At 39.7% G+C, this 144,179-nt stretch overlaps 3 protein-coding genes and 1 non-coding gene across 5 annotated transcripts; 3 read left to right on the top strand and 1 right to left on the bottom strand.

Moving 5' to 3' along the window:
- Positions 1-64,364: 64,364 nt before the first annotated feature.
- On the bottom strand, positions 64,365-70,087 carry TFPI2 (tissue factor pathway inhibitor 2). Its single transcript, XM_005909689.3, has 5 exons — positions 69,795-70,087; positions 69,359-69,541; positions 67,969-68,148; positions 66,635-66,805; positions 64,365-66,273 (listed from the first exon to the last, which is right to left on the bottom strand). The coding sequence occupies exons 1-5, from the start codon at positions 69,880-69,882 to the stop codon at positions 66,191-66,193; spliced, it is 705 nt and encodes a 234-aa protein (XP_005909751.1). The 5' UTR covers positions 69,883-70,087; the 3' UTR covers positions 64,365-66,190.
- Positions 70,088-80,675: 10,588 nt separating this feature from the next.
- Positions 80,676-96,786, top strand: GNGT1 (G protein subunit gamma transducin 1). 2 transcript variants are annotated; one of them, XM_070368823.1, is made up of 4 exons: positions 80,676-80,717; positions 87,897-87,981; positions 90,698-90,803; positions 96,542-96,786. In XM_070368823.1, the coding sequence occupies exons 2-4, from the start codon at positions 87,974-87,976 to the stop codon at positions 96,668-96,670; spliced, it is 243 nt and encodes an 80-aa protein (XP_070224924.1). In that variant the 5' UTR covers positions 80,676-80,717; positions 87,897-87,973; the 3' UTR covers positions 96,671-96,786. The 2 variants fall into 2 exon arrangements, with proteins under 2 accessions (XP_070224924.1, XP_070224925.1); XM_070368824.1 differs by having other exon boundaries at positions 80,679-80,717; positions 90,701-90,803.
- A 7,044-nt stretch (positions 96,787-103,830) lies between these two features.
- Positions 103,831-109,116, top strand: GNG11 (G protein subunit gamma 11). Its single transcript, XM_005909693.3, has 2 exons — positions 103,831-104,445; positions 108,690-109,116. The coding sequence occupies exons 1-2, from the start codon at positions 104,350-104,352 to the stop codon at positions 108,813-108,815; spliced, it is 222 nt and encodes a 73-aa protein (XP_005909755.1). The 5' UTR covers positions 103,831-104,349; the 3' UTR covers positions 108,816-109,116.
- A 27,084-nt stretch (positions 109,117-136,200) lies between these two features.
- On the top strand, positions 136,201-136,273 carry TRNAC-ACA (transfer RNA cysteine (anticodon ACA)). Its single transcript has one exon. It is a non-coding gene; the product is annotated as a tRNA-Cys (tRNA).
- Positions 136,274-144,179: the final 7,906 nt, after the last annotated feature.

The raw sequence follows: 144,179 nt of genomic DNA, 5'->3' as shown, positions 1-144,179 counted from the left end.
CCCTGTCCATCACCAACTTCCAGAGTTCACTCAAACTCACATCCATCATCGGTGATGTGATCCAGCCATCTCATCCTCTGTCACCCCCTTTTCCTTCTGCCCCCAATCCCTCCCAGCATCAGAGTCTTTTCCAATGAGTCAATTCTTCGCATGAGGTGGCCCAAGTACTGGAGTTTCAGCTTTAGCATCATTCCTTCCAAAGAACACCCAGGACTGATCTCCTTTAGAATGGACTTGTTGGATCTCCTTGCAGTCCAAGGGACTCTCAAGAGTCTTCTCCAACACCACAGTTCAAAAGCATCAATTCTTTGGCACTCAGCTTTCTTTATAGTCCAACTCTCACATCCATACATGACAACTGGAAAAACCAAAGCCTTGACTAGACAGACCTTTGTTGGCAAAGTAGCATCTCTGCTTTTGAATATGCTATCTAGGTTGGTCATAACTTTCCTTCCAAGGAGTAAGCGTCTTTTAATTTCATGGCTGCAGTCACCATCTGCAGTGATTTTGGAGTCCAAAAAAATAAAGTCTGACACTGTTTCCACTGTTTCCCCATCAATTTCCCATGAAGTGATGGGACCCGATGCCATGATCTTAGTTTTCTGAATGTTGAACTTAAAGCAACTTTTTCACTCTTCTCTTTCACTTTCATCAAGAGGCTTTTTAGTTACTCTTCACTTTCCGCCATAAGGGTGGTGTCATCTGCATATCTGAAGTTATTGATATTTCTCCCAGCAATCTTGATTCCAGCTTGTGCTTCTTCTGGCCCAGCATTTCTCATGATGTACTCTGCATAGAAGTTAAATAAGCAGAGTGACAATATACAGCCTTGACGTACTCCTTTTCCAATTTGGAACCAGTCTGCTGTTTCATGTCCAGTTCTAACTGTTGCTTCCTGATCTGCATATAGGTTTCTCAAGAGGCAGGTCAGGTGGTCTGGTATTCCCATCTCTTTCAGAATTTCCCACAGTTTATTGTGATCCACACAGTCAAAGGCTTTGGCATAGTCAATAAAGCAGAAATAGATGTTTTTCTGGAACTCTCTTGCTTTTTCCATGATCCAGTGGATGTTGGCAATTTGATCTTTGGTTCCTCTGCATTTTCAAAAACCATTACTCAGCCATAAAAGGAACACATTTGACTCAGTCCTAATGAGGTGGACGAACCTAGGTGCCTCTTATACAGAGTGAAGTAAGTCAGAAAGAGAAAGGTAAATATCGTTTTCTAACACATATATATGGAATCTAGAAAAATGGTACTGAAGAGTTTATTTACAGAGCAGCAATGGAGAAACAGACATACAAAATAGACTTATGCACATGGGGAGAGGGGAGGAGAGGGTGAGATATATGCAAAGGGTAACATGGAAACTTACATTACCATATGTAAAATAGATAGCCAATGGGAATTTACTGTGTGGCTCAGGAAACTCAAACAGGGGCTCTGCATCTCCCTAGAGGGGTGGGATGGGGCAGGAGATGGGAGGGAGGTTCAAAAGGGAGGGGATATATGTATACCTAAGGCTGATTCATGTTGAGGTTTGACAAAAATAGCAAAATTCTATAAAGCAATTATCCTTAAATTAAAAAGTAAATAAGTTAAAAAAAAAAACAAATGACCATGTATCCATGTCTTTCCCCCAATATTTTGCTTTTAAATGCCTGTCAATAAAGACATTAATAGATGAAGGAACTTCACATATGCAGATGACACCACCCTTATGGCAGAAAGCAAAGAGGAACTAAAAAGCCTCTTGATGAAAGTGAAAGAGGCTGTTTTGAAACTCAACATTCAGAAAACTAGGATCATGGCATCTGGTCCCATCACTCCATGGCAAACAGTTAAGGAGATGATGGAAACAGTGACAGACTTTGTTTTCTTGGGCTCCAAAATCACTGCAGATGGTGGATGCTGCCATGAAATGAAAAGATGCTTGCTCCTTGGAAGAAAAGCTATGACCAGCATAGTCAACATATTAAAAAGCAGAGACATTACTTTGCCAACAAAGGTTGGTCTAGTCAAAGCTATGATTTTTCCAGTAGTCACGTATGGATGTGAGAGTTGGACCATAAAGAAAGCTGAGTGCTGAAGAATTGACGCTTTTGGACTGTGGTGTTAGAGAAGACTCTTGAGAGTCCCTTGGGCTGCAAGGAGATCCAACCAGTCCATCCTAAAGGAGAGCAGTCCTGAATATTCATTGGAAGGACTGATGCTGAAGCTGAAACTCCAAAACTTTGGCCACCTGATGGGAAGAGCTAACTCACTGGAAAAGACCCTGATGCTGGAAAAGATTGAAGGCAGGAGGAGAAGGGGAAGGCAGAGGATGAGATGGTTGGATGGCATCACCGACTCAATGGACATGGGTTTGAACAAGTTCCGGGAGCTGGTGATGGACAGGGAAGCCTGGTGTGCTGCAGTCCGTGGCATTGTAAAGAGTCAGACATGACTGAGCAACTGAACTGAACTGAGTTTCTCTTGCCATCACTTTAACAATAAAAGGGACACTTGCAAATCTGAAATTCTTTCTACCCCACTGAAAGGATGGGTGGGTGTTTTTATCAGTTGTTATTGGTTTGTCATTGGAAAATAGACAAAATATGAAAACCTGGAACATTTTGTTTGTCACTGTCATGTTACTTCTTTCTTATGATTGGAAGATAAATTCCTTTGAGTTTCTATGCCTTCCTTTTCCATTGCTCTCTCCTTAGTGATGCTCCTAATCTATAGCATGATACAACTAATGAAAGAACAATAGATGGAATGCTTAGGAAGACTCTGAACTTAGAGATTAAATGCATGGGCTGTGGAACTTGGGTTTGAATATTGTGTTTGCCTTATAAGAATTGTAAGATCCTGGGAAAAATATTTTGGTAAGCCTGAATTTCATTATCTATAAAAATGATAATGATCCACAATTCAAAGGGTTGAATGATCTAGGAATTGAAATGCTCTTAGCTCACCGAGAAAAAAATAACACCTATCACCATTTTAACAATAAACAGATTCTCAAACTCTGAATTAATTAGTAGGCTTTAGATTAATTGCTGCTGCTAACTAATTAGAAATAACTCAATTCTATCTTGGATTGAGATGACAGCAATTTGCATCTGTTTTACACAAACACTCAAACATCCGCAGAGGAATATACCTAAAGTTTAAAGGTTCAGAGCTCTGCACAAACTGAAAAATGACAGCAGAGGATGTGATTCATCAGTCTGCAGCAGAAAAACAAGGGTATCTTGGCCACCCATTGGGCAATTAATGTTTCCATATATGAATGTCAGTCTGAGGGCAAATAGTACGTGCTGTTCTCGTGGCTGGAGAGCAAGGGTAACAGCGGGACATTAAACTAGCAATAGGAGGTAGTTCTCATTTAAGTTCAGATGACACATTACAGTTTATTGATTGGCAAAAGCAGATTCCTTCTACTCAAAATAAAATGAAAAATTGAGCTAAGATGGCTATAGATAAACTTCTTGAGAGGCACACAATTCATATAATCAACTCCAGTACATAAGAAAAAGACCAAATTCTTTTCTGTGTTTCATATCTTATGCTATCTGAAAAGTAACATTTCTTCTCTAGAAAGTAGTATTTCTTTTTTTCTGTTATCATCAGTAGCTCATAAATGCTTTATTTAATACACATTTACCCTTCACGAAAGTGAACGTATTAGTCACTCCGTCATGTCTGACTCTTTGTGATTTGAATATCTAGATATCTGAAGCACAGTCCGTATTGGAGAAATAACAAGTACTGTAGATAATTTTTAGAAATCACAGGATTTCAGTGATTCTGTTTGAAATTTCGTTTTGACATTGGCCACATCTATGTTCATTTGGACGTTTTTTTTTTTTTTTTTTTTTTGGATAGTCAACATCTGAATGTCCTCACTGAGTTTGCAAACTGCCCAAATGAAAATTCCAGATAACTGTCTCAGGATCTCAGCAGCCGGTAGCCTCAGTTTAGCCACATAAGATTGAGAGTGAGGTAAAAATGTACAGTTATCATCCAAGTTTGTGAAAGACAGTTGATGCAATCCAGGCATTTCCTTAACAAGACAGCATATAAAATGTAAATATATATTATTTGGTATATATATGTTATGTATCTCTATATAGTTTGAGTCAGAGTAAAAATATGGTGAAATGACAGAATGATTTGCATTATAGACAAAAGAAGAGAAGTTTCTACACTGTGACTGCTTTTGCTAAGCAGTGCTTAGGGGGGATATTTATAGCTATGATATAGGTTTAAAAATTGGCTGTGTTAAAAAAAGAAAGTTCTTAGTGACCTAAATTTCCATTATAAGAGTCTTAAAAAGGAAAAGCAAACTAAGTCTAAAGCAAACAAAAGGGTAGAAACAATAAAGATCAGAGTAAAATTAAATGACATAAAGAATTGAAAAAAACAATAGAGAAAAAAATCAATGGAACTAAAAGTTAGTTCTTTAACTGGGGTTCTAAAACTCTAGCTAGGCTGATTAATCTAAAAGAAAATTTTTTTAAAGGAGAGAAGATTGCTCAAACTACTCAAGGCAGGAAACCAAAAAAGAGATTTTGCAGCATTGTCTTAGGATTCAGTACAAAAGACAGAGACTGCTTAAGGAATATTAAGAAGACAGTTATTTGATAAAGGAAAGTATGCATTTACAGTGACATTGGAAAGTGGAGGAATGAGCTGGAAGCTGGAATCAGGAATCACTACCCAAACGTTATTTGCACTGTCCTGTCAGAGGAAGTTTTACCTCCAAAACTGCCACTGTGAACTACACACTCTGTAGCTGGAATTCATAGACTAGCAGATGTTGTCAGGAGCTGTAGAGCCAGTGAAATGGCACTGATGTGTGATGTTTACCTGTAGCTCAGCTGGTAAAGAATCTGCCTGCAATGTGGGAGACCTTGGTTCGATCCCTGGGTCGGGAAGATCTCCTGGAGAAGGAAAAGGCTACCCACTCCAGTATTCTGGCCTGGAGAATTCCATGGATTGTATAGTCCATGGGGTTGCAAAGAGTCGGACACAACTGAGTGACTTTCACTTAGCAAAGATGCCTCTCGTCACTTCTCAGACTGGTGTATGGTAGTATGAGATCCCACTGCTTCTTCCACCAAAACAGCCTCTTTATCAAGAAGATGAAGAATGGCTAATACTGTATATGACCTCCCACCTCAAAATTTTGCTTCTATCCAGATTTCATGCAAATACATCCAAGTGCAATATCAATTTACTACAGAAGTCTAGTTCTAAAATAGTCTGAAAAAGTAGTTATTAGTTTTCTAATGGTTGTAGAAAAGAAGGCATACCAGAGAGGGGAAAATAGAGTGTTAGTAAAGCACCTCATCTACCATAAACACATATGATAATTAATGGCTTATTCTTTACTGCATAAGGAGATCTTAAAAATGAATAAGCAAAAGTTTAATATAAATAGAAAGTTCTCAGGAAAACAGGTATAGTTTGTAAATGTATAAAACAATGCTAAGTATCACTCATAATGAATAAATAAAGTTAAAAATAAAGCAGTTTTTGTCTATCATATCGTAAAATTTTACCAAAATTGAATTGGGGAGAGTTTATGGAAAAGAATCTTTGGAACACAATTTAAATCTATTAAAATATCTGTTAAAATTCAAAATGTACTTATAAATGGTTATTAATTCTAGTAATTTATAGTAGATGTATATTAGTCACTTTGCAAAGAAGCACATGCAAGGTTATTTATTAAAATACTACATATAATATAAAATACTGAAAACAAACCTTACATCCCTAAAATGAGGATTGTTTATAAAGTACAGAATTCATATGAATGAACAAATGACCAGTAAGTACTAAGATGGAATGTCTGGAAAGTAAAAATATATTGTTAAAGAAGAAAGGTACAGAGGGTATGTGAAGCTAGTAATCATTTCCATACACAAAAATGGACAGATAATTATATATATATATATGTATATTATATATATGCTTATATATGTATAAGGTATTTCCTTCTGAAGAGATGGGAATACCAGACCACCTGATCTGCCTCTTGAGAAATTTGTATGCAGGTCAGGAAGCAACAGAACTGGACATGGAACAAAAGACTGGTTCCAAATAGGAAAAGGAGTACGTCAAGGCTGTATATTGTCACCCTGCTCATTTAACTTACATGCAGAGTACATCATGAGAAACGCTGGACTGGAAGAAGCACAAGCTGGAATCAAGATTGCCAGGAGAAATGTCAATAACCTCAGATATGCAGATGACACCACCCTTATGGCAGAAAGTGAAGAGGAATTCAAAAGCCTCTTGATGAAAGTGAAAGTGAAGAGTGAAAAAGTTGGCTTAAAGCTTAACATTCTGAAAACGAAGATCATGGCATCCGGTCCCATCACTTCATGATGAAATAGATGGGGAAACAGTGTCAGACTTTATTTTTTTGGGCTCCAAAATCACTGCAGATGGTGACTGCAGCCATGAAATTAAAAGACGCTTACTCCTTGGAAGGAAAGTTACGACCAACCTAGATAGCGTATTCAAAAGCAGAGACATTACTTTGCCAACAAAGGTTCGTCTGGTCAAGGCTATGACTTTTCCTGTGGTCATGTACGGATGTGAGAGTTGGACTGTGAAGAAGGCTGAACACCGAAGAATTGATGCTTGAACAGTGACTGAACTGAACTGAATTAAATTCTTCTACAAACTGCTTATCAGTACTAGTCTTGAAGTTTTTTTTAAACAATCTTAGTTTTAGCTTTAGGAGGCATAAGTATAAGGTGTAAGTAACTGCCAACTCTTATATCAACAAGACTTTATGAAAAATGAGATGAGAAATTTACAATGTGCTCTAACTTTTCTTTTTGAACTAGTTTTATGAACATTTGTGCCTTACATTTTAGATTTTTCTGTGTCTTTGAAAGATAATACAATATGGAAAAAATTAAATGTCATAAAATATACTTAATAGGCTCTTTCCCATCCCTGATATTCAGGTCTAGAGTTCCTTCACTTAGGGGCAATCACTGTTATTATCTACTTGATTCAGTTCAGTTCAGTTCAGTCGCTCAGTCGTGTCTGACTCTTTTCGAACCCATGAATCACAGCATGCCAGGCCTCCCTGTCCATCACCAATTCCCAGAGTTCACCCAGACTCATGTCCATCGAGTCAGTGATGCCATCCAGCCATCCCACCCTCTGTCGTTCCCTTCTCCTCCTGCCTCCAATCCCTCCCAGCATCAGAGTCTTTTCCTATGAGTCAACTCTTCGCATGATGTGGCCAAAGTACTGGAGTTTCAGCTTTAGCATCAGTCCTTCCAAAGAAATCCTAGGGCTGATCTCCTTCAGAATGGACTGGTTGGAACTCCTTGCAGTCCAAGGGACTCTCAAGAGTCTTCTCCAACACCACAGTTCAAAAGCATCAATTCTTCGGTGTTCAGCCTTCTTCACAGTCCAACTCTCACATCCATACATGACCACAGGAAAAACCATAGCCTTGACCAGACAAACCTTTGTTGGCAAAGTAATGTCTCTGCTTTTGAATATGCTATCTAGGTTGGTCATAACTTTCCTTCCAAGGAGTAAGCGTCTTTTAATTTCATGGCTGCAGTCACCATCTGCAGTGATTTTGGAGCCCAAAAAAATAAAGTCTGACACTGTTTCCCCATCTATTTCCCATGAAGTGATGGGACCGGATGCCATGATCTTTGTTTTCAGAATGTTAAGCTTTAAGCCAACTTTTTCACTCTTCACTTTCACTTTCATCAAGAGGCTTTTGAATTCCTCTTCACTTTCTGCCATAAGGGTGGTGTCATCTGCATATCTGAGGTTATTGACATTTCTCCTGGCAATCTTGATTCCAGCTTGTGCTTCTTCCAGTCCAGCGTTTCAAATGATGTACTCTACATACAAGTTAAATAAGCAGAGTGACAATATACAGCCTTGACGTACTCCTTTTCCTATTTGGAACCAGTCTGTTGTTCCATGTCCAGTTCTGTTGCTTCCTGACGTGCATATAAATTTCTCAGGAGGCAGATCAGGTGGCCTGGTATTCCCATCTCTTTCAGAATTTTCCACAGTTTATTGTGATCCACACAGTCAAAGGCTTTGGCATAGTCAATAAAGCAGAAATAGATGTTTTTCTGGAACTCTCTTGCTTTTTCCATGATCCAGCGGATGTTGGCAATTTGATCTCTGGTTCCTCTGCCTTTTCTAAAACCAGCTTGAACATCAGGAAGTTCATGGTTCACATATTGCTGAAGCCTGGCTTGGAGAATTTTGAGCATTACTTTACTAGCGTGTGAGATGAGTGCAATCATGCGATAGTTTGAGCATTTTTTGGCATTGCCTTTTTTTGGGATTGGAATGAAAACTGACCTTTTCCAGTCCTGTGGCCACTGGTGAGTTTTCTAAATTGCTGTCATATTGAGTGCAGCACTTTCACAGCATCATCTTTCAGGATTTGAAGTAGCTCAACTGGAATTCCAGCACCTCCACTAGCTTTGTTCGTAGTGATGCTTTCTAAGACCCACTTGACTTCATATTCAAGGATGTCTGGCTCTAGGTCAGTGGTCACACCATTGTGATTATCTGGGTCATGAAGATCTTTTTTGTATGGTTCTTCTGTGTATTCTTGCCACCTCTTCTTAATATCTTCTGCTTCTGTAAGGTCCCTACCATTTCTGTCCTTTATCGAGCCCATCTTTGCATGAAATGAAATGTCCCCTTGGTATCTCTGATTTTCTTGAAGAGATCTCTATTTTTTCCCCTTCTGTTGTTTTCCTCTATTTTTTTGCATTGATCGCTGAAGAAGGCTTTCTTATCTCTTCTTGCTATTCTTTGGAACTCTGCATTCAGATGGTTATATCTTTCCTTTTCTCCTTTGCTTTTCACTTCTCTTCTTTTCACAGCTATTTGTAAGGCCTCCCCAGACAGCCATTTTGCTTTTTTGCATTTCTTTTCCATGGAGATGGTCTTGATCCCTGTCTCCTGTACAATGTCACAAACCTCCGTCCATAGTTCATCAGGCACTCTATCTTTCAGATCTAGGCCCTTAAATCTATTTCTCACTTCCACTGTATAATCATAAGGGATTTGATTTAGGTCATACCTGAATGGTCTTGTGGTTTTCCCTACTTTCTTCAATTTCAGTCTGAATTTGGCAAGAAGGAGTTCATGATCTGAGCCACAGTCAGCTCCTGGTCTTGTTTTTGCTGACTGTATAGAGCTTCTATCTCTTAAATAAAGAATAAAGATAAAAGATTTTATTCTTGGGGCCAGTTGGGATCATTAACACTCTTTTTAAACTGTAAAGATAATTTATTAATTTTTTTAACTAAAAATTCTAGAGAGAAAGTTAGAGTCATCTGAGTATGATCAGACTTCTGCTTTCTTTTCCCTGCTGTTTTATTGTCTTTATTCTTGGTCTCACACTCCTTAAAACAACTGAAAGGCTGCATCTCCAGGTAATATCATCTAGAGGACAAAAGAATTTATGTTTCTTCACCTTCAGGCACAAATCCTGGACTTTAGCATGAGTAGGCTAACATAAGTTACATATCCCCTTTTGAGCCAATTACGGTAGCAAAAAGATGACGTTCTACTGATTGACTTAAGCCAATCAATGCCTACCAATAGATTTTCAAAATGATATCAACCTAACCAAAAATGGGTATCTGTTTTATTATTCCAATCCATAATGGGATTTTTTTGGCCAGGAAAGAAATCAAAATATTCACTAATATGCTGTTTTATTTTTAGAATTGCTTCCAATGTAACACTTTTTTAAAAAATGTAAGAGTTTAATACACAAGGTGTGTTTATTTTCCATTCTTGGGAATTTATGTAGTCACCTTCTTCCTTTTTTCAGTTCAGTTCAGTTCAGTCATTCAGTCGCATCCAACTCTTTGGGACCCCATGGACAGCAGCATGCCAGGCTTCCCTGTCCATCACCAATTCCTGGAGCTTATTCAAACTCATGTTGGTTGAGTCAGTGATGCCATCCAACCATCTCATCCTCTGTCCTTCCCTCCTCCTCCTGCCTTTAGCATATACTGAAACACCAAGTCAAAGACTGAATTGGAGGGAAGAGGGTTATCTCACTTGGGAAATAGTATCTACTTCATGGAGCTGCTCAAGGAGTACATATGAAGTGTTCGATTCATTCATAGCATATTATAACTATTGAAAAAGAATTAACAGTATTTAAAAACATGATTATTCATCCAGAAACATGACAGAGATTTAGACTTACTTGACTTATACAACAAAGATTTGAAAGCAGTCTTGATAAAGATGCTTCAGCAAGCAATTAAAAATTACTTGAAACAAATGAAAAAATAGAAAGTCTTAGCAGAGAACTGTAAGATATAAATAACACCCACATAAACATTTTAGAAATGAAAAATAAAAACTGAAGTAAAAAGCTCAGTGGATGGGCCCAACAACAGAATAGGTAAGAGGATAGAATCAGTGAACTGGAAGACAACAGTACAAATCAAGAAGTCTGAACAACAGAGAGATAATAAATTAGAAAAATAAAAATGAACAGAGCCTCGGGGACCTGTGGGATTATTTTCTTAAAAATTAAGATTTGTGTCTTTAATGTTTAGGAAGGAGAGGAGAAGGAGGGTGGGACTGAAAAAGTACTATTAAGTTGATATAAAAATAATTGCAGCTTCAGGCCGAATTTTACCTCATTATAACTAGGCTCAAACACGTCTTTAGTAATCAAAATAGGAACCATTACAATCAACACATTTTTGCTAATGAGAAATAAGTTTGTTTATTCCTGTAGCATAAAAATCCATGCTTTGGGATTTGATGAACTCTGGGAAAACATTTTCTGAATCCTGCTGGTTGTGGAAGTGTTTTGCCTGCAAAAAGTTGTCAAGATAATTGAAGAAGTAGTAGTTGGTCAGTGAGAGGTCAAAGTTGCTCAGTCGTGTCTGACTCTTTGCGACCCCATGGACTGTAGCCTACAAGGCTTCTCAGTCCATGGGATTTTCCAGGCAAGAGAACTGGAGTGGGTTGCCATTCCCTTCTCCAGGGGATCTTCCTGACCCAGGGATTGAACTTGGGTCTCCTGCATTGTAGGCAGACGCTTTACCCTCTGAGCCACCAGGGAAGCCCAAATGAATATGGAGGATGAGGCAAAACTTTGTAGTCCAATATGTTCAACTTTTGAAGCATTGGTTGTGTGACCTGTGGTTGGGTGATCATGGAGAAGAATTGGACCCATTCTGTTGACCAGTGCCAGCTGCAGGCATTGCAGATTTCAGTACATCTCATTGATTTGCGGAGAAGGCAATGGCACCCCACTCCAGCACTCTTGCCTGGAAAATCCCATGGGCGGAGGAGCCTGGTAGGCTGCAGTCCATGGGGTTGCTAAGAGTCGGACAAGACTGAGCGACTTCACTTTCACTTTTCACTTTCATGCATTGGAGAAGGAAATGGCAACCCACTCCAGGGTTCTTGCCTGGAGAACCCCAGGGACGGGGGAGCCTGGTGGGCTGCTGTCTGTGGGGTCGCACAGAGTCAGACATGACTGAAGCAACTTAGCAGCAGCAGCTGCATTGATTTGCTGAGCATACTTCTCAGATGTAATGGTTTCACTGGGATTCAGAAAGCTGTAGTGTATCAGACTGGCAACAGAGCACCAAACTGTGACCATGACCTTTTTTTGGTGCAGGTTTGGTTTGGGGAAGTGCTTTGGAGCCTCTCAGTCCAACCACTGAGCTGGTCATTGCCGGTTGCTATATACAATCCACTTTTCGTTGCATATCACAATCTGGTCAACAAATGGCTTGTTGTTACTGCGTAGAACAAGAGAAGACTACACTTTAAAACGATGGTTTTTTAAATTTTGGGTCAGGTCATGAGGCACCCACTTATCAAGCTTTTTCACCTTTCCAATTTGCTTCAAATGTCAAATGCCCATAGAATGGTTGACCCTGAGTTCTTGGGCAACTTCTTGTGCAAGAAGATTAGCTACAATGATGGTTCTCAATTGGTCATTGTTATCTTCTGGTGGCAAGGCACTATGCTCCTCACCTTCAAGGCTCTTGTCTCCTTTGCAAAACTTCTTGCACCATCACTGCATTGTATGTTCATTAGCAGTTCCTGGGCCAAATGCATTGCTGATGTTGCGAGTTGTCTCTGCCACTTTGCAACCCATTTTGAACTCAAGAAAATTGCTCGAATTTGCTTTTTGTCTAACATCATTTCCCTAGTCTAAAATAAATATAAAATACACAGCAAGTAATAATTCATTAGCAAAAAGCACAAAGTGAGAAATGTGCATTAAAATTATGTATAACATAACCACATTTATTTAAGAATGTATTCCAAAATCAAACGGCTGCTGCTGCTGCTAAGTCGCTTCAGTCGTGTCTGACTCTGTGCAACCCCATAGACAGCAGCCCACCAGGCTCCCCTGTCCCTGGGATTCTCCAGGCAAGAACCCTGGAGTGGGTTGCCATTTCCTTCTCCAATGCATGAAACTGAAAAGTGAAAGTGAAGTCGATGAGTCTTGTCCAACTCTTAGCGACCCCATGGACTGCAGCCCTCCAGGCTCCTCCGTCCATGGGATTTTCCAGGCAAGAGTACTGGAGTGGGGTTCCATTGCCTTCTCCAAATCAAACAGCAAATTTTGACAGTGTAAAACCGCAATTACTTTTGCACCAACCTAAAAGAAGAAATAATGTCTGAAAACTTACCAAATTCAGCAAGAGAAATAAATCTACAGTATACAAATTGGAGAATATTTCAAGCAGGGTAAATTCAAATAATTTATTGTCAAGACACGTTATAACTATACTTCTGGAAGCTAAAAACAAAAAATAATTGCTAAAGACAAGAGAACAAGTAACAACTTTTATAGAAAAAAATTTTTTGAATGGCAGTAAATTTCTCATCAGAAAATGGAAGCTAAAAGAAACTGGCAAACTTTTTCAAGCTCTAACAGAAAAGAACCATCAACTTATAGTCATATACCTACAAAAAATATCTTTCAGGAATGAAAGAAAAATCAAGGTATTTTCAGATGAGGTTAAAGTAAGAGAATTTGTTACAAGTAGATGTACTCTAAATTAATGGCTAAAGGAAGTTATCTAAACAGACATGAAATAATAACTGAAGAAAACTTGTAATATCAAAAATAAAGGATCAAATGATAAGCAATAATATAAGTAAATATAGTAGGCTTTTCTTCTCAAAATTTCCTAAGTTCTGTTTGACAGTGGAAGCAAAATTATAGCACTGTATGACATGATTCTAAATGCATGTAAAGGAAAGACTTAAGACTATTATATTATAAATGAATGAAGTACAAGGTTAAGACTTCTGTACTTCACTCAAACTGATCAAATGATGACACTATCATATTGTGATTAATAAGTTATAATGTAATATCTGGGCTTCCCTAGTGGCTCAGACTGGAGAAGGAAATGGCAACCCATTCCAGTGCTCTTGCCTGGAGAATCCCAGGGACAGGGGAGCCTGGTGGGCTGCCGTCTATGAGGTCACACAGAGTCGGACACGACTGAAGCGACTTAGCAGCAGCAGTAGCGGTGGCTCAGACAGGAAAGAGTCTACCTCCAATGAGGGAGACCAGGGTTAGATCCCTGGGTTGGGAAGATTCCCTGGAGAAGGAAATGGCAACCCACTCCAGTGTTCTTGCCTGGAGGATCCCATGGACAGAGGAGGCTGGCGGGCCACAGTCCATGGGTTGCAAAGAGTTGGACACCACTGAGCGACTAACACTGGAACGTAATATCCAGAGCAACCATTAAAAAAATGTTCAAAATAGTATAAAAGTCAAATGGAAATTCTAAAAAATGTTCAAGTAACCCTTAGAAAAGCAAGGGGGAAAAAAGCTCATACACATGGGCTGAATAAGCAGAAACAAAAACTTAAACAAAAATGTAGATGGCAGACTCAACTACTAATACAAATAGTATATAAATAATTATATATTTAAAAAGTCTAAATAACCAAATTAAAAGACAAAGATTGTCAGAGTGGATTATATACCTTGCTAATTGGAGTGCAAAATAGTACAGTCACTCTGCCAAAATATTGTATCAGTTTCTTAAAAACAAAACAAGAACAAACAAACACACTCACACAAAACACCTAAATATGCAATTACTGTTAGTCCCAGCAAATTCACTTCTGGGCATTAATTTCAGACAAATCAAGATTTATGTTCAGACAAATCAAGATTTATGTTCACACAAAAAAACCTGTGTGAAAATTGGAAACCATACTGGAAACCACCCAGATGTCCTTCTGTAGGTGAATGGTTAAACAGACAGTGGTACCTCTGTAAAATGAAACACTGCTCAGCAGTTAGGAAAAAAAAAAAAAAAAACTACTGATACATTAAAAAACCTGGATTAATCTTCAGAAAATATGCTGAGTAAGAAAAAAACAGTCCTCAGAATTTACAGACTACATAATTGCATATGTAAAACATTCTTAAAATGACAAAATTATAAAAGAGAAAATTAGTGGTTGTCAATCATCTCTCCAATGGCAGAAAGTGAAGAGGAACTAAAGAGTCTCTTGATGAGGGTGAAAGCAGAGAGTGAAAAAGTTGGCTTAAAACTCAACATTCAAAAAACCAATATCATGGCATCTGGTCCCATCACTTCATGGCAAATAGAGGGGGAAACAATGAAAACAGTGACAAATTTATTTTCTTGGTCTCTAAAATCACTGGGGATGATGACTTCAGCCATGAAATTAAAAGACACCTGCTCCTTGGAAAGAAAGCTATGACAAACCTAGACAGTATATTAAAAAGCAGAGACATCACTTTACCAACAAAGGTTTCTGTAGTCAAAGCTATGGTTTTTCCAGTAATCATGTACAGATGTGAGAACTGGACCACAAAGAAGGCTGAGCATCAAAGAATTGATGCTTTCAAACTGTGGTGTTGGAGAAGACTCTTGAGAGTCCCTTGGACAGCAAGATCAAACCAGTAATCCTAAAGGAGATAACCCTGAATATTCATTGGAAGGACTGATGATGAAGTTGAAGATCCAGTACTTTGGCCATCTAATGTAAAGAGCTGGCAAAACCAATACAATATTGTAAAGTTAAAAAATAAAAAATAAACAAAATGCAAAAAAAAAAAAGACCCCGATGCTGGGAAAGACCAAAGGAGAAGGGGGCGGCAGAGTTTGAGATGGTTAGATACCATCACTGACTCAACGAACATGAATTTGAGCAAATTCCGGCAGTGAGTGAAGGACAGGGAAGCCTGACCTGCAGTCCATGGGGTCCCAAAGAGTCGGACACAACTTAACAACTGAACACGAACAGTGATTAAAGCAGGAGTAAGGGTATAGCTATAAACTGACAAAATGAGAGATCTTTGTGGTGATGAAAATATCATGTACCTTGACCATATCAATGTTAATACTCTGGTGATACAGTACTACAGTTTTACATGGTATTATCTTTTTTAATTTTTGAAGCCTGATAGATAAGAAGTAATATCTCAGTATATTTTAAATTCTTATTTCTTTATGTGTGGAGCTATGTAATATTTAATATGCCTGATAATTTTTTTTTAATTTTATTTTTTAAATTTACAATATTTATTGGTTTTGCTATATATCAAAATGAATCCACCACAGGTATACACGTGTTCCCCATCCTGAACCCTCCTCCCTCCTCCCTCCCCATACCATCCCTCTGGGTCGTCCCAGTGCACCAGCCCCAAGCATCCAGGATCGTGCATCGAACCTTCTCGTGGGCTGTATTTATATCTTTTGCCCATTTTCTTAAGGAATTGTCAGTTTTTTTCTCCCTTGATTTTATAGAAGCTTTTGGTACATTATAAAAATGGAAATATCTTTTTTTTAACTGTTAATTTGTTCTTTGATTTTGCTTATGTAATTTTTGTTTTTTTATTCACACTGAACACTTTTAATGTAGTCAAATTTATCAATCATTTCTCTTATGTTACATATTGAGTAATGATTAAAAGGGCTTCCCTAGTGGCTTAGTGCTAAAGAATTCGCCTGCCAATGCAGGAGATATCCCTCGGTCAGGAATGTCCCCTGGAAAAGGAAATGGCACCCCACTCCAATATTCTTGCCTGGGAAACCCATGGACAGAGGAGCCTGGTGGGCTACAGTCTATGGTGCTGCAAGAGTCCGACAGGATTTAGTGACTAAACAACAATAAATGATTATAAAATATTTCCCTTACTCAAGTTACAAAGGAATTCATCTGTATTTTCTTTTAGTGTAAGTGAGATTTTTATTGTATCATATATAGAACTGTGATCAACTGTGGAATTTATTCTCATGTGGGAGTGAGGTACAGATATGGTTTTACCTTTTTTCAAATGACTAACCAAGTATACTAATAATTAACAGGCAACCCCTATTTTCATGGTTCAAATATGCAGAGATTTCAGTTACCATGGTTTAGTTAAACCACATTGTTCCTCAGTAACATAGCTCAAATTTCAGTTACCATAGTGTATTAACTGTGGATAATTACACAGAGTACGAACTCTGCTGCTCTCTCTTCCATTTAAAAATCACTACATAAACAACAGATGCACATTTTTGGTCAATGACAAACTGTGTTACTTCTTTCAAGGCCTATTGGTAATTGGTCATTGTACATCAGTTGTTCAGTTCATGCACAGACAGTGAGGCATGTAGTCACATGCTTTCTTGTCTCCCAGTAATAAATCCGTGTGACGTTTTATAAAAATAGATAATCAAGAGAGAATTGCTCCACAAAAATGTGTAGTGAAGAAACAAAAATAATAAGGTTGAAGTAAATTTGAATCAAACACAAATGGAATTACTAAAAAAAAAAATTAGCTGACTTTGGGAACAGTGACATTTCTACCATTTGAGAAATTTTACATATGCAGCCTAAAGTACTTGCTAACGTTAAGTGAAGAGTGTGGTTGCAATGAAAAAGATGACAATGTCCTAGCAAAAGAAAAAAAAATTCACATTGGAACTCTCAGAGATATTTCATCACATTGAAAGAGCAAAGATAAGGTTTTGGAAGCCCATTTCTTCTATAACTAGACACAAATGATTATATTGAGGAGACTGTTTTCCTGAAGAAGACAAAAGAAGTCTTTTATTTTTGTATTGGCCAAGAGCTAATATTAAAAATTGTCTTTGGATGATTCTAAGAGCTCACTTCAGAGAAGGCGATGGCACCCTACTCCAGTACTCTTGCCTGGAAAATCCCATGGACAGAGGAGCCTGGTGGGCTGCCGTCTATGGGGTCACACAGAGTCGACACGACTGAAGCAGCTTAGCAGCAGCAGCAAGAACTCACTGGATGCAATAGATAGCCTAAGGATTAAATTGACCACATGTGAAAGGATTCTAGTCCTTTATCTTTGGAGACATACTCTAGGCTCAATTGAGGCTCAATAATATATGAATAAATAACTTATTTTAAATCAACTAAAAAGAGCCTGGTGAGATTAATTCTTCATTTCTTTAAAGTCTGCCCCTTTTCACTTGGGACAGTTTTGACATCTTATATTTTAGTGCTTCAAACTTAATAGAAATGTTTTTCGCTCAGAACTAAAATGCCTAGTTCCTTGTACTCTTTTCTTGGAAACATTTTTTTTTTTTGGAGAAAATATAACATCTGCAATGCTAATCATCAAAACTCCAACTTACAAGGAAATGGCATATATCTCAAAGGACAAGTTGAGAAATAAACCCCCAGAGAATATTACGGTTACTGGGAATAGGAGGCCTGGGAAGAAATACATTTACTTTCAAAACAAAATGGGTTTCTATTCAGATTAAAGATTTGCATTTTTCCACAATCCTTACTAAGTTAATAATCCTGAAAAACCAAGGCTGAAATAACAGTAAGAGTTTATTTTGGCTTGAACACTCACTCAGATTTTTCTGAGATCCCAACTGCACTAGGCCTCACCCCAGCAGGTTTGTGTTCATCCACTCGGATGAAGGATTCCCAAACAGGAGTAAAACATCTTTTTCCCATCACACCATAGTAAATATATGATATTATCAGTGGCTTCTGTATTTACCTAAATTTGAGGTTGCATTATATTTTTGTTATTCTATTGGACTTCAATCGATTCTTTATAATTTTCAGATATGTTTTGGAAATGCTCATTTTGAGAATGGACTTCTTCCTTTTTATTTTTATATGTGGGCATGGTGTTGATTCAATCAGAAAATTAATTTGCTATACTCAAAGGAAATAGTACTATGAGTCTACAGAGTCACCTTAAGAATTTCAATACTAAGATTTTGCTCCAAATATTGTAGAGGTCAGCTTTCCAACAGAGAAGGCAATGGCACCCCACTCTTGCCTGGAAAGTCCCATGGACGGAGGAGCCTGGTGGGCTGCAGTCCATGGGGTCGAGAAGAGTTGGACACGACTGAGCGACTTCCCTTTCACTTTTCACTTTCATGCATTGGAGAAGGAAATGGCAATCCACTCCAGTGTTCTTGCCTGGAGAATCCCAGGGATGGTGGAGCCTGGTGGGCTGCCGTCTATGGGGTCGCACAGAGTCAGACACGACTGAAAACTTAGCAGCAGCAGCAGCAGCAGCTTTCCAAGAGACTAAAGAACACCTAAGAACTAAGGCAAGGGATTATCTTAATTGCCTGGATACTGAAGCCCCTACCAATTAGAATAAAGACTTGATGGATCAGTAGATGTTTGAAGGGGTTGAAGCAGGCATGGAAAGAAACTGCATTTCAACCTCATGAGCCATGCAAACCAGGGGAATGATTTCTCCCAAATGGTCATCTCAGGGATGACACGCAAATGCAAGAAAGTTTGCCAGACAGCTGTTCCTGAGAGCTAACTTTTATTTTACTGTTTCCTATTTTTTGTTTTGTGGGAAGATCTTCTAGACAGCCAAATATTTGTGCTGGAATTATTTTCTTGTCCTACTTCTGCCAGACACAAAAGCCAAGAAAACATTTAATTTGTTTTTTCCACAGGAGCCATATATAGATGGCTAAATGGCCATGCTGAAGAACAAAAGCAAAAAACAATTAGCTTGTGGGATACAGGAATGATAGAGAGAGGGAGAAAGTAAGAAACGATAAAATAAATATTTGCTTCATGTAAATAATCTTATTTAATATGAAGACAAAGTTAAATATTCTGATTTTTTCCAACCTTCTTAATAGTTTCAGGTGGCCACCTTTGCAAGGAAAAAAAGAAAAGATCTATATATGTGTCTATATCTATCTTCCTTACTTTGTTCTTCAAAAGTAGGAATTTTAGATTGAGATGGCAGAAAATATAACCATGTGTTAGTAAACGTACACACACAAGTGTCGAGGAGGAAGAGATTTCCCTTTGCCCTTCTAGGTTATTCTGGCTGCTCTAAGAATTAAATTGGCATGAGGCAGATTAATAGGAGAAAAGTCAAACAAAAGTTTAATAACTTGTACACACGGAAGAGTCCCGAGAGAATTGAATAGCTTGACAAAATGACTGAAGCCCTGACCTTCAGTACCATCTTGAGCTAAAGACGAAAGAGGATGTTAGGGGTAGTGGTTTGGGAGTTCATAGTGGAGGATGGCAATTCACCTAGAGAGGGAAAAGAAAATGTTTGATAAAAAAAATACTTGCTGGACCATGGCAAGGCAATAGGACATTGCCTGATTGTTTTCTGCTTGAAATAATCCACATGCCAAAGAGATATTTTGAGGAGGCAAGTTTTGCTTCTCTGTATAAGCTACTATAAGAACAAAACATTTTATTATGCAGTGCCCAGAACTGTTAGATAGATACTTCAGTTTGGGGGTCTATGTTAATACATGCTATTATCATAAGGTTTGAAGAGTTAATATTTTTCTAAACTGTATGATTTTACTGTTTAGAATATAATTTTGTGTCCACATCATTCTACATTGATAATAATAAAAATAGTCTGTGTTCAGTTGAGTTCAGTTCAGTTGCTCAGTCGTGTCCGACTCTTTGCAACCCCATGAATTGCAGCACACCACCCTCCCTGTCCGTCACCAACTCCCGGAGTTCACTCAAACTCATGTCTTTTTAATTCATATGTCAAGTTTGGGGCCTTCCTTTTGAAGGCATTCCATTAAATAAAAGATAAGCTGAGATATAAGAAATAAGTTATTTAGTCTTGAGGAAAGAAGGCTCATGTGAGTTACAGAAATTGCTCAGCAAGACTACTCTCCCTATTTGAAAATTATCACAGGAAATGTACCGAAAGGACATCTCCACTGTATGTTCAGGATTTTAAAGAGTCAAGTGTGAGGAAACAATGGTGTCACCCAGAAAAAAAGAAACTAGAGGAACTCTTTTAAGAAAAGGTAGCAGATATCATGGGATGTTCACTAAGAGATGGCACATAAAAATATGTCTCTCCTTTCTCTGAACTAGAATGACATCAGAGAAAAGTGGAGTGGAGATGGTGGAATAACACATAGGACTTCATTAGAGAAGAAGGAATTTCAGCTACTGTAGTTGGGAAACCTTTGGCTTAAGAGAGTGTTCATGGTCTCTCTCAACTACAAAATGCTGTGATGTAAGAGTTATAAGAGCTAAGTGTTTATCGTGGTATAATTCATTATAGGGAAAAATGTTGTGCCCTAGGTAGAAGATCATGATTATCAGGGTAATGGGAACATACCCAAGTTCATCTCCGTTTCAGAAGTTAGACAGGTGTGTCCTCTTCAACGGCCTTCTCCAGCCTCCAGCCCACTAACTAGGAAGTGTATGGCTGTGCTGATGGCCCTTTAGGTAAAGAAGAGAGTAATAGCATTAACATTTTTGAAACCCGCATTAAAGGAAAGAGGCCAACCCAAAAAAGACCATGACAGCATTATGAGACTGGAGGGAAGTCTGATGTCCTGATTCCCTAATTCAGCAAAAGCAACTAGTGATTAATAGTTATCAACATGAAAGGGAAAATCCAGAGATAGAATGTGATCCACTTTAATGGCCACCATCCATTTCCTTTTCTCACCCAGGCATGGTTCCTGTACTTTGCAGGAGGGAAATTGGCCATCCACAGACCGATACATTGTAAAATTCTGCCTATTAAACTTTATTTAGAAATAGGATCTGACAATCTTGCTTGTGATTTTTTGCTCACAAGGAATCTTCTTTAGAAACCCACTCTCAGCTCTATTAATGACAAACTCTAACAGGTATTATTTTCCTGTCAAACTTTTCATTCCTCTCATGATTATTTAATAGAGACCACCTCCAAACTCAAATTTGAAGATGCAAAGTTTATGCTCTATTTTCCCCACCCTCTTGTATCTCTCTTCCCCCAAATGTATTCAGATTTCTTTTTTTTTTTTTTTTGAGATGGGTATTTTGATACTAGTCAGCATATTAAAAAGCAGAGACATTACTTTTCTGACAAAGGTCCATCTAGTCAAAGCTATGGTTTTTCCAGTAGTCATGTATGGATGTGAGAGTTGGACTATAAAGAAAGCTGCGCACTATAGAGCTGATGCCTTTGAACTGTGGTGTTGGAGAAGATGCTTGAGCATCCCTTGGACTGCAAGGAGATCCAACCAGTCCATCCTAAAGGAGATCAGTCCTGCATATTCATTGGAAGGACTGATGCTGAAGCTGAAACTCCAATACTTTGGCCACTTGATGCGAAGAACTGACTCATTGGAGAAGATCCTGATGCTGGGAAAGATTGAAGGCAGGAGGCGAAGGGGACGACAGAGGATGAGATGGTTGGATGGCATCACCGACTCAATGGACATGAGTTTGAGAAAGCTCCGGGAGTTGGTGATGGACAGGGAGGCCTGGCATGCTGCAGTCCACGGGGTCACAAAGAGTCGGACACGACTGAGTGACTGAATTGAATTGATTCTGATACCAGACCTCCATTCTGTCTTTCTATTGACAGACCTTCTCCTGGACATTTTAAAGTTTCTAACTTCTATCTTTGTGTTCAGAATTTCTTATCGTCCTTCTCTTTTACAACCCTGAATGTGATGTGCTGGGTGACATCCTTCTTGATAAAATATTAATGTCTTTTTCCTCCTAGGCTGTAAGCTCCTTCTAACCTAGGATCCTGACTGTAATGATATAAAGTACAAGTTCTAAGGCATTCAGGTAGGAAAGTATTTTTAAAATATGCAACTCTCAGAAACTCAGAAGTATTCATGGAAAGCTGTGATGGACTTTGCTAGGATTATAATTGAGATTTAACTCACATGTAGAAATCTATCATGGTGTATTAACTTTTCTTCTAAACTCTCCCTTATAATTTATAGTATCTTCCCAAATTATATAAATTATTTAGCAATATGTGGTTTATAGAATAGCTACAAAATATTGATATGGGTGACTTCCTTCCTCAAATGGACTTTTGTCCAAAATTATCCAGTTTGGTTGTCCTCATACCTTAATTTTTTTATATAGTGTGCAACAGTTTTCTTTAGCATTATAAAAGTATAATTTATATACTTTTGTTATTTTTTCTGGAATTTGGACTAGTATATATTTGCTAAGATACCATTATAGGTATGGGGTTGGGGAACGTCATTTGCTAAGTGCAAGGTTTCCAGGTTGTCATGGACAAGATGTGTTACCTATATGTGTAGCAGGCAGATTGACTTGGTCTAATATTATCAGATCTACTCTAGGAGGGGTTATTGCATTACAGTTCACTAGTTTCCCTCATTTCTCATTGAAGATTCACTGGTAACAATTTTTGGCATAAGGCAGTATCCAAAGCAAAAGGTCCATTCTATGACTTCAGCAGGGATTTACATGTGTAACAACAAAATCAGAACTTTAACTTACTAATGTCCATTTATCTTATTTGATCCAGGTAGTGCAAATGATTATAAACAGTTTAAAAAGAGCTAGAAGCTGAGTCTCTCTTAAGAAATTTGTTTTGAAATATTATAAGTTTGATATGTATGCTAGAAAACTATAGTATTCCCAGTTAACTGATCTTAAATGTGCTGTATATGTTATCACTTGAAAAATGAATTGAGAATAAATAAAACCAGGTACCCAACTACTTCAGCTATTTATCTTTTGATAATTATTTTCTCAGTCTCTAACTGAAAAATAATTAATTTGCATATTTTTCTCAGACTGTTCATTAAGGGACCTAATACTCTCATAAAGTAATTTACTTAACATTTGTTTAGTAAATCTTGTTAGCTTACTGAGGTATAAGGCAGGAACACAAGAGGAATGGTGAGTTTTCAAAGTTCTCAGCACTTAAACATCCAAATTGAAGTCAGACTCCATTATGGAGGGATTTCTGGACACAACTGTTCATATTAGGGTGAATTGCCAAGGAAAGTTCTAGACTGTATAAGCTTGTGCGTGTGCATACTAAGTCACTTCAGTCGTGTTCGACTCTCTGTGACTCTATGGACTATAACCCACCAGGCTCTTCTGTCCATGGGGTCCTCCAGGCAAGAGCACTGGAGTGGGTTGCCATTCCCTTCTTTCAGGGGATCTTCCCCATCCAGGGATCAAACCCACGTCTCTTATGTCTCCTGCATTGGCAGACAGGTTCTTTACCACTAGAGCCACCTGGGAAGCCCCAACATGGGCAATTTATGTACATCTCAAGCATCTCCATTCACAATATGTATTCTGAGACTTCTGAAAATATGACTGCATGTTAATTAGACTAAAATTTTAAAAATATAAGGTCCCCAAGATTTGCCTTGTTTTTATATGGAAAGAGCTCCCATGCTTCTACATTCAGCAGTGAAACTTCCAAATAAAGTAATCTTCAGTATCAAAGATGGATTTTTGTCTAGAAAAATATTAAACTCTCTCAGCGAGCTCAGTAAAGTTTTAATCATTTTGGGAAGGCTTAATGTGGATATAACTCTGGTGTGTGTGTGTGTGTGTGTGTGTGCACGTGTGCGTGCACATGAGTGGGCATGCACATGGGATTTATTGCTTCATCAAAAAATACAAAAGACCATTATGTTGCTTTGTAGGAGGCTGGATGAGAAGCGGCTCTGCTAGCCTCCTGCAGAGGATGGTGATCTCTTTTGAGGTTTTTAGAGTGGGCTTCCTTCTGACACCATCTAGAAATTTATGTCTCTTCTCTTTGATAACACTATGGCATTTCCACTGTGACTATGATTAATTCATGAGTTATTCAGTTAGACTACTTTGGTTTATGTACAATGAGGTTTTGTATAGTTTTGATTGGGGGGGTTGGATAATTATTTTAGGGTTTGTGGATGCTGATCTAAGTTGATTCCTATCATTGTCAGAATTCTTTAGGATAGCATAATGACCTCCTTATTGCATTTTGTATTCCTCTTCTTTCATTTGGAATCATTGCTCCTTGAAGGATTCATGAGCATAATACTTTTAGGGTTTTTTACGTCTGTTTGCATTGTCCTTAGCCTTGAGTTTATACAAGATTTTGCATTTGATTTGGTCTTTAAAAAATGTTGCATTCTTGGGTGAAGAAGGCTGAATGCTCAGGGATGATCCACTTCCTATACCCTGGTTCACTGAATTCCAACTGACCTGGACTTTGATAGACAAAAAGTGCATTGCAGGAAGATTTCTAGATCTTCGGATATTTCTTCAACCTCTGGATTGACTCAGCATAAGCATATATAATGAACTGGCTTTAGGATTTTAATCAACATGACAAAGCCAATTCCAGCTACTGAGTTATGCACAGAGCCTTTAGGGAATATGATATAAAATCATAACTCCATGACTTTATCTTAGAGTTGTATGTGAATTCACAGATTTGTCATTATGGTCATTATAGAAATCCCAAAGGAAGAGCTCTGTGATGAGTTATCTGTACTCTAAGTGTAGTCAAATAAAATTTATTTACTTGTTTGAGTTATTTCTAGAGATTTTCTTGCACTTTACCATAAAGTAACCACTTAGTTATTATAATTTTGTTCTTTCATTTCTGTGGCTGTCACCCTTTGCTTTCCCAGTGCTGCCAAAAATAGCAGTTGGACTTTAATTTCTTTCCTTTATAAGTTTGGTTTTAAAGCACATTCATGGAAAGAAATACAGGAAAAATTTCCTCCTGCCCATTTCATTTTTCTCATTCAATAAAATAATGATGTTACTATATCTTTGATATGCTGTGCAAATCAACTTCAGAAATTTACATTTTCATCTTAGATATGAAGTTATGCAGCACCTTTTTGGATCATTTTAAGGAAAGGAGCCAATTACATGCGAGGATATGCTTAAAAATAAGGAGCAATCATGGCCAATTATTTATTTGCATGTTGCAATATAATCCTTCTTGCTTTCAATGAACTTAGAGAGTTTATTGGCATTCACATGATTTACTCTGGAGATGACGACATAAGAAGAAAACGGGTTTATTTTCTCTTGCTTAGTCAAGTAAACATAATCAAAAAAAGATTTTATGTAACCATAGAATCTGAGGTTACATAAAAGATTTTTTTCCTAAAGATGTTCAAAATCTAATGTGTCAAGAGAGAAAACTCCATTACTTCAAATTACTTATTTCCCTAAAGCTAAATTACTGGCAGTGTTTGATCTACAAATAATATGAGACAGTATATTCCAAAGATTAATCTTTTCTGTCGGTGTTGCTATTTTTAGTGTGGTTTAAATGAAAGTGTCAGGTTATTTCTTAAAAATGGCTGGCACAATATTAAAAGACCAGTTAATTTCATTAAATCTTATTATAATAATTCCAAATTTCACCAGAGATTTTCAAAGGACTCATTAAGAAATTATCTCAAATGTATTATTAAACACAATAATTATTTATCATAAAGTTTGTAACCATTGGCAGTAAATGCACTTTTTTTTCCCTAAATGTTGAGAACTTGCTTGTATTAACAAGTGAAAAATGTATTATTTTATTTCTGAAAAGGAAATAGTCTCTTGTTTGGTATTTCTTATTTCCTACTCAGATTAAGTTTGTGGCTCAATGAATTCAATATTTAAAAGTTCTTCAATGTCATACAAACAAAGCATAAGTCAAGATAGTACATAGAATGGGACCATGGTGGGTTTGTCAGTGGAACCTTTCTAAAGGCTATTAGAAAATGTGAATTATAAAATTGGTAGAAACAAAGGGAGAACTTTGCTTAGTTTACAGGAGTTTATATACTATGGAAAAAGATATGATGAATGGTTTTAAGGCCAAATTGACCACTTATATACATGTGGAATGTTCCAATTCCTTACTTTCTGTAGCTGTATAAAATATCTGTGGTGACTAAAATAGTTGGAATCAATAGTGAGGTAGCATTTACTTTTTCATTTGCTTATTTGTTCATGTACCCCCTCAATCATTCCACATACAGGTATTGAAGACAGTGTACCATATACGATGCATTGTGTTAGACACTGGATATACAAAGACAGATAAGACACAAACTTTTCCCTCTAGTAGCTCACAGAGTATGGGGTGTTCCTGGTGAGTCAATGGTAAAGAATCTGCCTGCCAATGCAAGAGGCGTAGGTTTGATCCCTGGGTCGGGAAGATCCCCTGGAAAAGGAAATGGCAACCCACTCCAGTATTCTTACCAGGGAAATCCCATTGACAAAGGAGGCTGGCGGGCTACAGTCCAAATGGTTGCAAAGAGTCAGACATGACTTAGTGACTAAATAACAACAACAAGCTCACAGAATCACAGGAAAAAGGTGATATGTTAATAGTATAATAGGAGCAATAATGGAAATTGCATATATATCAGCAGTCTTACAGAATAAGCGTTGATTTGCTCTATATGGAAAGATCAAGAGTTCACAGAAGAGGGAGTTCCTGAGTTGGGCTTTCAAGCCTCATTAAGAGGAGCTGACAGCCACCTGGATCTTGAAAGACAGTAAGAGTTTGACAGATGCATATCAGAACTATCTTGGAATTTTTTGAAAAATACAAATTCCCTGGTGGCTCAGACAATAAAGAATCTGCCTGCAATGCAGAAGACCCAGGTTTGATCCTTGGGTTGGAAAGATCCCCTGGAGAAGGGAATGGCTACCCCTCCAGTATTCCTGCCTGGAGAATCCCAGGGATGGAGGAGCCTGGCAGGCCACAGTCCATGGGGTTCCAAAGAGTCAGATATGACTGAGTGACTAACACTGAGAGCTGAGACCAGATATATTTCTAATGAGCAGCCATGTTTAAAAGTAACTGGACTAGAAAAGCTTTTGTATATCACCTTGCTGTGCGCCTGAAACATTGTAAGTCAGCTATTTGTTAGCTGCTCAGTCATGTCTGACTCTTTGCAACCCCATGCACTATAGCTCGCCAGGCTCCTCTGCCCATAGAATTCTTCAGGCAAAAATACTGGAGTGGGTAACCATTCCCTTCTCCAGAGGATTTTCATGACCTGAGGATCAAACCCAGGTCTCTTGCATTGCAGGCGGATTCTTTACTATCTGAGCCAAGGGAGTCAACTATATGTCAATAAAATATATATATTAAGAAAACAAAGTCTGATAGACAAAAAAGCAAGAAGTCCCAGTTAGCTAAAATACACAGAAAGAATGAAATAAATCCATTTATTTGGGGAAAGAGGAAAAAATAATAAGAAAAAAAAGTGGTGAGGCTAGAATCCTCACTAGTTCAGGGCAGCAGACCCAGTTAAGCAGAGTCAAGACAAATGGAAGGAAACCTGGATAGAGCAATCTTCCAAACACAAGAAGAGAGAGAACATAAAAAAAGGAGGAGGCAACCTGTCACAGCTGAGGATATGGCAAGTAAAGTAAAAGCTTAAATATTACGTATGACAGAAGATCAGCAGATCTTCTCCACGAGCAGGTTTAAGAGAGTGAAGTAGAAATGATAATACTAACTACATTTCCTGTTCTTGGAGGAAACTGAAGATAAAGATGAAACTTTTACCATCAGAAAGTTCACATTCTACTGAGGGACATAAAATCGAAGTACACTTGTGTCATGCAGTAATGGAAAGGATAAATTCTGATGGAGACTAGAAGAGGAATAAAGAGAGAAATCTACAGATAAGGGACCACAAGACCAGGAGAAGTGGTATCTGGAACCCCACAGGGACACTGCAGAAATTTTATGAAGGAGTACAGATGTAAACTTTATAATTTCACTAAACTACAATAAAGAATAAGTGCAGTCTTTAGAAATGAAAATATGTGAGGATTACCTGTTTAGAGAGTGCATTCCAATCACCGCTAAACAGGGAGAATTTTTTTGGACCAAGGAAGATCTATGAGAGCTGAAACAACTGACATGTCAGGAAATGAAAAATTTGAGGACACAATGATGTTGAGGATATTTAGATGCTTTTAAATATTTAATAGGAGTTTCCCTGGTGCCTCAGTGGTAAAGAGTCTGCCTGCCAATACAGGAGACGCAAGAGAAGTGGGTTGGATCCCTGGGTCGGGAAGATCCCCTCGAGAAGGAAATGGCAACCCATTCCAGTATTCTTACCTGGGAAATCCCATGGACAGAGGAGTCTGTAGCCTATAGTCCATAGGGTTGCAAAGAGTTGGACATGACTTAGAGACTAAACAACGACAAATATTTAATATTCTGTGAAATTTACTTCTGACTTAGAAATTAAATGCATTCAATGTTATGTCACCATAAAATATTTTTGTGACTGTGTCATGCAGCTAATTTTCTTTTCTAGAAATCAGGATAAATTACTGACCCTATTGGTGATGTCTTTTTATTTAAACTCAGTCTCAAAAATGTTTCTAATGAAATATTGTTGTTATGAAGGAAACCATTGTATTCCAGCTCTTTTACTTACTATGTCTCCATTAAGATGCCAGCATTGTATCACTCCAGTACTCTTGCCTGGAAAATCCATGGACGGAGGAGTCTGGTAGGCTGCAGTCCATGGGGTCACGAAGAGTCGGGCACGACTGAGTGACTTCACTTTCACTTTTCACTTTCATGCATTGGAGAAGGAAATAGCAATCCACTCCAGTATTCTTGCCTGGAGAATCCCAGGGATGGTGAAGCCCGGTGGGCTGCCATCTATGGGGTCGCACAGAGTCGGACATGACTGAAGCGACTTAGCAGCAGCTTTGTATCATTTAGTCAAAAGAAGTCAGTGTGTGCTTACAAATTATTGTCTATGATGTAAAAAAATTATATGTCCATGTTATAAGGCAATGCAAGATACTGTCTAACAAATGTGGCTTGTTGATTGAAAATACTTTTGAAATACAAGTTCATGGGAAGAGGAAATAATGAGAAAAAGGGCACTTCTCTGGTAAAAAGTTTGGGTGAACAACATTAGGTGATATTTAAAATTCATGCTAACAAAAACAAATCAATAGCTTGACAGACTCAAAGTTCAAACCAACAGGAGAAGTGATTTAAGTTAAATCTATCAAGATTTGGGACATTTAGCAATTTAGCATCTGTGTTACCAATAAAGGTCAATAAAATTCCTTTTTCACATTGAAATGTGGGATGAGGAAAGAGAATCTTAACTAAACTATGGTCTCAGGCCAATGTTCCCAAGAAATAGAGAGTTGTAACAATTAAAATTCCTTAGAATCAAAGGAAATATCGTATTTGATGGGGGGAAATGCACGGACTCCAGACTCCGTGTGTTCACAGTTACCATGCTAGAACACTGGGGAGTCTAGTCCCCAAGGCTTCTTAGAACAGAACTCCTCACTCTGTCTTCAAATGTCCTTGGTCATGACCTCTCCCTGTCCTTCTCCTGGGAAAGTGAATATATCTGTCACTCCCCTTCAGCCCTATCCATCTCAGGCCAAAGATCTGTTTTGCAAAGGAATAAAACTGACTGTTTCTTGATGTGTAACCCCTTGGCCTTGCAAGCTGAGCAAACTGATCTGAGGCGATTACGCAGCCACATCATTAAACAGTGCACAACTCACTTCTCTGCAAAAGGTGATTTATGCACTAGAGAGTATGAATCTCAGCATTGAGTAATCCAAATGGCTCTCTTTAATTATGCTTGGCATTACAAAGAAGGAAAACTTACTTTTCCCCTCTTTTTTTAACATAAGAAATGTGAGATTATTCTGAAGGAACAAAGTTGACTTTTTCCCCAATAAGGTAGTTTGGGGCTTCTGAGGTGGCTCAGTGGAAAAAACCACCTGCCAATGCAGGGGATGCAAGAGACAATGGGTTCAGTCCCTGGGTTGGGAAGATCCCCTGGAGAAGGAAATGGCAACCCACTCCAATTTCTTGTCTGGGAAAATCCCATGGACAGAGGAGCCTGGCAGGCTACAGCCCATGGGGAAGCAAAGAGTCAGACATGATTAAGTGACTGAGCATGCACACAAATGTAAGTTTGCAAGTTCTGTAGAAAATCAAAGTATCTATCTGTAATCTACTGTTCATAGCCTGGGCTTCCACTGTAGCTCAGCTGGTAAAGAATCCACCTGCAATGCAGGAGACCCAATTCGATCCCTGCGTCGGGCAGATTTCCTGGAGAAGGGATAGGCCACCCACTCCAGTATTCTTGGGCTTACCTGGAGGCTTAGCTGGTAAAGAATCCACCTGCAATGTGGGAGACTTGGGTTCAATCCCTGGGTTGGGAAGATCCTCTGGAGAAGGGGATGGTTATCCACTCCAGTATTCTTGCCTGGAGAATGCCATGGACTGTACAGTCCACAGGGTCACAAAGAGTTGGACAGGACTGAGTCACTTTTGCTTTCACTTTCATTCATAGCATAGGAAAACCCTTAATAAAGAAAGACAAAAAGTAACCATTACTGCATGCTAACTTGCATTTCTTCAGTTCCTTTCTTCTCTACATTCTAAAGCTAATAAAAGGCCCATAGATTTTAAACTGATCTACTCTTTCACTTTATGTGGTTGAAGGGCATGTCACTTTGCCATGAATTTAGCATTTCCTGCCCCTGACTTCTCTGAGGAAGGGAGAATGTTTGCAGTATTTGATTTGTAAGTTTCACAGTGAACAAGTGCTGTTTGTACAAGCCTCTGTGGCCCAGGTAGTGATTAATCTCCACGTAAGAATGGAAACATGGTAGATGGAGGAAGCTACGCTAGTTATTTCTTGTTCAAAATATATAATTATGGTGACTAAGCAAGAAGCATCACGGTCAGACACAAACTGACTTTGCTTTTCATTCCCAAGGAAGGAAAATTTGGCCATTTATACCATCAAGTCTTGCTACCTCCCTCCTCAACCCCCGATGGTAATTTTCAAGTCCTTTTTACAGACCAAAGAGTCCAACCTTAAATAGAGGGGGCTATAATATAAGTGTATTATGAAGCTTTGAAATCAGATTGCTTCCCAGAAATTAATTTATTCATTCACTCAAAGAATAGTTATTAATTGCCAATAGTTTACAAGGCACTGTGCCAAATATTTGAATCTTTAGGGGCAAAAAAAGAAACAGTGAAAAAGCTTTCACCAAATACATTTGTAATTACTGAAACTCTCAGAAAAGATGGCTGGGCTATGGAGAATAAAGTCTGGGCACTACTGGCCTGAACTTAATAAATTATTTTATTTGTTATTCATTTGCTCATCATAAAACAGCTAAAGAAATGCCTTCTAGGAATCCAAATTTTTTAAAAACAACTTTATAAACTGGTGGGGTATATAATTATTCAATGAGTTAGCTTGGACAATATCAAGTGTAGGCTAAGATATGGAGAAATGGGAACTCTGGAGAAGGCAATGGCACCCCACTCCAGTACTCTTGCCTGGAAAATCCCATGGACGGAGGAGCCTGGTGGGCTGCAGTCCATGGGGTTGCTAGGAGTCGGACACGACTGATCGACTTCACTTTCACTTTTCACTTTCATGCGTTGGAGAAGGAAATGGCAACCCACTCCAGTGTTCCTGCCTGCAGAATCCCAGGGACGGGGGAGCCTGGTGGGCTGCCGTCTCTGGGGTCACACAGAGTCGGACACGACTGAATCGACTTAGCAGCACACTGCTAGTATAGTACAAATTATTACCACCTCTTAAGAAAACAAATTGTAATTATCTTGCAAAGTTGATATGAACACTTTACAACCTAGCTGTAGCAGAACCCACTTACAGTGCCACTACAAATTTATGCTCCCTTTCCATAGTATAGAGTTGTTGGGACACTGCTGGCCAGAAACTAAAATTTGCTAGATTCCTTGTATCTAGTTTGGATCATATAATTAGTTTCAGCCAGTAGAATGTGTGTGTTGCCAGATTTTGCTCTGTTCTTCACATTTTGGTTCCATTCTTGTACACATTGGAGTCGTGATGATTACCCACGACATATGAGGCTTTCTTAAGTCTTGTATTTCATCTATGAGCAGGAAGTCTAGCTCAGCCTTACCACATTTCTTTTTATGAAAAAAATAATTCTGAGTTATCTCAGCACCCAGGCTTTTGAAATTACAAAACGTTTTTCCCGATTTTCTATTGTAACCTCCCATTCCTGAGGATGTCCCACAATCTAGAATGGGGAGAAAGATCAAGATAAAAGAATAAGTTAATATTTGGAAGTCATATCTCATTAGAGCTTCTAGATACAGTGCATTATTTTGGCAGTTTTATAGTGTTAATGACAAGAATACTTAGTTAAGCCACATTGTAGAGACAAAGGGTGGGTGCTAATTGTATGAAGACATATAGATGTTTAGGTTTCTAGGCAACTCTGCAGATGGGCTTTTGCCAATCTCTGTCTCTCTTCTCTTCCTTGCTGTTTCTGCCTTCATGATCTCTATCACTGATTTTTCTTACTGCTCATTGTATAATATAATACATATCAATCCATCAAGATTTTTAGGTGAATCTAATCTGATTGATTTAGGAAACTTCCCCCACTGATAGAGCAATAGCCTTTATTTCTGACCAAGTAATAGTCAATGTATTGCCTACAACTGAACTACTCTTTTGTCTTATAATATGCCTTGTGGCCACCCCTACGAAAAGAAGAGCACAACACTGCACATTTTCTGAATAAATAAAAAGTATAGTTTCAACTAGATTAGGTGCTGACTATATCAGATGCCATATCAAGAGTAGTCCGTCAAGAAACCAAGAGTATACGGATGAGAGTAGCAGCCCAAATACGATGGCATGGATTCATTTCTCCATGCTTCTTTCTACTCAGCAGACCTTAAATAAATTGAGATGAAATCCTAAAAATGTGCTGAAATATCCTACCAGAAACCAGAAAAGAGAACTAAAGGAACAAAAAAAAAAAAGAAAGAAAGAAAGAAAGAAAGGAAGAAACAGAAAACAAACTGGCAAGTTGGTTGTAGCATATCAATCATTACCATAAATGTAAATAGTCTAAATACACTGAGCAAAGGACAGAGTGGGTAAAGAAAACATGACCCAACCATAAACTGTTTACAAGAAACTTACACTTTAAATTTCATGACATAGGTAGATTGAAAGTAAAAGGATGGAGAAGTTATACCACTTAACCATGAATTAAAAAAAAAAAAAGTTTCATGTCGAGTAAAATGAACTTCAGAAAAAGAGAAATTACAGAAAAGAAAAAATGACCTTACATAATGATAAAAGGATCAATCTACCAGAAACACAAAATGACACCAAACATGCACACCAAACAAAATTCTCGAAATAAATGTAGCAAAAACTGATGGAGCTGACATAGCAATAGAAAAATCGACCATTCTAGTTGGGGAACATTAACCAAGATACCATATCCTGACCCATAAAATGAATATAAATAAATTTAAAATAATTGAAATTATATATAATTAATCTTACAGAAATTCTAGTTCAAAACTGAATTGGTTAAATAAATCCTGTTATAGATTTTCCCCAATAATTACAAAAATACCTATGAAGGTGTAGAGAAATAAAGAAACCCTTACTGGTAACAATTTCTAACCGAAATTGTTAGAAAATGTTATCAATGTCTGAGAGAAATCTGTACTAATTGTGATACTAAATGAACTAGATTGAAAAACTCCTGCCCACTTAGGCAGCCATGCTAGAAGAGAAAACTTCTTTTTTTGAATGAAAGGTCCTTTGAAAGTGAAAGTGGCTCAGCTGTGTTTGACTCTTTGTGACCCCATGGACTCTACAGTCCATGGAATTCTCCAGACCAGAATACTGGAGTGGGTAGCCTTTTCCTTCTCCTGGGGATCTTCCTAACCCAGGGGTCGAACCTATGTCTCCCACATTGCAGACAGATTCTTTACCAGCTGAGCCACAAGGGAAGTTCGAGAGTACTGGAGAGGGTAGCCTATCCCTTCTCAGGGGATCTTCCTGACCCAGGGATTGAACCGGGCTCTCCTGCACTGCAGGCAGATTCTTTACCATCGGAGCCTACTTTTCCTCACCAAATGGTTCTTTCCACGAGCTACCTGACTGTCTGCAAGATGTGGAAACCAGCCTCTCCCCGAACAAATAATCAGAAAAGAGAAAGGAGAAAGAGACGGAGAGAATACTCCAGATGGAAGCTTTTAGAATCCTAGAAGCTACATCCCACGGTATTGGTTGTATGCTGTTGATCTCAGAGACCAACCGTGATCCAGTGTGGGAAAGGACCACACAAGAGGTGCACATCACACAGCAGGGGAGCGTCGGGCCACCTTGGAAGGAGAGAATCACAATCCCGCGTCAGCAGCACTCTTTCTCTGTGTAGCCAATTAGAATTTGTGACTCCCTAGTAAACAATGCCGGAGAAGGCAAAGGCACCCCACTCCAGTACTCTTGCCTGGAAAATCCCATGGACGGAGGAGCCTGGTAGGCTGCAGTCCATGGGGTCGCTAAGGGTCGGACACGACTGACCGACTTCACTTTCACTTTTCACTTTCATGCATTGGAGAAGGAAATGGCAACCCACTCCAGTGTTCTTGCCTGGAGAATCCCAGGGACGGGGGAGCCTGGTGGGCTGCCGTCTATGGGGTCGCACAGAGTCGGACATGACTGAAGCGACTTAGCAGCAGCAGCAGCAGCAGCAGTAAACACTGTGAAAGCAACAGAGAAGGCAGAAGAACGATCACTACTGAACACTGCATCTCAGGAGTTACGGTTTCCCAAATACATGCTATTCGAAAACCTGCAAGAGGAACCACAGCGTGAGGTTTTCTGCTTTGTCTTTGATTTATCCCAGTTCAGTATCTCAGGAAGCATCTGGAAATGGGGACACAAGAATTAGGAAACCTGGGTCCGTTTATTATCTGCTGAACTCTGGTAATTGCTCACTGTACATAGATCCAGGTGGGCGTGTGCATTCTCGGGCGTGTCCGACTCTTTATGACCCCGTGGACTGTAGCCTGCCAGGCTCCTCTGTCCGTGGAATTTTCCAGGCAAGAATACTGGAGTGGGTTACCATGCCCTCCTCCAGGGAATCTTGCTGACCAGGGATCAAACCCTTGTCTCTTTCATCTCCTGAATTGGCAGGTGGGTTCTTTACCACTAGTACCACCTGGGAAGCCCACATAGATAATATCCAACTGCAGTGCTAAAGTAGAGATCTGGGCACCACAGAGAGTGGTAGTGGGGACTTCCCGGTGGTCCAGTGGTTGAGACTCTGTACTTCCAGTGCAGGGGGTGCAGCTGTGATCCCTGAGCAGGAAACTAAGATCCCACATGCCGTCTGGCATGGGCAAAAAAAGAGAGCGGCAGTGACTAATACTGTCAAAGGAAGTCTACATATACCCTCTTAATAGGCCAAATTGATTTCTTTTCCTGTAAAAAGGCAAAAGGTATAAAATTAGTGTGGGACCTGTGAAACTACACTGTAAATTTATATTAAATGAACATGTCCTTAAAAGACTCAAAGGAAAAGCAAACTGTTTTACTTCAGGGAAAACATTTTATATAACAGAGTGCCAGTATAAAGCCTTTACGAAAAAGAAGAAATCCAAGAGGTTGCACAGACTATGATGAAAAGAATCTAATTAGAAGAGAGGGGTAAAAGGCAAGAAAAAATTTGTAAGAAAATGAAAAATGAAGTGCTAGGATTTTGGTGAACATTAGAGGAAGAACAGAAAGTGTGGGATTGAAACTGACAAAATAAAATGAATAAAGAGGAGGAAAAGCTATGTAAGCTTTTCCAGAATGTAAGAGAGAGGTAAATAGATAAGCAAGAAAAAAAGAACATGGTAGAATTCTAGCTATGCTTATGACAGAAAGCCTTTCTGAGTATGTGGATAGGAAAGGTTCATAGATTGTTACAATGTTAAAGAATAGAGCTGAGCATAGAATTCTTCTCCTAGACACTAAATGACAATCAGTTCAGTTCAGTCACTCAGTCGTGTCCGACTCTTTGCGACCCAATGAACCGCAGCATGCCAGACCTCCCTGTCCATCACCAACTCCCGGAATTCACCCAAACCCATGTCCATCAAGTCAGTGATGCCATCCAGCCATCTCATCCTCTGTCGTCCCCTTCTCCCCCTGCCCTCAATCTTTCCCAGCCTCAGGGTCTTTTCAAATGAGTCAGTTCTTCGCATCAGGTGGCCAAAGTATTAGAGTTTCAGTTTCAACATCAGTCCTTCCAATGAACACCCAGGATTGATCTCCTTTAGGATGGACTGGTTGGATCTCCTTGCAGTCCAAGGGACTCTCGAGAGTCTTCTCCAACACCACAGTTCAAAAGCATCAATTCTTTGGCACTCAGCTTTCTTTATAGTCCAACTCTCACATCCATACCTGACTACTGGAAAAACCATAGCCTTGACTAGACAGACCTTTGTTGGCAAAGTAATGTCTCTGCTTTTGAATATGCTATCTAGGTTGGTCATAACTTTCCTCCTAAGGAGTAAGCATCTTTTAATTTCATGGCTGCAATCACCATCTGCAGTAATTTTGGAGCCCAGAAATATAAAGTCAGCCACTATTTCCACTGTTTCCCCGTCTATTTGCCATGAAGTGATGGGACCAGATGCCATGATCTTAGTTTTCTGAATGTTGAGCCTTAAGCCACCCTTTTCACTCTCCTCTTTCACTTTCATCAAGATGCTCTTTAGTTCTTCACTTTCTGCCATAAGGGTGGTGTCATCTGCATATCAGGTTATTGATATTTCTCCTGGCAATCTTGATTCCAGCTTGTGCTTCCTCCAGCCCAGCATTTCTCATGATGTGCTCTCCATATAAGTTAAATAAGCAGGGTGACAATATATAGCCTTGACGGACTCCTTTTCCTCTTTGGAAGCAGTTTGTTGTTCCATGTCCAGTTCTAACTGTTGCTTCCTGACCTGCATACAGGTTTCTCCAGACATGTTCTTCCTCATATATGAAAACAAAGAAAGACACTCAAAAATTTTTCAGAAAATATACCATTGATGTAACCTTCCTGAAAAAATGTATTCAAGGTATACTCTACTTCCTCAAGATATAAGATGACTAAAGACATAAGAGTGTGAAAATTGGTTATTTTTCATCTTCTTGGAAACTATCATATAACAGAAGTAGGGGAGTAAAGTTTTGCCTTTTTTGTTTTTTTACAACTCTAGATAGACAGAAAGTATAGTCTTATTTAGGATATATTTAGGAGGAGGTGAAGCTTAATACAAAGAAGATCTAAGACCAATATTTTTACCTACTTCACTGTTAGGACCCATTTCCCCCATCAGCTCTTTAACGTTATTAGCCCCAAAGTCCACCTTCCACCTCTACTTTAAGATTCTATTCAGAAACTCAGTGATTGCAAACTGGAACTGAAGGCCAAGGCTAGAAGATAGTAAGGTGGGAAACAAGGGTTTAAAGCAATTAGACTATAAAGGAAGGAGTTTCCAAAGAGAAACATTTGTGTCTTTGAGAGTCAAGAATGGAGGCATTCATTGTTATGAGACGCTTGGGGCTCACAGAGGTACTCTGGAACCCCCACATGCTATGCGCTTGTGAGCACTAGAGAATAATAGTCATGGTACAGAGGAAAATTTACTGGTGGAGAATAAAACCCAAGGGCTTTCCCCCTGTGATTAGTGGGTGTTGTTTGTTGGGAGTTACAGAGTGTTTGTGGGTAGGGGAGCCAGAGTACAATCAAGAAGCATGTCTGTACAGAGTTTTCCTAGAGACTTCAGGAAAAAAAAAAACGAAATTTGTATCTCTCAGGCTCAAATATTTCACTGGCATTTCTTTTCTCATTCAAAATAAGTACTTTGTCACCTAATTTTGGATTTGTAAATTACCTTCTTTATATAAGTGTTACTTTCTCATTAGTGTCCAACTCTGCAACTTCATGGCCTATAGCTCGCCAGGCTCCTCTGTCCATGGGATTTCCCAGGCAAGAATACTGGAGTGGGTGGGCATTTCCTTCTCCAGGGGATCTCCTGGCTTAGGAATCAAACCCAGGTCTCCTGCATTGCAGGCAGATTCTTCTCAGCCACCGAAGTATATAGTCTCAAAACCCTGTAAGCTTCACATCTGTCACCTGGAAAATACCATTTATGTAGTGCTGATGAAGACTGGAATGGAAATAAAGAGCTTTTCTGTACACTTTGCTGACTTCACATGTTTAATTGACTGGTCCCTCTAACATCTCTTATAATTTCAGCTGCATGAAAGCTGATTCTGTGTCATAAATGCATACATATTCATAGCTGCTATCTTTTCATTGTCATATCTCTTAACATTATATTAATATTATGTCCTTTGTCTTATTTAAGCCTAGTTTATAACCATTTCTTCTACTGTGTCTCTAAGCATGCTATCTTTTTCCTTTTTAGTTGCCTTGACTTCTTTTATTTTTGACTTTGAATCAGATTTTTTTATTTATTTTTCTTTTCACTTATTTTTTTAATTAATTTATTTGTTTTAATTGGAGGCTAATTACTTTACAATATTGTGGTGGTTTTCACCATACATCGACATGAATCAGCCGTGGGTGCACATGTGTCCCCCATCCTGAACCCCTCCCTCCCCATCCTCCTACTTCCCTCCCCATCCCATCCCTCAGGGTCATCCCAGTGCACTAGCTTTGAATGCCCTTCTTCATGCATTGAACTTGGACTGGTGATCTATTTCACATATGGTAATATACATGTTTCATTGCTATTCTCTCAAATCATCCCACCCTCGCCTTCTCCCACAGAGTCCAAAAGTCTGTTCTTTATATCTGTGTCTCTTTTGCTGCCTTGAATACAGGGTCATCCTTATCATCTTTCTAAATTCTATATATATGCATTAATATACTGTATTGGCATTTTTCATTCTGACTTACTTCACTCGGTATAATAGATTCCAGTTTCATCCATCTCATTAGAACTGATTCAGATTACTTTTAGATTTGTCTGTTGTATATAGTACAGAAGGAGGTTTTTCTTTGTGAGCTAATCTTTTCTTTTCCATGTGATTTAAATCAAATTACTGTCAGGGATATGACAGGTATGTTTGGATCCTTTCATAGTGTTACATTATTTATTCTGTTTTTTAATTAATAGACTATATTTTAGAGAAGATTTGGTTTTGCAGAAAAATTGAGGATGCAGTACAGAGTTCCCATTTTTACCCCTCTTTTGCTCACAATTTCCCCTATTATTAATGGTGTGCATTAGTGTGATGTAATTGTTATAAGTCATGAAATAATATTGGTGCATTATAATTAAATAAAGTCCATAGTTTGGGTTAGGGGCACTCTTTGTGTTATGCGTTCTGTGGGTTTTGACCTATGCATAATGTCATGTATCCACCATTAAAGTATCATACAAAATAGTTTCATTGTCCTAAAAATCCACTGTGCCTATGTATCCCTCCCTATCTCTCCTCAAAGTGCTGGCAACCACTGATCTCTTTGTTGTCTCTATAGTGTCATCTCTCCCAGAATGTCATTTAATTAGAATCATATGAGATGTAGCTTTTCTAAACGGGTGATTTTTACTTAGCAACATGCATTTGGGTTTCCTTTATGTCTTTTGGTGGCTTGATAGCTTTTTATTGTTAATAATATTCCATTCAATGAAAGGAATGGTATTTTGTTTATCCATTCACCTACTGAAAGGCATCCTGGTTATTTCAGATTTTTAGCAAATGTAAATTGCGAAGATGATTTGTATGTAGGTTTTTGTGTGGATCTAAGTTTTCAACTCATTATGTAACTATGTTGGAGTGTGGACTGGGGATCACGTGGTGAGACTGTGTTTAACTCTGTAAGGTTGAGTCCCCAGGTGTCTTTAATCTCTTGAACTAGCCCATGTTCAGTCTCCAGCAAGTGGTCAGTTTTTATTTAAGCGTTCCTATCAGTTGCTGGTGTGAGCAATGGGTTTCTGCTGCTGGACCTCTGGGATTCCTGAATTCACCTTTATCTTTAGTTTCCAAGGTGGCCATTTACTCTGTGACCTCAGTTATCTGGATCTAAGAGGCGTTGTTAATTTTTAGTTTGTTCAGCTTTTATCTTGTTGTAATCAGATCCAACCAGTCCCTTCTAAAGGAGACCAGCCCTGGGTGTTCTTTGGAAGGAATGATGCTAAAGCTGAAACTCCAGTACTTTGGCCACCTCATGCAAGGAGTTGACTCATTGGAAAAGACTCTGATGCTGGGAGGGATTGGGGGCAGGAGGAGAAGGGGACGACAGAGGACGAGATGGCTGGATGGCATCACTGACTCGATGAACGTGAATTTGAGTGAATTCCGGGAGTTGGTGATGGACAGGGAGGCCTGGCGTGCTGTGATTCATGGGGTCACAAAAAGTCGGACATGACTGAGTGACTGAACTGAAGTGAAGGACAAAATAATAACTTTCAAGTTCTGTGTTAGTGACTAGAAACTGGAAATCTTCTATTTTCTGAAATATGTGTATTTCACTAAATGTTCTGTTTTCTGTGCTTTTTATCCCAACTCTCAGATAGTTGAGAAGTTTATTTCGTTTCTACTGGCTACTTGACAATTCTACTTTTATAAAACGCTCTCAGTTCCTCCTTTCTGTAGCCCCTACCTGTGTGGGTGCATGCTCAGTCGCTTCAGTCATGTTCAGCTCTTTGTGACCCCATGGACTGTAGCCTGCCAGGCTCCTTTGCCCATTGAATTCTCCAGGCAAGAATACTGGAGTGGGTTGCCATTTCCTTCTGCAGGGGCTCTTCCTGGACCCAGGAGTCAGACCTGTGTCTCCTGTGTCTCCTGCATTGCAGGCAGATTCTTTTTAACAGCTGAGTCACCGGGGAAGCCTTAGCCCCTGTGTGTCAGTCCTCTCTGTGAGCTACAGTAAAGTTCGCTTATGCTGTGCCTTCCACTGATGACTGAACTGCACGGCTGTAGTCAACAGTTGACCTTAGTCTCTGTATTTGTGAATGTGTTACCAGTCCTGCTGCTTGACTTCTCAGCTGGAAATGACATCCTTTGACTCCCGGGTATCACAGATGATTCTGTTTTCCATCTTCTCTTCTTTTTGTGTTCCTCTGTCCATGGAATTTTCCAGGCAAAAATGCTGGGGTGTAACAACCTAGAGGGGTGAGAAAGGGTGGGAGGTGGGAGGGAGGGGACATATGTATACCTATGGTTAATTCATGTTGATGTATGGCAGAAATCAAACCAATATTGTAAAGCAATCATCCTTCAATTAAAATTAAATTTTTAAAAAGTGCTGGGGTGGGTTGCCATTTCCTCCTTCAGGGGATCTTCCCGACTCAGGGATTGAGCCTGCGTCTTTTATGCATCCTGCATTGGCAAGTGGGTTTTTTACCACTAGCACCACCTGGAAAGCCCTCTCTCTCTCCCTTTTTTTTTTTTTTTTTGCATCCTGATTTATGGTAGGTGTTTCATTTCTACATTGAGCATGCAACAAAAACACTCCATTCTGTTAGACCTACTCCCACCTTTTCTTTCCTAATGAGTCTACAGTTATCAGCATTCACAGCACCCCACAATCCTTTACTCACTTTTCTCTGTGATCACTTACTTGGCTGCAGTTCTCTAGGACTGTGTCCATTTAAGATTTCTGATTTGTTGTCATAGAGATTGTGGCAAAACTGCTTTTAATATCCCTGTAATCTCTATTCACATCTAGTCTTCTGATATTTTTCTTTGTTTTCATTTTGTTAATCTTTCCAGAAGTCTATCAATTTTACTATTAATTCCAGTTCCTCAGCATTTGGTTGTGTTTTTGGTGTCTGTCCATTTTCTCTTTGCCTCAACCTCCTTAATTCTTCTGTCATACTCTGTTTGGGGGCTTTGTTTTGTTATGAGTTTCATTTCATTGTTCTGACTCTAGTTTCTTGGGAAATAAATGATTAAGTAAAAAAGTCTGCATCATATCTACTGTGCTAGTCAGGGGAGGAAATGTTGCTGGAAGAGTGAAGGCAGATATCCTGGTCTAATCTCCTTGTAAACATATTGATGACAGGCTTCATAGTAAACAAACCGAGTGGTTTTGTAGGCATTATCTATGAAAGGCTTTTATCAGGGGGTGCCTGGTTACTTAGAATCACTTAAAGTAAAGAAACCCGAAATCTATGGATTTGTAGGAGTTGACTCCCTGAAAAATATCATGTAAGCTATAAGCATCTGAGTATAAAGCAGAGATGGCTTATGACCTAAATAGTGCCTTCGCTGTGAGTGCTCTGAACCACAGACTATCTGAGGTAGGGAAAAAAAGACTAGAGAATGCCCAAGCAGAGGTCCTGCACCTCTCTCTGTGATTTGACTATGCTCTTTGACTATTTGCATTCTTAATAAAGCTTGATCTCTTATTCATGTGAGTCTTATTTGATTATCCAAGCTTTTTAATCTCAATTTTTACCTAGGTCATTCAACTCATTAGTTTAAACCATTCAGATTTTCTAATACATGCATTAAATGCCACCAATTTTTCTCTAGCCACTTCTTAGCTGCTCTCTGTGAGTTTTATGTAATATTTTCACCATTATTCAGTTCAAAATATTTTCTGACTTCCAATTATTTTTTTTCTTACCCATAGTGTTTTTCTAAATTTCCAAACACAAGTGATTTTCTAGTTAACTTTTTTCATGGCTACTAACTAAGTTAACTGTACTATTTTCAAAGAATGTGGCTTATGTGATAGCAGTACCCTGAAATTGGTTGAGTCTTGTTTCATGGTTAGGTGGTAATTTTCATTAATGTTCAACATGTACTTAAGAACAAGGATTAGCAAACTATGGTCTACAGGCTAAATCGGCTAGGTACCTTTGTTAATAAAGTTTTATTAGAACACAGCTGCCCTGTGTATTTCTGCATTGTTCATGGCTGCTTTTATAGGTATCCTAGATGGCTCAGTGGAAAGACTACACCTGCCAATGCAGGAAACACAAGAGACTCAGGTTTGATCCCTGGGTTGAAAAGATCCCCTGGAGAAGGAAAGGGCAACCCATTCCAGTATTGCTGCCTGGGAAATTTCATGGACAGAGGAGCCTGGCGGGCTACAATCCATGGGGTCGCAAAGAGACAGGACTTAGTGACTGCACAGCAACAGCATGGCGGCTTTTATACTACGTGGTGGAGTTGAGAAGTCGTGGCAGACACTGAATCCTGCAAAGGCTGAAATATTTACCATCTAGCTCTTCACTGATCAAGTGTGCTGACCCCTACTGCAGGAAAATATGAATTCTGCAGTTTGGAGGCAGTGTTCTATATTCTATTAATAGTATATTTGTTCATTTAGCCTTGTAATTCGGTAAAGTTTTTCAGGTTTGCTGTAGCAAGATAGATAGATAAATAAATGATTTGTTCTTAGATGCACAGAAATAGAATAGTTACATCTTTCTGGTGAATTGATTTTTTAATTGTGAATATTGGATGGAATTCTGACCTAATATTAATATATACTACCCCTTGTCTATGTTTTAGATTTGTCTCTGCTGAACAACAGAGATCTGCAATTTATTGTTTATTCCAGGAAAATTGTCTTTAGAATTTCTTCCATGTGCATTTAATGTAGTTACTGTTATATTTATTCCTAACACTTATATTGTACTGCTTTCTATTTGTCCTGACTTTGGACTCTTTGACTCTTTTTTGCCCCTTTCTTGTTCTTATTTGAAATGATTATGTTTCTAATTTTATCTTTTCTCTTTAACCTAAATCACATATCAGTAAATATGTTTATGTTCCTGGAATCAGATCAGATCAGATCAGTCGCTCAGTCGTGTCCGACTCTTTGTGACCCCATGAATCGCAGCACGCCAGGCCTCCCTGTCCATCACCAACTCCCAGAGTTCACTCAGACTCACGTCCATCGAGTCAGTGATGCCATCGAGTCAGTGATGCCATCCAGCCATCTCATCCTCTGTCATCCCCTTCTCCTCCTGCCCGCAGTCCCTCCCAGCATCAGAGTCTTTTCCAGTGAGTCAACTCTTCACATCAGGTGGCCAAAGTACTGGAGTTTCAGCTTTAGCATCATTCCCTCCAAAGAAATCCCAGGGCTGATCTCCTTCAGAATGGACTGTTTGGATCTCCTTGCAGTCCAAGGGACTCTCAAGAGTCTTCTCCAACACCACAGTTCAAAAGCATCAATTCTTCAGTGCTCAGCTTTCTTCACAGTCCAACTCTCACATCCATACATGACCACAGGAAAAACCATAGCCTTGACTAGAGGGACCTTTGTTGGCAAAGTAATGTCTCTGCTTTTGAATATGCTATCTAGGGTGGTCATAACTTTCCTTCCAAGGAGTAAGCATCTTTTAATTTCATGGCTGCAGTCACCATCTGTATATCAGTAAATACGTTTATGTTCCTGGAATACTTACATTCTAATCAATTTACTTTCCACTTAAACATAATTTTTCAGTTTAGTTCTATCATATTTTAACCTCCTCCCCTAAAACTAGTGTTACTGTTTCTTTTATTTTTTACACAAATTTATTTGAATTTAACCACAGATTTCTACTTTTATAATTCATTTCTAACAATATTTAAAATCTTTAATGTAAAAAATTTCAAGTAAAAAAAACAACTTTACATGCTTATTAAAAGATATGGTGGAATTAATAAAGATAAAAGCAAAAATTAATTTATTAGAATACATACAAATGGCAGAATCATGTTTAATTGAATATTTGTTTATTTAAAAGTCTAGTGAAACTGTAAACAAGGATAAAATTAATGAAAATTTTGTCTTTAAAAATTCGATGTAAATTTTATTGCTAAAATTTTTGAAGCTTCCATCAAATTACTTTAAAGGAAAAGATTGATTGCCAAAATCAACCCAGGAAGATATAGAAAGCCTGAATAAATCAAAAGTTATAAATCAAATGTAAAAGGTTGACAAAGAATTTCCTTTAAGAGTGCCAGGTTTAGACAGTTTAATATGTGGGTTATTAAATCCATCTTAAACACAAATAAATAAATCTTATAACATTATAAAATCCCAGAGCATAGAAAATGAGAGAATATTTTACAACACACTTTTTTTTTTTTGTTCAACAAAATACTAATGCCAAAATTTGAAAGAGCATTAGAAAGGGAAAAACTACAGATTTTAGATGAAATTCCTTTAAAATGATCAAATTGAATTCAGAGCTTTGTTAAAGTTTTAATGTTTATATATGGTTTATTTTAAGAATTTATAGACTACAACCACTATAGAAAGCAGTATGGAGATTCCTTTAAAAACTAAGCATAGAAATACCATATGATCCAGCAGTCCGGCGACTGGACACATACCCTGAGAAAACCATACCTGAAAGAGACACATGTACCCCAGTGTTTGCTGCAGCACTTTCTACAACAGCTAAGACACAGAAGCAGCCTAGATGTCCATCGACAGATGAATGGATACAGAAATTGTGGTGCATATACACAACAGAATGTTACTCAGCTTTAAAAAAGAATTCATTCTAATGAGGCGGATGAACCTGGAGCCTATTGTACAGAGTAAATCAGAAAGAGAAAGACAGATATTGTATATTAATGCATGTTATGGAATCTAGAAAGATAATACCAATGAACCTATCAGCAGGGTAGCAGTGGAGACACAGACATGGGGAGCAGACTTGTGGACACAGTGTGGGAGGGGGAGTGGGGTGAATTGAGAGAGCAGCATGGAAACATGTACATTACCATATGTAAAATGGATAGCCAGTGGGGATTTGCTGTTCGACACAGGGAGGTCAACCCAGTGCTCTGTGACAACCTAGAGGGGTGGGATGCAGTGGGAGATGGGAGGGAGAGTCAAGAAGGAGGGGATGTATGTATGTATGTGGCTGATTCATGTTGATGTATGGCAGAAACCAGCAATACTGTAAAGCAAATATCTTGCAATAAAAATTAAAAAAAAAATTATAGGCAAGCTCATGTTAAGATATCTATTAATTTATCTATTAATCTATTAATGTCTATTAATATCAAATTTCAAGGGAGATAAAATGTCACATTTATTTGCTGAAAATCTGTCTAACTTGATCCATGATCTCTTCACATTAAGAAAAATCTTATAGTAATTTAGGAAGATGATTATGTTTCATTAATCTGATAAATAATATTAATTCAAACTTGTAATCAATGTATAGTTAACTATAAGACACAAAAGGTATGTTGATAAAGATCAGAAATAACCAAATATATTTACTTAGTATTATGTATCATTGTTTCTGGAAATTTCAGCTAATGCAACAAGGCAAGAAAAAGAACAAGGAGTTTAGATATTAGTAATAAGGAGATACAATTTTTATTGCAAACTTTGTGAATCTCTGTAGAACAACTTAAAAATCAACTGAAATAGTAAGTTTTCTTGTTTGATTAATCAGAAAATAACTAGGCCATAATTTTTTTAAAAAGAAAAAATAAGACACGTGTACCCCAATGTTCATCGCAGCACTGTTTATAATAGCCAGGATGTGGAAGCAACCTAGATGCCCATCAGCAGATGAATGGATAAGAAAGCTGTGGTACATATACACAATGGAGTATTACTCAGCCATTAAAAAGAATTCATTTGAATCAGTTCTAATGAGGTGGATGAAACTGGAGCCTATTATACAGAGTGAAGTAAGCCAGAAAGAAAAACACCAATACAGTATACTAACGCATATATATGGAATTTAGAAAGATGGTAACAATAACCCTGTGTATGAGACAGCAAAAGAGACACTGATGTATAGATCAGTCTTATGGACTCTGTGGGAGAGGGAGAGGGTGGGGAGATTTGGGAGAATGGCATTGAAACATGTATAATATCATGTATGAAACAAGTCACCAGTCTAGGTTCGATGCACGATACTGGATGCTTGGGGCTGGTGCACTGGGACGACCCAGAGGGAGGGTATGGGGAGGGAGGAGGGAGGAGGGTTCAGAATGGGGAACACAGGTATACCTGTGGCGGATTCATATCGATATTTGGCAAAACTAATACAATATTGTAAAGTTTAAAAATAAAATAAAATTTAAAAAAAAAAAAGAAAAAATAACTAGGCCAAAATCATATCTTTTCTATTTAACAGTAATTACCAGTTGAAATGTGGAAATTATAAGATGCTCTACTTACACAAAAAAACAAAACTTAAAAAAAAAAAACATGAAAAATAAACTTTAAATGTAAATAATGAAGCACCAAGGAGTGATTTTTATTATTCTGATATAATGCCCTACCAGAGAGGTCGTTATGTGTCTCACCCCTTTCTTCATCTTTAAGAGAGTAAAAGTAAAGATACCTTTGAAGTAAGTGGGTAGGTGTTTAGGGTTGGCATCCCTAGAAAGGAATGAGATGCATGCTTTTATCATAGCTATCCTTAGACTGTCTAACCTAACTCCATTATAGGAAGAGAGGGTTTTGTCAGCCTTTTATTTCCATAGGGCTTAAGAAATGCATGGAATCCTGGGGATTTGTTGGCACAGGGATTACAGACATCCTCCTTGTAAAATATCTTATTCCTTTCAGACTCAGCATCTCCAGAGAACACCTCAGGAGAAGGTGGCTGTGAGTGAGCCCATAAAGCCTGGGTGTGCCTCGGAGAGGAGTATCCCTGACTTCAACATGAAGCAACAGGATACAGGTGTGATCTGAGCCCACGTTCCTTTGTAGGGCCAGTTGATTTGGACAATGGCTGAGAAAGCCACATTAAAGCACAGAGAAGCCAGGTGGAGTTGCAGATGATTGCCGATAGCACATCCTATTTTATAAAAGGATAACAAGAGTCAGGGACAGAGAGGCGGCTTCTCTGTGACTCTAAAGTTGGATACCTAGAACTCTCATCTGTAAGTGAGGAAGGCTTCTAGCTCCCATTACTCAAGTGAAGTAAGAATTCTCATAGATTTGTACTGGACTATCTATGTCCTGATAGTAGTACCTGGAAAAAAAAGTCATACTATGATTTTATAATATAAAGGAGATAAAAAAATATACATGGCCCTGCTGCTGCTGCTGCTAAGTCACTTCAGTCGTGTCTGACTCTGTGCGACCCCATAGATGGCAGCCCACCAGGCTTCCCCGTCTCTGGGATTCTCCAAGCAAGAACACTGGAGTGGGTTGCCATTTCCTTCTCCAATGCAGGAAAGTGAAAAGTGAAAATTGAAAGTGAAGTCGCTCAGTCGTGTCGGACTCTAGCGACCTCATGGACTGCAGCCTACCAGGCTCCTCGGTCCATGGGATTTTCCAGGCAAGAGTACTGGAGTGGGGTGCCATTGCTTTCTCCGATACATGGCCCTAACTGCATACTTTGTGTTATTGACAGATTTCTTGTATTACAGATGACAGTTCTATTGCAAATGAAAGTGTAGATACTATGCAAACCCAACTAATGGGATGGGAGTATTTTTAGCTTGAAAAACAGATTTTGAAATTAACCTGGAAAATAAATGTATCAATATAGTGAAGAAAAAGAGGAATGAAATGCTGTGATATTGTTATAAAAATTAATATAAATCTTTAGAAAAGAAAGTCAAGAAATTTTGTCTTTTTTCTAAGAAGGGCAAATACTGGTCTTCAGTAGTTAAATGTTTAAACCAATGACAATAATTCAGAAATATCCTGATTTTAAAGATAATTACCTCCTTGAAGCATAACAAGTAATCTTGAGATAAGGCTAGCCTTGATTATTAGTTACAAGAAGTGACATTTGCATACAAAAGTTTGATTTATAACATAACATTTTATTATAGACAGCAATATTTGTTAAAAAGTTGTAAATAGCTTTGGTTGCTCACTTAAAATTGTAGACTACTATTTAAAACAAAAGTTTTGTTTAGCAGGTAATAATTAAATTGGTGGTATACCGTCATTCATCTCACTCAAATAAGCTCAAGAAACAAAAAATGACTGAGAATATCTTGTTTAAAATTATAGCTGAACAACCTCTATATAAAACAAAATGTAATTTACAAGTAGAAGTTTTCTGAAAAGATTAAAACACAATGCAGAATATCAATTTGTCATGACAATTACAGTGCTGTGATTCAAATGAAAAACTCTCAGGAGAGGATGGTTAAGACAGGCATCTTTAGTATCAAATATCAAAAGAACTGTTAAAGCAAAATATAAAATTAAAATAAGATTAACCTCCATTTTAGAGGGGAACAGCTGGCCTCCACTGCAAATTTCTATCTTCACTGAAGACTCTATTAGCTTTGAATAATAGGTAAGATAAAGTTATACATGGATTCGTGGGGTTAAGGTGCTTAGGTTCTGAAGATAGTGTCAACGTATAGGGTTGACCCTTGAACAACTCAGGGATTAGGAGCACCTGCTTTTGTGCAGACGAAAATCTGTGTACTACTCTCTCTGCCTCAGAAACAAAGGAATTAATAAATGACTAACCCAAGGGCAGGAAGCAGAAAGGTTAGATAGAATCAGAACTGAAACCCCAGTTCTTTCGACTCCACATAATGTGATCTCCAGTCAAACAGAAACTTTTCCCCAAACATAGTTAATTCAAAGATCTGTAAACTGAAAATATGGGTAGTATATTTATTTTTAAAAGTCTGCATATAAATGGGCCTGTGCAGTTCAAATGTGTGTTGTTCCAAGAGTCACTGTAATTTATATTCTGTATACATTAAGAGTTATGAACATAAATATCAGAATAGGTTTATTTCTGATATCAAAGGAAAATTGATCTATGGTTCTTAAACCTTGATTATTTCAGTTTTAAAATGATGTTTTGGATGTCAGTTTTCCCTAGGATAATAGTGGTTACTTAAGTAATAATTTTTCCACATACCCTCTGAAGATGTATGGATCCATAAAAGGTATAAAAGATATATCTCTTTTATATATAAAAGAGATATAAAAGAACCATCCATAACTCACATCTAGAGCAAAATTAGGAAAAAGGGACTACACAAACTTCAGTTCACATGTAACTGAGGAAATAATGTGAAGATTGTGCCAGAAAAAGGGGAGTGTGGTGGGTTCCTGCAGTTAATGAAATACAGATAATATTACACCAAGAAAATAAAAGAGGGTTTTACCCAAACTGGAGTCTGAGACCTGGTGGATCAAAGCCATGACTATTAGGGGACTGGGAAGGAGAAAAGATGGAAAGTGAAGACCCAAAGGTGGCAGTCGTGGGAAGGCATAGTTTAAAGTGGCGGTGTTGTTGCTGTTTTAGTCGCTAGGTCATGGCTTTTGCAACCCCGTGGACTGTAGCACACCATGCTCCTATGTCCCTGAGATTTCCCAGGCAAGAATACTGGAGTGGGTTGTCATTTCCTTCTCCAGGGGATCTTGCCAAGCCAGGGTTTGAACTTGCACCCCCTGCTGCTTCTGCTGCTGCTACTAAGTCGCTTCAGTCGTGTCCGACTCTGTGCAACCCCATAGATGGCAGCCCACCAGGCTCCCCTGTCCCTGGGATTCTCCAGGCAAGAACACTGGAGTGGGTTGCCATTTCCTTCTCCAATGCATGAAAGTGAAAAGTGAAAGTGAAGGCGCTCAGTCATCTCCCACACTTTGCCATCACATGGACTGCAACTGAACTACAAGGGAGCCCAGGATGACAGTGAGGCAATCTAAAAGAAGTTTAAGTATCCTTTAGAGGCTCGAATGGAAATAAGGAAGAAATAGTGAATGGAAAAAAGGAAGAAAATGATGGAAAGCAAGAACCTCACAGAAAGTACAAGAATCACAGAAGTAGAAGACACACCAGCATGTAAAGTCTTTACAATTCTGTGCACCAACAGAGAAGAGTATTCCTAAACTAAGAACCCAAGTAAGCTCCCCAATCCCCCCAAACCCCCCCCTCATACTACTCCATAAGGATGTTCATTCTTGTTAAACCAAGAACATCCAAGACATGAACTATTCAAAAGGAAAATACTAGATATAAGTATAAAATATATACTTATATATAAGTATCAGTTCAGTTCAGTTGCTCAGTCATGTCCGACCCTTTGCGACCCCATGAATCTCAGTACGCCAGGCCTCCCTGTCCATCACCAACTTCCGGAGTTCACTCAAACTCATGTCCATCAAGTTGGTGATGCCATCCAGCCATCTCATTCTCTGTCGTCCCCTTCTCCTCCTGCCCCCAATCCCTCCCAGCATCAGAGTCTTTTCAAATGAGTCAACTCTTTGCATGAGGTGGCCAAAGTATTGGAGTTTCAGCTTTAACATCCTTCCTTCCAAAGAATACCCAGGACTGATCTCCTTAGGATGGACTGTTTGGATCTCCTTGCAGTCCAAGGGACTCTCAAGAGTCTTCTCCAACACCACAGTTCAAAAGTATCAATTCTTCGGCACTCAGCTTTCTTCACAGTCCAACTCTCACATCCATACGTGACTACTGGAAAAACCATAGCCTTGACTAGATGAAACTTTGTTGCCAAAGTAATGTCTCTGCTTTTGAATATGCTATCTAGGTTGGTCATAACTCCTTCCAAGGAGTAAGTGTCTTTTAATTTCATGGCTGCAGTCACCATCTGCAGTGATTTTGGAGCCCCCAAAATAAAGTCTGACACTGTTTCCACTGTTTCCCCATCTATTTCCCATGAAGTGATGGGACCAGATGCCATGATCTTAGTTTTCTGAATGTTGAGCTTTTATACTTAAGATTTTAAAATAAGCAAAATTGCTTAAAATCAGCAAAGCAAATCATGTTCATGTATAAATAATGTAAGTGGCCTGGCAAGAAGAAAAACAACTGTAGAATATTTAAATTTTGGTCAATTTTTATGTACTACTCAGTACATTATTAGACTATAAAGTTAAAGAAAAATCCTCTGGGGTTTCAGGCAAAAAGACTAAGTCACAGAGGAAAACAAATATCAGCAATAGATTTCAATAGCAATATACTCCAGTCTCTGACAAACCCAAACAGTATGTTAAAAAGCAAAGACATCACTTCGCTGATAAAGATCCATAGAGTCAAGACTACTAGTTTTTCCATAGACATATACACATGTCAGAGCTGGGTCATAAAGAAGGCAGAGTGGCAAAAAATTGATGCTTTCAAACTATGGTGCTGGAGAAGACTCTTGACAGTCCATCAGACAGCAAGGAGATCAAACCAGTCAATCTTAAAGGAAATCAACCCAGCATACTCATTGGAAGGACTGAATGCTAAAGCTGAAACGCCAATACTTTGGCCATCTGATGCGAAGTACTGAGTAATTGGAAAAGACCCTGATGCTGGGAAAGACTGAAGGCAGAAGAAGAGGGCAACAGCGGATGAGATGGTTGGATGGCATCACAATTCAATGGACATGAACTTGGGCAAACTCCAGGAGATGGTGAGGGGCAGGGAAGGCTGGAGTGCTGCAGTCCATGGGGTAGAAAGAGTCAGCGACTTGGCAACTGAACAACAAATACTCCAGTCTATTGGCCCTACCACCTTTTCACTCTCTCCCCTTGATGCTTTGCTTCCTCTCTTCATGTAGCTTAAATTTCATAGATTTCAACATTAACTATGATGTGAACTGTAGGTTTTTGTGGGCACCCTTTTTCAGGTGAAGGAGGATCTCTTCTAGTCCTACCTTGTTGAGTTTCTTTTTACAGTGAATTGACATTGAATTTTATCAAATGCCTTTTGTGCATCTTTTAAAATGATCATGTGCTTTGTCATTTATTTTGCTAATGTGATCAATTACAATGATTGATTGCCTTATGTTACAACTGTTGCACACCGCCAGTAGGATATACGTCAGTTACTCATGATGTGTTGTATATTACTGGATTTAACCTTGTACTTGCTTGTTCACGTCTTATGCATCTTTCACGAGGAAGAAATTGACCTGTAATTTTTCTTCCTTGCAATACTTTACCAATGATTTTTATCTTGAAATTGGGAATTATTTCTTTTTTATCTTCTAGAAGAGATTTTGGAAGTTGGGATTATTTCTTCTTAAATGTCTGGAGTAATTCACCGACGTATCCATCTGAGCCTAAAGTTTTCTTTGTGCTAAAGTGGAATTGTGGCTTCACATTCTTTAACAGATGAGAATGTGCAGAATGCCTTCCTGTTTTTATGTTAGTTTTGGAAACAGGTCCAGCTTAATGGGCATGCAGCCCATGTGGTCACATGCATGTGCAAGGGTTCTGCCCTTGGTTTAATCTTTTATTGTAACCATTTTAAAATTCTTAATTAGTGTTTGAACAAGGATTCTCTCATTGTCACTTTGTTCTGGACCTCTAAAATTATATAGCTATTCACATTTTGTCATTTTTATTATTAAAGGGATTTGCCTGTTTCATCTAACTCGCCAAATTTATTGTTATGAATTTGTTAATAATATCCATTAATGTAATATTTAACATCTTTATAATTTATAACATTGCCTGCTTTTTTATTGATGATAGTAATAACTTATGTTCTTTTTTTTCTTTGAAATCTTGCTATTAACAAAATATTTGATTCATCTTTTCAAAGAAAAAAATTTGACTATTTTCTTGAAATTGGTGTCAGTTTTCTAAATATTTTCATTATTGTTGTTATTTTATTAACTTCCTTCTACACTTTTTGGGGTACTTAAATATGTGTTTAGTATGGTCAAGTTTTCTGATTTCTTGAGATGGAAGATTAGAACTTTAAATCTTTCTTTTAAAAATTAACTTTCCTTACATTTATTTTTGGCTGTGCTGGGTCTTCATCACCGTGTGGTCTTTTCTGCAATTGTAGAGAGAAGGGTGCTGTGTACCTGTGGTGTGTGGGCTTCTCACTGCACTGACGTCTCTTGTTGTGGAGCATGGGCTTGGCTCTAGAACGCCCAGGCTTCAGGAGTTGTGGCTTCTGGTCTCTACAGCACAGGCTCAGTAGTTGTGACACATGGACTTAGTTGCTATATGGCATGTGGGGTCTTCATGGATCAAGGATCCAACCCATGTTTCCTGCATTGGCAGGCGGTTTTGTTACCACTGAGCCACCAAGGAAGCCTTCTTTCTTCCTTTTGATTACTAATTCAGAGCTATAAAATTTCCTTTAATCACTATTTTAACTCACGTCCTGATTTTTGATATGTCAGATTTTTATTTACATTTAGCTGAAATATATTCTCTTATGTAATAGTATGTGTTTAATTTACAAATTAAATGTGAAAAATTCTTAAAGAGATGGGAATACCAGACCACCTAACCTGCCTCCTGAGAAATCTGTATGCAGGTCAGGAAGCAACAGTTAGAACTAGACCTGGAACCACAGACTGGTTCCAAATAGGAAAAGGAGTACATCAAGGCTGTATATTGTCACCCTGCTTATTTAACTTATATGCAGAGTACATCATGAGAAATGCTGGGCTGGATGAAGCACAAGCTGGAATCAAGATTTCTGGGAGAAATATCAATAATCTCAGATAGGCAGATGACAGTACCCTTATGGAAGAAAATGAAGAAGAACTAAAGAGCCTCTTGATGAAAGTGAAAGAGAACAGTGCAAAAGTTGGCTTCAAACTCAACATTCAGAAAACTAAGATCATGGCATCCAGTCCCATCACTTCACGGCAAATAGATGGGAAAACAGTGGAAACAGTGAAAGACTTTATTTTGGGAGGCTCCAAAATCACTGCAGATGGTGACTGCAACCATGAAATTAAAAGACGCTTGCTCCTTGGAAGAAAAATTATGACCAACCCAGATAGCATATTAAAAAGCAGAGACATTACTTTGCAAACAAAGGTCTGTCTAGTCAAAGCTATCCAGTAGTCGTGTTTGGATGTGAGAGTTGGACTATAAAGAAAGCTGAGCACTGAAGAATTGATGCTTTTGAACTGTGGTATTGGAAAAGACTCTTGAGAGTCCCTTGGACAGCAAGAAAATCCAACCCCTCCATCCTACAGGAAATCAGTCCTGAATATTCATTGGAAGGACTGATGCTGAAGCTGAAATTCGATATTTTGGCCACCTGATGTGAAGAACTGACTCATTTGAAAAGACCCTGATGCTGTGAAAGATTGAAGGTGGGAAGAGAAGGGGGCGACAGAGGATGAGTTGGTTGGATGGCATCACTGACTCAGTGGACCAAGTTTGAGTAAACTACGGGAGTTGGCGATGGACAGGGAAGCCTGGCATGCTGTAGTCCATGGGATCGCAAAGAGCTGGACACGACTGAGCGACTGAACTGAACCGAATTTCCAAACAGTCAGAGGTTTTCCACCTATCTTTCTGTTATAAATGTCTAGTTTCATTTTGTAATCAGGAAATATATTCTAGGGGATTTGGATTATTTGGAGTATTTTGAGACTTACCTATGGATCAGCAAGTCTATTTGGTAAATAGTCCACATAGTCTTAAAACCGTTATTTATTCTGAATGTGTTAGGTGTAGTATTTTGTTGTGTAAATTTCCTATTTCATTAATTTTTCCTACTTTTTCATTTATGAAGGAAATGTATTTAAATATCAAATTATATGCTATAATTATAGATATGTCTATTTCTCTTTTAATAAAAGAAAAATTCTCCTTTTAATTATCTCGATTTTCTTTCATGTACTAAATTTTATATTAAACATGTAGACATTTATAATTATTATATCCTCCAATTGATTAAATTCTCCAAGCCAGGCTTCAGCATTCATATTGAATATGCTGTTTGTTTTAGTTTTTTTTTATCAGATTAATTTTAACACAAACTATTCCAATACCAAAGAAAGGCAATGCCAAACAATGCTCAAACTACCGCACAGTTGCACTCATCTCACATGCTAGTAAAGTTATGCTCAAAATTCTCCAAGCCAGGCTTCAGCAATACGTGAACCGTGAACTTCCAGATATTCAAGCTGTTTTAGAAAAGGCAGAGGAACCAGAGATCAAATTGCCAACATCCGCTGGATCATGGAAAAAGCAAGAGAGTTCCAGAAAAACATCTATTTCTGCTTTATTGACTATGCCAAAGCCTTTGACTGTGTGGATCACAATAAACTGTGGAAAATTCTTTAAGAGATTGGGAATACCAGACCACCTGACCTGCCTCTTGAGAAATCTATATGCAGGTCAGGAAGCAACAGTTAGAATTGGACATGGAACAACAGACTGGTTCCAAAGAGGAAAAGGAGTATGTCAAGCCTGTATATTGTCACCTTGCTTATTTCACTTATATGCAGAGTACATCATGAGAAATGCTGGACTGGAAGAAACACAAGCTGGAATCAAGATTGCTGGGAGAAATATCAATAACCTCAGATATGCAGATGACACCACCCTTATGGCAGAAAGTGAAGAGGAACTAAAAAGCCTCTTGATGAAAGTGAAAGAGGAGAGTGAAAAAGTTGGCTTAAAGCTCAACATTCAGAAAACGAAGATCATGGCATCCGGTCCCATCACTTCATGGGAAATAGATGGGGAAACAGTGTCAGACTTTATTTTTGGGGGCTCCAAAATCACTGCAGATGGTGACTGTAGCCATGAGATTAAAAGACACTTACTCCTTGGAAGGAAAGTTATGACCAACCTAGATAGCATATTCAAAAGCAGAGACATTACTTTGCCAACAAAGGTCCATCTAGTCAAGGCTATGGTTTTTCCAGTGGTCATGTATGGATGTGAGAGTTGGACTGTGAAGAAGGCTGAGCACCGAAGAATTGATGCTTTTGAACTGTGGTGTTGGAGAAGACTCTTGAGAGTCCCTTGGACTGCAAGGAGATCCAAACAGTCCAATCTGAAGATCAGCCCTGGGATTTCTTTGGAAGGAATGGTGCTAAAGCTGAAACTCCAGTACTTTGGCCACCTCATGCGAAGAGTTGACTCATTGGAAAAGACTCATGCTGGGAGGGATTGGGGGCAGGAGGAGAAGGGGATGACAGAGGATGAGATGGCTGGATGGCATCACTGACTCAATGGACGTGAGTCTGAGTGAACTCCGGGAGTTGGTGATGGACAGGGAGGCCTGGTGTGCTGCGATTCATGGGGTCGTAGAGTCGGACATGACTGAGCAACTGAACTGAACTGAACTGAACTGATTGTTTAAATTGACCCTTTTATTCCTGTGAAAGTCCCTTTTTGTTTTGACTTCTCCTTGTCTCAAAGTCTTTGTCTGAGATTAATAAAGTATTTTATTATAGTTAGTATTTATTTGGTATACCATTCTATATTTATTTTCAGATATTTCAGATGTTTATGATGTGTATATAAAGCTTGTCTTTTATAAACAGTATTGAGTTGGATCTTGAATTTTGTTTTTTAATTCAATATGACTATTTCTTCCTTTAATTGGAATGTTTAGCCAATTTATATTTAATAATATTACTTAGATAGTTGGGTTTAAGTCAACTATCTTGCCATTGTTTTCTAACTGTCCCATCTTTTGTTTCTTTATTTCTTTTTTTTCTTGATTTCCTTTGGATTAAATATTCCATTTTTCCTATTAGTCTATCTTTTCCTCTTTAGCTCTCTGTATTTTTTTATTCTTTCTCTTAGATTACTATATGTATTCTAGCTAGTAAATTGTAATATTCCCCAAAGTATACAAAAACCTGGAAAGGGTTTAATTCCATTAAGCAACACTCCTACCTTTGGTGCTAATAATTCCATGTATCTAAAACCTATATGTTTTAACTGCATAAGATATAATAGTCAATACTTTTAAACAAAATATTCATTTATAGTTTTTCACACATATTTGCTAGTGCTCTCATTTATTTCATTTTGCACTTTCATGCTTCCATTGGGATCATTTTTCTTCAGAATTCCCGTTAATGTTTCTGTAGTACAAATCTGCTGACAAGTTCTCTTGGATCTTGTTTATATGTAAACATCTTCATTTATCCTTTCGTTTTTAAGGATATTTTTGCTGGTTATACAATTACTGGTTTGCAGGGTTTGTTTGCTTAGCACTTTAAAATGTTAGTCTGTTGTTCTCTGACTTTCATGGTTTCTGTTGAAATATCAGTCACCAGTTTTTTTGATGCTCATTTGGGGATATTATCTCTGTTTTTTCTAGGTAGATGAATTTGACTTTAATTTTCAGAAGTTTGGCTGAGATGTGGCCAGTGGTATTTATCTTTGGATTTATCCTGTTTGGAGTATGTAGAGATTCTTGAATATATAGTCATATGTTTTTAGTTAGGAGAAACTCTTAACCAGTAATTTTTCCAATATTGCTTCTTTTTATATTCTCTATATTAATTATTACAGTACATAGAACTTTTCTTATTGCTTTGTTCAAAATATTACTGTGTTTTGAGGAAATATCTACTGGGCTTTGGCACAAATGTCATACACCCTGTTTACTTGTAACGATGTCACATAATCAATTTAGGAGTTGAGAAAATGCTAAATGAACCCTGCTTAATGACATCATGAAATTATATGGCATCACAATTCAACTTGCAGAGAAAAATCAAAATAACACCTTCCTCAAATTGGAAGAAAATATCTGTAAATCATGTAGCTAGCAAAGGATTGTTACCCAGAATACATAAAAATATACAAATTAATAATACAGAGTCAAATGAAGAAGTAGAAGAAATACAAATAGACAACTTATAGAAGAGGAAATGACAATGGCCAACAAAATAGTAAAAACTGATTTTCAACATCCTCATTAATCAGGAGAATAAAATTAAACAACAGTGAGGTACAATTTCTCAGTTATATGAATGGCAACAAATTAAGGACTTTGACATTGCTCAGTGTTGTCAAAAACTTGAAGAAATAGAAATTTGTATACATTGCTGCTTAATGGTACTAATATCAACATGTCTTTAACTAGCAACCCCATTTCCAGGTCCAAATATGTGTACAATGAGATACATATATAAACATTTGTTATTATATTGTTCATAAAAGCAAAAATTTGGAAATATCCACCAATAGAGAAATGGATGAATATACTGTACTGTTTATGTACTGGGATAACATTATGAAGTCAAAATAAATGAAGCAGTTCTACACGAAACCAGTGGATTTATAGACTATACCTAAAACATGATGGGCTTCCCTAGTGGCTCAGACAGTAAGAATCTGCCTGCAGTGCAGGAGACCCAGGTTCAATCCCCAGGTCAAGAATATCCCCTGGAGGAGGAAGTGGCAACCCACTCCAGTCTTCTTGCCTGGAGAATGGACGAGAAGCCTGGTAGGCTACAGTGCATGGGGTTGCAAAGAGTGGGACACCACTGAGTGACTGACACTTTCATTTTTACAACCTAGTGGTAGCAATGCACGATGACAATGGATACACAGCATGTGACACCATATACATAATTTTAAGACACGTACAGCAGTACTTCATATTGCTCTGGGTGAATATATTTATAATACAAGCGTTAAAATATGCACATACTCCAATATTATGAGATCAGTTACTTTTCAGGAGAGTGAGGCAGAGACAGGATGACAGAGGAACATTTGAATCTTAAGCTCTGTTTGCAACATTTCATTTCTGAAAACAGAAAAAGCAACTGAAACAGATTTGGCAAACTCCTATCATGTTTTTTAAATTGGGTCAGTTATACTGTTTTCTGTAATTTTTTATATGTTTGAAGCAATTCATGATTAAAATTTAAATTATAAAAATATTAGCGCTATTTTTATGTTAACATTATAAGCTAAGTTTAAAGGAAAATATAACCTTTAATGAGAGGAAATAAATAATTTTAAGTGCAACATTTAGTAATAATCCTGGAAATACCAACTAAAATAATGATTAAGTGTGTTAGTCGTTCAACTGTGTCTGACTCTTTGTGATGCCATGAACTCTAGCCTGCCAGGCTCCTCTGTCCATGGGCTTCTTTCAACAAGAACACTGGACTGGGTACCCGTTCCCTTCTTCAGGGGATCTTCCTGACCCAGGGATTGAACCTGGGTCTCCTTCATTTCAGGTAGATTCTTTACCTTCAGAGCCAGCAAGGAAGCTAGTCTAATAATCTGTTGTTGTTCAGTTGCCCAGTCATGTCCGACTCTTTGTGACCCCATGGACTGCAGCATGCGGGGCCTCCCTGTCCCTCACCATCTCCCAGAGTTTGCCCAAGTTCATGTCCATTGCATCAGTGATGCCATCCAGCCATCTCATCCTCTGATACCTTCTTCTCCTACTGCCCTCAGTCTTTCCCAGCAGCAGGGACTTTTCCAGTGAGTCGATGACCAAAATACTGGTTATGACCAAAATAGTCTGTTATTAGATACGTAATAATCCAATAATGATTAGATACTACTTCAGAGAAGGCAATGGCACCCCACTCCTTTACTCTTGCCTGGAAAATCCCATGGAGGGAGGAGCCTGGTAGGCTGCAGTCCATGGGGTCGCACAGAGTCAGACACGACTGAGGGCCTTCACTTTCACTTTTCACTTTCCTGCATTGGAGAAGGAAATGGCAACCCACTCCAGTGTTCTTGCCTGGAGAATCCCAGGGACCGGGGAGCCTGGCGGGCTGTCGTCTCTGGGGTCGCACAGAGTCGGACATGACTGAAGCGACTTAGCAGCAATTATAACTAAGTGGTTTTTCTGTTTATTTTAAACCCATTTGTTGGGCATTTGCATGCATTCTTAGATTCTTAGGTGGGGATAAATTGATTTAACTTTGTAATGCAATTTGTTAGTATATACTGAGAGCATAAAAATGCTCATACGTCTTGACTAAGTTATTTCCACCTTAAGGAGACAAACATTCTTGTTAATCACTTGATGGTGAAATACTAGATTGTTTATATATCCTTATATTTTTCTTTTATTTTCTATATAGTATACAGTGGGTATAATAATATATTTTAAAGTGAAAGAAAATCCTCTTAATTTTGCTTGAGAAACCCAAACACTCTAACAATAAAACTCCTAGGAAAATAAATACCGTATTAGTGTGTCTAGGAGTTGTATCAGGTATAGCAAAGCCCAAGGGACAAACGGTTAAACTTGCTTGAGGTGGGTCAAGGAATTCTGTGCCAACAAGAAAATTCAACTTGCCAAGTGTTCCTCAATGAGTGATTTAAGTATTCATCCTAATCATTTGGAGTCAGTGTTTTTAATGTACATCTTTTGAGTGTCAACTCAAACCACTAAATCAAAACACTTGGACATGGGGCTTAGAAATCTGCATACATGCCTGGCTGCCCAGATGGTTCTAATGCACAAAATTTGATAACCATGTTATACAAAAATAAGGCAGTATGACGTGTTCTGGAAACTGAACATAATCTAGTGCAGCTGAATTGTAGGTTACAGATGGTGGTGGAATGGGGTAGATCAATCTGGAAGAGAATACTATGGTCTACTTGTAAGAAGTCTTAAATGACACACAGGTACTTGGACAGTAACGTGAAGATTCAACAGAAAATCATTAGTTTTAAGCAGAAGAGTAAACTGATAAGATTTTTTTAATAAATATTTCTGGGGCATCAGTGTGAATGATTGCATATGGAGCAGACATAGGCAGGGCGGAAACTTGGGAAAATGTTTTAATTTTCCTGGAATAAGGAGGCTTAAAATAGGCATGTGCTTCCCTGGTGGCTCAGACAGTAAAGCATCTGTCTACAGTGCAGGAGACCCGGGTTCAATCCCTGGGTTGGGAAGATCCCCTGGAGAAGGAAATGGCAATCCACTCCAGTACTATTGCCTGGAAAATCCCATGGACAGAGGAGCCTGGTAGGCTACAGTCCATGGGGTCACAAAGAGGTGGACTCGGTTGAGCACACACAACACAGAACAGGATTGAGTAGATATGCTTGGCAGCCAATTGAATATGTGAGTGAAGGGAGAAGAAATAACTTTAGATGATTTTGATTTCTGCATTTGCTTGCCTCCATCTCTAAATTTATAACAATATATAGGCAATGAATATTTAAAGTTTGCAATTTTCACTTTTCTATTTTTTTGTATTTTTATCCAAAACCAATATTTTTCTTTTAGAAACACAGCACTTGTAAAGACAAGCTTGTCTTGTTACAATATAAGGAAGGCCATGCCAAAGGACAGTCCCTCACTGATAAACATCATTGCCTAAATGGCTACAAGACTTTTGGCAGAAATAGCATGTACACTTGGAGATACTAGGACTTCCCTGGTGCCTCAGATTGTAGGCAAAGAGTCTGCCTAAAATGCAGGAGACTCAGCTTCAAACCCTGGGTTGGAAAGATCTCCTGGAAAAGGGAATGGCTACCCACTCCAGTATTCTTGCCTTGAGAATCCGTGGACAGAGGAGCCTGGGGGGCTACAGTCCATGGGGTCACAAAGAGTTGGACACAACAGAGCGACTAACACTTTGGAGGTACATGATTCAAGAATCCTCTGAAAGGCTCCAGGTACAGTTTCTATGAGTGAACATGTACAATATGTATACACGGGTGGTAGTCCATAATAACTTTTTTCAGTAAGTGAATTCACATTCATATTAAAAGCTAGCCCATTCCTTTTTCATGTCACAGACTGGGACATTTCTTTTAATCAGTCTGTCTGGTGAAACCACAGTAGTGACTTGTCTTCAGGCTGATTGTGGCAAGAAGGAATTTCCCTTCAACTGCAGAACGGAGAGGGTGATATGACCCCACTCCAGTACTCTTGCCTGGAAAATCCCATGGACGGAGGAGCCTGGTAAGCTGCAGTTCATGGGGTCACGAAGAGTTCAACACGACTGAGCGACTTCACTTTCCCTTTTCACTTTCATGCATTGGAGAAGGAAATGGCAACCCACTCCAGTGTTCTTGCCTGGAGAAGCCCAGGGATGGCAGAGCCTGGTGGGCTGCCGTCTATGGGGTCGCACAGAGTCGGACACGACTGAAGCAACTTAGCAGCAACAGCAGCAGCAGCAGAACGTCCTACAACAGCTTTATTTGTTACTTCATTGAATTAAAATTGCAGAGATTTGGAGTATTAGAACAGTTGTATAAAAGTCCACTTTTGACCCTTGCTGAATAGAAAACTGCAGCTGTAAGCTAAGTTACGTCCATGAACCTGGGTTAAAGGCGACGAATAGCAAATCAAGTTTTCCTTGTAGTTCTTGGAACTCCCCAAGTCCCCCGCAAAGACTCTGTATCACTCACTCAACAATCCCAGAACACAGACAAGATCCTTCTGCTGTAATCATTCTCAGAAACCACCAGTAAAGTCCTAAATATAGGCCTTACTCAACTGAAAACTTTTAATGACATGCTTTTTGTTGTTGTTACATCTCATACTCTATAAAAGCCTCCTCCTCTTTTTCCTCCTCTTAAAAATATCTTTGGTTTGTTGGAGAAACTAGGATGTTTGTCTTGTGGAGTGTCCAGTATTATGGATTTGGCTGATTAACTTTCCCTGGTCTCTTAGAACTTGCTCCTTTATCCCCAAGCGTGCCTTACAATCTGGCAGTACAATGATAGGTAAGGAGATCTAGAGACTGGCTTAACTTTAGGCTTAATTTTTTCTCTCCTTCTGTCTGTAAGATCACTTCATTGGATGGGATGTCCATTTCTTGTTACCTCATATCCAGAAGTGAATAATGTGTGTTGGCACACTTTTAGTAAGGTTAAAATTGCCCATTAGTCTCATTGCTCCATGAAACTGTTCTCCATCAATCTTTCATGCCCTGGTTTCAGCATGCACGGATAATCATTACCTAGATGCACACTTTCTTTTTTTTTTTATTTTATTTTATTTTTAAACTTTACAATATTGTATTGGTTTTGCCAAATAGATGCACACTTTCACTAGGGGTATCTTCTAATATTTTATTGCCTGTATTAGGTGGGATTCCTCTTTGAGTAACTTTCTCTCATACATTATTTAGTTTTTAAGACTAAATAAAAAAGAATAAGTCCTTTATTATTTCTCTTAATTCATTAGTGTTCAAAGTAATGAGATAGTGCTCTAGCAACCCTCAAGAGTCACCAAGGAGGTGTTTGTGTGTGTGTGTGTGTGTGTGTGTGTGTGTATGTGTGTGTGTGTGTGATGATCAACTCATGTTATATTCATATTTATATACTTACCTGTATTGTGGTCAATATTTGTTCTGATGCTCATTTTGCCTCATTCCCTAATGGTACTCTCCTGTTCCTGTGATAGGACTCATTAGGCTTTATAGTTTCCTTACTTAATTTATGAAATGGCCCAGGTTCATCTTTCAGATTTCTTGTCCGAGACCTACACTCAGCGATTATTCTCAAGACCTCTGGTTTCTTTTAGTGATTATAATCTGGACAGTAGCTGTACCTACTAATGCTGGATTGTCATTGATCCAAAGACTTTGCGATGAAAGGGTGGGAGACACATTTTTATAGAATATATAATATTCTATATATAATACAGTCAAAATAACACTACAAAATGCATTTTCAGAATTTATTTGACTCTTGGATTATATTTTCCAAAAGATACATAGTCAAATTACTAGTTTTGAAAGTCACTGGAATTAATCATATACCCTTTTCACAGTTATGCCATCATTTAATATTTATTTAGGTTCAATTGTTTAGGTTGGTTTCCAATTTTAGAAAAATGCTTTTTATTTTTTAAATTTAATTTTGGTTTTAAATGACACAAAAATTTACATGGTCCAAGATCAAAACTATATAGTAAGGTACATTCACATCTTCCTTCATCTTATAGGTAACCATTTTTAATATAATATCTTTGTATCTTCTATTCTTTGTGTGTGTGTATTTAGTCACATTGTTCTAGACCCTGTTTTTTAAAATGTATTCTGAGGATCAGATGATATTCACATATAAAGAATTTGCTCACTTTTCACCCATAATTTCTTCAACCAACCCCCTAATGATAAGTGTCTCATTTGTTTCCCGTTTTCGGTGTTATTCCAAATAATACATCAACCACAGCATATAGCATTTTCATTTTTTGTTTTTGTTGTCATACCTTTGGGATAGATTTTTAAAAGAAGGATTGTTTAAGAAAAGCACATATGGAATTTAGAAAGATGGTAACAATAACCCTGTGAACGAGATAGCAAAAGAGACAGTGATGTATAGAACAGTCTTATGGACTCTGTGGGAGAGGGAGAGGGTGGGAAGATTTGGGAGAATGGCACTGAAACATGTAAAATATCATGTATGAAACGAGATGCCAGTCCAGGTTCGATGCACAATACTGGACGCTTGGGGCTGGTGCACTGGGACGACCCAGAGGGATGGTATGGGGAGGGAGGAGGGAGGAGGGTTCAGGATGGAGAACACATGTATACCTGTGGTGGATTCATTTTGATATTTGGCAAAACTAATACAATTATGTAAAGTTTAAAAATTAAATAAAATTAAAAAAAAAAAAAGAAAAGCACAAATGTACTTATACTTTTGCCAGATCAGGGGCATACTTTTAAATATTACTCTTGCCAAGAAAACGTAGGAATTCTTAAAAAAAATCTTGTTGTTACAGAGAAAGAAAAAATTGTTTAAATGAAATGATCATATTTATCAGAAATATTAGTGGAGTTTAAATTATTAAATGTATGAATTGTCTCTGATATAAATACAGGACAAAAATTTTAACAACATATGCTGAATGGGGATGGATGGATAGATGAGCAGAGAGAATTTTCCCCCTCCGAGGAGACCATTTCTGATATAATTAATGTACTAGCTTTTTAATTCAGTCAAAAACATTACTTTATTATCTTTTAAATGACACAACAGAAATGGAAGTAAGTTAGCAGGACCTACATAATAGCATTTTAACATTTTTTGAAGTATTGGTACATCTTCAAATTTGTCTCCTTGGGCCTAAAATATAATCTAATTTTAAAATGCAAAATTAAATATATTTGCTGGTCCTTTTTATAATCCTATATGTTAAAAAATATGATTATATTGTCTTATGTTTTTCAGTTAAATCATCTTCTGAAATCAGGGAGAGCAACCCCAAGAACTGAGTGAGTCGTATTTGCTTTTATATCTTAAACACAGCAAGAATTTAACCTCATAAAAAAATAGTTGAATAGCATATTAAAAACAATAGATTCACATTTGAATAGCAGCTACTTATGTATTAAAAAATACACAAATAAAAAATGTAACAGGTAAGAACTGGTGAATAAATCACTGATGATTCGCTTGCCTGTGTTACCATGTTGTCCTTCAGATATAACCATAAGGACATTCACAAGATGACATACAGAAAAACAACAACAAAAAAAGCTGGTTAAAACTGCTTCTTTTTAATTTTCAGTCTTCTATTGGCTAAGAGAAGTCTTGGCATCTTCTTGTTCTTTTCCTTCTTCAAGGCTAAGATCAACAAAATAAAAATAAACATCATATGTCCCCAGTCTGTAGACTCATTATAAATCACCATTTCCGACATGCTTACAAACCCACCTCGTCTTACTTTTAATGAGTATGAAGTCAGTTTTACTCACTATCCACTAAGTTAATAACATTCTACCTGTAAAATACAGCTACTGCCGACTGTAGTTAGCCTGTGTAAGCATTTAGACAAAACGGATCAGTACTGAAGTGCTATGTATGTAGAAGTAGTCTAGAAATGGCGATATGCTATTAGTAAAATGGGTACATAAAATAATTTTGTTTATGAATTATGTATAAAGTTAGTTTAAAAACTGAATAAGAAAAAAACCCAAAACATTACCTTTTACACAAGTGCGTTTGCAGTCCTTCAAGTTGACAAAATTATTGTCATTCCCTCCACACCCAGTATAGTTGAAGGCCTCACAGGCTTTGTGTCTTGGGTTAAAATAATAGCGAGTGACATTAGCAGAACACAGCCCCTCATCTTTTGGGCTGTAGCAAAATACTGGAGCTTAACAGAAAAGAAAATAAAATTAGAAATGCAGTAATACTGGAAATAATAAGCTGTGCTGATTACTGAAGTAACTGAAGAACATCTAATCCCATAGAAGCTTCTTTCTGAATCCAAAATATTATACTAAGCCATTTAAAAAGTGTGCCTTAAATTTCAAACACATAGTTTGTTAATTATAAATTCTTACGGAATTTATAATTTATCTTATGGAATTTCAAGCTATATCTTGTATCATTTGAATGTGTAAAGAAATAAACCCCAAAATCATATGGTCAGGTAAAAATGAGCTATGTTTCAAGAGAAAATATGTGACATGCTTTGGCATACTCTCTTGTGTTGGTAGTTTTATTTTCAATGTTTCTATCAGCTCTCCTTCCATTATTAAGGAAGAATACATATATCTAATTCCCAGGTAGCCACTGGAACACTTAAATTTACATAAACAATTTAAGAGAACACCAGCAACAAGCAACTCCTCATTAATTCAAGATTTTGCATACTCAACACGGTATAGCTACAGAGCTTTATCACAGACTGCCAAAGCAAATTTTCCTTGTTTGTTGAACTTATCTATGTGTACATGTCTCTGCTGTGCCTACGGAAAACACCTGGACTGTCTCTACAAACATTACCCACTACCCAAGTAACCCATCATTTTAGGGATCGCATGGGGTATGTGGGTAAAACATGGGGAGGAGAGATCAATTTGTGTTACAATCTGTAATTACTAAAGAACACAGAAATCTGAAGAAAAAGTTTAGAAATCTTCAGGTTTCACCAGCTTAAGTCTATCACACTATCTCATATACATACCTGATTTCATGCATGTGATTCATTAATGAACACTGTAGTTTTTTTATGTGCAAGTTAAATAGATGAGAAATAGTTCTAAAGAAACAATGCCAAAGAGGAAGTAAAAGCTTGAATCATAGCTTCGTCACTTTCCAGCCCTGAGAACTTGGCAAGTTATTAACCTTCTAGCTCACACTCTCACATGTAAAAATACTCCCTCACGGGGCAGTAGTGTGCAGACTGGTATCATATTATACGTGAAATCATCAGAATGCAAACCAGCTTAATTTCATATCAAATTATTAATGTTTTCACCATAAAGTCTAAATAAAGAAATGAAGTACAGACACCACAAAGAGAGTATTTACCTCTCTTTGGTGCACAGAAGTCCATACACGTAGCTTCATCCGGGAACCGGTTCTCATTGCTGTGACACCCGCCAGATATGAACTTTTTACATGTCATAGAACTTAGATTGAAGAAATACTGTTCTCTGAGCTCCCCACACTGCTTCTTATTCACTTTTAACCGGCAAATTTTGGGAACTTCTAGGAAAAGGAGGGCATAAAACAATGTTAGTCAAAAATTAGCCTTCTTATTCTTCCTGTAAAACTTAACTGTATTTTCAGAAGCCACTGGTGATGGCCAGGAGTAGAGTGGCAGTGGGGGTGGGAGGCATGATATTTAGTGCTGGGCTAGTAAACGCCCAAAAGATTGCCCATTAGTCCAGCTACAACAAGATTTTGTATCCTTGGGTCCAGCATTCCACAGATTCAACCAACCCAGAGAGAAAATATTCAGGAAAAAATAATTCCTGAAAATTCATTAAAAAAAAAAAAAACAAAGCTTGAATTTGTCCTATGCTGGTAGGGAATCTAGAGATGATTTAAAGTATAAGGGAGAATGTGCACAGGTTATATGCAAATACTGTGGATTTTGGCATCAGAGAGTTGGGGTCTTGGAACCAGTCACTGCAGACACTGAGAGACAACTCTATTCAGCTTCTGTTTTTTTTTTTTTAACAGTGTCTCCAGACCTGATTCAGCTATGATAAATTTTTCATGCTTACTGGAAAGATTATTCTCTCAGAGTGTTCTGATTGTTTCTATGTATGAAATTAATCAAACTTATTCATAGGAATACATATTTTTCCCTGGCTCGGTTCCTTTAACAGCTGAGCCCCATGTTCTATTACAGGCCTTCACAGAGACAGTAGACATAATTAAAATAAAATTGCAAACAGCATTGTGAATCTCTGTATTTTTTATATCTCTATACTAACCCAAGATCTCTTTGGGTATCAAGGGACAAAAGTAAGGTTATAATTAGCTAAATTCAGACGTTAATAACAAAATCCACTGAAAGTATTTCAGATCGCTACACAGTGGGCAAGAGAAAAATGCCCTCTCAAGGAGGCATAAAAACCATAGGTTTAGAACTAATGATAAATACAGACAGGCACTTATGTTGCACCTAATACATGACACTCTTGCATCCTTATGCCTTAGGAGAAATCTTTCCAAAGTCTGCACACACACTGAATTATGATAAATGCCAGTTAAGGGAGAGGAAATGTTTGTCGTTGGAAGTTTCATGATCACTTTTAGTCAACTGAAAAGCAATAAGCCTAACTTAGTATCCGAGAAAATCAAGGATGAAACTTACTATAGAAAATGGGATGTGAAAAATAAGCTCATTTCCCACTTAGCCCTTCTCTGCCGCAGTACTGGAGTTCTGGGAGTGGGAGAGAGCACTTACTCTCAATCTTCCAGCACGCTTCGTTGCAGGCCTCCAAAGTTTCAAAATTGTTGGCATTGCCCTCGCAGCCTCCGTACATGAACTCGCGGCAGCTCTGCGTGTACCTGTCGTAGTAGTAACTGGGGATCCGCGCCCGGCAGGGCCCGTCGTCCGGGGGCAGGAGGCAGATCTCCGCGTTATTTCCTACGGAGGGGTAGGAGGTCAGCCGCATCTCCGTGGAGGGAGAGGCTTCCCGGGGTAGTGGGGGTGGGGAGGTTTGTCCCAGCAGCTTCCCAGCCTAGCAGAAGGGCCTTACAGAGACAGAAAGTGCAAACTTGCGGTGCACGACAGGAATTAGGGGGAAGGAGGGCGCAGAGAGCGGGTGCAGGGGTCCGCGGAACCCCTGCCGCCTGGCCAGGGCGAAAACGGGTCCCCTGGGCGCGGGTTGGTGGGGTACCTGGCGGCGCCTGCGAGGCATCACCCAGCGCAGTTCCCACGAGGAGCAGCGACAGAAGCATCAGCCAGAGGGGGCGAACCGAGTCCATGGTGTCCGGATTCAGACGTTGCCGGCGAGAGGAGGGGAGGAGGGTGCACAGCGTCCAACCTCCAGGCGGTCTGGATCCCAGCGCCGTGGGTGCCGCTGCTTTTGTAGGGTTAGCGGCCCTCAGAGACGGGACAGGGCGGAGCGCGCCTTCGTGGAGCCTGGAAGGGGAGGCTGATTCATGCCCCGTGAGCTCTGTGACCCGGCCGCCTCCCTGCGCTGGAAAGTGTGTGCGGGGGAGAGGAATTCCCCGCCAAGCTGAACCTGGCCCCAAACTTTCTCCCGTGGCTCTGCGGGGATGACCCAGATGAAGCATTGTGTCAGAGATGGGAAGTCGACAGGCTTGAGGGAAATGACCTGGGTGTGATTGCACAAGGTTCCAACGTGCAGCATCACGCAGAGGCCTGAACCCACACTTTGAAAGCTCAAAGTCTATGTCTTTGCCGGGTACAAAGTGTGAAACTCCTAGGGCCCAAGGAAGCGGAGCTTATTACATTATATCCTTTAATTAGATTACAAATGTAAGCATATGCGTATCTATTTACTTTATACATAGATATGGGCTTCCCTGGCAGCTCAGATGGTAAAGAATGTCCCTGCAGTGAGGAGACCAGATTCAATCCCTGGGTAGGGAAGATCCCTTGGAGGAGGGAATAGCAACCCACTCTATTCTTGCCTGGAGAATTCCATGGACAAAGGAGCCTGGCAGGCTTCAGTCCATGGGGTCGCAAAGAGTTAGACATGACTGGGGGACTAACACTTTCACACATATTCATATTTCAGTAGAGGTCTAATTTACATTTCATGGGCTCATAATATGTCTAAGTGTATAGTTAGATCAATTTTGACAATTATATATACTTTTGTAATCACCACTCCAATCCAGAATTAGAACATTTCCATCACCCCAGAACATTCTCTTATACCCTTTCCCAGTCCATCCTTCCAACCCTAGGCCAGGAACAATAGCTCTTCTGATCAGCATAGATTTGATTTCCCTGTTCTAAATCTCATGCAAACAGAATCATAAAATATGTACTGTTTTGTACTTCACTGTACTGTTTTTAAGACACACATATGCTATTGTAGGGGCTTTCCCTCGTGGCTCAAATTGTAAAGAATCTGCCTGCAATGTGGGAGACCCAGGTTCAATCCCTGGATTGGGAAGATCCCCTAGAGAAGGGAATGGCAACCCACTCCAGTATTCTTGCCTGGAGAACCCCACGGACAGAGTAGCCTGGCGAGTCACAGTCCACGGGGTCCCAAAGAGTCGGACACGACTAAGCGACTAACACACACACTCACATGCTCTTTCAGAGTTTGTTCCTTGTAAATGTTGAGTAGTCTTGCAATGTATGAGTATACAACAAATGTCCTGTTACTGGACATTTGTGTTATTTCTAGTTTGGGGCTACTACTATGAATAAAGCTGCTTTGTGTATGCAAACAACTCTTATTACTCTCGAATAAAATACTTTAAAATGTTAGAAACTGCCAAATAGTTTTCCAAAATGATTTTCCACCCCTGTCAGCCATGTGTTTGAGTTATAACTGTGTTTTTGGACCCGGAACAGGAAAATCCAAAAAGCAATGGCCTTGAGGGATGTGGTGAGTAGATCCTGAAGCTTTGACCAAATCAGCTGCTTCCCATACATTTCTCAGTGTCAGTTTGTCTATTACCATTCAGTGGTGCTTTGACATAATAGCCTGAGCCTAGCCTTTTGTTTATACAAAACAAATGGTCTACCCTGGGATTTTATATGAAATGTGAAGGATATTTTTGGAGAATATTTTAATGGGTTCTCTTGATGACTGTGTATTTCCTTCCTCCACCTTTTCCTTTTGCTCTATTTAATATTCTTAAGAGAGTAACTATTCCTGGCTGCTTCCAAAGATACTGAAGGGAGTTTACAAGAGTTCTTTCCAGTTTCGGAAAATCTCTCTGCTCAAGGTGAGTTAGTGATCTGGGATATTTCCACATATAATGCCTAGGGCCAGTTCTCGGTTTTCCTGGTATCATGGCAACGAACCATATTCCTAGGAAAACTAGCCTGGTCTGGAAATACTCTGTGTCACTTATACTGTCAGATTGCTAGATATCTGTGGTTAAGAGTGACAGGGTTATAAGGATAAAGTGGACAACCAGTTTGCCAGGAAGGAAAAAAGAAATGGGGGAAGGGTGTGTTGGTTTGAATATTTTACTGGTTTCCATGGCATAAATGCTCCCAGTTATGGCTGATTCCAAACCACCAGAGTTGGAAATTAATGAATACAGTTGAGTTCACCAGAGCCAACGCGAGTTGGCTCCAGCAAGTCAAACACTGAGGCAGCCAGCTGGTTTTGGAAATATATACTCCTCTGAGAATCAGATTAGATCTTCCCAATACCTCCCAAATACTAATAGGGGAGGGAACTTTTACCAGACATTTAGCCAGGATCATGTTGAGACAATCACTTCATGGCAAATAGATGGGGAAACAATGGAAACAGTGACAGACTATTTTCTTGGGCTCCAAAATCACTGCAGATGGTGACTGCAGCCATGAAATTAAAAGATGCTTGCTCCTTGGAAGTAAAGCTATGATAAACCTAGACAGAGTATTAAAAAGCAGAGACAGTACTTTGCTGATAAAGGTCCATATGGTTTTTCCAGTAATCATGTATGGATGTGAGAGTTGGACCATAAAGAAGACTGAGCACCGAAAAAATTGATGCTTTTGAACTGTAGTGTTGGAGAAGACTCTTGAGAGTCCCTTGGCCTGCAGGGAGATCAAAACCAGTAAATTCTAAAGGAAATCAATCCTGAATATTCATTGGAAAGACTGATGCTAAAGCTGAAAGTCCAATACTTTGGTCACTTGATGGGAAAAGCCGACTCATTAGAAAAGACCCTAATGCTGGGGAAAGATTGAAGGCAGGAGAAGAAGGGGATGACAGAGGATGAAAAGGTTGGATGGCATCACTAACTCAATGGACATAAGTTTGAGCAAGCTTTGGGAGATGGTAAAGGACAGGGAAGCCTGGCTTGCTGCAGTCCTTGGGGTCACAAAGAGTCAGACACGACTGAGTGGCTGAACAACAACAACAATGTTGAGAAGAAAAGCTAATTCAACTTCAAAGGTAACTTATTTGCATTCTTCTGAATCTGTTTAAATATGTCTCCCAAATGGACTAAAAACAGATTCAAGGATTGAGACTCAGACACAATTACCATTCAGCATTGACTATTGTCAATTGTTCTTTGTTCTCAGCTGCTAGCAATTTGTGATCACTTTTTGCTTCATGTATTAATAGAAAGAATAATATTTTGAATTAGGGCAGATTATTTTGGGGAATTGCACGGTGCAGTGGGAAAGCAGACTTGGGAGTCAGAGGGTACCTGGATTTTCTTTCTTGCTTCTTTGGAAAAGTTACATAAACTCTTAGAGCCTCAGTTTTCTTACCTGTGAAATGGATATACTTACTGTCCCTTATAAGTGTGCTGGGAGGATTTGACTCAGACAGTAAAGAATCTGCCTTCAAGCAGGAGACCCAGGTTCGATCCCTGCATTGGGAAGATCCCCTGGAGAAGGGATGGCTACCCATTCCAGTATTCTTGCCTGGGAAATCACATGAGGAGCCTGGCTAGCTACAGTCCATGGGGTTGCGAAGAGTTGGACATGACTAAGCACATATACACACACGCTGAATATAAGATGCATTCCAACTTCAGAGATAATATAAGAAAAAAGGAGTGTCATAGAATTGACAAAATGCACAGTTCTTAAGGGATCAGTCCCGGGTCTGGAAGATCCCCTGGAGGAGAGCATGGCAACCACTCCAGTATTCTTGTCTGGAGAATCCCATGGATAGAGGAGCCTAAAGGGCTATGGTCCATGAGGTTTCAGAGTCAGACACGATTAAGCGACTAACACACACACACACACACACACACACATGAGGATTAAAAGGAAAGCACCTAGGAACTCAGAGAGATGAGCTTCAGCTCCTCACACACAGGCACAGAATCCACTACAGTCACCCCATGTCCCAGTTCCCACTGAAAGCCTTGGCACAACATTTTAAGATGGAGCACCAACCACAATTGAGAAGCAGAGCATCACGGATTGACCTTGCAGAACTGCAACCCATGACTTTGCTCCCATCAGATTTCCTCTTTGGCTGAGCTCAGAGGTCACCTCTCCACTTCAGAAGGTGTCGCACAGTCAGATATTGCTTTGTGAGGAGCTCTTCTGGGGAGGTGAGCATCAGCCCCAGCAGGCGCTCACTGCCCTCCGGCCTGCTGTGTAACAGATGGAGGGACATGAGGGCAAGACCAGACCTTTCACCCCTTTGAGGTACAGAGGCTATGGACGCAGGCTGCAGTTTGTGCACAGAGGTGCTCTAGACATGTCCATTTCCTCCCTTGTTGTTTAGTCTCTCAGTTGTGTCCTACTCTTTTGCAACTCCATGGACAGTAGCCCTCCAGGCTCCTCTGTTGTCCATGGGATTTCCCAGCCAGGAATACTACAGTGGGTTGCCATTTCCTTCTCCAGGGGGTCTTCCTGACCCAGGGATCAAACCCACGTCTCTGCATCTCCAGCATTGGCAGGTGGATTCTTTACCGCTGAGCCACCTGAAAAGTCCAGTTTCCTCCGTTGCTCTGTCCCAAATGGAGCATGTCTCTAACAGCTCTGTGACCACTGAGCAGGGACAGGGAAGGACAACTGAACACATGGGGGAGTTAGGAGTGTGAAATTGTCAATCCAGGTGATCAGGAAGAACATTACCCCTCAGTTGCAAAACTCTTGAGTATTTCTATATCCCTAAAAAAGATCTTTTCCAATATAAGAGGAAGCTAAAATTCCTGGGACTACTTTAAGTTGCTAAATTTATTTTTAGGACCATGTGGAAAGGAGCTATGTGACCACTACAATCAGCCTCCATACGGATGTCATAGTACTTCTATCTCCTTAAACCTGTATCTAGGCCAAAAGGTTAGCACAGCACAGCCGAGAAACAGAATTCCTTTATCCGAGTCAACAGGAAGTGCAAGGCTGGAGGGAACTGGGAAGAACAGTCACCCAGATTGATTTGTCATTGCCAGACCAAGTGACAGCTCTAATGGCGCAGCTAAAGACAGAGGCTCAAAATAGCTTAGAGATCTGTAAAATAAGGCATGGAGTTCGTACATTCTTATGGTGCGTGCATGAGTGCTCAGTCATGTCCAACTCAACTGGGCTGACAAATACAATCCTATGGACTGTAGCCCACCAGGCTCTTCTGTCCTTAGGATTCTCCAGGCAAGAATCCTGGAGTGGGTTGCCATACCCTCCTCCAGGGGATCTTCCCAACCCAGGGATTGAACTCAGATCTCCTGCATTGAAGGTAGGTTCTTTACCACTGAGAAACCTTTGAAGTCCCCATTCTTATAGAATGAATGCTGAAAAGAACTGTTAATACCATCTGTTCCAGTATTATTATTTTACCTTTACGAGTTGAGGCCTAGAAAGATAAAATGGTTGGTCATGTTCACTTGCCTTCATTGTTGGCAGAGCTGAGCCTAGAACCCACATTCCTGATACTTAGTCAGCCCTGGATTCTTTCTGACATAGCCAGATTGAGGCTCTTTCCACTGTGTCAGGACCTTAGAGTATTTTCTGCTTCATTTCTCAGACATGTCCAACTCTTTGCAACCCCATGGTCTGATCCTCTGTCCATGGGGATTCTCCAGGCCAGAACACTGGAGTGGATTGCCATGACCTCCTGCAGGGGATCTTCCAAACCCGGGGATCGACCAGGTCTCCTGCTTTGCATGCAGGTTCTTTACCATCTGAGCCCCCAGGGAAGCCCTTAGAGTATTTAGTGTCCACGTAAATACCAGAATTGGAGCGCACATACACTCCTGTGGGTTCAGGAGCAGCATTTGTATGTCAGATCCTTGCCTCTGTTCTTTCCCACACCCTCCCCCACCTTGGCCCCGTAACAAGTGGATGTGCAGTTGATTTGGAACACAATTGCTTCTAGAATTGCCAAGTTTTGAGCATTCTGTTCTATCCTCTGAGCGCCCCACAGACCTCAAAGGTGACCATGAATTTAAGGAAAGGATTCAGGCAGATGGTCTTCCTTTCTGTCAGATACCCGAGGGAGTGGTGACCTGTCTAACTTTTGAAAGAATGAGGAGAATTAATTTAACTCAGTGATTTGGGGATGCATATCATAACATAACATCACCACGTAAGGAGTTACATTGCTGCTGCTGCTAAGTTGCTTCAGTCGTGTCCGACTCTGTACAACCCCATAGACAGCAGCCCACCAGGCTCTTCCATCCCTCGGATTCTCCAAGCAAGAATACTGGAGTGGGTTGCCATTTCCTTCTCCAATGCATGTATGCGACCCCATAAATGGCAGCCCACCAGGCTCCTCTGTCCCTGGGATTCTCCAGGCAAAAATACTGGAGTGGGTTGCCATTTCCTTCTCCAAGTTACATTGATAACTTGTCAGTAAAGAAAGTTCTTGCTGCCTGTACAGTTCTTCTGTGTATTCTTGCCACCTCTTCTTAATATCTTCTGCTTCTGTTAGGTCCATACCATTTCTGTCCTTTATCGAGCCTATCTTTGCATGAAATGTTCCCTTGGTATCTCTAATTTTCTTGAAGAGATCTCTAGTCTTTCCCATTCTGTCGTTTTCCTCTATTTCTTTGCATTCATCGCTGAGGAAGGCTTTCTTATCTCTTCTTGCTATTCTTCAGAACTCTGCATTCAGATGCTTATATCTTTCCTTTTCTCCTTTGCTTTTCGCTTCTCTTCTTTTCACAGCTATTTGTAAGGCCTCCTCAGACAGCCATTTTGCTTTTTGGCATTTCTTTTCCATGGGGATGGTCTTGATCCCTGTCTCCTGTACAATGTCATGAACCTCTATCCATAGTTCATCAGGCATTCTATCTATCAGATCTAGTCCCTTAAATCTATTTCTCACTTCCACTGTATAATCATAAGGGATTTGATTTAGGTCATACCTGAATGGTCTAGTGGTTTTCCCTACTTTCTTCCATCTAGTCAAGGCTATGGTTTTTCTCGTGGTCATGTATGGATGTGAGAGTTGGACTGTGAAGAAGGCTGAGTGCCGAAGAATTGATGTTTTTGAACTGTGGTGTTGGAGAAGACTCTTGAGAGTCCCTTGGACTGCAAGGAGATCCAACCAGTCCATTCTGAAGGAGATCAGCCCTGGGATTTCTTTGGAAGGAATGATACTAAAGCTGAAACTCCAGTACTTTGGCCACCTCATGTGAAGAGTTGACTCATTGGAAAAGACTCTGATACTGGGAGGGATTGGGGGTAGGAGGAGAAAGGGATGACCGAGGATGAGATGGCTGGATGGCATCACTGACTAGATGGACGTGAGTCTGAGTGAACTCCGGGAGTTGGTGATAGACAAGGAGGCCTGGTGTGCTGCGATTCATGGGGTTGCAAAGAGTCGGACATGACTGAGCGACTGAACTGAACTGAACTGAACTTGCTTCCTGTTAGTTTAGCCCTGTTAAAATAAAATCTGAAATGAATCCGGCTGGCAATAACAAGGAGTTTGCACATCTGCAAAGAAAGGCAGCTAATCTCTTCTGAGTGAGTCAGTGGTCACGCGAGTTTTGTTAAAGTTTAGACAGTTCCTTCACCAGCTAGACAATTTTCTAGTGGGTTGGGCTATGGAGGAAATGTTTGCTCTATCGCACCCTCTGTCGGACACAGAGTGCATTTATCAGTGTTACATAATAAGGTGGAGTCACTTAAAAGCATGAGACATTCCCTATGCCTAATTTTATTATTCTCCTTCTCCCTAAGCAGAACTAGATAATGAAGTATATTATGTGTCTCTTACCGTGGTCATTCTTTCATTCACCTATTTTAAAAATAAGCAGATTAAACATTTAAAGTGTGTCCAATTTTGTGCCTTTGTGTACATTTGGGATACAAAGATGATAAACACAGTAGGTATCTCATGGCAAAATAGGGTAGACAGATAAACACTCTGTGACCCAGTTGCAATATAGTGTTCTTAGTACAATATTAAAAATCTGTACAAGGTTCTATGGGACCATGGAGGAAGAAATCAAAACTTAAGCAAGAGCTCAATTCACAATAAAAACCAATCCAGGTCAATGTATCTCATATTGCGTCTTCTGTGTCTGCGGGACACAGGCTCTTTTCTTCATCAGCTAGTTGCTTTGGTTGGTTCTTTTAGGAGCTGGGGTTATAGCAAAGCATTACTCTCCTCAAGAAGGCAGGATTTCAGAACCCTCCTTTCTCTTCTTCCTAGATGTATGTTCCATCAAATATCATGCCTACTTGGAATGCAGACCATCTTTTTTCTCATCCAGATTGCTGGACATTTAACTGTGTAGGGCACCGAGAAGATTGGGACAGATTTTGAATTATTTTACCCAAGTTTTTAGCATTGTGCAGCTTCACCACCTATCTAGAATTCTAGCTGAGGTTACCAATCCACTAGAAAGAGCGGCAGATTAAGAATGAGGGAAGGAAGGAAAAATTTCCCTGAGCTCTTGTACACCATGTAGGATCCTCAGTAGCAATAAATGTCTGTTCAGAGTTTGCATTGTACTTTGCACTCATTAAATGCCCCCACAATAACCACTTGAGGAAAATACTTTTTTCTCCCCACTCTGCAAATGAGGATCTGAAGCTTTCGATAGATATGTGACTTGGTCAAAACTACATATACAAGTCGCACAAGCAGTCTGGTTTCTGGTTCCCCTGGCCTCACTGCGCCCACATCCTTTTCTTCCACGTTCATGGGGACTAAAGTCAGACTCATTTAACAGAACATGTGCTCATGACCCTAGTTCAGTACCTGGGCAGCTCTATCTCAGTTTTCCTTTCTCCTCAAGTATGAAATTATAATTGAGAACTAGCAGAGAACTACAATTTAAATGCACTGCTCTAAGGCTCTAAGAGAAACATCTGCCGAAGTTGATAATCAGATAAGAGGATTGGGAGAGTTAATCGCTAAAGACCTTATTTTCAGGGTTATATTTAGCAGAGAGTAATGGGTCTTGACCTTTCAAGTATAAAGATACACTTTCATGAGAAAGTCTTGTTATTTTTATACTCTAGCCCAGATCCCATGTTGGGTATACATTACTTACTAATGTGTCATAATAAGCCATTCAAACGTTCATTTGCTGTAGCTTTATGTAGAAAAGTTTTGTGTATTAAGTCACAAAGTGGGGACAACCTGCCCATTTGGGGGCAGAAGGAGACGCGAGCTGCTGTTTGAAAGGGGCCTGCAATGTGGGAGACCTGGGTTTGATCCCTGGGTTGGGAAGATCCCCTGGAGCATAAAGCGCTACCCACTCCAGTATTCTGGCCTGGAGAATTCCATGGACTATATAGTCCACGGAGTCACAAAGAGTCAGACATGACTGAGTGACTTTCATTTCACATGCATCTCCTAGCACTCACGGTTTTGTTTTGTTTTTTCCCTCTTATTGACTGTTAGTGAGAGGAAAACTGAGCTGAACTGAAATGTTTGTATTAGAAGAGAATTGAGTACTAGTCTGGACTAGATATACTGAACGAGTCAGAGAAGGGTGAGTTGTTCCTACTGGTCAATGGACTGTCCTGTATTCTCTGTCTTCCTTTCTCTTGCAATAGAGGACATGCCCTGGTCCAGAGATCAACCCCTTAGCCGCTTTTCTGGGTCCTTTCTTCTTTTGCTTTCTCACCCCTCTGTGACATCAGCTCTGACCCATTCTCATCCTTCAGCACAAATACCCAGGTTATAAATTTCCATTTGGAGTCCTCTATCTCTGATTTTTTTCATCCCAAACTTGCAGTTCACATTCGATTCTATGGCCCTTTCCCATTAGGACCCGACTTCACCACTCCCTTTCCCAGCAGAACCTCTCAGAAATGTTATCTTCACTATCTGCTTCCACTTCCTCATCTCCCATTTTTTCTCACATTCCATTCAGTAAGCTTTCGCCCTGAGAAGAGGAAGAAAAAGTGCTCTTGTCAAGGGCAACCCATCCCGTTGCCACATCCTACTGGACCTCCCAATACATATGAAAGCAGCTGGCTCCAAGGTCACCAGAGACCACATTTTCCCAACTATATTTTGTCTAACCTTTCAGCAGTAGCTAACAATTTCAAATCCTTCTCATTCTCAAAATGCCTTTTTTTAGTCTTCGTCATACTATATTCTTTTGGTTTTTCCCTACTTAGTTGATTTAGTAAGACCTGGAAAGTAGGATCTCATAAGTATCTGGGGAATAAACAATTTTTTATTATTACCACTCTCCTACTTCTTTTCAAGTGTCTTAAAAACCCAACTTGCTCAGTAGAAACAGAGAACCAGAGTTGCCCTGGAGAAGAAAGCGAGTTGTCATAGAATCTATTTGAATGTCTAGGCTCACTTGTGCTTAGCTACAGGTTGAAAGAGATTGGTATGCAATCCGTGTAATAAAAATAGCAACAAATACAAAAGCAACTGGCTTTGAAAAACCAAATATGATAAAATGTGTAATCAACTTGATTAGACGGAAAAAAAAAAACCCAGACACAAACTATCTTTTATGTAATAGGAAAAAAACTCTCAACAGAAAAAGAGTGATTTATGGAAGGATGTAGTATAGACACCGTAAGAGATAAGAAAGTTGATTTTGTTGCTGCTTCCACACCTAGCAATCAAGAGCACCTGGTCCCTGGGAGTTAATAAATATTTGCTGAATAAATAAATGCTTGTTAGTAGCTATCATTTTACTGGCCCATGTAGAAAGAGGAAAAAGAGTAGATACACAGATAAAAAGGGATACCTATGGGTGTTCAACACAGTGTCTGGCACACGGTAAGTGCTCAGAAGTTATTAACCAATTAATCCTCATCACAACAAGCTCATTTTCCTTTATTAATTTCATCTCATCTCCTCACTTTAGAGGGTTCAGGTTAAGCCTTTGTTCTCTTCTCTTTTCTGTTTTTTTCTGGCTGTCTGCTAAGCTCTGGCCTTTCCCCTAAACTTTTACAATGCAAAAGTAATTGCAGTTTTGCATTGTTGAACTTTGCCACTTGATACTGGAATGCATTCTTAAATAAATGTGGCCATGTTATACATCATTTTAATACACATTTCTTTCTTTATGGTTTTTGCTAATGAATTATTGCTGTTTATTTTATATGCATTTTAGACTATGGAAAAATGATGTTAAACAAAAAGCAAATTCGAGTGATTTTCTTATTTGAGTTCAAAATGGGTCATAAAGCAGCGGAGACAACTCAAATTATCAACAATGCCTTTGGTCCAGGAACTGCTAATGAACGTACAGTGCAATGGTGGTTCAAGACATTTTGCAAACGACACGAGTGCGTTGAAGATGAGGAGTGCAGTGACCGGCCACTGGAAGTTGACAATGACCAACTGAGAGCATCATCAAATCTTGATCCTCTTAAAACTACATGAGAAGTTGCCCAAGAACTCAACATCGACTATTCTATGGTCATTTGGCATTTGAAGCAAATTGGAAAGGTGAAAAAGCTGGATAAGTAGGTGCCTCACGAACTGACTGCATTTCAAAAAAAGAAGAAATCATCATTTTAAAGTGTCGTCTTCTGCTTCAGTCGTGTCTGATTCTGTGCGACCCCATAGATGGCAGCCCACCAGGTGCCCCCGTCCCTGGGACTCTCCAGGCAAGAACACTGGAGTCGGTTGCCATTTCCTTCTCCAATGCATGAAAGTGAAAAGTTAAAGTGAAGTAGCTCAGTCGTATCCAACTCCTAGCGACCCCATGGACTTCAGCCTACCAGGCTCCTCTGTCCATGGGATTTTCCAGGCAAGAGTACTAGAGTGGGTTGCCATTGCCTTCTCCGATCTCTTATTATATGCAACAACAATTAACCATTTCTCAATCAGATTGTGACATGTGATGAAAATGGGATTTTACATGACAACCAACTCAGTGGTTGGAGCGAGAAGCTCCAAAGCATTTTCTAAAGCCAGAGTTGCACCAAAAAAGGGTCATGGTCACTGGTGGTCTGCTGCTGGTCTGATCCACTACAGCTTTCTGAATCCCTGTGAAACCATTACATTTGAGAAGTACACCTAGCAAATCGATGGAATGCACCAAAAACTGCAATGCCTGCAGCCTTGCAGCTGGCATTGGTCAACAGAAAATGCCCAATTCTTCTCCACAACAATAATCGACCACATGTCACACAACCAGTGCTTCAAAAGTTGAATGAATTGGGCTACGAAGTTTTGCCTCATCTGCCATATTCACCTGACCTCTTGCCAACCAACCACTGCTTCAAGCATCTTGACAAAATTTTACAGGGAAAATGCTTCCATGACCAGACCAGCAGGAGGCAGAAAATGATTTCCAAGAGTTCGTCAAATCCTGAAGCACGGATAATAATTTTTTTTTTTTTGCTACAGGAATATACATAATGACTTCTGATTGGCAAAAATGTGTTGACTATCACTGTTCCTACTTTGATTAATAAGATGTATTTGACCTTAGTTATATTTAAAATTCAGGGTCCAAAACCGCTATTACTTTTACACCAACTGAATAGCAGATTCCTTTTTCAGTTGTTCAGACTCAAATCATTGGAGTTACCTTGACTTTTTCTTTCTTTTAATTCCTATATCTGATCTCTCAGCATGTCCTATTATTTCTACTTTCAAAATATATTGAGAATCTCATCACGTGTCCCCACCTCCGCACCTATTACTCTGATTTTAGTCACCATCGTGTCTCACCTTAATTACCAAAATTGCCTCATCTCTGCCTCTCCCCTTGTGCTCTATGTTCTAACCTCAAAATAGCTGCCAGAATCATGATGCTGAAACATATGACAGATAATATCACTCTATTACTCAAAACCCTCCCGTGTTCCCTGTCACTCATAATGAAGGCGGAATCTTTACAGTGGCCTGAAAGACCCCTGCGAGTCCTGATATCACGTGCTATTCTTCTCCCACATTCACTTGACTCATCACTTTCATGCTGGTTCACTGCTGCCCTTGCACTCACTGATCCCTGGAGCCAGCTTCTCTTGGATACATGCAGTGTTCTCTTAGACACGCCATCACTCCTTCGGGTCTTCATTCAAATAGCACTGTCTCGGAGAAGCCTGCCCTGGCCACTCTCTCAATGACTGAAATAACTTCTCTTGACATTTCCTTTTCCTTCCACATTATATTTTTCCCCTTAACACTTTTCACAATATATTGCTACATTTAATTTCTTAAATCTTGTTTATTCTTTGTCTCCCTCATGAGAATGTAAGTATTCTAATTTTTTTTTTCTCTGCTCTACCTTCAAGAATCCAGAATACTATATGGCACATAATAGAACTCAGTAAATATTTATTGAACAAATGAATAAAAATGTGAGCTATTATTCGTTAATAGTCCCAAGTATAATGTCAAGATGAAAAAGAAAAGTACAAGAAGAGAAAGTTTATACCCATGATTACAAGTTTACGTAACAGAGTGGATTTGTGTCTGAAAAATGTGTCAAACTGAATGTTTATGAATCAACATATTTGAAGTGCCCTAACAGAGGATGAGATGGCTTGATGGCATCACCGACTTGATGGACATGAGTCTGAGTGAACTCCGGGAGTTGGTGATGGACAGGGAGGCCTGGCGTGCTGCGATTCATGGGGTCACAGAGTCGGACACTACTGAGCTACTGAACTGAACTGAACAGCATTTCTATTTCAAAGAATCTGTGATTGATTCTCTGTAAAAAACAAAAGACTTTTAAAAATTAATTGTAGTAATTTTCTCCAATATAGTCCTTATAAGTTAATTGTTTTATTAGTCAAGTTTTCTTCAAAATACTCTAATCTATAATGTTTAAAAGTAAACATAAGACAAATAGCCTTTTAACTTTACACTGTCCTTGTCATTGTTTAGTCACTAGGTCATGTTAGACTTCTTTATGACCCCATGAACTGTAGCCCACCAGGTTCCTCTGTCCATAAGATTCTCCAGGCAAGAATACTGGAATGGGTTGCCATTTTCTACAACAAGGGATCTTCCTTTAATTCTAAATAAATTGTCAAGAAACCTATGGAAACTCTGAAAGATATTAATGAGACCTTAAGCTACTCTATTGAAAACTGTGGAAAATTCTTCAAGAGATAGGAATACCAGACCCTAACCTGCCTCTTGAGAAATCTGTATGCAGGTCAGGAAGCAACAGTTAGAACTGGACCTGGAACAACAGACTGGTTCCAAATAGCAAAAGGAGTGTGTCAAGGCTGTATGTTGTCACCCTGCTTATTTAACTTATATGCAGAGTACATCATGAGAAACGTGGGCTGGATGAAGCACAAGCTGGAATCAAGATTGCTGGGAGAAATATCAATAACCTCAGATATGCAGATGACACCAACCTTATGGCAGAAAGTGAAGAACTAAAGAGCCTCTTGATGCAAGTGAAAGAGGAGAGTGAAAAAGTTGGCTTAAAGCTCAACATTCAGAAAACTAAGATCATGGCATCCTGTTTCATTACTTCATGGCAAATGGATGGAGAAACAGTGGAAATAGTGACAGACTTTATTTTGGGGGGCTCCCAAATCACTGCAGATGGTGACTGCAACCATGAAATTAAAAGACGCTTGCTCCTTGGAAGAAAAGTTATGACCAAACTAGAGATAAAAAGCAGAGACATTACTTTGTCAACAAACATCCGTCTAGTCAAGGCTATGGTTTTTCCAGTGGTCATGTATGGATGTGAGAGTTGGACTATAAAGAAAGCTGAGTGCCGAAGAATTGATGCATTTGAACTGTAGCATTGGAGAAGACTCTTGAGAGTCCCTTGGACAGCAAGGAGATCCAACCTGTCCATCCTAAAGGAAATCAGTCCTGAATATTCATTGGAAGGACTGATGCTGAAGCTGAAACTCTGATATTTTGGCCACCTGATGCAAAGAACTTACTCATTTGAAAAGACTCCGGTGCTGGGAAAGATTAAAGGTGGGAGGAGAAGGGGGGCGACAGAGGATGAGATGGTTAGATGGCATCACTAACTCAATGGACATAAGTTTGAGTAAACTCCGAGAGTTGGCGATGGACAGGGAGGCCTGGCATGCTGCAGTCCATGGGGTCACAGAGTCAGACACGACTGAGCAACTGAACTGAACTGAACTGAAGCTACTCTATTCTATTGGGAAGCCCAATGGTTCAGTGGTTTAAAAAAAAAAAAAAAAATCCATCTTCCAATACAGGAGATGCCAGTTTGATCCCTGGGTTGGGAAGAGCTCCTGGAGGAGGGCATGAAAACCCACTCCAGTATTCCTCCCTGGGAAATCCCACGAACAGAGCAGGCTGGCGGGCTACAACCTACAGAGCCACAAAAGAGTCAGACATGGCTTAGCGACTAAAACAACAAGCTACTCTACACTGTTCTGTCCTCAACATCCTTCACCCATACCTACAAAACCAGTGAAAACCATAAACAATCTGGCGGTTTCAAAAGGCCCCCTAGGGGGCACTATTGCTCCCATTGAGAACCACTGCTCTGTCTCCCCCGCCTCTACTCCTCTTGGCTTTTTTGGACCTTAACTCCTCTGATCAGAGAAGGCAATGGCACCCCACTCCAGTACTCTTGCCTGGAAAATCCCATGGGCGGAGGAGCCTGGTAGGCTGCAGTCCATGGGGTCGAGAAGAGTCGAACACGACTGAGCGACTTCACTTTCACTTTTCACTTTCATGCATTGGAGAAGGAAATGGCAACCCACTCCAGTGTTCTTGCCTGGAGAATCCCAGGGACGGGAGAGCCTGGTGGGCTGCCGTCTATGGGATCTCACAGAGTCGGACATGACTGAAGCGACTTAGCAGCAGCAACAGCTACCCTGGTAGTGCAGGGTGGAAGAAGAGGTAAAAGGTGATGTATCTTCTACCTGATGGGAGTATCTTTCTTCCCTGAGTTAGTTAGCTGTACCTGCTACCTGGGCTTGTTGTTCTGAGTCTTCAGCCCTCCCTGTCAACTCTGTGCTCTCTTTCTCTAAGTAATTCTGTAAGAATGGAGTACATGAAAGAAAAGCAAATCCAGTCTTTTAAACTAGTTTGAAGAGGGTAACTGGGAGTGGTTTGCAAGAATGGAAATCATCCCAGACCAGAAAACAAACACTTGTGTTATAACCCCAGCTCTACTCTTAACAACAGTGTGATTTTGGACACGTCAGTTCTCTTGATCTCCTTTGCCTCATCTGCAAATGGGATAAATAGTAATGAGATGATAAGATGGCCAAAAAGCACATGAAAAGATGCTCAACATCACTAGTTATTAGAGAAATAAAAATCAAAACTACAATGAGGTATCACTTCACACTGCTCAGGATGGTCATCATCAAAAAAAATCTACAACGCTGGAGAGGCTATGGAGAAGAGGGAACTCACTACACTGATGGTGGGAATGTAAATTGGTACAGCCTCTATGGAGAACAGATTTCTAAAAAAACTAAAAATAGAACTACCATATGATCCAGCAGTCCTATTCCCAGGCATATACCTGGGAGAAAACCATAATTCCAAAAGATATATGCACCCCAGTGGTCACTGCAGCACTGTTTACAATAGCCACGGCATGAAGCCAGCTAATTCTATCAAAACATGAATGGATAAAAAGATGTGGTACATATATATAATGGATGTTACTCAGTCATAATAAAGAACAAGATAATGCCCCTTTCAGCAACATGGATGGACCTAGAGATTGTGATACTGAGTGAGGTAAATCAGACACAGAAAGACAAATATCATATGACATCGCTTATTTATGGAATAATAAAAAAAACAGGTACAAATGAACTTATTTGCAAAACAGAAGTAGATTTCTGATGTAGAAAACAAACTTGTGGTTACCAGGGGATAAGGTGGGAGGAATAAATTGGGAGATTGCTGTTGAAAATTACACTACTATGGGAAAATAGATAATAGGAACCTGGCTGTAGAGCACATGGAACTCTACTCAATACTCTGTAATGACCTATATGGGAAAAGAGGATCCAAAAAAGAGTGGGTATATGTATGTCTACAAGTGATTCACTTTGCCGTACACCTGAAACTAACATAACGTTGTAAATCAACTATACGCCAATAAAGCTTTTAAAAAAGTAGTTCTATGATATTATATCTAAATGCTTTTAAATCTTTGACTTCAATACAACTCTGAGCATGGAGATATATATATATATATATATATATATATATATATATTTAGAGACAGAGAGAGAGAGATCTATGTGTGTGTGTGTGTGTGTGTGTGTGTATATATCTCCATGCAGATAATATAGGCTGTGTTTCACTGTGTATCTAGGTGTCCTTGCGGGTGGTCAGAGTTTTGATCTTCACTTTTTGAATTTTTCCATACAAGACCTGTGGTATCAAATTTGGCAAGCATTCTCAAATTGTCGAAGATTCACCTTCTAAGATTCACATCAAATGAAGTGTGTTTTGCTTAACTTGTTATTAAATATGGTGAATCAGAGCATTTTAGAGTTAAGAAATCATTTGTTAATAACTTGGAGTTAGGTACTGGAAGGGAGAATAAGATGCCAGCTCACAATACGTCTCTCTGGCATAAGAAGTATTTTGAGCTGATTATTTTTAAGAAACAGCAGACATAGGAGAAGCCATGAAAATCAAGTAGAAGTTATTCTTTTATAAAAGACATTTATATTTCTAAGCGAACTCTCCATTTGTAATGGTGTCTCCCTCTCTGTACCAGAAAGAGGAGGAGGAGTCTAAATCTCTAAAAACTCTATCAATGGAGAAGACAGCAACTCATATCTCATAGCCCTTGTTTACTGTGCTTTGCCTGAATACCTCCCATAACTGACTCCTCCTCCCCTCCACAACATTTTCTTTTGTCTTTAGCAGGAAGCAGTCTTTAAGGTGGTGGCTTGGGCCATTTGAGGAAGTTACTCAGTTTTCCTGGGTCTCTCCCATGTATATAGGAGGTATATGTGTTACTAAACTTCTGTTCATTTTTCTTCTATTAATCTTTTATTACAGGGTTTTCTCAGCCGAGAACCTAGAAGGGTAGAGAGAAAATTATTTTTCCTCCTCTACAACATCTTGCACTTTTCTCTATGTCGAGGTAAATATTTCTGACATAGGTTGCAAGTGGCTTTATCAGTACTTCATGGTTCTCTTCTGCATCTGAACAATATACAAAACAATACAGAGTGGTAAGGACATATGTTATAAAAGAAATGGGTGCTGTTGTAAAGGTTCTTATAATCTATTGTGTTTCAGTGTGTCTCGGAAGCAGATCCTAAGACAGGGGCCCTTTTCCAAGTGATTTATTGAGGGTGAGTGCTCAGGAGAGATCTCTGATGAGGAAAGCAGGCTGAAGGAGGAGAAGGTATGAAAAGATGTAGTTTCAGAAGTCTAGCTTCATCCTGAACCCATGGGATGCTCAGGAAGGCTCTCAGCTCAGCTATATCAAGGCTTTTCAGCCCAGAGGCAGTGGTCTGGACTATCAGAACCCCGCTTCAGGCAGCCATTTGCTACAGAACACTCACAGGGGCCAGTTGTCATAATCTGCCAGGTATCATCAGTTGAAGGTTTTCATCAGCCAAGGGAAAACATAAGAAAAGGTGTGTGTCAATACCCACAGCTTCTAGAGGGACAAATAACCCACCCTGGAAAGAGAAAGAGGAGTCTGGAAAGGGCACCAACAGCATCTACTACACGTGGTACTACAGGACCTAAATCGTGTCCGTGTGATATCCTTTAAGAGCACTTTTAAAGCCACGTATCAGCAAGTGACAGGTATAACAGCACAATGTGAGAGTCTAGAGGTACAGAGTAAGTGAGTCACATCAGCTACCGTGGACTGAGTGCTTACTCCATGCTCCAAGTGTTATACAACCTTCATTCTTCTCAAGCAAAGAAATCTACAATGTAGATACTATCATTGCTCCTATTTCCTAGTAAAATGAGTCACAGAGAGGTTATAGAACTTGGTCAGGACCACACAGCTAGCAAGTGCTAGTGGATGATCATTTTATTGCCAATATATCGTAAGCCTTCTCCACAACAGAGAAAATGAAATTCTAAGCCCTACCCTAAATCAAAACCTAAGTTGGGCTTCTGTTTCAACAAGTTCCTAAAGTGATTCTTCAAAGCCATTGCCAAGTGGAAAACATTTTCCAAGATGGGGAAAAGTTTTGCAAAGGACAATGTCAACAAATAAAAATGATCAGGAGAAACAGATGTGCTTGTGAACTTTTGCAGATAGTCTAAAGGAGGTGAGAAGGAAGGTAAGAATAAAATTGAGAATGGGCTTTCAAATACCAAACAACAATTGCACAGTGGGATTCGTAGAATAGAAAAAAATTAAAAATGCAAAATGAAAGTTAAAAGTATAGGAAATACTGGCTTTGGGTATCCATTGGGTGGGCTTCTCTGGTGGCTCAGATTATAAAGAATCTGCCTGTAATGCAGGAGACTGGGGTTGGATCCCTGGGTCAGAAAGATCCCCTGGAGAAGGGAATGGCTACCCACTCCATTCTTCTTCCCTGGAGAATTCCATGAACAGAGGAGCCTAACAGACTACAGTACATGAGGTTACAAAGAGTCAGACAACGATTGAGTGATTAACACACACACACGCATGTCCATTGGGTTTTCTCTTTTACCTCTCTGTTGGCATCAGTAGGCATTTATCCCTGAAAATAGGCTAAACTATCTCTTTTATTCAGAGAAGAACAGAGTATTATAAAACTAAGAAGGAAAATAATATTTCCTCAAATGTTTTGGAAATGAAAATACTATATAAATACAAGGAAATAAATTAATTGCTAACATATGATTAGCAGCATATTTTTATGTATATGTATGACTTTAAGCTCTTTTCTAAAATAGCATATGACCCGAGCGTATCTAACTTTCATAAAAATATGTCATCATAGAAGTTGGATTAGAGACACGAAAGGAAAGGCAAGACTGAAAGAGGACAGATCACAAAGCATGATGCCACTTGGATACAGTGAAATATTTTCCAGGCAGTTTCATAAAGGAATCACCAAAATACTATACTATCTTTCCCATTGCCCACTGATTTAATTAAGAAGAAGAAGATATTGCTACTGCCCTAATTCTTTTATAATACACATCGGGAGATCAGACTCACCACGTCCCCTTTAACTTGCTGCATTTGCTCATCATTGCTATCCAATTCATTGTGACAGTAATATACAAAAAGAAAAAAAAAAATTCTGGGTATAATCTAAGTAAGATACTAGTTTGTTCCTAATTAGCAAGATCATTTGTTGGTGTATTTTCATCCTGTTGGTTCATATGTCAATCCATTATTTATAAGGGACTTATAATGATACTTTTTGCATGTTTTTCTGTTAATACCAGATTAAATACTCTAGTGATTTAGAGAATTAATGGGCAGTCCTCAGTGACCTCAAACTAACCTAAATGGCATAAATCATATAATGGAGGGTTTTGGAGTTGGAGATGAGGGTTGGAACCTCAGTTTATACACTGTGCCAAGAAACAGGGAAAAGGACTGGATATTTAAGATTATATACTGACTAAACTGACCTCTCCACAAACCTACTAGCAGGTGTTTAGAGTTAAATACTTAATCATATTAGTGAAGATTATAAGAAAGCCTTAAAATCTCAGGGCTAGTGCGTAGGCTAGTATTGTTTGGAGGGATTCAAGAGAAATTGGTTATCAAAGGAAGTTAAAACAAACAGTTTGCTTAGTAAGTTCAGAGCTGAAGGAAGGTTTGGCTTACATTAACTTGAAGGGAGTCTGACAATTCAGGTGTATAAAACTTTATACTTTTTCAGCAGGCAGAAGATGCCAGTGATCAATATTGAGGACCTGACAGAAAAGGACAAATTGAAGATGGAAGTCGACCAGCTCAAGAAAGAAGTGACGCTGGAAAGAATGCTGGTAAACTGCTGTCCTCTTTTGAATTTTATTTGTAAGGGACATCTCCATTGGTAAGGGTGTCTCCTTCTCTGTGGGGCTTCCCAGGTGGCACTAGTGGTAAAGAGCCTGCCTGACAATGCAGGAGACATAAGAGATGTGAGTTCGATCCCTGGGTCAGGAAGATCCCCTGGAGAAGGAAATGGCAACCCACTTCAGTATTCTTGCCTGGAGAATCCCATAGACAGGGGAGCCTGGTGAGCTTTGGTCCATAGGGTTGCAAAGAGTCGGGCATGACTGAAGCGACTTAGCATGCATACAAGCACTCACTCCTCTGTATCAGGAGGAGAAGAATAACTCTTGCTGCTACTGCTAAGTCACTTCAGTCGTGTCCGACTCTGTGCGACCCCATAGATGGCAGCCCACCAGGCTCCCCCATCCCTGGGATTCTCCAGGCAAGAATACTGGAATGGGTTGCTATTTCCTCCTCCAATGCATGAAAGTGAAAAGTGAAAGGGAAGTCACTCAGTCATGTCTGACTCTTAGTGACCGCATGGACTGCAGCCTACCAGGCTCCTGCATCCATGGGATTTTCTAGGCAAGAGTACAGGAGTAGGGTGCCATTGCCTTCTCCGAGAATGACTCTTAAGTTGCTAGAAACTCTTATCAGTGGGGAATACAAGGATTTAAATCTGCTTAACCACCATCCCCTTGTTTACTGTTGTTAAAAAACAAAATGTAACTGAGTAAATTTGAAGACATAATTGGCCTTATTAAATAATTCATGGATTGAGCAGCATCGCATCTATCAAGTAGAAAGGCTCACCAAGGAGCTGTGCAAAATGGAAGGTTTTTATAGGGACAAAGGGGCGGGACAAGGAAGTCATAAACAAAGAAACAATTATTTCAGGCAGGAACAACTTCCTTTGGGGGAAGAGTAGGAGGTCTCTCATGCAGATTAGCTCATGCAGACTGGGAAATTCCTGTGTGTTAGGTTTACTCTTGGGAAACGTTGAAACTGCAGTTAAATTAGATATTAAGTTTTGGTTTGTTGATGTGGGGCTTAGCACAAGTGACTCCATTTGGGCCTGTTGTTTGTTTTTATTCTTTTTTTTTTTTTTGACACTGTGCTTTTCTTTTATCCTTTTTTTGTTTTTTGTTTCGTTTTTTTTTTTAATGAAAAATGTTTATTTGGGGCTCTTAAATATTACAATTCAGGAGACAGATTTGGGTAAAACTTGGAGAGTGTTCCAGGGAAGAGAAAGTCAGGGGCTTATGAGGGCTTAGCCAAGAGGTTGTATTCTGACATAAGAAAGGGAAATATTTATCCTTAAGGGATAGGTTGTCATGAATTATTTTAAGGTAATGAAAAGTGTTAGTTGCTTAGTTGTGTCCGACTCTATGAGACCCCGTGGACTATATAGCCTGCCAGGTTCCTCCGTCCACGGGATTTTCCAGGCAAGAATACTGGAGGGGGTGAGTAGCCATTCCCTTCTCCAGGGGATCCTCCCAACCCAGGGACTGAATACAAGTCTCCTGCATTGCAAGCAGATTCTTTACCATATGAGCCTCCAGGGACTTTTCCAGGTAAGGGTCTGATAATTATCTTAAGCTCTTAACTGGCTGTCCACACCCCTGTCATCCACACCCACCGTCTTATTTTGTCTTTCATTGTAGCAGTACTTAAGGTGGTGACTTGAACTAATTCAGGAAGTGCCTCAGTTTTCCTGAGTTTCTCCCTTGTATACAGAGGGTATACATGTTTTTAAACTTGTTTTTCTCCTGTTAATCTGCCTTTCTTATTACAGAGTAATCTCAGTTAAGAACCTAGAAGTGTAGAGGGAAAATTATTTTTCCTCTTTCACATCACTCACTGGAGAAGCTCAGTATAGTTGAAAATAAGTTATTCAGATAAAATTCATCAGAAATTAAGAAAATTAATAATCATAATTATCTTTTGATTTAGAGTTAAAATTAACAGCCTGGAAAACTATGTTCCATAAGCCAAATCCAGCCCTTGGCCTGTTTTTGTTTTTGTATGGTTGCTAAACTAAAATGTTTTTACATTTTTATAGATTATTTTTTTAAAAGGGGTGGAGAGAGAAAAAATGAAGAATATGAGACATCATATTTTTTAGCTAAGCAATAAAGTAAAGCAATGCATATAGGCATTTTGTTTTTACTTTACTAAATTGATGTTTCTCTTTATTTGATATTGTTCAAATACTCTTAGCCAAGACGTCATCCCCTCCAGCATTGTCACGGCCAGTAATGAATGAGTACATTCTATTCCTTCTTTGAAAATAAAAATGAGGTCAGGCACAAGAACTCGCTGGTTTCTCCTACAAACATTTCTCAGATCTTAAAAACCGTTACCCAAAGTCCTCTCCCATTAGAAGGAGCAGAAATGGCAAAGAAATAAAGCTTTCCACCCAACAAACAGTGACTGATGCTTGGAAAATGTAGATATGTATTTCAGATCTCTTTGTTTTAGAAACATCAGTAGAACAAAAACTCCTCCACAAGTCATAAGAGTATATTTCATGTTTCTTAAAAACACTTGTTTTATCAGGCCAAAGTGAAAAAAGGAGTTTGTATTATCTTCAAACTTTGCTCAAAACTCTCACTCCCAGTAAAAGTTGGAATTTTGGCTTCTCTTATGTTTATAATTGTCTCAAACTTCCCTGTTGCCCTTTCCATACTGGCCAAACATACTTTGTTGTAAAGATAAAAATTAAATCTTTAAACAGCATAAAAGCTTGGAACATACACCAAAAAAGTTAAAACCCTTATCTTTATAATTTGTGGGAAAATAAACTTTTGAGATAAAGGAGTTAATGATTTTTTCTTTTATACTTGAAACATCCAAAAGCTGTTTTGTTATTTATATAGCCAGGATTGTTTTATATGCAGTTTGGTCATCTTCATGTTTACTGTTCACTGTGGCAGGTTCACCTGGGAATTATTGTTTTGGATAAACATCACATACATCCCCATTTTGTCAGGCTTTCTGGTTCCTTTTCCTATTACATAATGTGTCTTTGCTCTTGGAAGTCAATTTAATTTAGTATCAGACTGCCAAAACCACACACACACACACACACACACACACACACAGAACTTTCCAGGCCTGAACCCAGAGCTCTGACATAGGATGGCATAGTGTCCATCATAGTATGGTTAAGTGTGTCTCCTCCGGAACCATATCTGACTCAGATTCCGGCTCCACAACTTTCTCCCTGTGTAACATTCACTTAAGTTAGCTAACTTAGCTATGCCAATTTCTTCTTCTATAAAATGGGAATAGTAACAATAGGTAATTATTATTACTTTAAAAATTATTATTGATATCTATGAACCAGACTGATCCATAATATGCCTCAACCTTGCTATCAAGGTGGTAGCATTGTGAGACTCCCTGGAGGAGGAAATGGCAACCCACTCCAATATTCCTGCCTGGAGAATCCCATGGACAGGGGAGCCTGGCAGCTTATATTCCATGGGGTCACATGGAATCAGACATGACCTAGTGACTAAACAGCAGCATTGTCAAACTGGGACAACTCTTGGCATCCAACTTCTAAAAAGATTTGTAATGACTTTCCTGCTGCTGCTGCTGCTAAGTCGCTTCAGTCGTGTCTGACTCTGTGCGACCACATAGACGGCAGCCCACTAGGCTCCTCTGTCCCTGGGACTCTCCAGGCAAGAATACTGGAGTGGGTTGCCATTTCCTTCTCCAATGCATGAAAGTGAAAAGTGAAAGTGAAGTCGCTTAGTCGTACTTGACTCTTAGTGACCCCATGGACTGCAGCCTACCAGGCTTCTCCATCCATGGGATTTTCCAGGCAAGAGTACTGGAGTGGGTTGCCATTGCTTTCTCTGTGTGATGACTTTAAGTGAATATAATAAGCAAAAATGAAAGGCAGTCTTTGTAGTTAATAGCTACCATTTGCTTCACTATCTATGCCAGATATTTAATGCAACCTATGTTCCTTCTATTTCATAGATGGAGTAGTTAAACCTTAGATAAACTGTTTTAAATAAGGATACAGCTGGTAAGTGAGCAGAGCCAAAATCAAACCTGGGATCTCCTGAATCCAGTGTCCATGTTGTTTCCACCGTGCTGTGTAAACTTGTATTAAACTGTATATAATAGAGTTTTGAACCACATACACTCACATAGGATTGTAGGTAATTATTGCTCCTCAGTATTCTCAGATCCTAACCAGACACTGTCAGAACTAACCCTCACTGATTCCTGTTGCTGACATCCAGTTGGGGCCCAAAGAGCTGGTGTTTGGAAGAAGGGGGAAAAGTGAATTTAAATCTCAAGTTTGAATTTTGAGGAGGAAAAAATGTGATTCTAAATCATTGTATATTTCAAATTAATATTGTTCAAATGTGTGCATAAACTCCAAGTATCATCCTATGAAGGAGCCACCTGACCAGTGCCCCCGCCCCAGTTAGAAATGATTTGTTCTAATATGCAGATAATGAGTTTGCAGAGTTATAAGTAGTTTTAAGTCTTCTGTCTGATGTTGCTTAGAACTTCCATGAAAAAAAATAGCATGAAGATTTTATTAAAACAAAACAATAAATTCCTTAGATAACTTGCGGAATGGTTACTTCCTGGACTGCCAAAAATAAAACACCTTTGTGTTAATATCATGATGGTGTATTAAGTAAAAACAAAACAAGTTGACAATTAAAAGGAATGAATAACGTGGCCCCACGTGTGTATATGCATATGTATACATATACACAACACACACACTTATATTTACACATGTATAGAACTTTGCCTCTCTCTAAACAGTATGTTATATGGTACATTAACAGGCTTTGACTGAGTCCATTAATTAAAATACTAAAGCCTGATTTTTCACAAAGTCATTACTATAAGGTTGCAGATGACTAAGGAGCAAGCTCATAAACAAAACAAATGATTTGGTTCAGCCATTATTTTTTTACTGAACACCAGTAAAATGTAAGGGTCTTCCCAGGTGGCATAGTGAACCGACTGCCAATGCAGGACACGGGGAGGGAAGATCCCCTGGAGTAGGAAGTGGCAACCCACTCCAGTATTCTTGCCTGGAAAATTCTACGGTCAGAGGAGCCCAGCAGGCTATAGTCCATGAGGTTGCAAAGAGTCAGCCATGACTGAGCACACATATACACACACACAAATAAATAGGTTCTGTTCTAGATGCCTGCGATACATGTGAACAAGTCAGTCAGCTCCCTTTGGAGCTTACCTTCAAGTTCACAATCATGATCAATCATTAGACAAGCTTAAAATAAAATTACAAGTGTATCCTTCTGAGAATCCAGGAGTGGTGATAAGCCTGGAATTTAACAATGATTCATTCCCTTCCACCTTCACAGGTCACATTTTTGGAATGAGGAAAAACATTTAATCAATGCTTACTCTGGTAACATTCTTGACTTGTATTGTCAGCTGTGTTCTGATCCCTGGATCCTGTCTCCTTTAAAGAGGCTGGAGGCAGTATCTGCTGAGAACCCTTAGCTGGTGTTTGGCCAGCTGATTAGTCTTTGCTCTAAGATATCCACAAGGACAGAGGAGGGAGCCGCTGTCAATGTTTCTTCTTCTTTTGTACAAAGTATGAGTGTGTTGGCCGAAAGCAGAGTCACATTAAAAAGATAGAACACACACACACAAATGGTTATTATAAATGCATTCTTGGGTTCTGAAGTATTCTCCATTAAACCAAATGAATCATCTCTTTCTTTTTTCCTTTAAGGTGTCCAAATGTTGTGAAGAATTCAGGGATTATGTTGAAGAAAGATCTGGGGAGGATCCATTAGTAAAGGGTATCCCAGAGGACAAAAATCCCTTCAAGGAGCTCAAAGGAGGCTGTGTGATTTCATAAGAATTTTTTCTTTTTTTGAATCCCGTGGAATATCTTGAGCTTTAATGATGTACTAATGTTTGGTCACATGTAATAATATGGTTAAGCATATACATAAAATTTAAAATTATAAATATAAGTGGTTAATAAAATTTGGAATGTGATAATGTGTGAGTCTATGGTTTTCTTAAAGTACTTACCACAGGGTTTAACACATAATTGACAACAAATATTGATTGATCCCTTTCTTTAACAATAATGTGTTTTATAATGAGTTTATATTATTCTGGATGCCAGCATATAGTAAATGTTTTATGTTTATCCATTACCCTTTCAACATCCTTAATATTCCACCTAGAAATTTCCTGGTTAGACCTATATTTTCCTCAACTTTTCTCTTCCTTGGGTGATTAGGAAGTCTATCCTTTTGAGTCATGGAAGACCTATATTGGCAGAATGTGTGCTATGAAGATGTTTATTGTTGATGCTATGGTTTTTGTGTCCCTTTCTGAACCCCTAGTCAGCAGCAATGGCTTTAACATAACCTCTTTCTACATTATTACCAATTGTACTTGTCAGCAATAACATGACTTTTCCCCAGAATCCCAGTTGGGTTAAGTGTGCAGTCTGTGGTCATGGAGCACGGTGGATTTAAGCAGCACATGTATAAAGGTTATGAGAAACTGGAAAGGTCTGGCTCTGGCATTTTACTGCCTTCTTGACTTTGGATAAATTACTTAATCTTTCTAAATCTCAGTTTCTTCTACTGTAGAATAGGGATAATGAATTCCCTTTATAGTCAATCCTAAAGCAAATCAACCCTGAATAGTCATTGGGAGGACTGTTGCTGAAGCTGAAGTTTCAATACCTTGGTCACCTGACATAAAGAGCCAACTCATTGGAAAAGACCCTGATGCTGGAAAAGATTGAAGGCAAAAGGAGAAGGGGGCGGGAGAGGATGAGATGGTTGGATGGCATCACAGATTCAATGGATGTAAATTTGAGCAAACTCTAGGAGACAGTGGAGGACTACAGATAGAGGAGCCTGGCGTGCTGCAGTCCACGGGGACAGAACAGCAACAACAAAATATACTAGTTTAGCTACAGTATTTAACATAATATCCGGCATGTAATAAGATCCAGTAAGTGTTAACCAGTATTATTCCTGGAAACAGAACTAGACAAAATATTCAGAATCCTTTAAGATACATGCTATTCCCTGCCCTCCCCATGAAGACTCACCAATATAGTCCTTTTTTTCTGTGGCAGTGTAAAGATGATAGAATAACAGCTATCACCTGCACTATCTTCCTCATCAGTTTCTTCCTGGCATCTTACTGAGTTTTCATAAAACAGATTTCACCATCTTTGTGCTGATGACTAAGAGATAACTCGCCCATGCTTCTGTAACACATGACGAATGTTAACCTGAAAACTATTTTTACTCCAACTCGGAAACTATTTTTGTTGTTATTTTTTGTTGTTGTTGCTGTTTACAGTGCTGTTTTTGAATACATCAACATCAGAATACTTAGAAATGCTAATTGATTGTCATCCTTTTAAAAACAAGGTAAAAGACCTTTGGGGCTGCAAGGGAATCCGAAGGTTGTTTCCAGGGCTTTCCCAGGTGGCTCAGTGGTAAAGAATTCACCTGCCAATGCAGGAGACATAAAAGACAAGTCAAGAAGATCCCTGAGAGGAAGAAATGGCAACCCACTCCAGTATTCTTGCCTGGGAAATCCCATAGACAGAGGAACCTGGGGGGCTATAGTTCATGGGGTCACAAACAGTCGGAGACGACTGAGCCCCCACGCACACAAAGGCTGTTTCAGGTTTGGCTCCTACAGTGACCTCCTACTCTGACCAGAGTAAATGCTCAACAAAGATCTACTGACTCTTGTCCAGTCCCTTTTTCTTAACATGTATCAAACTGAGTCCAAGCTCATACTGCTCACCGCACAGCAGACCAGTAATCTAGAAATGAGTTGTTGGGGCAAGGAATAGCAACTTTACTCAGAAAGCCAGTATACCAAGAAGCTGGTGGACTTGTACCCCAAAGAACCATCTTGCCTGAGTTAGAATTCAGGCTTCTTTTATACTAAAGGGGAGAGAGTAAAGGCAAACATTTCCTGGTTCCCGTCAGCCTCTGGAGAGGATGTGTTCATGTCTGTCTTCCTGCAGTCATCCGTAGGTGGGCCTGGTCAGGATGCTTCCTGTAAGCTAAACAAAAGTATTTTCCCTAAATGCTCATTACCTGGGAGGCAGGGTTCTCAGAGATTGGCCAGTCTGTGTAATTTCAGTTCACAGGTAACATCCCTTTAGAGATTAACTCTTGTGTGTTGATAGAATACAAAAGGTTCTTCCCTATTACATAACGTTGTTGTTTAGTTGCTAAGTCGTGTTCAGCTCCTTTGTGACCCCATGGACTGTAGCCTGCCAGGTTCTTCTGTCCATGGGATTTCTCAGTCAAGAATATTGAAGTGGGTTGCCATGTCCTTCTCCAAGGGATCTTCCTAATTCAGGGATTGAACTCTGGTCTTCTGCATTGGCAGGCAGATTCTTTACCACTGAGCCACCCGGGAAGCCCCGTTATATAATATGCTTTTTACATTAAGGGATTCCAAGATAGACTACAGGAGTCTCATCTTTTTTTCTTCTGCAGAGGCTTTTCTCCCCTCTGTGGAAAATAATAAAAACGCTCTCCAACACCCCTCCCCCACAGTACCGCCCATCTCCCTTTCCTATTCTAATTTTCCTCCATAGCACCCATCATTTTCTAGCATCCTACATATTTTATCTATTTGTTTAATTGTGGTCTATCTCTAAACTCTTTTCCCATGTGCCATTTAATATTCGTTAAGTGTTCCATATATCTTTTAATTTTTTTCTTGATTAAAAAAAAAACAAAGTCTTGGCTTTGGCATTTACTGACATGTATAGTTTTAACAACATCCTTACCGTCCATCTCTCAACTGGAAATAGATTTGGGAGCCAGATGATTCTAAATTAAAACCCTGACTAATCCACTTTCTAGTTGAGACCTTCAGGTAAGTAATTTCAACATCTGAACTTTGTAAAATGGATTAAGATGGATCCTTATGTGACTATTTCAAGTCATTTAGATAGGAGATAAACATACAGGAAAAAGGTAATAAATCCTACTCCTCTTCTATGGTCACTAAAAGCAATCTTTGTCTCTCGCTCCATACCCAGAGTATATCTCCTAAGTCATTTAACATAACCTTGCTTTCTCTTACTATAATGTATATGGTTGTCTTAGTATTAATGCTATACTGTAAATTTCTCAAGCCAGAAGCTCTGTTCATCTTTGAAACTACCATAACAACTAATAAATTGTCTGTACAGTTTAATTAACATAATAAGTGTTTAATTCAATTAAAAGCAGGCAAGGGTGGTGCTTTTTATATTGGATAATCTAGAATTCCTATTGGCTTATCTAATGATGAAACCAACCAGAGACTAAAAATTCCTGTTCCTTTAAAATACAGATTATCAGCAGGATTTGAATAAGATAAAAATTATAGGAAGGAAATATAGAGAAAGATGGTCCAGGAAGAGGGAAATAAGATCATGACTGTTTCTCAGCCTACATAGCTACATCTGGTGGTGAGTGACTCTGGGGGTTTTTTCCAGAAATTATTTCAGGGCCAAGGAATGAACAAAAATTAAGGAATTAAAAGGAATTAAAAAGGAATGATCAAAAAAATGCTCCAGAGTCTTAGTATTTGGCTCTTCAACAGAACTTCCTAATATTCGTGGAAATGGGTTAAGTACACATTTTTACTATGTCATTCGAGATACTTGAACTTTGATGTTTTGTACATTTAAGTGAGTTTAAACTGTAGCCAGAAAAAAAAAAAGAAAGGAAAAGAAAAAACCTCAATGTTATTTTAATTTGGATTGATTTGACTTTAGCCAGATTTCCAAACAAGGCTAATTTCAAACTTCCTAAATTCTTCAAAGAATATATTGCCACAAGGAAAACAGTAAACTGAGTAATGAAAATGAAATGCAGTAGAACAAGACTGATAAATCATTTTGATACCGTGAATCATAAGTAACTGTTAATGAAAATCGAAGTATCAGACCTGGTCATCCTGTGATTTCCTATTCTTTTCATTTAGAAGAAGAATCTTATCTTATAATAAATTGAACCAATATCAAATGAACAGAGTGCATCAAATGTGGGTTAAATATTTTCCTGAAAGAAACAACCATTTTAACGACCTAAAGAGTCACCATTTACTTTTTAAATTTTAGAAGGGAAGAATTTGGGAGATAACCTAGTTTTAGCTATACCTACAAAATAGATGCAGAGAGGATCCACGTCTTATAAAAATTAGAAGGCAAAACAAAACAAGAACCCTGCTTTTTTTGAGTTCAAGTTAGTATTAAATCACTTCTCTGGTGGATCAGCTGGTAAAGTGTGTGCCTGTAATGCTGGAGATCTGGGTTCAATCCCCCTGGAGAAGGAAATGGCAACCCACTCCAGTATTCTTGCCTAGAAAATTCCATGGATGGAGGAACCTGGTAGGCTACAGTCCATGGGGTCCCAAAGAGTCAGACAGGACTGAGCGACTTCACTTTCTTTAGTATTAAATCAACTCCAATACAACTAACTTCAATATTTTCTTATAGACTTTTCTTTATATGTATTTTTAACAGCATACATTAGAAAAACAGTCAAAGAACTTTTTCCCTTTCTTTGTATGTCAAGGTACATATGTCATAGTCTTTGCCCTTTTATACTTTAAAAGTGAAAATAACCACATGGTTTTTTTTTTGTTTTTTTTGTTTTTTTTGTCAGATTCTTTAAAACATTTGTCAGGAGCGATTGGGCTGATACGGGTTTGTTTCTGATTATGTCTGTCATCTTCACTGAAGAATGGTTTCTACACATACTATTTTGCAAAACAACTTCTATTAAAAGTAATATATACAAGTAAAAATCAACACTACAGTTGGATACAATTAATAATGGATTTTAACATTTGTCTATTCAAAATCTTTGCTTGATAAAATATGTTTTTAGAATTTATGAGAAATTGCTTACCATGGTTGCTCTCTGAGAGATGATTGCCATGCTTAGGAATGGGGAGATACCCGCTCTTATTTTAAGTACCCATCATTTTACCATGTAAAATCAAACAACAACAACAAAACATTTTTCAGAATGCTGTGTGATCATGAGATTTCAGCACTTTCCAACTCATTTTAGTGTAATCAATTTACTTAATATGATATTAGCATGTGATTTTAATTAAAACTATGAATTTTTAAGTATACTAATATGCACTTCATCTCTAACTTAAGTCTGATAATACTGTGGAAAAAGTTAAAGAACCATTATGGTTTTATAACTATCACTGCACACAACTAGATGATTTCACAGGGAAGAAATTTCCAGGCCAAAATAACCCTCCTTTTATGATTTGGAACAGGCATGCATTAATTTACTTAACCAACCTATTTAATTTGGGTGCTGAGCTTATTTAATTCAAGCCACATTAACTTACTTTCACTAACTTATTTAAGCTATTTTTAACCAAGCTTTTAAATTTAAGCAATGGGGAAATTAAAAAAAAAAAGAATCAGTTCTGAAGACAGATTCGGGTTTTTTTGTCCTGGCTCATTGCTTGCTAACAGGGAAAGCTCCCGCAGTTCATCTAATTTTCTTTGAGCCTGGGAGCTCCTAGAATGTGTAATATTTCAAATATAGAAAATGAAGCTCCTAAATATTTTTCTTTGTGAAAGTGGTTTATCAGATGTAGATACATAAAAACAGTTAGAAATGAAACACACTTTAGCTAGTTCACCCCTCCCTTACTCCATCACATATCTCACAAATTGGAGAACCAAAATCCAGAAGAAAATAAGTGACTTTTCCTAGTGATGGCCAGTGGCAGAGCAAGGACTGGAACTCATGGGTGGTCATCAAAGATTCATTTCATTCTAACAGATTCAATGAGGATAAGTGGGTAGAGCCCAGTGAGGAATTATGAACAGAAAAACCTCTGCTTACATCACAGAGAATGGCTATGGTGTCTAAGGCCAAGTACTCTGAGATACTCAGTTAATGCCTACACTCAACTTGAATTTTTTTTAATTTATTTAATTTTTATTGAAGGATAATTGCTTTACAGAATTTTGCTGTTTTCTGTCAAACCTCAACATGAATCAGCCATAGGTATACATATAATCCACCCTTTTGAAACTCCCACCTGTCTCCCTCCCCATCCCGCCACTCTGGATTGATACAGAGCCCCTGTTTGAGTTTCCTGACCCATACAGCAAATTCCTATTGGCTATCTATTTTACATATGGTAATATAAATTTCCATGTTACTCTTTCCATACATCTCATCCTCTCCTCCCCTCTCCCCAGGTCCATTCAACTTGAATTTGACTCTACAGGCAGGAGGTCATTTCCGGGGAGAAGGAAATATGCATCTGACCACTTGAGATACTTTATTTTGCTTTCTTCACGCTTCATTTTTCTTCTAGTCTTTTGAGCATCATTAACAAGGTTTTAGATAGTTAAAGGGAAAGTTTGTATGGCAGGCAAACATTTGTCACATCCTTCTTCCTGGCTTTACAAAGTAGCAGCGAGATTCATATGGCTTTCCAGAAAGTGGAAAAACCAAAACTAAGTGGATCCACTGCAGACATACGGGAAGATGCTTGAGCCAGGAATTCAAAACCCTTGGTGTCAAGTGTCATCCAAACCTTGACAGATAGGGAATGGAGAAATACTTTCTGGTAGGGCTTTAAATTTGCTACTTCGGTCTTCTCCAGGACCATCTGCTTATACTTCAAACACTACAATCATTCCCCTGAAAAAAGAATAAAATCCCTGCTCTTGAGGATGCCAATTTATTAACGTCAGAGCCATAAACAATATTCACATCCCAATGCCCTTTTTATCCCAAATTTGTAAATGTATTTCAGGCATTTAGCAGACTGGTTGTGTTCACATCAACAGATGTGGTGCGCGTTTCGGAGATTATAGCTCAGTTTCGATTTCCTCTTGGGACTTTTCTTAAGCGTCCGCATTTCCCCACAGTAAACATGTGTGTAGCTGGGGGGAAAGTTACATGCTGTGTATTTTTGAAACTCTTGGAGAAGTGAAGAGGCCGTTATTTCCTGCCTGGTAGAGTCCTCCTTTTCTTGCTTCACGAACAAAACCCGGATGTGACTTGGGAAAAGAGGAGGTGGGGAAGGAACAAAAAGTAAAACTTTTGTTGTTTCTCCAGGAAAGTGGACTAGCTCAACTCCTACCCTTGGGCCGCAGCCCAGGAGGGTCCTCCCGCGGGCGTGGCAAGGTCGGGAGCCCGGCCGGGTCGGGCCAGCATCCCCGCGGGAGACCGCTCAGTGCGCAGCCTCTCCGCCTCTTCGGGCCGCCTTTGCAAACTCAACCCTCCCCGGGCTCCCAGGGGCAGATCTCCTGGTGTTGTGAGGACCTGACCAAAAGGGCAGGAGTTTTAAGATCCTGGGACGCTAGGGTGAGCTGGCGTGGGGGGATCTCGTCCGGGCGCTGGGGACCGCCGCTGGGAGAGGCGGTCACCTTCTGCGCGGGCGGGGCGCGCAGGCAGCACAGTTAGTTCGGGACGCGCCCTGGTTTGCGGCACTTGCAGCCGCTCCACTTCCAGAGCTGTCCCTGAGCCCAGTTCTAGGGCGAAAATGCCGGCTCTTCACATCGAAGATCTGCCAGAAAAGGAAAAGCTGAAGATGGAAGTTGAGCAACTTCGCAAAGAAGTTAAGTTGCAGAGACAGCAGGCAAGTTGGATGTCCCAGAATATTTCCTTATGTGAAATGAACCAAGATTGGTGTTGTCCAGTTTGTTGCAGTAAAACAAATAGTTTCTTGGCTCTTGGGTGGGTGTGGGGGGTGGGGGGGAGAGTTGTTTGTTTCTATGGTGGTGCTTGAGAATTGCCTGTTGATGTGGGGAGATCATAGGAGGTTAAGGAGAGCAAGGATATCATGAGTAATTTAAAGCCAAATGTTTGAGGATGAGAACAAGCGAGAAATTCTGCCAGCTATTAGATAGTTGATTTTAAAAACCCAAGCTGTAGGGAAAAGGCAGATGGCTATTTAGTTCCTTGATCTTTTTCATAATGGGAAAGAATAGCTTTTAAAAGTTAGATGGGTTTTTGTTTGTTTGTTTTGGTTTTGGCTTTGTTAATCACAGTGGGTCTTGAATTATCTAGTTTTGAGTCTTCATCAGGGGTCTCCAGTGTGATGAGCAGTCCACTGGGACTTGGGAGCAAAACATTACAGTATCCATCTTTGTTTATAAACTTCTTCCCTTTATAATTTCCACTTTATGCTTTGTAAGTATGCACAGTGAACTAATACCTACACAGTACTATCTGTATTTATTTATAAATAACTGTACATATACTGTATACAAACATTCTTTTTTGTTATTATGATTAGAAATTTTAGAGACCACTGAAGTGATCACAGATTTTGTGAGAATGTATGTGCCAGTGTTCAGAAGTCTCCACTGAAATTTGTTGGAGACTTTGTCATTTTTATTTCAAGTTTTTACTGGTAATATAGGCCTTCATTCCTTCCCCTTTTCCTCAATCAGGCAACCTGTAGTCCAGGAAAAGGTTTTTGGATAGATATTTTTTAAGATAAATGATGTAGTTCTTTCTCCCCAGCAAGAAGAATTTAAACTGACTTTGTGGTTTAATACTAGAAAAAGTCAAGGAAAACAATGGAAAGGAAGTAGGTATGGAGAATATGTTCACTTACCTTCCTGCTTTAGTTACGATAACTCTATTCGTGACAAGTCTTTTTATTCAGAAGGCACATTTTGAATATTTGGAAGATGCAGGCTTTGGGGGGAGTATTTTTAATACATTTCCTTTCTCAAATGTAATCTGTAACTTCCAAATCCCTAGTCTTACAGAATTTTGAAGTTTAAAGTCCTTTCTGTACATGTTGAAAGTTTTTGTAGCTTTAAAAATACTGCTGTGTTTAAAGGAAAAACCAAAGTTATAGGACAAAGTGAATAGGCTTGTTTCTTGAAACTTTTAAGAGACCCATTTTGTGTATGGCAAAACCCGTCTGTTAGCCACTTAGATCTTTTTGACACAGTGAATCGTAGAGGTTACACATTAAACAGAGTTGCATGGATTGAAGTAAAGTGTTGTCTGTGCCAAGTTGGAATATTTTAATATTTTGTATCACAATGCAGAACTTATAGGGGGAAAAAAAAAAGAGATGTGTCCTCCACTTACCTAAAGCTTCAAATTAGAAATTGGGCAAGGGTCTAGATGCAGTTAGGGCTTCCCTGGTAGCTCAGCTGATAAAGAATCTGCCTGTAATGTGGGATACCTGGGTCTGCCCACACTTCTCATAACAACTACCAGTAAAGAGGATAATGAATTATATATTTATAAATCATTCAGAGGTAGGACAGTCTCTTAAACCACTTAGGAAATAAAGTCTTGCTCAGTTCTGTACCCCTTCATTGGCACCAGAAATGCAAGAAGTAATTTCCGCATCATTACTACTACCCTAGTTGTCCAGGATTTCTCATCTCTCCTGTTGTCGGACTTCTCAGGAGCGCAGTGGTAAAGAACTTGCTCGCCAACACAGGAGATTCAAGAGATGAAGGTTCAGTCCCTGGGTGGGGAAGATCCCTTGGAGAAGAGAATGGCAACCCACTGTAGTATTCTTGCCTGGAGAATCCCATGGACAGAGGAGTCCATGGGGGTTGCAAAGAGTTGGACACGACTGAGCAATTAACACTTGCACACTTCACTAAATGCAGCAGACTGTGTGGAAGTTAGAGGTATCATTCATCAGCAGTTCCCCCCTTCCAGCTCTCCACCTCCACTCCTTAGGACACATACTACTGGAATTACTTTCTTGGGGAGAAGGAACAGAAGGAAGAAAACTTTCAGGGAAACCTTAGAGGACAGAGGGAGAAACATCTAAGTCCTAATAATAAGATTCCACCATTTTATTATGCACTTTGAATTATAACATGTCCATGCTAGAAAAACATTATGGCTCTTAGAGATCATTCAACCCTTTCACTTTGAAGGATTAAAAAACCAACCTGAATTCCAAGAAGGCTAACTAGCTCCTTATTTGAGACCCCAGAGACAATGATAGAGACATTATTAAAACACTAAGACACATATCTTCTGATGCCCAGTCAATAAACTGTTAATATCTGAGCTGTGTGTTCTGCTCAGGCCAGATTCACAGGCTGAATTCTGGCTTGTAGCTAATTGTTGGTCAAACGTATCCTCTTGATCATGGAAGGAAATACATCAGAGAAGCCATTGTTCACTTTTGGAGATTACACATCTTTTTGGACACTTAATGAAGAAGGCTCGGTAACACAACCATTTAGGGAAACATGAGTCTAATTTTTTTTAAAACTATTTTTTAGCCTTTCTTTTTTGATATAGACCATTTTAAAAAGTCTTCATTAAATTTGTTACAGTATTGCTTCTGCTTTATGTTTTGGTTTTTTGGCCAGGAGGCATGTGAGCTCTTAGCTCCCCAAGCAGGGATCAAACCTGTACCCCCTGCATTGGAAGGCAGTCTTAACCACTGGACTGCCAGGGAAGTCCCAATATGAGTCTTATCTGCAAATTTCTCAGTGGTCACAGAGCGCAGCTTATGGATACTTATGTCATCACCTCTGAGAATTTACTTAAAATCCCCGCACAATGATTGTCTGTAAATGTTACCCGAGAGAATGATACTTGTAAGGATTTTATTTTGCCACATTTTAACTGTGTTGCCTAGTTTTAAATTTTATTTTCAGAGGCTTCCACACTGATGTACCAAGAAATCTTTGAGGTGTGAGAGTAAAACTTTTTTATTTTTAAAAAATTTTAATTGCAGTACAATAGATGTGAAACATTGTGTGAATAATTTTAGGCATATGACATAGTGATTTGATATGTGTGTATATTGCAAAATGATGTCTTTTTGGTTGTCTTAAAGTCTGATCTTTTAATAATTTCTAGTTTGTGTTTTATGGTTATACATGATGTATTAACACAGTAGTAACTTCACTTAGGTATAAGTGAATAATTATGTACATTCTCGGCTACATATGCAGACATTTTTTAGTGATCAACATTGAAACAGTTTGGAGATTACTAATCTAGATAACAAAATCAGTGGGAACATTGCCTAGTTAGTTAAATAAAATAAAATTAAAAAAAGAGGACTCCATTAGAATTTTCTGGAACGTCTATAATTTTTACTTATTTCTTACTAGTTAATGCAGATCCTCATTAAGCAGTAATCTTTTTTTTTTCCTCCTTGCCTTTTTACTCCCCTCAATCACTCTTACAAACTGTCTCTTAAGGATAGGCTTTTTGAAGAAACTGTTCAATCCTTTCTCCACTCAGAAAAAGTTTACACTACTTACGTAAACACAAGCCTCAGATAAGCCTTTTCTTATGATCAGTTCTGCACAGAAACACAGGTGGAGGGTTGGGGGGAGATGAAGATGAAGGGATCTGGGGGTGCTGCACGTGGGGTGGGGAAACTTTGGGACAAAGTTTAACTTTTCCAGATCAGACTTTCTCCAATGCTTCTATCATTCTGTGAAATTGAAGAACCTGGCACATACTCAGTAAAGTGAGAATTTTTGCAGGAAACACCCCAAAAGCTATTTGGGGAGTAGCTGCACTGCAACAATTCATTAGCATGGAAAATTGAAAGTGGAGTATGTTTCAGTTCCTCAAATATTGTGGACCTGCCATCATTATATTTTAGCAGAGGAAGGAAATCATGAGACATAGTGGATAGAAACTGCTGGGGATAATATTTTTAATACAGTGACTTTCAAACTTTCTTGATGCTACTGTAGTAAGAAATCTATTTCATATAGACTGTGCTGCACACTAATATTTTCGTCTGTTCTATTTGATTTTTAAAGTGCTGGTTGTATCCAATTATGTCAGTTTCACTAAAGGGTGGTGACAAAGTTTGAACAATCCTGATTCTTTTTCTTCCTTCCCTCCTTTCTCCTTAAGGTGTCTAAATGTTCAGAAGAAATAAAGAACTATATTGAAGAACGTTCTAGAGAGGATCCTCTGGTGAAAGGAATTCCAGAAGACAAGAATCCCTTTAAAGAAAAAGGCAGCTGTATTATTTCATGAATAACTGGGGAGACACTTCCTCCTCAGTGGAAGAGGTCGTTTGTTGTCGTTTTCCAAAATAAAACCAACCCCCTTTTAAAGGAGTAACAATGAAATTTAAATGAGACTTTCTTAAGCGCTCCCCTAGATGTGGTTTTGTCTGAAAGCTGTATGCCTCTCATCCCTGTGCACTACACACCCCTTTTAAGAGGACAGAGAGCATCTGATGTGCGATTATGGGAATAAGGACACCACTTGTGCATGACACACCTCTTTCAGTATATTGCTTGACGCCTCAAATAAAGTTTTATCTCTGCAGAAAGAGTGTTGGCAACTTCAGAACGCTTTCTCTCTCTCTCCCTTTTTTTTTTTTTGTATTACCTTTGATACTTCTCCCCATAACCTTTCAGCTGTTTGGGACCTGTCTAAAGATGAAGTGGTTTGACAGACCAGGTCTCAGATCCAGCTCTCTCTGCTTCGAATCTCAGGAGGTTTACAGCACTGAGTTCTGACTCCTAGAATGTTTTCATCTAGCATTAACTAGTAGAGAACTGAGTGAGTCTGGTGGCGCTAGAGTGAAGAATCTCCTGCCAATGCAGGAGACGCAGGAGACACGGTTTTGCTCTTGCGTCAGGAAGATGCCCTGGAGAAGGAAACGGCAACCCACTCCAGTATTCTTGACTGGAAAATCCCATGAACAGAGAAGCCTGGTGGGCTACAGTCCATGGGGTCACAAAGAGACATGACTGAGCACACACACACACACAACTGAATGAATAGAATTCTTAATGTTGACAGAGTCAGATAATTGAGTCAGGAACTAGACCAAGCCTCGTCTAGTTCAAGCACTTCCCAGTTTATCGTCGTACAGATTTTGTTCAGAGTGCTGCTATAGTGATGGTGGCTGGAGAAATGCAGGGAGTCCAGAGGAGCCCCTCTGGGTCCAGCCCTGCTCTGCCTCCCACAGGGAGGCATGTCTCACATGTGATCACCAGGTCTTTCCATGGCGACCGTCCAGTTCTGTGGCATTGAGCACTGGCACAGATGCTTGGCTCTGTGCCCATGCCAACCAGCCTTTTCCAGCAGGCCCGTGCCAAGCTTACTTCTTTTCTTTCTCCAAAGGAACAAACCAATCTTTTGTCAGCTTCTAAAATTAGCTTGCCTTGTTTCTCATTTGCTCAGTTGGAATTCTTTCTTTTTTCTGGCCACTCAATCCTTTGCTGGTGACAGGTGTTATGAACATTTTCTCCCAGTCCACAGCTTAACTTTTCACCATGGGATCCTAGCTGTCCTAATGAGTCTAAGGGTGCAGCACACCAAAGAAGACTGCCTGGCCCCAAGGAGATCTCGGAAAAGGTGCGCTGTGCTTAGGCACCCAGTTCTGTCTGACTATGACCCCGTGGACTGTAGTCTGTCAGTCTCCTCTGTCCATGGAATTCTGGCAAGAATACTGGAGTGGGTTGCCATGCCCTCCTCCAGGGGATCTTCCCAACCCAGGGATCAAACCTGGGTCTCCCGCATTGCGGGCAGATTATTTACCATCTGAGCCCCCAGGGAAGCCCATGAATACTGGAGTAGGTAGCGTAACCCTTCTCCAGGGAATCTTCCCGACCCAGGAATCGAACCAGGGTCTCCTGCATTGCAGGCAGATTCTTTACCAGCTGAGCCACCAGGGAAACCATCTCGGAAAAGGGGCAGACTATGATTGTAAGGGTCCTACGGGGTATATAGGGGTGGAGTGTAGGATCAGGCCACTCAGGATGGCTGTTCTGTTGCTCTCTGTACATCCCCTGCTTGACTGTTTCTTGCTTCGCCTATACCCTACTCACCCAACTGACCTTCCCATGACCTTGCCCTGGGCCCCAGTTAGTGCTCATTCTCAGCAAAGGGGGTTGTGAGAGGCGCACCCCTCTACTGGTTTCCCTGGTAATTAATGAACCCACCTTATATCAATTCCCCTATAACTGGCAACCTCTTTTCTTCCCCTCCTGCTTCGGCAAAGGCTGCTGCTGTGTGCTGCCTACCCTTCATTGCACACTGTGGGTTGTTGCTCCAGGACCTTGCTTTAGACTTGTAAGTCTCCCATTCTTTAAACCATTGATGTCTCTATTGTTGGAAACAAATGAACAAAAAACAGCATAGTATACGGCCGCCTCCCATCTTTCATAAAGGCACCAGAACACAACCCCAAAGAGAGGAGACTTCCTTTCTTTGAGCGTATTCTCCTTTCCCGCTGTTTTTGGATGCAGATTGCTCCAGGTTGATGTAAAAAGGAAGAGAAGCCAAACCCTGACAGGTTAGCTCCAACTCAAATGGGTTTAGTTACTAACGTGCAATTTTAAATGTGGCATAGAAGCCCAGGTTTCTCCTTGGTGAGATCTTTCCTCCTGCTTAAGATGCTTGCTCTTCCTCAGTCATGTCTGACTCTTTTTCGACCCCATGGACTGTAGCCTACCAGGTTCCTCTGTCCACGGAATTTTTCAGGCAAGAATACTGGAGTGGGTTGCCATGTCCTTCTCCAGGGATCTTCCAGACCCAGGAATTGAACCTGCATCTCCTGTGTCTCCTGCGTTGTGGGCAGCTTTGTTACCACAGAGCCACTGGGGAAACCCTTACTTAGATGTGTGTTGCTGTTCAGTTGCTAAGTCATGTCCAACTCTTTGCGACCCCATGGACTGCAACATGCCAAGCCTCCCTGTCCCTCACTATCTCCCAGAGTTTGCCCAACTTCATATCCATTGAATTGCTTAGATGCATAGGTGAACCTTATTATACCAGAGATGTGCCAGTGAACTCTACTAGCTTCCTGAGGTATATCAACATCCTCACTCCAAAATTACTTTCTTTCCCCTCTCAGAGAAGGAACAGGATACCCAGGCTTTTGAAAGAGAGGTGACAGCAACCCAAGAGCAGGACCCATTTCCTGCAGTTTCCTGCCTTTTTCCAAGTGTTGACGTCAGTGGGAATTACTGGGAGTCTTGAGATATTTTTATCCCAAAGCATGATCTACTCCATGGTGAAGTTAAAAAATGTAATGATATATCTCTTCCAACAGCCATGGAACAACCAGTATTTGGGATGTATTGCTACTATTTGCATTTAAGGTGGCATGGAATTAGTACACTTGGTGCTTGAAAAACTTTACTTTAATGAGCTATTTCATTTCTTTCAAGTCATGAGGTTTTCTTCTGTTGTTTAGGGAAGCAAACATCTGTTCTGGTTATTGGGAAGGGGTGCGTGTGTATGTGTGTTGCTCGTTCAGTCGTGACCCCATGGACTGTACCCAGACAAGCTCCTCTGTGCATGGAATTCTCCAGGCAAGAATATTGGAGTGAGCCTCCATTCCCTCCTCCAGGGGATCTTCCTGACCCAGGGATCAAACCCAGGTCTCCAGCATTGCCGGCAGATTCTTCACCAGCTGAGCCACTAGATCAAATCATTTGCTTCTCTCGTGTATCCTCTAACTTCTGGAGAGTCGTGGATTACAAGGCTGACGCTGAATTTCTCTGTCACATTCGCCTGTTCAGTCACGTATGCTTCCGAGGCCTAGAGCTTTCTCTTCACCCACCTGCAGCCATATGACAAATTGGTCAGTCCACTTTTGTTTTCTTCCTTAATAAGTATCCAATATCATAGATGTTTCTCCTAAATATAATTATGTTCTTTTTTCCCTCACTGTTTCATCTTGGTAACTCAGCAGACCTATAGAATTGCAATAAAATCATCTTGATTTTAGAGTGTTCAGCTGCTAAAAATGTATTAGCATGTATTAGAAAGAAAATGAAAAAATATGAAAACCATATATTTGGATATATTATGAAAGAAACCTTCAGCAAGTAGGAATTGGTTAGGATTTAAATCATGTGTTCAATTTCTCCCAAGAATCTAGTTCTGTAATCATTTGGTATCTGATTAAATAGTTACTGGGTTTTGTGTTTTGAGACTTAGAGTCTATGAACTCATATTAGGAAAATTGACTTCTCTGTTTCTAGGCAGGATTAACATTACCAAGCTCACCCATCCTTACTATTTCAAGTCAGTTTATTTTGTATGTTGAATGCAAACTGGTATTTCATTATTATCTAAATTTGAACTTTCTTGATTTCCTGTGAGTTTTACAGGCAGATTTTCATGTACCTGTTGACCATCTTCATCTATTTCACCTCCCTGACCCTCCACCTCTGGCAACCGTGACTCAGTTTTCTGTATTTATGAGTTTCATTTTTTTTTTTTTTTTTTTAGATTCCACATGTGAATAAGATCATATAATATTTGTCTTTGTCTGATATATCTCTTAACATAATACCCTCAAGTTCCATCCATGTTGTTACATGGTAAGATTTCCTTTTTTTGTTATGGCTGAATAATAATTTCATCATGTATCTATAAAATAATTTCTTTATCCATTCAACCATCAATGGACACATAGATTATTTCCATATCTTTCCTACTGTAAATGATGATGCAATGAATATGGGAATGCTTATATTTTTATAAGCTTGTAGTTTCGTTTTCTTTGGATAAACACCCAGAAGTGGAATTGCTGGATTGTGTGGTAATTCTATTTTTAATTATTGATGAAGCGTTATTCTGTCTCTGTACCAATTTACTTTCCCACCAACACTGCAGAAGAGTCCCTTTTCTCCACATCCTCACCAACCCTGTTGTTGATAGTCTTTTTGAGAACAGGCATTCTAACAGGTGTGAGATTATATCTCTTTGTGGTTTTGATTTGCAGTTTCCTAATGATTAGTCACGTTGAGCACATTTTATTATACCTATTTGTGTCTGCTTTGTTTAAATAAACTTTGGAAGGTTAAACAGGGAACTAATAAAAATTGCTATGTATTAGAACAAATGTTGGGTGTGCCAGGTGGGAAAGCATGATGTTGAGTTTTCTCATTGTATATTTTTCTCTAAAATTTTGATGTGGGGACTTGGCAAATATATTATCTAGTTTAAGAGGCAAAAATAATTTTAAAATAGAACAAGATTCATATTTCTACGTATAGGCTTTTAAAAGCAAATATTGTTGTTCAGTCACTCAGTTTTGCTTGACTCCTTGTGACACCATGGGCTGTAGCCCACCTGGTTCCTCTAGCCACAGGATTTCCCAGGCGAGAATGTTGGAGTGGGTTGCCATTCCCTTCTCCAGGGGATCTTCCTGACACAGGGGTTGAACCCACGACTTCTGCGTTGGCAGGTGAATTCTTTACCTCTGAGCCACCAGGGAAGCCCAAAAGTAAGTATATGTGGGTATTAATATCATATGAACCAGGAATAAGTTTGTATAGTCAACATGATAGGACTAACCATCATGCATTTTGATCTATTAAGCTTATCCCACTAAGTAAGACAAAGATATTGAATCAGTTACAGTTATACTTCACTGTTATCCCTTCTATTTTTAGTCTTAGAAGGATGACAATCAGTGAGAAGTGAGCCCCTATTTCTAGCAGAACAGTCTGGGAGAGCAGGGACCAATGAGAAGTTATCTTGTATTTGATAAAAGTAGTGGGATGGTCACAGAAGGAAAGTGCTGGGGGCTGTCTCCTGTTAGGACAAGATCTCATATCCTACTCTATGCACTGAGCTGCCCCATCCAAGGAAGACCCAGGGCATCATCAGCACCTTTTCCACTCAAGCTACACTTGGTCTGAAACAATGAATCCATAGACTATTAAAAACCATTCACCAACACTGGGAGAAACTCGAGACTCACTGATGCCGTTGCTTTCTTTTCCTTTTGGTTCACACACATTAAATGATGACTTCTTTTTCTTTAAAAAATAAAAACCTAATATTAAAGAGTGCATAATTTCATTGAACATGAAAATGAATAGGGAGGGATGAAACTAAGTGGATTATAAACTTCAGAAATTGGATCCAAAGTTCTTGTGCAAAAGTTACTCTTAAAATGAAGGAAACAGATCCTTGTAAAATTCAACAGTCATGATAAAGAATCCGTATTGACATACATGTAAATGTATGTATGCATTTATTTATTCGACAACAAAAATTTGGAGGTCCCTTTATGTACCAGGCACTGGTTTAGTCCTAAAGAATACAGTAGTGAATTAGATAAAGCCCTTAGGAACATGGACTTTACAGAAATTATACTTACTCACATATAGGTGGAAATTACAGAGGATATTATGATGTATGTATGTATGTATGTGTTAGTCGCTCAGTCATGTCTGACTCTTTGTGACCCAGTGGACTGTAACCCACAAGGCTCCTCTGTCCTTGGAATTCTCCAGGCAAGAATACTGGAGCAGGTTGCCATTTCCTTCTCCAGGGGATCTTACCGATCAAGAGACTGTGAAGAATCTGCCTGCAATGTAGGAGGGTTCGATCCCCTGAAGAAGGGAATGGTAGCTCCAATATTCTTGCCTGAAGAATTCCATGGACAGAGGAGTCTGGCAGGCTACAGTCCATGGAGTCGCAAAGAGTCAGACACGACTGAGCGACTAACACATATACACATACATTATGATGATGGTGGTGATGATGGCTTATACATATGAAGTGCTTTATATTTGTCTGCCACTGGAGTAAGCTTTTTACATAGATTATGTCTGCTAATTCTCACAAGTGCCTTATGTATTGGGTAAATAATTCACAAAATCATATACCTAGTTTAGTAAAACAGAGACTGTTCCTTAAACATTATGCAATAGTACCTCTCTTTTTTTTTGTCATTCATTCAAAAGTTATTTAGTGAACACTTACTATATTCCAGGTACTTTTTAGTTAATGGACATAGAGCAATGTATAAAATAGTAAAATTCTTGAAATTAGTACCTCTCTTATAGAGTGAAGAGAACTATTAGCTCAACAACTATCTGATGTAACTTTTGGCATAGGTGTAGCCAGCTACTATAGCCTCAGAAATTTTAGCCCTGGTGTATGAAACAGAGTTTTAAGTCACTCATTTTAATTGTTTTTATTTGTTGGTTGATTTTTTATAATTACAACATAACAATTTTAACTTATCCAATGGGTGCAGTTTGCTTTCTTAAAGTCATATCACAACTCTAAATTATTATAACAATGATGAACTCTAATTGTATAATGATAAATAAAGATTTGCTCTTTTGCTGAATAATATAATAAGTTAGTACCAAAATTTGTCTGATAGAAGCTACATGAATTATGGTAAAGTGCCAGGAAGAGAGAAATCAAACTCTATCTATAAAGACTTTCTAGAAAATATTAGCATTATTAGTGATAGTCAGCCCTAGAGAACTGTCTATAGGTACCAAAGAATCTGTTCAAAGTCATCAATTCAGTCCTGTAAACTGAGCTCTTCAGTAAAGAGAGCCATTGGCTTTAGCTTGAGTCATCTCAGCCTTTTCTTATAGCCAGCTCGAGACAGACAATGTGAACAGACAAACTTCACAGAGCGGTTTGGGTATTCATGGGCCTGTCTTAGTTAGAGTTCCTTTTTTTTAATATAAGTTTATTTATTTTAATTGGAGGCTAATTGCTTTACAATATTGTAGTGGTTTTGCCACACATTGACATGAATCAGCCATGGGTGTACATGTGTCCCCCATCCTGAACGCCCCCCCACCTCCCTCCCCATCCCATCCCTCAGGGTCATCCCAGTGCACCAGCCCCGAGCACCGTGTCTCATGCATGGAACCTGGACTAGTGAGGTTAGAGTTCCTTAAAGTCATAAAAAGTCCTCATGTATTGGCAATGATCAGAATTTATCAACAAACACCTTCAAATCCCATTTGGAAGTAATTAGATTAAATTTATATAGAACATACCTATTCTACAGACTTGGCATAGTCACTCCAACTTTCAGAGTACAGAGAAGGAAAAGAAGTTGAACCTGCTTATTGGATGTTTTGAAACAGTGTTGAAGCCTGCGTGTGTCTCAATTTAAGGGAGCAAAATGAAGAGGAAAGGAAAGAGACATTTAAACCAATATTAAATACTTCAAAAACATCATCTAAAAACTCTGATAAATACTGATATAGTTCACTGATTAGTTAAAAATATTTCAGAGACTGTTCTTGCTAAATGTTACCTCTTTATAACGAAAGTCACGTGTCAATTATACAACAAGGATGCACTTACTCTTTGCCGATGTTCAGACTTGCCTTTTCTTTTATTGTTTTAAGTAATTGTTGAAAGATTGTATGCTATTGGGTTTTCAACTCATTCTTATTTACATATATTATTTTAATATAAAAGCAGATGTAAGATAGAATAATTAATATTTATTAATATTTGGACTTTTCACTTTGGAGCAGGGAGTAATTCAAATATTTTAAAACCATTCATTTTAATTTGATTTGCTGGATTAAGGGCCTGTAGGCATGACACTATATGGAAAAAATGGGCCACTATTTTCCTGCATTCTAGGAACTGGAAGTCAAGACAAAAGGTGTTGATACTTAACAGTTTCAATTAATTAAATCAACTTTATGTGCAAAGTTTAAGTGGATTAACTGTCAGAGAAAAGGAGGGGGTAATAAGTGAATAATGAAAGTAAAGCTAGGACATTTTCTACCTGTTCTTCTTGGAATACTTCATGGAAAGAGACACGGTAGCGTAAGTGAAGGAGAAGAGTTTGCAGGTCAAACTAAGAGAAATTCCACTTATTGAGTTCAATTAGGCAGACCAAGAAAGCATTTATCAATATGATATATTGTTAATATATCACAAGAGCAGAAGGAACTTAATTGGCTATACTGTCTTTAATAAAAAGTCTTCAAAATGCTTTTTCAGTTATTGTGGACCCAAGCAAATACAATGACTTAAAACAATGCATTTATTATTGCTTCTGAGTTCACCAGTCAGTCCCTGTGGCCTAGCTCTGCTGATCTTGGTGGGTATCACTGATTCATCTGTAGTCAGCTGATGGATCAACTCTGGGCTGACTAGTTACTGGGTGTTGTCTAGGAGTTGGCTGGGGCAAAGTCGGTGACTAGGTTATAAGTCTTGTATCCTTTAACAGACTTGCCTGGGCTTGTTGACCTAGTATGGGAGGGCTGAAAGAGCATGGAAGTGAAAATGGCATCTTAAGGCCTAGGGGAAGAACAAGCACACCATCACTTCCGCTGTGTTCAGTTGTGCAAACAAGACACCAGCCCAATCCAGATTCAAAGGGAAGGACAATAAATGCCCCCTTTTGCATGCTGGAGCTGCAAAGTCATATAGCAAAAAGCATAGAGACAAAGAAGGGTAGAAAGTTGGGGATATTTTACAATCTACCTGTGTCACTGGATGAAGATCTTGGGGTCTCAACCTTGGGCAGTGGAAGCCAATAGGGACAACCTAGGGATACGAGGTGGAGGAGGAAATGGCAACCCACTCCAGTGTTCTTGCCTGGAGAATCCCAGGGACGGGGGAGCCTGGTGGGCTGCCATCTATGGGGTTGCACTGAGTTGGACACGACTGAAGCGACTTAGCAGCAGCAGCAGCAGGGATATGAGGAAGAGAAGCTCCAGTAGAATAAACCTGAAGGTTCTGGTGCTAACAGCAAAACATGGAAATGGTTAGTGCACAAATCAGGCAGTAATCTAAAATGGTGGGAGGCGTGTATATGCCAATGCTACTCGAGCTGTTGGAAATCTGCTGTCTGGCATACGGAGCTCAGCTTGGTGTTCTGTGATGACCTATGGAGTGGGGTGGTGGGGGTGGGAGGGAGGTTCAAGAGGGAGAGGATATAGGTATACACACAGGTGATTCACTTTGTTGTATGGCAGAAACTAACAACATTGTAAAGCAATTATATTCCAGTATTTAAAAAATGCATAAACTGAAAAAGATAAAAAGATAGGAGAGAGGATTAGAAATCTGTATCAAAATGAATTTGAGACTTTCGGTAACTTGACAAGCCCTCACAGCTAGTGTGGCAAAGCTGGATTGCGCCAAGGAGAAAATGAGCAGCCTCTTGAAAATTAGCTTTACTAAATCCGTTTATAAACATATCAATTTTTCAAAAGCAGAAGATTACAAGTTCTGATTATGTCCCTTTTCACGTCTTATGTTAGAGACAGAAAGGACCCCTGCAACTTGATCACCTCTTTAAGCAGAGGGGCTCATTTTCAATACTATAGAGGCAAACCCCATGAAGTCATAAGCTTTTATTTCTGTTCCCAAGATTGGTCAGTCAGTCTGGTGAGGGTAAAAGCCAATCCCCTATTATTTCAGAAAATGATAATATCATACCACTCCTCGCTCACCCTCTGGAGAAGCTTGCATTTCTTTATGTACTGTGTTCTCACTCAGTCGTGTCCGCCTCTTTGCTACCCTGTGGACTGTAGGCTGCCAGGCTCCTCTGTCCTTGGGATTCTCCAAGCAAGAATACTGGAGCCAGTTGCCATTTCCTGCTCCAGGGGATCTTTCTGACCCAGGCACTGAACTCGCATCTCTTGCGTCTCAGACATTGGCAGGTGGTTTCTTTACCACTGGCCACCTGGGCTTCCCCCTTTTGTCAAACTTTTTCTGTAAAGGGCCAGATGGTAAATATTTTAGCCTCTGCATGCAGTACTATCTCTGTGGCAACTAGTCCTACATGAAAGTAGCTACTGACAATAAAATACAAAAACGAATGGGTGTGGCTGTGTTCCACTCAAATCATTTTTATAAAAGTAAGCAGCAGGCTGTTCTGCTTCAATGTCTTTCAAATTGCATATGAGGACCCATTAGCAATCAATTTTGTGTAATGTTACTGCCGGGAGCAGGAGCTCCACCCGTGGCAAAGGATATGAGGAAGGAGGCTCAGCATTCACAAAGGCGGGATCGAGCCTCAGGAGTCCCCCTGGAAATTCTCGAGCATCTACCCCCAAAACCAGAGTCTGCCTACTTTCTGCTTTGTGCTCTCACCCACACCTCTGACTTTACGGGGGGCTGTCCCCCACTACCTCTCTCTGAAAAAAGAGTTAACTTACAGCTCCAGTTAATAATTCCTGGGTGTGACAGTGTTTCAACCTACAAACTCCTTTGGAAGTCCTCTAGCCTGCCTGAATAGGTTTTTCTGGCCACATATGATTGTTCAGAGCCTCCCAACCATGAGAGGCATGAGATCTTCTAAACTGTCTAAATACAGATTCCTTTGAGCAGTTAAAAGATTGATTAGAAATTGTATTGGTGAAGGGCTTTTCACTTGTTGGGCCAATGTTTGCTGCTAAGACTCCATATCCCTTACTTACTGTGTCCCTGGCAGTGTACTGATTGATATAATTGGTGTATAGAAATGTAAGTAGTAGCTTTAATGTTTGCAACCTTGGACCGTTGAGCTAATTCTTTTTCTTGTTATAGCCCACCACACCTTTGCCCTACAGGAATGCAACTTTATCTACTGCTTTTGGAAGGTGGCGCCTGACTAATCATCTTTAGAGAAAAATAAGTTTTCTGAAGAAAGGGTCTTAAAATGTTAACAGGCCTCCGGGCCAGAAGATGATGCAAATCACCTAAACTTTTGCATATGATAAGTTTGCAGGAAGAAAGCCTGGCTTACTGCATGACTCTACCCCTTCCCCCATTATCCTCTATGCATAACTTAAGGTATAAAAACTACTTTTGAAAAATAAAGTGCAGGCCTTGTTCACTGAAACTTGGTCTCCCCATGTCGTTCTTTCTCTCACCTTCTGGCTGAATTATTCAGCCTCTTTTCTCCACTGAATTTCCTCACTGAGCTATCCTTATTTAACCACTCTTTATATCCTTAATTAACATTTAATTAAGCAATTGTTTCCTGATCCTCGCCGATGCCGTCCTGGCTTCGAATTCCCTGGATCCACCGGGGCTGGACCCCGGCATGTTACCAATATTATTCGCGCGTGTGTGTGTGTGTGTGTGTGTGTGTGTGTGTGCATGCAAGTGTGCATGTGCGCACACGCTAAGTCACTTCAGTTGTGTGTGACTCTTGGTGACCCTATGGACTGTACATAGCCCACCAGGCGCCTCTGTCCATGAGATTCTCCAGGCAAGAATACTGGAGTGGGTTGCCATTCCCTTCTCCATGGGATCTCCCTGACCCAGGGGTAGAATCCACATCTCTAATGTCTCCTGCAATATAGGGAAAGGGTATTTGTCTTATGAAATGTGTATAAGTTGAAATTAGCATGTAAAATTCATTTCTTTTTGTATATTCTAGTCAATAAAATTTTGAAGGTTGCTGGTCTAGAGTGTTGGAACTGGAAGTCCAGGTTTTGTTAGTATAAAGAATTCAACCTCATCCAAAGAAAAAGTGTTAGTCCTTCAGTCATGTCTGACTCTTTGCAACCCCATGGACTGTAGCCCATCAGGCTCCTCTGTCCATGGGATTCTCCAGGCAAGGATACTGGAGTGGGTTACCATGCCCTCCTCCAGGGGATCTTCCCAACCCAGGGATTGAACCCGGGTCTCCTGCACTGCAGGGAGATTCTTTACTCTCTGAACCACCAGCAGCATCCAAATAGAGGTCTGGCCTATTTCTGGGAGGCACTCTCTAAGCCCTCTGAATGTGCTGCCTTATGAATGTCCATTTGCTGTGGACTTTGGCTCATGCCAGAGAGTCTAACACACTGTGATTTCTGGTGAGTCTTTGTGTCATGTGGTATCAGCTTGATCTCTGGAGAGGCTGGAGACAGGCCAGCATGGGGACAGTTGACCATGATGCCCCAATAAAGATTCGGGATCCCAAGGCTTTGGTGAGTTTCCCTGCCTGGCAGTAAGTTCCCCATGTGTACTCCACACTGTTTCTGAGTGAGCCATGGTGGCCATGATTCCACTGGGGGAAGATGTTTGGAAAGTTGGAACTTTCCTGAACTCTGCCGCATGCACCACTTCCCTTGGCTGACTTTAATCTGTCTCTTCCAGCTGTAATGAACTGTCACTGTGAGTAAAACAGCTTTCAGTGAATTTCGTGGGTGCTTCTAGCAAATTACTCACTCTAAGGGTGGTCTGAGGGACTCCTGAACTCGTAATTGGGGTGTCATAGTGTCAGAAGTGAGGGAGATTTTGTGGACTGAAATTTCTAATTTCTCAGAAGAGGAAATCGTGAGCCAAGGACGTGTATAAAGACTGCAGCTAAGTAGTGGCAAGGCCACCATGAGAGGATCAGCTCTACAAGCCTGCTTTGTTCAGAGGCTTCTTCTTACTCCTGTGTCATGCCTGCTGACAAATGCTAACATGTGTTGAGTTTTTCTGACTTTCTGCCAAGGGCTTGATACACATTAACTCATTGTATCCTCACCAAAACCGTGCAACATTTGTAATATTAGAGTGAGCCCCATTTTAGGTGACAAAACCAAGGCTTGGAGTGTGTAGGTAAATTCCTCAGGGTCATAGAGGTTTAAAATGGTGAAACCAGTGCTCAAAGCCAGAGACCCTGATTCCACCTGAATCTCCTTTGCTCATTGCTTAGTCTTGGTTCCTTGGATATGTGCATTCCATTCCCTAGAGCAGCAGTCTCCAATCTTTTTGGCATCAGGGACCCGTTTTATAGAAGACAATTTTTCCATGGACCAGGGTGGGAAGGAAGGATGGTTTCATTCCATTTATTGTGCACTTTATTTCTATTATTGTTACATCAACTCCACCTCAGATCATCAGGCATTAGATCCCAGTGGTTGGGGATACCTGCTCTAGAGATGCTGATTTTAATATATTTCACAAGAAACCGCCTGGTTACCTGGTATACATGTATGTAACAAAGAACTGAATCATATACATCTTCTGGATTCTCTTTAGTACAAGGCACAATCAACTCTTAATAAATAGAGGTTGATAATGAAAGAGGATAAAAGAAATGAGGTTTGGGGTTAGAAGCACATGCGTCTTCTTGGTCTCCAACATTGCTGTTGGCATATTGGTTTTCTTCCTCTCCATCTTTCCCTCCTCTTCTTCCTCTCCCTTCTCTTCTTGCCTGTCTCTTCCTGGTAACTTGTGATATACATAAGTATGAGTGAATGAGTTTTAGGAGTCAGGCAACCCTCTGAAATTTAATGTAAAATGTTGTTATCTATGTTTCTCCCACCTCCTGCCCACTCTGGTGAGACAATCAGCTGTTTTCATCTCAGAAGTGTCAAGAAGCCCAAAACAGTTAGAATTCTTTACCTTGGGAGGGAGGTTGCATGTATAACCCCTATGAAAGGGACTGACTTCAGTTTAGATCCTGTTACTGTTTCAGTGTGTTGAAGGCTTGGAGCTGCGTCCCGGGTCCCCTCTGCTGATTCCTGCCTGCCTTCCAGCCCAGGGTAATCAAACTGACCCCTCTTCTCAATGGTTTCCTTCCCGTGGCTTTTCCATGATCACAGTCAGTCAGAGAGACTGCTCCTCCTTCCACCAATTTTCCTTCCTGGGTGGAGGGATCCCCTCGGCCACTTCCTGACCACCACCCGATTGCCTTCACTTCCTCGTGTTTCCAGTTCACACTGCTCTCTTTCCCCAGCCTCCTTCCTTGGATGTAGTCACCCACCAGCCTTGCTTCTTCCTTGATGACATCAGAGACCTTGCCTCCCCACTTCCTCAGTCTCCTGCCAACCTCAGATGACTTTTTGACACCCCCCACCTTATAATTTCTCTGTCTCTTTAACCCTGGTGATTATAGCACTAGCCTTGCTCTTCACACCCTTTCTTTACACTGGCCTTCTTTGTGACATGCCATTTAAAGTATTAAAGTACTAGCATTTTTTTTGGTGTGTTACCACCTGGGGATATATCTATCTTGAACTATGCCTGCTGCTGCTGCTAAGTCACTTGAGTCATGACTGACTCTTTGCGACCCCAGAGAGGGCAGCCCACCAGCCTCCCCTGTCCCTGGGATTCTCCAGGCAAGAACACTGGAGTGGGTTGCCATTTCCTTCTCCAATGCATGAAAGTGAAAAGTGAAAGGGAAGTCGTTCAGTCGTGTCCGACTCTTAGTGACCCCATGACTGCAGCCCACCAGGCTCCTCCATCCATGGGATTTTCCAGGCAAGAGTACTAGAGAGTATTAAATGCCTAGAGAGTATTAAAAATAGGAACCAAACGACAGTAAACTTTTTGATGCAGAATCAGCCTATGATGTTAAAAGTCAAGACTGTGATTCCTCTTACGGGTGTGGTATGACTAAAAGGGGGACAGGAAGAAGATGCTGCATCTGGGATATTGGGTGTAGAGTAAGGTCCCTACTGACACAATTGGGTTCACTTTGTGGAAATTTTCTGTGCTGCATACTCTTAGGATAAGTACGCTTTTTCTGATCACCGAGCAGATACACTTGGAGAAGACAATGGCACCCCATTCCAGTACTTTTGCCTGGAAAATCCCATGGATGGAGGAGCCTGGTGCGCTGCAGTCCATGGGGTCGCTAAGAGTCAGACACGACTGAGCCACTTCACTTTCACTTTCACTTTCATGCATTGGAGAAGGAAATGGTGATCCACTCCAGTGTTCTTGCCTGGAGAATCCCAGGGACGGGGAAGCCTGGTGGGCTGCCGTCTATGGGGTCGCGCAGAGTTGGACACGACTGAAGTGACTTAGCAGCAGCAGCAGAAGAGCAGATATACGGACCTAGTTGCTCCCCTTTAAAGCTATCTAAAAGATACTGTTTATGTCTTCATTCTAATTTCTCAGGTTATTAGTGAGTTGAGAATCTGGTGATTTAGTCATTTGTGGTTCCCCAAAAGACAGTTTGCCCCACCCACGCCTCCTGAAGCCTGTGAGGGGATCTTATGATGGTGGGGGGAGGGATGCGAAGGAAGAAGAGTGTGGCAGAGGGACTGTGGGAGGTGAAGAGAGTGGGGAAGGGTGAGAAGTGATTACCACTTCCAACTCCCAGACCTTCTTTCAAGCTGATCACTGATGCACTTCACTCTCCTCCTCTTCTTATTCTAAGCCTGGTGCACTGTCAGGGGCCTGACCCCTGGTGTGCTTAGATGATTTATATAAAGCAGGACTTTATTCCTCAGCCGCCTAAGCCACAAGGTCAAAGACACTTCAGGCCTGAACCCTGACCCTCTTTCAGGGGGAGCGGCACCTCAGGCAGAATGTACAATATACTGACAACCACGTCCTGCTTTATGATGAATTACCAACTTAAATATCAAAACTCCAGCATTGTTCTTTTTTGCTTCAATGTTGCAGCCATTACTTTGTTTTATCTTTTTTTTTCCCCCACTTTACCTCTGCTGGCACTGGCTTATCTTAAAATTCTTCTATTTTCAATCCCAAAGTTGTGAACTTTCTAGGCCTTCGCCTTTTTCTCTCTCCCTTATATAAATGCTGCTGTTGGTTCACATCCTTCTTTATAGTTCCTCTACGAGTGTGTGCTCAGTCTTGTCTGACTATTTTCTGCCGCCTCTGTCCATGGGATTCTCCAGGCAAGGATCCTGGAGTGGGTTGTCATGCCCTCCTTCAGGGGATCTTCCTGACCCAGGGCTGGAAAGCTCATCTCCTGTGTCTCCTGCATTGGTAGATGGGTTCTTCACTACTGAGACACCTGGGAAGCCCCATGGCACCTCTATTCTTCTCAGTTATTTCCCCCACACTCTGAGCTTCTTCGCCTCTATCCAGCCTAGCCCCAGGGCACTAATGATGAGGAACCTGCCCGCCCGCCAACGCAGGAGACACAAGAGACGTGGTTCCATCCCTGGGTTGGAAAGATCTACTAGAGGAGGGCAAGGCAGCCCACTCCAGTATTCTTGCCTGGAGAATCCCATGAACAGAGGAGCCTGGCAGACCATAGTCCATGGGGTCACAAAGAGTCGGGCACAATTGAAGCAAAGTAGCAGTCCAGCCCAAGTAGTCCCCATTTTAGCCTCATACTTGTACCATCCGATGTCAGATAATTTCACACTGTCCTTTAAGAGATGGACAAAAATCCTCATTTCTCCTGTTGTATACCCTGAGGATCCCCCGATCCCATTGATCCTCTGGAGGAGGGCATGGCAACCCACTCCAGTATTCTGGTCTGCAGAATCCCCATGGACAGAGGAGCCTGGCCTCCCCATGGACAGAGGAGCCTGGCAGGCCACAGTCCATGGGGTTGAAAAGAGTCTGACACGACTGAGTGACTAAGCACACATGCCCCGAGGAGAGCTGAGACCCATGTGTGTGAAATCCTGAAATCCATGTGTGTGAAATCCTGAGGCTTCCTTTCTCAAGGCCACCTCTGGTTCTGGATTCTACCCAAGTATCTGTCCAGCCCCCTCACATTCCACTTCTGGCCACCATTCTCCTCATTGTTTTTTCTCCACGGCCCCAAAACTGTTCTCACAAGGCATTTCTGAATGTAGCAAGTATTAGCCATGACTTGAGCGAAGAGGAGTTTAGGTGATGAAAGGGGAAACAAGCTCAAGTGGAGCATCAGGCATCTCTGGTCCTGTCTTTCCACCATCCTGCTCTATTCGGTTTCCAGGATAATGATAGGTGTGGAGAAATCCTGACTAAGGATGGCATAGCCCTTTGCTGCGGTGGGGTTCTTTGGCTTCTCACTTGGATTCTCTATTACATAGGTTATCAACTTTCTTCTTCAAGAGCCCAGCCTTGTTTCAACCAGCCACCTTGCTGGCAAACATCCTACCCTTTCATTCCGTAGATGAGTTTGAGAACAGTGGATGTACATGCCCCTATGTTTTCTCCTTTCTGCATGCTGCTGCTGTCACTTCAGTCATGTTTGACTCTGTGTGACCCCATAGACGGCAGCCCATCAGGCTCCCCTGTCCCTGGGATTCTCCAGGCAAGAACACTGGAGTGGGTTGCCATTTCCTTCTCCAATGCATGAAAGTGAAAAGTGAAAGTGAAGTCACTCAGTCATGTCTGACTCTTAGCGACCCCATGGACTGCAGCCCACCAGGCTCCTCCATCCATGGGATTTTCCAGGCAAGAGCACTGGAGTAGGGTGCCATTGCCTTCTCCCTTTCTACATGAGAACCTGTCAAATCCATCTTTCTTGGTTCCTCTCTTATCTGATGGAGAAGCAAGTATTTTCCTTTTTTTTTTTTTTTTTAACTAAGCCTCTCTTATTGAACTCCTGTATCTCTGGATCTCCTAGGACCAAAGTATAGAGTATGCTGTAGAGTATGGCATATTTTAGATTTCTCTCTCTCTCCCCTAATTGGCTTTCTCTTTTCTGCCTAAAAGTGTGACTTGGATTCTCTACCTAAATTAATAGTAACAACAATTATAGCAGTAAAACAAAAGGAGAAAATTTCCCTTGTTCCTGATCCCTGTCAGAGCAATATTCTCCATGCTTTCATTCAATTTCCCACTTTTTAGAGCATTGCCTGTATCACTTGCCTTACTAATCACTCATTCTTTGAAATCCCGCAATTTCAGCTCCATTCTCACTGACCCCTTTCTCTGCATGACTCTCCAATGACCAAATCCAGGGCAGTTACTTTCTCATCCTTTGTGACCTTCTTTATCATTGGAATCTGCTCTCCACTCAAAGTCCTCTCCTCCTTTGGACTTGAAATCTCCCCCTCCACACTCCTCCACCTGCCTCTGCCTCTTGGAGCTTTACCAGCTTTTTTTATTAGCAATTCTTTCCAGGCCGTTAATCACAGACATGCCATGACCCCTGCCTCTTACACTTCTCTCTCTAGCCCTCTTCATGAGAAATCTCATTTGTGATCCAATAATACACTTCTTCTTTTCAGAAACCCTCAATGGCCTTATACTGTCTGCTGATAGAGGTAGAAACTTCTCAGCTTGGCTTCGTGGTTCCACCTGAAACCACCATGTTGGATATTGTTCCCATTGTATGCTGGCTAATAGCTAAGTAAGTCTTAAGCTTTTCTGTCTCCCAGTCAGTACATATACCATTTACTCTGTCTGAAACTGTCTTCCCTTTCCATCTCACACCCTGTCCAGGTGGCTGCAAGACTAGAATACAGGCTAAGCAAGGGTTCAGTGTGGGTTATTCAAACAAGGAACTTGCTTAGCTAGCAATTGCCTTTAAAAATATTGGTATATTCTTCTTAAAGAACAAGTTATCCTTTTCTCTCTCTAATCTCTTAAAAAAACTCTCCACTTTCAGAATAAAAAAATGTAAATTCTATTTTTAGAAGATATCAGAAAGAAAGTCTATTCCTTATATGGATTAAAATTTGAATAGAAAAAAAAACAGCATTTTTTTTTTGTTTTAGTAAGAAAGGTAAAATAATATTAGAATGATGTTCTTAACTTTTTTGCTTTATTTTGTTTTACAACTATTTAAGCTGCATGTTTTGCTTTGTGCTAAAGCATTGGACTCTGTTACAGGGGAGGCTGTGGATGGTATAGAGTTCATGACTATGTCAGTGAGAGCATGATCGCTCTGCTGACGGGTTTGGCTTAGACAGTAGGAAACATCTGGTAGTTTCCTGATATTTATCAAGACAGAACCGGGTTTCCTTTAAAAACAGCTTCCCATGAACAATGCACTACATAATGGCAGAGGAATTTTATAACACAAGTATAGAAAACAAGAATGCAACTATTAAATACAGAACTTAGTTTCAACAATGCTCACCAAAAAGTTAATTATACTCAAGAAATATATCAATGTTTATATTCTTAGTAACATATTTTTAATAAAATGATGATCTTTCTGATTTTCTCTCATCTAGCTAATTTCTCCCTCCAGTTAAATCAAGGCTTTGAAGCAAACGAAGAGGACTATGCTGCACCAACCACACCCTGCCTTCTTCCCAGGGTCTCTCACCAATATTTGCATCCCTGACAGGGGCTGGCACTCTAGATGGTGTTTTGCCGTGGTGATCCCAACAGCCCCGTCTTGTCTGCAGACTTCTCTCCACATGGAGATGCTTCTGCTTTCTTCTCTCTCTGCAATCTTCTCTTTGTTTCACTAAAAACAGTGTATTTTGAAAACTTCCTGATCAATAATAGTCTTCTTTCTACTGAAAAGAACATCAGACATTCAATCTTGGATAGTGCTGCAAATTTTTTGGTGTTATATATATATATATATATATATATATATTAATATAAAGTTCACATGGGTTACAAGTCAATCCCAGATGAACTTGGAAGGAAGAAACAGATATCTGGATATCTAAAAACAGTTAGAAAAATGAGTGAGGTCTGGTATTTCTGCTAGGTTTCAAAACCTGGGTTCCAGAGCCCAGATCTTTCAGCCAAAGAATCTTAAAGTGGGTTGACTTTGCCTGACATTTCTACTTTCATATAAGCCTGTGATGAATATCTAAATGCTGTCTTGCTTCTGATCTGTACATGAGAAAATTGGACTAAATAGCTAATAGTTACAGTTTCAGAGTTAGCAAATATATCAACCCTCTATGCTTGGCCCAAAGTAGACGTTGCTAATCAATCACAGAGTACTCTCCTGCTGAGCTAGAACTGGCTTCATAATCCTTTCCAATAGTACTGCAGGTTTACTAATCAATTGGAATTGACATGACAGATTAAAACTATTTGCCTTCTCAGGTTGAGGCTTTTCTAAATATAACAGATACAACAATCATTTGGGCAAAGCTCATTCACCGCTTTTCAAAAGAGATGTTAAAAAACTATCTTGGCAACCCCTCTTTTCTGTTTTGTATGTGGCCATTTGAGGCGATGAATAACTACTGGTGATCTGATTCCTCCCTTATCTTAACAGTGCCCGAAAACTTTATCTCATCCATCTTGAATAGTCTTCTGAGCACATCCTTCTCAGGCCCTTGCAGCTGAGCTATTTTCAGCAATGGTTGGAAGGACACAGCGTCCTTCTGTTTTTCTGTCCTTATTTTTCCCCTCCTCCTTAAATTCCTTTAGCTTCTTCCATCCTCCAAAATGTGTATCACTTAATCATTTCTTTACCAGATTGTGTCTCCTCTCTCCAATAACTGCCCCTCTACACTGTATAGATATGCTTCATGGTTTCCTTAGCCTAAAGTAAGCAAGCAAAAACATCAACTTTTCACAAATTCTACTTCCTCCTTAAACTAATACCTTATAACTCTTTTTCCTTTTTTTCCCTTCAACACAATATTTCTTTAAAGACTGAGGTGCTTTCCTCACACTCTTCCTAACCCCTTGCATGTGTGCATGCTCAGTTGCTCAGTCGTGTCTGACTCTTGAGACCCCATGGACTGTAGCCCACCAGGCACCTCTGTCCCTAGGATTTTCCAGGCAAGAATACTGGAGTGGGTTGCCATTTCCTCCTCCATGGATCTTTCTGACCCATGGGTTGAACTCATATCTCCTGCATCTCTTGTGTTGGCAAGCAGATTCTTTACCACTGAGCCACCTGGGAAGCTCTTCCTAATTCCTTTTAAGGGTTTAAAATCCTCAGAATTTGCCATGTGCTTTCCTCCACCTTGGCTCCTCCAAAACATTCTTTTTTAAAAAATGATTTTAATTGGAGGAAAATTGCCTTACAATGTTGTGTTGTTTTCTGCCATACAACAAAGCAAATCAGTCATAATTTAATCTCCTCCCTCTTGAGCCTCCCTCTCCTCCCTCCAAAGCATTCTGCTCCTTGGCTTCTCTGGCCCTCAAAAAATTACATTTTTTATTTGCTTGTTTCCTTCCTTAACATTTAATATACATCCTATGATCTTAGCCTTGAGTTTCTTCTCGTCCCTTTTTCTACTTATCCTTCTCTTTGGAAAACACAGCTTTGAAATTTTCAGCTCCCATCTCTTTGAGTATGACTTTTATTAACAAATTAATATGAACACCCCAGGCCTCTTCCCAAGAGGCTAGATTCATGTTTTTCAAATCCTTTAACATTAAATAGTGACTCCCTTTTTGCAATTACTTTCAACTTCAAAAGACGTTTTAGCCTAAATTTTCATCTGAGCATGTCCTGCATATCAAATTTAGTTGCTGTTTTTCAAGATGTTTTCTGGGCCCATTCTTCCAGTTGTCATTGCCATCTTCACTGAGGCCTTTATCAGCCACAAACAGAAAACCTAAAATAGTTATATCCTAACTTCATGTTCCCGGTTCTACAGTCTCCTTCCATAAAGCTACCTTGTGCAAAGCCCTGAGGTTTGTCATCTTAACCACTGTTTTGATACCATATGGCCCTCATTGTAAACCATCATGGTTTCACTCATTTTTTGAATGGGGACTGGGTTCCTTATCTGACAGAGTCAATCCATTTTTAAAGCTTGTGGTCAGATCAAGCAGGTTGCTTGCTGATTCCAAAATTCATCTTGATCTTGTTTTCTTATGAATTTGTGCCTTTGTTTTAGCTATTTTTTCAATATCTTGAATAATTTCTTTTACTTCTATATTCTACCTTGTAAAATACTAAAATTCTTCTCAACCTTTAATACCCAAATCAAACAACCTCAGCATTCACCTTGGAGGTGAAATGTGGTGGGTCTAGGCGGGGTGATGACCAAGAAAAAATAAGGAGACAATTGGGGGACACCTTACCAGGTGCATAAGATCAATGTCTAGCCAAGACATGTGGATGGTGACCAAACCATGGGATTGCTTAGGGAAAAGCAGAAAAGACACTGAGTAGGATCTGGAGGAAAGCCAAGAATCACTTCCAGGATAGAAAAGAAAGAGCATACCAAGAAGCTACAGTCAAATATATGGGGAAAGTCAGGAGGATGTGTTATAACACATCAAAAGAAGAAAGTGTCTTAAGAAGATGATATATTTATCATCGTCTAATACTGCTGATAAATGAAATCTGATGAAAACCTGCAAAGATAATTGCATTTAGTAGCATGGAAGTTGCTAGGTACTTTGATGAATGCTGTTTTGGTGCAAGTGGTGAGGTTCAAGCTAGATAAGGGTGCTGACTAGTGATGATGAAATGAGAATTGGAAACAGTGAAATACGCACAATGTTGTTGGCAAGTTTGTTGCAGCTGAAGGGAATGAAAAGTGAAAGTGTTAGTCACTCAGTCATGTCCAACTCTTTGCAGCCGCATGGACTGTAGTCCGCCAGGTTCCTCTGTCCATGGGATTCTCTAGGCAAGAATACTGGAGTGGGTTGCCATTTCCTTCTCCAGGGCATCTTCCTGCCCAAGGATTGAACCCAGGTCTTTTGCATTGCTGGCAAATTCTTTACCATTTAAGCCAACAGGGAAGCCCATGAAGGGGAACAAGGGATCAGGTAAGGGTTTTCGTTTTTTCTCCAAGAGAGGCTTTAGAGAGCTGGATAGTAATTGAAAATACTCAGGCTTAAGAGAAAATTGGAAAATATTTCAAAGGAAAAAATTTTTTTGATTGTGTAAAACTTCCTGAGAAGGTGGGAGAGGATAGCCCCCACTCACAACTGGGAGATTTTGAATTTTACAGTGGGGAGGACCACATCCGCTTTTGCTAAAATGGTGTTGAATGAAGAGAGAAGGGATGTCTGGTGATTTAAAGATGGAGGAAATGTCACCTCTTGGCACCTTCTTTCCCTCTAAGACACTAGCTAATATGAACTGCTGACACTAAGGAAGAAGTGGAAAGCAGCACGGATAAAAGTTTTAGAAAAAGGACTTCCTTGATGGTCCAGTGGCTAAGACTCCACGCTCTCAATGCAAGGGACCTAGGTTTGACCCCTGGTCACGGAGATCCCACACGCCCAAACTAAGGGTCCCCATGCCCCCACTAAAAGACCCCACGAGCTGCAACTAAGAGTCACACAACCAAATAAATAAATGCAATTTTTTTTAAGTTTTAGGACAATGGAGAAGGTTTAAAATAGTCACTGCTGAATAATGTGACTGCAGAATTATACGGGGAAAAAAAAGTTTTTGGAATGCCAACCGTGAATACAAGTAAGGAGAGAATCAATAAGTGAGTTTACCCAGGACCAGTATTTTTCAAGACCAATCAGATCTAAATATAAGGACATATATAGACTTGGAATGTGACCAAGAGTTATATTAAAATGTTGGCTAATGGACTATCTCCATTTGTAAAGAGACGCAGAAGACTAGAGTATTTTTTTAAAGAGGAATTGTAAATGGATTGGTGGTCCTGAGGAAGGCAAGAAGGGTCCCAGGCACCTTATCTGATTACCCAACCAGAAATTCTCTTCAAGCAGCCCCACTTACCACAGTTGTTAATTTGAACATAAGTGGAAAGAATGCTGAATACTCTTTCTAATGCCATCAGCCATGCACCCCCATATTTTGATATGGCATCCTTGTTTCATGATGTGTAATGGGAGCTCAGAAGACAGAGACACATGCTTGGCCTTGCTCATGATAAGTCCTCAAAAATAGTTTTTTTGAGTTTTTTCCTTGATTGATTTTTAATATTTTGATTTATTTATTTGGCTGTGCCAGGTCCTAGTTGCAGCATGTGGGATCTAGTTCCCCAACCAGGGATTGAACCCAGGCCCCCTGCATTGGGAGGGCAGAGTCTTAGCCACTGGGCCACCAGGGAAGTCCCTCAAAAAATATTTGTCGAGTGAGTGGATAAAAGAAGCAAGACAACTTCCCTGGTGACTCGGTGGTAAAGGATCCGCCTGTCAATGCAGGAGACACAGGTCCAATTCCTGGTCAGGGATGACCCCACATGCCACAGAACAACTAAGCCTGTGTCCCGCAAGTATTGAGCCCACGCTCTGGAGCCCAGGAGGCAACGACTCAGCCCACATGCCCGAGAGCCTGTGCTCTGCAACCGGAGAAGCCCCCACTCCGCATTGGAGAGTAGTCCCTGCTCACTGCGACTACAGAAAAAGCTGCGCAGCAACAAAGACCTAGAACAGCCAAAAATAAATACAAAAAAGTATATTTTTTTAAAACGGAAGCAAGGAAGGAAGGAAGAGAAACTAAGGACCATGTACCTCAGTTTGGCCTTGAGTCACAGGTGGTTTTGTGAACACATGTCTTACTGATGCCTCCTTCTTTTCTTGCTACTTTAAGAAGCTAATGGGAGGTATTTTAGTCTTTTATTGATCAAAAGATTGAAGCAGTACACTGAGTCACTCAAACGAGCGAAACAAATGTTTTATTTGTTCATTAAACATACATTTGTGCTTTCTTAGTATTCACAACAAGGGACAGAAAATTGTGAAATTTTCCAGTAATTATGATTCTATCTGGAGGGCAAGTCTGAGAATGAGTCACCAGCCTGTCTGGACAGCATCAGACCATTATTTACGTGCATAGACTCTGCGGCTGTGCCTGCAGCTGACTCTGAATGGTAACTGCTTTTCCAATTCTTTTTTAGTTTCCTTCTTAAAGATGAAAACGATTGGCTATAACAGGAAAGAACTCTACTAAACATCACTGTTCAGAGAATGACTTTCTGACTTTGTTGCTGATGACATGAATGCTCTTCTTATTAGATCAATGATTAGCCATCTGCTAAAATATAAATTTTTCCATTTTTACATCTGATTTGTAAAGAATACAAGTAAATCTGATTTACTTCCTTTATATATTTTGATTGCAGTGACATCTTTCAGTCCAGCCTATCTTAAATTTACTTTTTAGAATATTTCATATAGTGTCAAAGATACCGTTAGTGAAAAGGTTAAAATTTTTAAAAAATAAACAGCTGTAAACTAGATTGTGTAGTGCCATTTCAATGACAGGACAGAGTCAATATCTGGCTTTATTACTTAATTGAATGAATTTTTCACTTGCCCAGATAATGTCTGACCATTAAAATAACAGATCTATTTTATGGAATGATGCATAATTGTCTAATTGAAGTTAAAATATTATGTCCTAGGAGTGGAACTTTGCTCTCTCCCCCCATCCCCATACTAAGACTGATTCCTCCTCCTCCTCATCATGTACCTCAAGGCCACTGCCATCATCAGCAGGTGGTGTTGACTACCTTCCTTTATAAAAGCTTCGTGACGAAAGGATGTAATATACAACCCCTCAAAAGGACGAATTCTCCCCAGGGCTTGTTTGCTGTCTACTAACCTTCTGGAGGTTTCCAGAGTTCTGAAGAAGAATTAGTGCCATGTGCTATAAAGGGAATAAGAAAAAATTTTAAGTCAGAGTCATCTAGGGACAGATCTTGGATGTCCTGTCAATCTGCTTGATTTTCAGTAGATGATTTTGGCTTCTTGGATCTGTTTCCTCATCTGTAAGCCAAGGATTAGAATAGCTGCATTATATTGTTCATTCATTCGTCTATGTCTTAGATACCCACTCTGTGCCCTAGGAGCCAGGTAAATAGTTGGTAGCTTTGTGAAACCTACAATTTAATTAAGAATTTAAGCAAATGATTTCAACTTGAGTGGCAATACATGCATTGTTTAAGAGCTAGAAGTCTGGAGCCAGTCTATCTGGGTTCAAAACTTTGCTACTTAATAGTGATGGTTCTTTAAATTGCCTAACCTTACTTTGACTCGGAGAAGGCAATGGCAACCCACTCCAGTACTCTTGCCTGGAAAATCCCATGGGCAGAGGAGCCTGGTAGGCTGCAGTCCATGGGGTTGCTAAGAGTCAGACACGACTGAGAGACTTCACTTTCACTTTTCACTTCCATGCATTGGAGAAGGAAATGGCAACCCACCCCAGTGTTCTTGCCTGGAGAATCCCAGGGACAGGGGAGCCTGGTGCGCTGCCATCTATGGGGTTGCACGGAGTCGGACATGACTGAAGCGATTTTGCAGCAGCAGCACTTGACTCAGTCTGCTTATCTATAAAATGGGGGTAATATTAGTATCATATCACAAAGCTATAGTGAGAATAGGAATTATGAATAAAGATGTTTCTTTTTCCTTCTGATAAGAGAACTAAAGTTCAGAGAGTTTGAAATGAGTTAGGAGTAATACTTGACTCTTTTGATGGTTTTATAAGAAAGAAAATCTTTTATCCATCAGACATCTAAAGAGAAGCAGAGAAGTTTTGCACTTTTTAAATTGGTTTTTTATTTCTAAGGTCTGTATTTGGAAATATTACTAGGAGTTAAGGTCCAGTCGGAATAACTGAGCCATTACTAAATGCATGTTCTTTTGTGATGACTGTTGCTATAGGTGAAGTTCCAGCTACATTCAGGCAGACACAAAAAGTAGGAGAAGTTAAAGAGAGAACCCGATGTGAACAGATAAGATACATCCAGGCCCACACTCGGAAACACACAGTCACACTGTTGTAGCCACGCGTTCCAGGAAACAAACTCACTCAGAAGGACAATGCAGATAGTGGAGTGCAGTTTATTACACCGGCGGGCCCAAGGCAGAGTCTCCTCTTAGCCAAGGACCTCGACTAGCATTTGTGAAAATCTTTTATACCCCATGTATATGTGTCTGAACCCACCACTCCAAATTCCTTGAGACTTACATAAACCAAGGAAAATACAATCCCAATAACCCCATGATTCATGTGCTGTGTGCTCAAACAGTCAAACAATTAGCCAATAATCAATAAGCCTGAGGTTACACTCCGATAGATACAAAAAAATTTATGGCCTGTCTGGAGGAAGGGGTGATTAGTGTATGTTTTCTCTTAGGCGATGAGTAACCTCAAGGTTCCCCTGTCTGCAGGGGGTCTTATCCTTCTGTTGTTGTTTTCATAGGCACTAAACACAGAGTTTGGGCTTCCCTGGTGGCTCAGACGGTAAAAGCGTCCGCCTACAATGCGGGAGACCCGGGTTCAATCCCTGGGTTGGGAAGATCTCCTGGAGAAGGAAATGGCAACCCACTCCAGTACTCTTATTTGGAAAACCCCATGGACTGAGGAGCCTGATAGGCTACAGTCCACGGGGTCGCAAAGAGTCGGACATGACTGAGCGACTTCACTTCACTTCAAACACAGAGTCCAGAGTCCATTGGAAAAGTGGCTGAGCATGATCAGCATGAACAGGCCTAAGATGGAGTCCAGGCCCTATGAATTCCTTCTTCAACACCATCAGATACTTGTATGTTCACTGTAAAGCTTTTCAGTCAATGAAAATAGGAAGGCAATATCCATTCTTTAGAAAGGAAAATAGTAAAAGTGTTAAAATAATTTTATAACAGAATGTCTCTCTTTTCCTATACTAAAGTGTTCAGAACATGAATAAATTTCAAAACCAAATATAATGAGAATTTAAAGGAAAAAAAGGGGGATCAAAGAACAGCAACCACAAAAGAACATCTATTGAACATCTAATTTTTGCCAGGGTGAAACTTAATTTTATATCATGAATTTTCACGACATGTGCTTACTTGCAGCATTTCTGACGAGGTATGATAAAAACTGGTGTAATTATTTGTTTTTGTAAACTGTTTTTTTTGTACTTAGTTTGTACCAAGTGCTGTTCTAGAAGCTTTATGCCTAATGTTCCACAATTAGGTAGTAAGTTAGAATTGTTGTTGCTGTTTTTTTGTAGATTCCTTTGATTAAATTTATAATTTTCTTTTCTACTTTGATGGGAAATCCGTAACTAATGTTAAGGGTTTAAATATAATGGGTATACATTTTTGTAAAATGCTTTGTCTGTATCATTTAATGGATCATACACTATTTCATTTTGTGAATATCATGAATTGCACAGTTGATTTTATATTGTCAACCCAACTTTAGCTTTCCTGGGATAAATCTCATTGGTTATGATGTATTTCTTTTTTATATATAGCGTTAGGTTAAATTATCTAATATTTTGCTAGCATTTGAGTTCATGAGGGAAAATTGTCTATAGATGTTGGTCTATAGTTTTCTTCTCTTATGATATCTCTAACACTTGGTACCAGGTTTTGCTGGTGTCCTGAAATGAGTTCAAAACTGTTGCTCTTCCCTTTATTTTCTGAAAATGTCCGTATTTCATGGCTGTGTATTTCATTCTCAATGTTTAATGGAATTGATGAGCGGAGATATTTTAACCTTGTGTTATCTTTATGGTAGTGAATTCAAATTGTTTGATAGGGTGGCTCTTACCATTTTAGCGTGTACCACAATCACCTGGGTGAGGCTCCAAATTTGCATTTCCTGTAAGTTCCCAAGGGCTATGGCCACTGCTGTTCTTCATAGGACACTTTGAGAACTGCTGCTTGAAAAACAAGAAGGCTATTGATACCACTCTGCTGCTGCTGGCCAATAGGAATGGTTACTTTAAAGTCTCAGTCTGATCATTTTCTATCTGTTCCATATCTGGGTTTTCATCTATTGACTGCTGATTCTTGACACTGTGTTTTCTTGCTTTCTCATGCATATCATCATTTTTTTTTATTGAGTGCTAGTCATTGTGTGTAAAAGACATACTGTGGGGTATGGAGTGTTGGAGAATTGCTGTCAGTTCTCCTCATCCTCAGACACAAAGGGCCTGGATTTCCTGCACCTCCCGGGGGTCCTCTCAGCACTCCTGATCCTCCCTCTCGGGTAGACCGTCACTGTCTTGTGTTTAGTGCAAGGCCCAGGCTGCAGGAAGCTTTTTCCTGGTTCTCCTGTTCAGCGCTCAGACTGAACCCTCCTGCCTCCCAGTGGCTCTCCCAACAGTCTCTCTCAGTCTTCTAATGTCCTTGATGAGGCCTTGCATTGACCCCGGTGGTGATTTGTGTAGGGACTAAAATGGTTGCTAAAGACTAGGATACGACTTAGTGACTAAATAACAGCAACCAGATGCCTGGCTTCATTCACAGGAAGGATCTCAGGCAATACTAAAGAGTGAATGTATGCATATCATATATGCATATATAGCATTTTCCCCCTCAGTTCAGTTCAGTCGCTCAGTCGTGTCCGACTCTTTGTGACCCCATGAATCACAGCACGCCAGGCCTCCCTGTCCATCACCAACTCCCAGAGTTCACTCAGACTCACGTCCATCAAGTCAGTGATGCCATCCAGCCATCTCATCCTCTGTCGTCCCCTTCTCCTCCTGCCCTCAATCTTACCCAGCATCAGAGTCTTTTCCAATGAGTCACCTCTTTGCATGAGGTGGCCAAAGTACTGGAGTTTCAGCTTTAGCATCATTCCTTCCAAAGAACACCCAGGACTGATCTCCTTTCCCCCTAAATATCGCTTTATTGTAAAACCATAAATACAACCCTGACATGAAATCATTTAAGGAATCGATTCTCTCTAACCATTCAAAAGATATTTTTGCCTTGGGAACAACCAGCTGGGAAATAATGTGGCAAGAATCCCAGGGATAGAGGAGCCTGGGGTATATTGCCATATTGGGAAACTAAACTCATTTGACAAGAACACCCCCACACACACACACACACACTTTATGGGAAGAATAAGTAAGTAAGTGTTAGTCGCTTAGCTGTGTCCCACTCTTTGCGACCCCATGGACTGTAGCCCACCAGGCTCCTGTGTCCATGGAATTCTCTAGGCAAGAATACAGGAGTGGATTGCCTTTCCTTCTCCAGGGGATCATCCCAACTCAGGGACTGAACCCGGATCTCCTGCATTGCAGGCAGATTATTTACAGTCTGAGGTACCTGGGAAGACTAGGAAAGAGGAAAAGAGTTTTCCAGTTGCGTCTAGAATTGAGACACTTAAACCCAGGAGGGAGAGGCTTTAGTGGGTTATAGAAGCCTGACATCAGCACTGTCCAAATGAGGTAAATACTAAACTCTCACTCAGGAGAGAAATGGGCAGTTGGCTAGAGACAGGAGGGGCAAGACAGGGGGAGAGTGTGTCTTTAAAACACACAGGCCTGTTGGACCAGGTAAAACTTTTTGTTCTTTAATTTATTACGTGTGAGTCATGGCCAGATTCTCAGATACAAAGCAGCACACTCGCTAGAGACGTCACATCACAGAGTAGTATTGTGTTTGAACTGATATAGGAACTCTGAACTAACCACGGGGTGCTCCACGTCCCCGCAAGGCAGTGCCAGCTGTCACATGGTGCTCCTGATCGAAACTGCTTCCATAGGTTAAAAAATGCCTCCCATTTGCTCACAAATGATAATCTTTATAACAGCCCTATAAAAGAGTGACTAATCACATTCTACACATTAAAACAAACACATTACAACAAAAATGGAGCACCAGCAGGATACATACCATGATGGAGATTTAGTCTCTAAGTTGTATCTGACTCACTGCGACCCCATGGACTGTAGCCCGCCAGGCTCCTCTGTCCATGGGACTTTCCAGGAAAGAATACTGGAGTGGGTTGCTATTTCCTTCTCCAAGGGATCTTCCTGACCCAGAGATTGAACCTGTGTCTCCTGCATTGGCAAGTAGATTCTTTACCACCGAGCCACCGGGGAAGCACATACATACCATATCCAAGCACAAATATCCAGCATGAGGCAAAAAATAAATACAACCTCTATAGCAAGATGAGTTGGCTTAACTTTCATGTTTTTACTCCTTTGCCACCACTGTTCCTTTGTAGTCTTTAGATGTCCATGATTGGAGGCTCCCACTTTATAATGTATTTTATTTTTAGCATTTTGCATTTCCTTTGCTTATTTTTCTTGTCTCTTAGCACGGTTCATTTTGGAAATTGCATCCTGGTTTGTCTGCACTGACGAGAGAAAAGAGAGGGAACTGAGCGGACTCGCCCCGTTATGCCCACGGGCGCTCACCTAAAAGTGTGCGAGACTGGACCTCGGAGATGCCACAGCCCTCTGGGGCCAAGAATTCATTCAGAGATTCTCCCTGGAGATAGGACGGGACCAAAAAGTCTGCTCTTTCTTCCCTTACCCAGGGCTCGTCTCTTGCAAAAGCACAGGTGAAAATGGTTGAAAAGGATCCAGTGCTATTTAAGTGTGCCAGATATTAACACTTTTAGTGCATCCCCCAGTTCAGTCTAAAAGCAATAGCAGTTTACACACAACACAGAGTTCCTTAAAAACAAAAGAATATAGCAGAGGGAATCTAAATGCCATGCACCGAGTGCAGTTTTAGGCCCTAGATGACGCACTTTTAGGCTCTCGGCAAATGGAAACAATTTGGTTTTTATTGTGGTGACATCGAAATATATAGTTCTATGCAAGAAAGCAAAGTAGAACATTTTATTCTCTTCCAAGTATGTACATATCCCGAACAAACTGTTCCTACTCCTAAACTTGCAGTTCATTTTTAACCCTTCGATGGTTACAGACTTCCCCTGCAAAATTAGCATTACCTTTTGAAAAGCTGTTAGCATTCACCTCAGTTTTACTGATTGTTTGACACCTTATAATTTCCTCGAGACTAACATTTTTTGATTCTTAATTCAAATGAGTTTTGCCACTGTTCTCCCCTTACTGATAAGATGATTATATATTCTGCATCTTCAGCGTGCTTTCTGGTGATAAATTATATTATAATTGTCCCTGCCAGGGCTGCCAGAGTTCAGCGCCTGGTAGCATTTTCATTACACAAGTCATTTTCCTCCCCAAGGGTTTGTAACTTCACCCATCTCAAATATGTTTTTGTTATTCATTTATTAATAGAATATGGATATTGGCGCAGGGCAGAAACAAATATCCCTGATATTTATACTTAGACCTACTCTCAGTGGAATCCTTCTTTATTAGAACTTTTATCGTGGAAAGAAAGAACTTCGCCCCACTCCTTGTTAGAGAGACAATAATGGGGGTTTAGGGTACCACCCCTGTTGTTGGTGTGAAACACACGGAAGAAGGAAGTGTTTACTCTGTGCCTGAGTTTTTCTGCCTCCTACACATGTACAAAAAATGTGTCATCAGGAAGCTGCTATTGGCTGTGTTCACAGTGGTTCAGGAGTGTTCCATCAAGGCTAAAGAGGACTGATGAGATGTAAAAGATGGGCTGCTCATCAAAACAAGTTATTTTCCGGACTGTCACCATTGCATGATGAGTACATGACACAGCTTCTGTTGGGAACAAGATTGAGTGCACCCAACGGAACGCAGAGGGGCAGAAGGAGTTGCTGGCATAAGATAGTGATAGGAAATCACAGAGAGATGCTCTCAGGAATCTCTGTACTTTATGCAGTACATTGTAGCAAACTCCTAAAAAGAGTTGCAGGTGGAGAATTTATACAGACCTGTGTGCTAGTACTTGCTGCTGCTGCTGCTAAGTCGCTTCAGTCGTGTCCGACTCTGTGCGACCCCATAGACGGCAGCCCACCAGGCTCTGCTGTCCCTGGGATTCTCCAGGCAAGAACACTGGAGTGGGTTGCCATTTCCTTCTCCAATGCATGAAAGTGAAAAAATAAAGTGAAGTCGCTCAGTCGTGTCTGACTCTTTAGCGACCCCATGGACTGCAGCCTACCAGGCTCCTCCGTCCATGGGATTTATGACATAAAACCATTGGTCTATAAAAATGGCAGCAGAATAGAAATATACATATTTAGGTATGAATGTGTATACGTACATAAGTTTCTATATACGTTGGATATTCCATACAAATGGCCTGCAAATTAATGTTTTCCTTTCTTTCTTTTTTTTCCTTCTTTCCCTCTCTCCCTCTTTCTATTTATCTATCAAGTCTATCTTTTACTTAGACAAGGATTACACTATACTAACATTTGTGGACTAAGAGGCTTCCATTGTTAAAATACTTGTGCTAGTGGTAAGGAACCCTCTTGCCAATGCAGGAGATGTAAGAGACATGGATTTGATCCCTGAGTTGGGAAGATATCCTGGAGGAGGGCAGGGCAGTCCACTCCAGTATTCTTGCGTGAAGAATCCCATGGACAGAGGAGACTGGCAGGCTACAGTCCATGGGATCACAAAGAGTCAGACACGACTGAGCAACTAACACGATTATTCTTTGGTGACATAAATACTTCAGTGTATCAGAATGATTATAGAATCCAGAATTAGACAAACTTGTGTTTGAATTTTGATTTTCTGTATAAGAAAAATTTTTTTCATCTGTTAAATGAGTGTAGTAATATCTACCATGCAGGATGGCTATAACAATGAAATGTCATGTAAAGTACTTCACCTATTTCTACAATGTAGTAGGTGTATAAGAAATACTGGATTCCTTCCATATATTGCCTAAGAAGAATTTTAAATAAGGGTGAGGACATAATTTAAATAAAACCAATTATGTACTGTTTAAATATTATTTAGAATGGAGAAGCGCAGCTGAGTACTAGGCAGTATTCGCAACAGTTCTTGGCATGGAGGTGGAGCATGTGGGCATGGAGTGCTAAGCTTCCCTGGGATCAAGACTGCAAAGTGCGTGATTTTATCTTGAGATTATTGCAAGTTGTCAGATTATCAAACTTATTTTTTACTAGAAGATTAAGTACTAACACAAATTTCAAAGTCATATATAATAATTGGGAGATCACCGATGCTGTAATCAAGTAGGTCACAAGCTAGCAGGAAGACAGATGTGTTAGCAAACAATCCATTTTATACCACGTGGCATTATGTGGTTGGTAGAAGCCTTGCTGTGGGACCAGTAGTTGGGCAGGTCATCCAGAAAGCTGATTAAAGCTGTGAGTCCTAAAAAGTAATACATGTGTAGTCTAAATATTTTGTTTAAATTTAAAACTTACAAAGGCATGTTCATCTGATGTAGCACCAACACATTTCCTTTGAGTGTGTATCTGCTCATTGCAGCACCTATTTTTTTTTCATAAACCATAAATAAGTCATCAGGGTGCAATGTCGAGCATGCTGATTTTAGTTAATAATACTGTATTGCATATTTGAAAGTTGTTAAGAGAATAGGTCTTAAAAGTCCCTACCATAAGACAAAAACCCTGTAACTGTTATGGGGATGGACTTACATTAACTAAGCTATGTTAACAATAAGTCTGTGTTAACTAGACTTACTGTGGTAAACATTTCACAGAGTGTACCAACACCAAATAACTATATTGTACACCTGAAAATAACATAATGTATATGTCAGTTATACCTCAATGTTAAAAAAGAAAAAACTGTGAAACAAGAGTTGGGAGACTTGAAAAGCAACTTGAATACTGAATAAAGTTTTAGCAGTTTTATTGTCTTGCCTATACCTAATTCAACAGCAGTGTTAAGCAATCCATGTTTACAATGTTGTTTGTAAATTTATTCATCTTTGTTTTCATCAAACAATACCCTTTCTTTAACGCTTCTGTATCACTTATTCACATAATGTTTAATGAACTCACATACTTAGAATAACATGCACAAATGGCATAAACGAGTTTGAGAAATACAAATGTAAACCAACTATAACATGAACATAAGCATCGCCGCAGTTGTAATGGTTAGGGGCTCTTGGATTATATTTATGTATGATTACTCTTGCAGGTATTTAATAAGTATGTGACCTCAAGTGACTTGTAAGAGCCAGCACACCCAAATAAATAAATATTTTTGAAAATGTTCTGAAAATGTTAGGGATGATGATGATATAGATATCAGAGAAGGCTTCAAAACCAGGAAGATGTAACCATACTTGAGGAAATAGATTATTTTCTACCCACCACCCCACAATCCCTTCTTACATTTATTTTCTGTGACAGTTGCTCTTAACTTCTGAAAATTCTCTAGCAGATGTATAGCCACACTTTCAACAGGTATTTAAGGCTCCTAAATACTTCTAGGATTTCTTTCCTTTATAAAAAAATGTTATGGATTTAAAAAAACAATTTTTTTTTTTTGGTCTGTGTTAGATCTTCATCACTGCACGGGTTTTCTCTAGTTGTGGCAAGCAAGGGGC

Source organism: Bos mutus, chromosome 4, assembly GCF_027580195.1.
Source record: "Bos mutus isolate GX-2022 chromosome 4, NWIPB_WYAK_1.1, whole genome shotgun sequence".
Taxonomy (NCBI): Eukaryota; Metazoa; Chordata; class Mammalia; order Artiodactyla; family Bovidae; genus Bos; species Bos mutus.
The sequence above is the reverse complement of the archived record's forward strand: the minus strand, read 5'-3'. Positions and strand labels throughout refer to the sequence as shown.

What these genes read in the sequence shown, in the direction of transcription:
- TFPI2 (XM_005909689.3), bottom strand. Translation starts at nt 69,882, where the DNA reads ATGGACTCGGTTCGCCCCCTCTGGCTGATGCTTCTGTCGCTGCTCCTC. An exon ending in CTTCTGTGCACCAAAGAGAG is followed by an intron (nt 66,806 to 67,968) that starts GTAAATACTCTC and finishes TTTTCTGTTAAG; the next exon opens with CTCCAGTATTTTGCTACAGC. An exon ending in CAAACGCACTTGTGTAAAAG is followed by an intron (nt 66,274 to 66,634) that starts GTAATGTTTTGG and finishes TGTTGATCTTAG; the next exon opens with CCTTGAAGAAGGAAAAGAAC.
- GNGT1 (XM_070368823.1), top strand. An exon ending in TGACGCTGGAAAGAATGCTG is followed by an intron (nt 90,804 to 96,541) that starts GTAAACTGCTGT and finishes TTTTCCTTTAAG; the next exon opens with GTGTCCAAATGTTGTGAAGA.
- GNG11 (XM_005909693.3), top strand. Translation starts at nt 104,350, where the DNA reads ATGCCGGCTCTTCACATCGAAGATCTGCCAGAAAAGGAAAAGCTGAAG. An exon ending in TTAAGTTGCAGAGACAGCAG is followed by an intron (nt 104,446 to 108,689) that starts GCAAGTTGGATG and finishes TTTCTCCTTAAG; the next exon opens with GTGTCTAAATGTTCAGAAGA.